This window comes from Enoplosus armatus, chromosome 1 (genome assembly GCF_043641665.1).
Source record: "Enoplosus armatus isolate fEnoArm2 chromosome 1, fEnoArm2.hap1, whole genome shotgun sequence".
NCBI lineage: Eukaryota > Metazoa > Chordata > Actinopteri > Centrarchiformes > Enoplosidae > Enoplosus > Enoplosus armatus.
Genome location: NC_092180.1, coordinates 14,741,125 through 14,885,303, shown reverse-complemented (window position 1 = coordinate 14,885,303; position 144,179 = coordinate 14,741,125). Strand labels below are relative to the sequence as shown.

The following is a 144,179-nucleotide window of genomic DNA, read 5'->3' as shown; positions in this document are numbered from 1 at the left end:
GCGTGTGTGCGAGACTGACAGGTTTAAAATATTGTCACTGCATCAGTTTCGTAGCTCCTGCCTTCATATTCAATATTATTTATTGTATGACATATTTTCAACATAAAATTTAATATCATTCAAATTCAAAAAACATTGTGCACTCAACAATTGACACAGAGGTTAAATGTTAACAATTTAAATATTTGTATTCATATGAAGAAATTACATTTCGTATAAAAGAAGACATGTTTCAATGCAGTTTCAGATCGCCAGAATATCAATTTTCCTCGTCACTAATTTACAGTCAGGGCACCCGATGATGCAACATCACGGCTTGTATTAGTACCAAATACTGTGTGTTTGTATAATCAAGCTATCAGCTTCTCTGCTTTCTCTTCAGCTGTTTTCAAATCTTAGTTAAAGCCCAGTTTTGGTTTCAGATTTAGGTCATACTGATTTTAATTTCCTTTCTGTGTGTGCACTGCATCCACTCCACTCTGTGACTGTGACTGTGGCTGAGAGAGTTTTAGTCTGTATCTGACTATACGTGCGTCTGATAGCTGGGCTGTAAGAATGTATTGCTAGGATGTGCTGGACCCCAGCAGGTCTATGGCACTTCCTTTCTGTGTACCTCACAGCTTATCCTCCTCAGGATTATAGAGAGAAGAAAAGAAAAGAGCGATGGCAGGAGCACCCTTTCCCTCTCACACCCTCTTCCCCATTTTTTACAATTCACGCACACACAAAAAAATCTCAACAAAAAGTGTAATTCACTTGCAAATGTGTAGTAGCCTGTCCATGTTCCCAGTGGAGGAGAGAGAGAGAGAGAGAGAGAGAGAGAGAGAGAGAGAAGGAGAGGGAGGGGCAGAGATGGAAAGACATAGAGAGCAGGCTGCAGTGTATTTCAGAGACAGGGCTGAGGTGGAGCTACCGACTGCTTCTCTCTGGTCAGGAAAAGCAGCCGACTCCATCTGCCCATTGATAGATTCTTATTGGGTTTGTGTGCATGTATCGTTTTTTTTTACTGTGTAAGTAACAAAATGTGTACGTGTGAGCCGTTGTCATACAGTAGGTATATACGTTGCGACTCGCTATTTGTCATTCCCCTAGCTTCTCCTGAGGTGGCCTGGCGTTGTTCACTCCATGCCCCAGGCGACTGATCTGCCAGTAGTGAAGGGGTTAAGAAGCAGGGATAGCCCTCTTTTGTCTCTGCGGCCCTCTTTGCCATTGTTGTGGTGGAATTGAGCTCGGTGCACCTCACTTGACCACAGCAAAGCAATAAAATGGCCTCTAAGTGCTGTAGCCTCCGTAGTCCTCTGATGTCAGCTCTCTTCCAGCTTCTGCCGCTGTGTTTTCCTTTTTTCTACAAACACATGGGCAACGTACAGTGTGTGCACACGTATACTGTACACTGTTATTTTCTTATAGTAACCCATTTTCATTACTCATGCATACCTATCATTTTTATTATTTACTTAGGTGAGATTAAGCTCACCTATCGTTTTTTTTTCTTTCTTGTTGGAACGTGCATGTACATCTAAACTCCTGGAGTGCATTTTAGTATATTTTGACTTGTGTTGGTGCTTTGCATGCAAACACAAAATACATATGATCAGAAAATATAATATTAGAATATAGATTGGGAATGACCTATTAGCACCTGCAGTGATAGAAGAGACTGAGAGAGTGCGAACTGTTAACTGCTAACTCAAAGACGCACACATTTTTATATTTTTAATGATCTATGAAAATGATTTGAAGTATCTATTAGAGCTTTACCTTCAGCAGAACGGTAATGGCATTCTGGTTTTTATACTCTGTGAGCGTGTGTCTGCCTTTGTAAATGCCAGTAAATATCTAGGCCGATCTGACCTCCACTACCACCACCACCACCACCACCACCACCACTTGATAGTCGTTATCAAACCAAACGAAAAAGTCCCTCTGTTATATACCTCAGTTCTTTTAGCTATGCACTGTTATATTTTATTTTAAAAATTCAGTTGTGTCACTAGCAATAACAATACAAATACTGTGCATAATAATTTTATTTTTCAGTTTGAGAATGTATTATTATAATGGTGTTGGTGGTATTGTGTTTGATTGCACAGATGATTGTTTATAGCAGAGTCCCACCTCTGCAGACATTGTAATTAAAAAGAAGATATACTGCATGTGCGTCTGTCGCCATCCCATCTCGTCTTGTCAAATAAGCATCTAGCTGTTGCAGCGAGCATGTCCGTGGATTTATGAAAGATTTCTGATTGGCTGAATTATAATTGCTACTGTCCCGAGTGTAAACCATTTATGCCAGGTGTCATGCAGACCGCATTAAATGTTATGCCAAACTGCAATTAAAGCAACATTTCCGCAAAGCCACAATATTACACCTCTACATTATTCTGAGGGGTGTCTTTGACTTGTGTGCCTCTGCCTCACCCTTTTCCTCTCTTGCTCTCCTCCTCCCGAAACACGTGTGGTTTCCTCTTTGGCTCTCACTGTACCTAAAACAAATGCTCTTTCTCATTTTCCCTGTGTTAAATGAACAAACATAGGGACCCCGGTGCCTCATAATAAATTGATTAGAGAGAAGCAGACTCCCACACAGCAACACCGAAAACTAGAGATGTACAGTGTGTGTGTGTGTTTAGCCTGAGGAGGAGGAGACATGCTCTCTTCTTCTCCCAAACACACATACACCAACACAGCCACTAAAAATGTATATTTATCCAGTTTAATGGCAGTTCTTGTCTGCTGGTCCTCATGCTCCCACCTCTCTGGCAGGCTGTGCTCTAACTGCTTTGCGCCCAGTGGCTGATGTTTCATGACAGCGACAGTGCCGTGGCGTTTACATCTTCGACATGGAGCCCTCCGCGACTGTTTGGTTTTCATTCTGACGTTCAGTGCCACAGCAGAGATTTGGTCTAGGCTGGAGGGGGTGGGGCAGGTCCCATGGGGCTGACACAGGGCTAGACGGCCGTGACAGACTGGTGACCTCGGCTTTGTGACGTCATTTGCCTCGTCTGGTCACCATGGCATTAATTTTCCCTACTGTTTAATGAATGAAGATGGGGGCCCCGGCTAGTTTATGCAGCTATTGGTGATGTTCTGGTTAATTCAGAGGCGCCAATACAAACAGAAGAAAGCAATATAACCATTAATAATAATGGCTTGACTTTAAAACAGCCCTTCTATCACCTGATCTTCTGCTGTGTGTCTGCAAGTCTGTCACACTTCAGTTTAGGTTTAATTAAAGGCGACATTTTTTCTTCTCTTTTTCTAGCAGGACGGTACATTTGCCTTTTCTGTTTTACTCAGGTGGTAACAAATATCAAGCGAGCATTGTTGTGTGAAGCAGTAAAACAAAACACACCCTGACCACATATAGGAAGTCAGCCTGAGGTAAGAGCTCGGCTCAAAACGGATACTGACTGTTACAACAGTTTTTCTCCTCCTTACATGCCAAGTGCCAATTCTTTGACAAGAAATGCTCTGCTTTTCCTTTCTTCTGCTACTCTTTACTCTCCCTCAGAGCAATGTTTAAGCACTTCCCCCAGAGCCGTTCTACATCATATGCATTTGATAGAAATAAAAAAAAAATTGCCTCATAGATAAGGTATAATTTGGGCAGCATCTCCTCTGTAGATCCAGCGTTGCCCCTGCAACGCAGGAAAGGTGCATATCTGTATCAAGAGGAGGATGGCTGTAAAATAAGCTCCTCTTATTGCCTGCTTTTTGTTGGAGCCAGGTGTTTCCTCATGTTGGATCATGCCCTGATGAGGAACAACAGGCCGCATGGCAGGTGAAAACCAAGTTTTTAGTGCTAGCGGATAGTTTTTTGCTCGGTGGGCCTCCTGTGCCACAAGCAAAGCTCAGAAAACTCTTGCGAGCTGAGTAGACTGGTAAAATTGCACTCTGGGCTGAGGATTAACACAGGAAGTAGCCCTTGTATGGTGCTGGAGCTCTGTGGATGAACTCTTTCCCTCCTAGCAGCACCAGGAGCAGGACAAGTGTGTAGACCTTTTGTTTACACTGGAGAGAATATGGGTTTGGAGGAAGGAGAGAAAAGAGAGAGGCGGCGGTCGTGGCAGGGGGAGGGAAGGAGGGTACAGACACCAGTCTCATCACTTCCTTCCTTTCTATAGTGTTTTTTGTATTTTTTTCATGAATCGCCATTGTCAAAACAGTAGACAGAAGAGGAAGTGTAGAACTAAGGTCTCATGAAAAACATTTTGTATAACAGTAATGCATGAAACTGTAGAATATATAAAAGTGATAGCAAGTTTGCTGTTGAATGTTTTTAAACCTTGTGTAAATGTAGTCTGCCTCTGTCTCTAATCTACCAGCTTGGTCTACCCTGCTACAACTACAACACTTTTTTTCCCTGCCAGACAGGGTATATTAAACAAACCTGTATCTTTTGACCCTGATCAAGACTCATGTCTCACACTCTGTTAGACCCCTGGCGTCCTCGGGACAGTTCAGTGCGTGTTCATGCACATGTGCAGATGGACGTGTGATCATGCATGGATATATCTGTATGAGTTCTTTCCTGTCTTCCACATAGAATTTCTTCATAACAAAACAGCAGAGTGACACCTGCAACCTCTGCCTTGTTGAGCGTCAGTCCTGTGGTCAGGGCAAAATGTACTTTCGCATGACAGATGGCTGTGTGGGCCTTCAACAGGAAGCCTGGCTACACTGTTTCACAATCTCTCTGGAAACAAGAACTGAGTACCCGCACTATGGTGTGCTGTCCGCGTCTTGTGTAATGGATGCCAGCTTGCCTGTAGTGGGTACAAGCACAAGGCGAAGGGAGGGGGTACCCCGACATAAGTGGACCCCTGAGACCTCCTGGAGGGGTAGAGGTGTGGCGAACGTCTGTTTTGGGCATGGTTTGTGTCAGCGTGTTTAGCGTTTGCCTCTGAGGGCATTTATATGCAAATGCTAAACAACCTATCGGGGTGGCTAATTACAGCAGGGCCTTTGTGTGTGCCAGGCAGTGAGAAGCAGGGAGTTTGTAGCACACCAGGCCTGGACTTCCCCTGCTTGTTTACTCATTGTCTTTCCTTATTACCCCCTCATTGACACTCCCCTTTTGTGTGGCTGTGCCGTTTGCCTGCATGCTGGCTCCTCCCCTTGTGGTGCTGGAGTTAATGTAGTAGATTAAAGAGGCAGCACTCTGGCCCTGTTTACTTCCTCTTTCATCTGGTGGCCCAGCTCTGCTTTGCGTTGTAGCCATCCCTCCTGTAGCTTTTGTCTAGCCACCACCCATTCAGGAAGGATTCAGCCTCATAGTACTCTCTCTCTCTCTTCTACAACTAATGCTCAGCTAATTACTTTGGGTGATAAAAATGCATTTAGGTCAGGTTCTAATGCAATGCAAATTTATGAGCAGGCAGAAGCAAATATTAACTTGTAGAGTCACTGATAGTCATTGGCTGGGGACAAAGGTACACCTCCCTTAACTGTCAAATATGAAGGATTTTATGTGCTTTCAATGTCGCTGCCTGTTTTTTTTCCTTTGTTGTCAGGGATCTAAGGACAACGACAGCAGGATGCAATAAACATTTTCTAACTGTATAGGCTCCTACTAGAAACCTGTATAAAGATATGCCTGTGTTGAGATAAAACAATGGTGCTGTAAATCCCACATACTAAGGTAGCCCTATTTTTATTATTGCACCTGGAGTAGTTGCAGTTTTGATACTGTGTTTTTGCCTCTGCAGATCATTTAGTCTAATTCTGATTTTATTCCATGTGTATCAAAAATCAACAGCAGCTTTACCTTCTTTATTATACAGGAAAATTGCATTTGTATAGTTAGTCAGTGTTTCTCTGTGTGTGTTAGTATGTGTAGCTATTCACTTGGCCCCTTCTATATTCTAAAATCTCTGCTGAATACACAACCATATCTGACTGGTCCTGCTGCATTCCTGTGAAATTATTTGTCTTGTGCTAAAACAAAGAGAGAGGAAGAGAGCAAAAGCGCTGCTGAAGTGTTGCTTCTCACTTCATGTTACCACTTACATTTCAGCGTTTGTTCCATGGTTTGCCACCACTTGTGCCCCTGACTACGGCAATTACACCCCCACTTTTATGTGTTCTCCCTCTGACATACACATACCCTGACACACACACACACACACACACACACACTCATACATACATACGCAGGGGGAGACTTGGCTGGCCAAGGAAGCCAGCCCGGATCAAAGGCCGTGTGTGAGGGAGCCAGGGTACCTCGTAGAAAACAGCTGCCCCTTGCTGTCTCTGCCTCTCACCCCAGCCTGACAGCAGCCAGAAATATGAGGCCTCTCCAGACCTCTGTCCTGGGAAAAAAGGACAGGACAGCACACATACACTCAGAAAAGCTTTTGTCTCTGCTCTCTCTCTCACTCTCCCTCGCTCACCCAGACATACAAAGAAGAAAGAAAGCCGTTTGTCTATGCTCATTCACTCATTCAGCCACAAATAGAAATCTTCGTTTCACATATACACTCCCTCTGCCAACCTCACAAAACCATTAAATTATCACATGCTTGATTTCTCTTTATTGTCTGTTTGTTAAACTCTTTCATTAGCTGTTTTAGTCAATTTGGCGCAATTTGTCTGTCAATCTTACTCTGCATTTGCCTTTCTCCCCACTTCTCTCCTACCTTCAACATTGTGCCTGCTCTTTCTGTGAGCTAGGCCTTCCTCAACACTGTCTGAGGGTGCTTTTCTTCTCCTATACTCTTGTCTCCACCTTTCCTCGCCACATGTCTGGGATTTCTCTCCCTCTGCTCTGCCTCTCCGGTGTGTTCAAACCCTGACAGAGTTGAGAAAGGCATTCAGCTCCCTAATCCGGGCTCCCTCTATCAGGAATGCTAATACGAGTGATTGTGTGACCCGCCGAAGCCCAGCAACATCTGCAGGAGCCTATGGCGAGCCCCCACCCGCCCACACCCACCCTGCCCCCTGCCTTTGAGCGTTCACTCGCTGCCATTATTTCATTGTTTCACTTCACGCCTGTGACTGGGCAGTGCAGTTAACCCTCTGCTGCTCAAGCCAGGCTAGCTGCAGTCCTGCACACAGGGCCAGAGGGGTACTGAGGAGGGGTGTATGGGTTTGGGACAGCCCTTTTCTAGGACAGGCCTCCCTCCCTGCCCATCTGGACCCCTACACGCAGCTCTATCCCTCACACTGTTTACTTATGCATTCCACAACTAGGCAGTGTGCATTTGTGTTCATATAGTCTGTTTAAAAGTGTGGTCACTTGTGAGTTAAGGCATACTTGCAGGAATTACCATCTGTGTCTCACTGTTGGATATTTCTACATGAGTAGCTTTTACTTTCTCAGGGACATCAGGAACAGGAAACATACTCTTGATAGGATGAGATCTGAAGGGATTGTGGTGTTAGCCAATGAAAACCTGTTATTACATTTTCACCCACCCCTTTGCCAGGTATTGGAGTTGAAAGAAATTATTGTTGGGATAGTGTCTGTTTTCAGAAAGATGAATTACTGGTAAAGCACAACTGTCAAAGTGAATCTGTGTCAGGTTGGAGTGCTCCTCAGTCCTAGCTGTACTGGTGCATATGTATTCAAGCTACACCATATTGTAGACAAGCAAAGGGGTAGATTGGATTTCTATGTGCTTCATTCACATCCTAACATTAAACTATTAAATCTTTAGGATTGTTAGACCTGTCAGAATTCAGCCTATGTAATTTGTTTTTGCTGGATTCCAATAAAAAAGTCTATATATCCCACAAACATTGTAGTTTCAGGCCATCATAAGGAGTGCTTAGATGAGAAGAAAATCCAAGCAAAAGTAGTGTTTTTATATTTGCATTGAACAACATACATCAAGTCAGGTTTTGGTACACATTCACAGATGGTTAGGTGTCCCTGTTCAAGTGTCTTGGTAGTAATTTGTTGATGCAACTTTTCATGGTAGCAGTGTTCAACTTGTTTTACCTAAAAAATATGCCCACAGCCACTGTATTAGTGAATTAATTTTAACACGTGTGACAGGTCACACAAAATAAGAGATTCTAATTGTCTGTCAGCTAATTGAATTTGTTAGTCTCAAAGGATAGATATGTCCTTACAAACTGTTTCTAATGTGTTACAGACATTTGACACAACTAGTCAGAGAAATTAACAGCTACACAAACAGGGAGCACCCAGCTGCAATGTCTGTGGTAACCACTAGGGATCCATGTTCACTGACCATGTGTCTATCCCTGGCCCTGGAAAATACACACACACACACACACACACACATTCTGTTAATGTTAGAACAATGATTTTGTCTAAAACCATGATTAATCATTACATTTTTGTAAAGCGGGGGCAGTGTTACCATGGGGACATAAAATTATCCATGCTGCTTTGCATATCAACAGAAAAGTTTACAATTGCAGTACAACTCTAGTGTCTAGAGCTGCTACAGGCCCGAGTAGCTTTAAAGAGATCCACTCTTTTGGTATCCTCTGCCTCTTCCTCTGACCTCTATTGTTCAGCTCAACAGGTTGTTTGTAGTGCACTGAAACAGATTATTGCACAATTCAGCATGAATGAAGGTGCAGATGGTTTCCTGCATTCCATTACAGTTGAAAGTCATTGATGAATTTTTTTCTTTTCTTTTTATAACATTATGAGAAGTTGCTGTTTTATTAGTGGTCTAACTGGCTTTTTAAAATTAAATTTTAAATCTGAATTGTAGAAATAATAAAAGATATTCTAAATAAAAAAAAAGTGTGCCAATTTAAAACCATAACAGTGTAAAATCAAGCTTTATTTTCTGTTTAAATGTACTGACTATTGCATCTATCTTGCTTTGCAAAGCCTAACTTAACAGTGGGAACATTATTTACTGGTTAGAACTTATTTTATAGAAAAACTTACTTACTTTGCTGAATGTGCACATAAAAATGTAATGCAAAATAGAACTTCTTTCAAAATGTTAAGATTGTTTAATGCCTGATAATAACCGCTTTCTGTGTTGTTTGGAAACGAATGGGAATAAATAAACCCAAGATGTATTTTAATTGTGGAGCCACCATGTAAAACTGCCCCAATTACTATATGGAGACGGAATATGTAAACAATTGGCAGAAACTCATACCATGCTGGAATTGTCCTTGAACAGCATTCAAGCTAAGTTCTCCACTACAATTGAACAAACTTTATTAACATTTGCAGCTTAACAGGTGACAAAAATGGTTTTCAAAGGACATACTTTTTTCTTTCAAATATCAGATATATTATGATGATGATATTCAGATCAGATACAGAATGTTAAACTAAAAGATTCATAGTTTCTCAAAAGAGATAGTCAAGATCTGTCCATGTGCATTTTAGTTTAATGTTCTCCACCGTTCTGTGTGATAACGGTTTTGCTTGTTCCCTGCTAAAACGATTTAAACTGAATATGAGCCACAGGGGAATATAAGTGGGCCTACAATTCCAGTTCCCATGACGGCTCATTGAAACCAGGGATGGAAGGATATCCTCCATTTTTAAGATCAAACTTCATGCCAGGCCTTCCTAGGCTTCATTTACATCTGCAACAACACACTGCTCTGGAATGATCATCTACTGTGTTATGTACGCACACACACACACACACACACACGTACTGACATTGTTTTTAATCTGTACATTCTAGATACATTGTGTATTACCAATATAAGATATAAATGTTTGATTGAAATAACTGCAGATTACAGCTCCCCCATTCCTTTGTTTACAGACATGTTTCAGGGTTTCAAGACGGTTTAAAAGGAATGGGCTCTACAGAGCCAAATTGGATCTGGGTATGTAAATACTGCTCTGATGTTTAATGAGAAGCAAAGTTAGCTAATTATAGCAGCTCTGAGAAACATGAGGAGGACAGTGGGAAATGTTTCCATCACTCCCTAGCTCTATAGATTACTGCCTAATTGCCTCAATCGAATCAGGCGGAGACATTAGCCAGAGAGGCAGAGAGTGAGAGAGAGAAACGTGGGGATGGGGCTGATTACACATATCCGTCGGTAGCTCTACAGATAGTCCAGCCGAGGACCAGCAACTCTGGCTCTCTGACATAGCATGAGCCTGTCTGTCTTCCTTAGTCTGCATGTCTCCCGTGTCCTGCTCCCTTCCCCCCATGCAGTTATGAAGGTGAGGATAGCAGGGTACTGTATTCTCTCCTGCCACGCCAACCAGCTGCAGAGGTGATTCATACTCTCATGCGGAAGTTTTTCAACTATAATTACATGTCATTCTGACACATGTTTATGCCTGATTTTACCAGACAGCTTCTCCACTAATGACAAAGTAGTACATAACATCCTCCCAAACATTTGTTACAACAATATTTTTCTACCTTATTATTGTATGTTGTGATTTTAAGTACTAGGTGAAAAACCTGCAGCACTAGTTTGGCTGACCTGTTGAGAAGCTGGGAGAGTAGTTTCTTACCGTCAACAACAAATGCTGTGCTTATCTGCTTTGTCAAATGTCAGGAGTGAAACCACAGCCAAATAGCACAATGAAATGTGAGTGCTTTTAAGAATGTCCTGATGCTGTGAAGTCCAGCTTGTCCTTCCCCTTGTTTATTTATGTCTCACTGGAAATAACAAGAAGGGAGAAAACTGACCTGTTTATTGAATTTGATTTAATTCCTCTAATTCCTGTTAATGGTGGTACAGGAATAAAAGGACAGTTTTGCGTTGTGCTGTTAAATGTGTGTCCTGCTTATGTTTTGTAGGCAGGGTGGGGGGAATAAGAAGCTCCATTGGATCTGTTTCATCCTCAGAGCACGGTGATATTGAGGTCAGCTGTCCAAAATGATCTCATGTTAAGGAATCGGCGAGTCAGCAGGGTCAGAGCAGAACCGCCATGACGACACTTTCTCCACGGTGATAACGCTGCCCTCCTTTCCCTCCCCTTCATTTCCTCTGCATGGGAACAGCAGAGAGGAGTCTGAACTGTGTCTGTGCCCTTTTTACTCCGGAGCAAAATGGTACTGCCTTTTTTCTCACAGAACTGGGCTCAGAAATCAGGTGAAGATGGTCTCAGTTAAGATTAATTGGATCTTCATAGTTATGTTGATCCAGAGCTGCATGGCGAATCCTTCCATCTTATTTAATCCTAAACAAACATCTGAACTGCTGAAAATAGCCAACAGAAAATAGCTGTTTCCTGGATGTCACAGCGGTGTAAACGGGTGCCTGAACAATCCTTCCTTCAGTTTCCCAGGCAGGATGCCATGGAGCATGGCGTTGGAACTGCATGTAGGAGTTCTGTGTGGGGAACCCAGAACCCAGCAGAGTCCTTTTTAACAGTTCCGTTGGGAAAGTAGGCACTGTAAACAGATAATGGCGCTCATGCAGAAAGGGACGGAAGTGGGAGGTCTCCCTTGTCCAGACGTTTAGAATGGGTATTCTGGGTGTGAATCTTTGGAAAGTCATATGGGAGGGAGCGAGGTGGACACTTCTCCCTGCCATTGGGTTCAGTATAGGTAGACTTGGCAGCATGGATAAAATATCAGCAGTTGGCTTATCAGCTGTTGAGCAGAATATTGTTGAGGCATATTGAGCAGAGCTTAAATCGTGTGTTTGTGTTGCTCTCAGGTCATGTGCTCCGGTCTCAAGTCTGTAAGTAGGCTGCTGCTCATATCTCTTTTCTATCCTAAAACCAGTCACATACGACTCTTTTACTTTCTCACTCTAGCACTACTTTCTCACCCTTTCTCTCTGTCTCTCGCTCTCTCCCACACACATGTTCCCATAATTTATGGCTGCCGGGTCCTTGATCAATTGATAGCAGGGAATCCTTTGGTAAATAGAGTTTTAGACACATTGCCAATAGACCTGTGCTATTGATTGGAGTGTAAATTAAAAACTTAATCAGGTCTCTGAGATAAGATTTATCTCCGCCCCAAGCAAATTACAGGGCTGACTTGGAGACATAAAGGCAGGCCGGTGGGCAGATGAGCACTGCCCCTTCGTGGGTGCCAAGTCTGGCCACGATTCTCTGTCCTGTTCCCATTTCACTGCTGGTGCCACTTTTAGGCTCACTTCCGTCTTGTGGAATAGACCATGAAGACTTTTAGTGTTGACATAATGGATGAAGGCTTTTCTTGTAGTCTTTAATTAGAACAAGACTGCCTTCGACAAACACAGTTTAAAGCAGCTGGTGGACATATTTATCCAATATGTCTTATTGTTCCATGATGCACTTTTAGTATGGCTGACCCAAGTGGGAAGTAGTTTTATTTCTTTATCATTTTTCTCTGTTTAGCAGTTTGTCCTGTTCAGTCTTGTCAATATTCCCTCTCTGCCCCCTCTTTCTCTCTCTCTTTCTCACTGTGTGTTTAATCACTTACTTTCATTGTGGCCTGTGATGAAATATGTAAATCATTACACCCAGCTTTTATTTCTTCAATAATATTCTCATCTTGTTGAGGTCATTTTACGCCACAATAAATTCATGCGCATTCATACGCACATGCGGTGTTGTCTATATTTTATATGTATTAAGACAATCCTTGGGATTGCACATTGATCAGTATATGGATTTCCACAGTAATTGCTGAGGGAAATTTTCTCTGTCTCTACTCTTCTTCATTATTAATATTGGGAAATGGGTATACATTCAAAATGTCTCTGAGTATAATTTCATTTTAAAATAACGAGAGCACTTTTAATTCATGCCAGCTAATACAGAGTAGCGCAGATACTGAGAACTGGGCTTTCCTCAGGTTTCACAGATAAGAAAGACACACTCACTAAGGATCCTGGGATAGGTTCCTCACAGGTATCTGTCTGGATCTTTTAGTCGGTAATTAAAACATGCATTTTTTTTTCTTGTGATTAAGGCCCGTATTAGGCTCCTCTCAGGGATTATAGCACTTCCCATTATCTCTGGTTATAGTCCTTATATACAGGAGCCATAGAAATGACATTGACCCAGAGAAAAAGAGACAGACAGCGCGAGAGGAAGATGGAGAGCAGACAGTTGAGGAGGTCACAAGTCCATTAGCAGATAAGCGTAAATATACATAAATGTGCAACACCCCTGAGGACTATTATATTGGTGGTGAATGTATGGACATCATTTTGGATTTGTGAAGTGCTGGGTAAGTGTTAGAGGTCCCCAAAACAGCCATGCAACCTAACCCATCCAGTGGCTACATAATGGTGGCCAACCTTTCTCTTTGTCTAGTTGTGGGGGAGGCTGAGACCATCAGTAATAGGCTTTTTGCCTGATAAGCCCGGAAAATACTCGTTTAGTTAGTGAAAGTGCAGAGGGATCCTGGCCTGATAAACCCGCTGTTTCCGTCTGTAATACCCAACAGCTAAAATCAATAGTTGGGATAATTCTCCAGCTAGTCGTCCAGTCTCCTTTATCTGCAGCCTTCCTCAACCCATGTACATGGGGGTGGTGGTTAGCTGGAGTATGCCCCTGTGCATATTAGAGGTTATATAGTTACACTTACATATAACTTTGCTTTTTGTGAATGTTGCTTGTATATGTCTTCCGTGCTGTTTTCAGTGCCACCATGGACGAAATTGGACCACTACTGCCAAATGTGTGCTTTAAACCTCTGATATTTTCCTCTGAATTGTTCACGACCCAGTGTGCCAGTGTTGGCACAGAGTTCACTGAAGGGCAGACTCATTGTCATTTTCTTGCCGTTAAGGGTGCTCATGATATGGGTCCAACTCCAGGCAATCAGCTCAGGTGTTGTCTCTGAGTGAGTGCATGTATAAATCTAGTGGGAGGAAGTGGCTGTCAGCACTAATTCAGCCCAGCTAAGAGCCCTGTGCTCTGTCAACACAAGCTCTATGTCTGACACAGGTGCTTGATTAGGCTTAAAAATACAGCACAGGTAGTGCCTCTGACACAGCCACGGGATTTAAAGGTTCCGACAAGAGACAAAAGAGGTCCCTCATAGGTTTAGGAAGGGAGGTGCATGAGCTTGATGACCCTGATGAGGGCTTTAGGCCAAAACATACACGTTTTTACAATTCTCTGAATTTTCATCTCCAAGATTGCCTCCCTTCTCTATGCATCTTTGTAGGAGGTGAAGTTGTGCCAGAAAGCCTGACCAGGCATGGTAAAGAATACAGAATTCCCCCTATATCACAACTCCACTGTCCCACTTTAGCCACTGTTATCGTTTTGCTGGCAGGCTCTCTCCGAGTTAGGTTCTGTGTAATCTCTTTGGCCATCACAGCACTGCTGTAAAATACGGCCTCAGGTGTTAGTAGGCAGGGTGGTTAGCCTGCGACACCGTTACCTAAAGTGCAGTGTATTAAAAAGCAGTCAGGGCCCTGGATCACAGTATATCACAAGGGAGAGGCAGCGATAAGGCCTGCCTGCCCGCCCGCAGATCAATGAAGGTTACTGACATCATATCACAAAGTGAAAGCGAGTGCTGCACCCCTAGCTATTTATCAGCAGTGGATCGGACATGAAAGGGGTGGAGGGGAGAGAGGACGAGACAGGACAGCACTTTTCCCCCGTGTTGGGGGCTCAAGTCCTGACTCCTCCTCTCCTACCCTGACACTGACTCCTCCCCTGGACTGCGGTGGCTCCCATATGGCAGTGGCATGGAGGCTAGGAGGATATATCGAGGCAGAAGACTGCTAAGGCGGAATGAGACTGAAGTCAGGAAGATTGACAGTGACAACTTTTTCTTTCAGCACAGGCAACAGTACTTTTTCTGTGTTCTCTGTGTGTCTCTTTTACTTCCTTCTTCTCTATTTCTGTATATTTATGGATGGAGGTACACATAATACACTCTATGAAAATGAATGAATGAATATCTATCTTTTTAGCTATCTAGCTATCTATGTCTGAATTCAAACATCTTTATTAGAGACATCTTTACACCATTATAGATACTGGACCTTGCTCCCTTCGTCTGCAGCCACCTGAGGCACCATGGGCCCATGGAGTTTGGTTGTTGTATGATGGGTTAAAGAGACAAAATGTCACCACTGCGACAGAGACTCAAGATAGCTTCAACCTACTGTACACTTATCTGTAATCTCCTTCTCTTTACCTTTCCACAGCTTTATTGGTTTATTGCATTATATATCATAAAGCCCCTATTCTCCTCACTTATGTCTGCATTAGTATGGTAGTATTGAGCTGTGTGCACGCGCAAATGCACTTTTGCGTGGCCATGCGAAGGAGATCATGCTTACAGGTACTGTATGAGTTCCATTTATCAGCTGCCTGGGGCACAATGTGGAGGATTTCCCCCAATGGGTTAGTGTGTAACTGCTCTGTCAATACATGCTTGTCAAGGCTGGGAGAGTGTGGGGGAAAAAAGGCCCCTCACTCCAACGCACTGAAGCCACTTATTGAGCAGCCAATAGCTATTTACCTCTTGACGGTGGCAGGCGGAGAGGGGGCCCAGCCCGGCAAGAAGAACTCCGTGGCTCATTCCCCACTCCCAGGACTTCTCTGCTACTAGCTTGCACTGAACCAAGCCCATCCTGAGCCAGGAAGCAGAACCAGTGGCTCAGACAGGAGACAGGGAGGTCTGTGTTTATGTGGAGCAGGTTGTCCTCTCCTAGCTCCTGGTCTTTGCCGGTCCTGGCTGTGTGTGCAGCTTGCTGCTGTAAAGCCCTGCTTCCTCTCTGGAATCTCGGTGTTGACAGAGAGCATCTGGGCCCTGGGAGAGCTTCCAGCCTGCTGGGTCCCCACATGTATACACGTGGAGGGAGGGATGGAGGGGGGAGAGTAAAAGAGGTAGAGCACAGGTTTCTGTTAATACACTGTATACCATCTCTGTATATCCTTTCTAACTTTGCTGTGCCCCATTGACCTGCCTATCACTCAGTCTGTTCCCCTCCTCCCTTCACCACAAGGTGGTATGTTTTATGAATGGGTGTTTTGATGGGTGTGCCTTTTTGTTCAACAAAGAAAATAATGTTGTCAAGGAGGTGTTCATCTTTCCTCTTCTCCTTTTGTTTGCTTAGACCTTCTTGCTCTGGTGAAAATCCCCATTTTTTGTGGGCTGTGCAGATCCCTGCACTGTGTGTTGGAGTTGTGGGTCGCCTGTCAGGACATGTCCCATATACCTGAGTCACAGAGGAATTGGTTAACCCTCACAGTACTATTGAGGAAGAGTCTGCCAAACCACGCACAGCTGGGGTTTAGCTAAGATCTGTAAGAGGCAGAAGGAAAATAAAGGAGAAAAGTTAGTCCCTACAGTTAAAATGTGCCACATATACTCATCAATTTAATTCAACAGGCTTTATCACCTAAAGAAGTTCCCTCTCACGGCCAAATTGCGTATGTATTTCATGTATATTAAACTGAAATGAGACGTCAGTTTTGAACAAAGTAAGCCATATAAGAGCTGCAAAGCGAGATGTCCCGCTGTTAAAGAGCAGCTGTACAAACAAAGAGAGGGGGAAAAGAACAAGAAAAACACATTATATCAACATTTAACAACAGTTGCTCTGTAATCTGGTATTACTTCCACAAGCAAAGGAGGGGCCTGTGTCAGGCCAAAGTGAACTTGGATACTGTTGTGGCAGGAGGAAGCCAAGTGCTTTTGAGAGGTTAGCCCAAGATGTGAAGGTCTACAGACTCATCTTAATCCAGGAGGCTTGTACTTAATCGCTTTTGATGTGCATGTGAACATGACCTGCTTCAACATTCCAGCCCTGACCATACCAAGTTCAGAAGACCAGGGCAAGGCTGAGCAGAGGGGAGGGGGTGAAGGGAATGGGGTGGTGGGAGTGGCTTCGGTTTGCACTAATTGGCTGCCAGGCTTGTCTATACTGCCTGGGGCAAAAGGAATACCCTGCCCTCAACCCACCACCCCCAATGTCTTCCAACTGTCCTCTTCCAAACTCCCTTTCTTTTCTCCAGGCCCTCCTGTGTCCCCACAATTTAGTACGTGTCTGTTTGCGTGCTTGCGTACGCACGTGCATGTACGTGCTACACTGTGTAAGCTGGCACATTATTAAGGGGAATTCCAGTGAAAGAGAGACGTTGAACAGAGAAAGGTCTGTCCCCTGGATCTGCAGTGGGTGGCATCCTAGCATTCTTCTTTGTGTGTGATTTCTGCCCACAGTGACCCTGTGTATTTCTCTGGTCGTGTCAGTGTTATATTACTGGCTGATGGCACATAGGATCCTATGTGGAGCATGAGAACTCCCATCTGCCTTGAGTTCACTAAACTTATTGTGGAAGTCTGAGAGGACGTGGAACTGTTGTCAAACCAGGCTTCGGGAGACTAAGTTGGAGAGATTTGGCTTAGGCGGGCTAGGGCTTTGCAGCCAGGCAGTCATCCAGAGTGACAGAGCACAAAGATGGAAAGGGGAAGACGAGGGTAATAGGAGCAACGGGGTATTAACAAATGAGAAGTCATGACTTGGCATCTGTGAGTGTAGTTCACACACAGACACACAAACGCATGCACACACACTTTGGTATAGTGAGAAAAGGCTGGCACACTGGAGAGAAGTGCAGGCTGTCCGTATGCCTCTTCCTGTTTTGTCCTTGTGTGTGTGTGTATCTGTGTGTGAGCTGTAGAGTGGTTCAGGTGCGGTTAATGTTGGCACCAGATCTTCAGGCCCGCGGCAATAAACAACAGAGCAGGCAGGAGGCCAGATGCAACTCCACAAACTTTTAACCTCTCCCTCAGCTAATCCCTCGCCACACTAGTAACTCTTTCTTTTTTTAACTCATTCTTTCACCTCTCACACTCTCTCTGTTCTTTATTTCTCCTCCCACTGCCTTCTCTCTCTCTCTCTCTCTCTCTCTCTCTCTCTCCTTTAGTCCTACTCTCCTTTTAAGTGAAGTCAGTGTGCTGACCTCTAAATAAAGGCTGGAACACTACAGCTGTTACCAACTTCAAACAGCCAGTGGCTCAGAGTGGAGCCTGTGCAAGTTTTAGGGGTAGAAATAATGTGCCTATTAAAACTAACTTAGAGCCCTCTTTACTCTCAAGGCTCCCTGGGTCTAAGTTGACCACACCAAACCAGGCTTGATACTTACTTCAGCTCAGCTGAGACACTCACAGTGCGGCCAGCCCAGTGAGAGATAAAGAATGAGCTAAGACAAAGACGCTGTTCATTTTGAGTCCACAGTATCTGTGTGATTTCCACTCTTTGATATGATCTTTCCATGATGGTGGGCAGTAACAAAGGGTCACCTACGCTTCCTCACATCAGGCGCCAGTTACATCATTTGACTAAACGTCACCTAATGTATCCTCATGCAAAACCGTTGAGGCCCCCAAATCGTACACTAGTGGCTAGTTCTCTGTTCGACACTGTGCTTTTATATTTCTTTTTCCTGGCACTTACAATAGGTAAACGCAAAAGGAATAAAGACCAGTAAGTTCACCAGGGGACAGTAAAGTTTTTAAACAAATAAATGTGTGCTGGTCATTGTTGTTATTAGTTAGATCTAGATCAGTGGAAAAAGTTAACCTCTGTATTCGTGGAACAATTTAGGCTGACAGAACCCAGGTCTGGTTCACAATGAATCATCCACCTCCAGCCCATATTAATAGAACTTGTAAAAATGGAAGCTGTCTTTCATCCAAACACTCACAGAATGTCTTTATGATAGAAAGACTGAGCCAGAACCAAAATGGAAAGAATCAGGATTAGTCACCCCACTCCCATGTTTGTTGTGTCTTGTTATAAAGGGAAGGATTTTGTGATTTATTATCTGTACAGATGGTTTTCATACCTTGACCTACCCCCCTAACCTAAATAACTTTTAAATTTAGGTTCTCAGTCTTTGTCCTGTTTCTTCAGAGAGCTGAGTTGTCATGGATGTGGATGTCAATGGATGCCATTGCCTACCAAAGCCCCCTGTTTATTTAGGCCACAAGCAGCATATAAAAATGACCAATAAAACATCTCAGGGCAGTTTAGTAAATTTGTGTAAAATATAGTTATGCAATTTGTTGAAAACCTTGCTTGAAGTGTAATTCAATAATGTAATCACCATGTAGTACTTTTTGTAGTAAGCATTAATCTATGTGTTTAGAACACCAAGATACTGTCCAGGGCTTCATTTAATTATGCTCTGATGATTCTCTGTAGTGAACCACACTCATTGCCGTTAAACCTAAATTAGATGTTTTAAGCTAGTTGTTGTGACATTTGTATGTCACCCTTGTTGCATATTAGTTACTACACATCATTTCTTGAATGCTGGTACTTGTGTTTATAAGTCCTCCTCCTTGTGTGTGTATGTTTTGTGCGTACGTGTGCCTGTGTCTGTGTTTGTGTTTTTACCCGGAGAAAAATAATTACAAGTTGTATGGGTTGTCATTATGAGCCTGGCTGTCCGGCCTTCCCCCTGACTGCATGGCTGCAATAGGTTAATTACATGTCTGATGTTGATGATGTCACCATGTTGGCAGCTTTTCCCAGGGTTATGGGCACAGACTTACTTAAGCAGAGCTGGACTGGGTCTTGACAATCCCAAAGTTGTGATAGCCACTTTAGGTTTTTCCCCTTTTTTTGTGTGTCATTCCTATTTTAAAAGCTTGTTTCAAAGAGAGGCCTTTATTTCAGGCCTGTCGTAGTCATCTTCCCCCGAGAATCATCTTTGCTTTTAGCCCTCTTCCTCCTGATGTTTAGTGTATGTCTCAGATTGAATTTATTAGTACTTGTGCATGTGCTTATTTAACTTGCCTATTAAAAAATAGATAAGGAGCTCTACAACTCTAACAAGAACGGACTTGTGCCAAGAAAAGATATAGGAAAAAAAATGTACGTGTGCTTGTGTTGTGTGACATATTCTCAAAACATCCCACTTGACCTTTTTGGATTGGTTACAGGTAATAAAGGGAAGAGTTTCAAAAGTAGAAGGGAGTATTAAAATATAGAAGTTGCTCTTGTTTGGAAAGCAGTAGAGTAGTGTGACTGAAGCAGAAGTACAGGTAGACTGCATTCCAGTCTGAAGTGGGTGAATGAGCAAGTCTAGGAATGGACATTACATTCCTTCTGGAACACCTGAGAGGTTAGGCGGATGGTGACTACAAGCTAAGAGAATGCTGAGTGCAAATCTCTGTTGACAAGCTGTGCCTCCTGCTCTGCTCCACCTGGGGAATGTGTTACTTAATGGGCCACAAAACTGCCTGGAGACCACAGCTCTCTTATCGCTGATATTAGATGACCCTGCAAAAAAAACAAAACAGGAATCCATCATGAAGAATAAGACCCTTGCAGAAAAGTAGGATTGAAGGCTTTTCTCTTTTTCTGTGGACAGAAGGAAAGAATGGTAGGTAATGTTATCTTGTTCACAGTTACAAGAATCCTGCTTGCAGAGGCTATGGGTTTCGAGTTTCTAATATGTATATAAAGTTTCACTGCACAATGGATCTTTTGTCTACAGCAAACTGAACACTCCCCCTCCTTCTTTTCCTCCCTTCTCTTGTAAAAAAAAATGCATTCATGTGCTTGTGGGGCTGTGAGGACTCAGGTTTCTGCTATCTTTGTGTGCCATGTCGTCACTCGCCCCCGCGAGCTGAAATGTGCGTCTTGCACAGGCAGGCGTACTGCCAGGGCTGCTTCCAGCCATGGATTAGGGAGAATCCAGGAAACAACGGACTCCTGACAAAACAGCAGCATGACAGGTAACTGAAGTTGCACTGGGGAGAGAAGAGGCAGACGATAATTACAGAGCTTTTTGTTTTCTGGGCACTCTTAGCTGGCTACTTAAGTGCCTGATCTGAAATCTGTGCCTTGTAATTACAGTAGTGGGCCCCATTAGGGCAGAGGTCTTGGTGGGGATTATTCTCCTTCTCTTCTTTCCTCTGTATGTGTGTGTGAGACCTCCCCACCTCCTCCTGCGTCATGTAGAAACCACAGCAGTCGGGGCAAAAGGAGGAGCAGGAATTAGCCTTCCTGTAGTCTGACTGTCCTGTGTGCACAGTCACATTCACACTTGCTGCCCAATCCCAGAGCCAGAGAGTACCACGACCTGTAGTTAGTGTGTCTGTGTGTCTTTTCCCTCTTACCTCTGCCTCTCTCCAGCTCCATAATACCTTTGCTCCTCATGCTGACGCTGAGAGATTTGTGTTGATTATGACAGGGTTGTCACAGTGATGAGAGTGCGGCATGGCGTGTGTCATGTCGAGTTGACAGGGACTTTTGGCATGGCGTCTGTGGAGATGGCTTGTGGCTCTAGGTGAAGCTGGCCTAAACACCACCAGAACTGTGTCACCAGGTTGATGGAAGAATGCCAAGAGATTTACTGGTGGAGTTCAGAGGATAAACCTTGGCACGTGAATGTGTTATTGTGCCACCAGACAGAGAAGTACAGAAACAGAGTGATAGAAAAAAGAAGCAGAGAGACAGAAACAGCCATGTGACTCTGAGATGGTGCTTAAAGTGGGTCAGCTTAGAAGGGGTCATCAAACACCTCCAACCTCTAGGCACAGAATCACAGATCTAGAAGTCAACATTAGATAGATCCTGCCTCTTTAAGCTGCTAGCCCTCCTAATAGATTCTTAAGCACTGGTTTTAGTGCATGTTAAACCAGGATTACCCAATCAATTACGGTCAGTACAAACAAGGATTACTTAAAACAGTACATTTTTCTTGTTGAGAGGCTAAAAGCAGGATAAATGGAAGAAGTAGCGCTGCTGTTGATGCGAAGAGCAGTCACGATGGGGTCATGATGACCGCAGACATGGGCACCACAGGGAGGAGGTAAATCCTCATTTTTAGTTGATGTTTTTAGAGAGGTTTGTAAATGATCCCCTGCATTTTTTTTGCAAATGTTTCTGCTGGGTTTGGTAGAAGCTAGGTTTTCATTTTTCATTTCCTGATGGCACATTTTGCCTTCAAGAAATGTACACCAGACAATATTTACAGTATAGTCTGGAAGATAATCGATTTTATTTCCCAGTGTATACTGTATACATACAAGTATGTGTTTCTGACGTTGCCCAGCCATGTAGGCTGTGTGAAGAACAAGAGTTTTTCAGTGGGTGTGGAGGACTGTGAGAGTTGATCAACCCTCAAACTCACATACGCGCCCTTTCTCTGAACTCGGCTTTTGTTTACATTTTAATCACAATCAACAGCTGTAACCTCCTTCACAATACCCTGCAAGTAAGGACATATATACTTGCCAAACCAGATCCCCGCGCTCATGTGTGTCTGTGTTTACACATTTGCTCTCTCCCGCGTGAACCACCACACACCCTTTAGATACTGAAAATACATAACCTTAGAAGCCTGTGTTTTATAATGCAAGGTTGCATATGATTGGTTAACTAGCTGCCTGTCATCAGTAAACCAGAGCTATTTGTCTTGGAGTCAGCAGTAAGTATGTGTCATTAGATAGGATATGCAATGGCTTTGAATGGGCTTATGTGTCATCTTAACCTCTGCACATGTGTCAGTCCGTCTTTAGAGAGCAGCCACGGATGTGAAGAATTCTGCAGTATCTTACACAGAACTATCTAGACTAGTCTCTCTCGTGCTCTCTCTCTCCACACACACACACACACACACACACACACACACACACACACACACACACACCAACATTCCCTCTCTCATTCAGTTTTCCCCATGTTGTCAGTCAGTGCTGAGTGACTGGTGACTAAGAGCCCTCTCCTGTGTAAAAGGTCAGCAGGCTCCTTGGAAAGAAAGAGTCAGCTGTCTTTTTGGAAAGCAACTGTTCCCAGAGCATTCAGTTTGTCTGTCAGTCAGTCAGTCAGTCAGCCATTTCTAATCACAATATGCTGTTAATGGTGGAGAAAGACGGTGAGAAATTGGGTTCTATGTAGTGTTTGTGACAGGATACACTCTTCACAGAATGAACTGTTTTATGACCACAGCAACACAGGAAAGGCGAGGTGTACTGTTCCTCAACAATGCTTAAGGCGTTACTGCCATTATCAGCTGCTGTTTAATAGGGCATCTTCTAAGGACTTAATATGGCAAATTATGTTTATACTTAGATTAGATTATTATAGGTCTCTGTTCGATTGGCTGTGTGACAGACAAAGGATATGAAACACAGTCTTTTGTCATGTGACTATGAAGCAAATGTTAGCGCAGTGCAGTGCAGCTAAGTGCTAGTTTTTTGGTCTTATGAAAATAACTCACCAAATTAGCAAATTCAAACACAATTCAAACACAAAACAACCTTTCCTCCCCTTCCAAAAAGTGACTATTTGTCCCTATTTTGAAATAAATCTTACTTAATTAAGAAGCAATGAGAGTCCACAGATAGCATTCCTTAATTAGCTTAAGCTGCCTGCTGTAACCAGATCCACTGCATTAATGACAACACAGCCCCTGTGAAAAGCATCATTGTTCTCAAGATAATTGTCCTTTTAGTTAACGCGGCCCGGGAAGGGCTCTCCTTGTTAGAGGAGCTGGCTGGGACCAAGGACAGCCGGAGGCAGGGAGGGGACCGGGACTGATACTGGCCCAGTGCCCGTTGTGACAAGCCCACTTGTGCCCTCTGCTGAAATCCCCTTAGTATGCAGTGGAATTAGCTGTCCCCAGGGTGTGGCACCAGGGGGTTGGTCATTAATTATATACCCTGAATCTTAACGAATGAGGAGCAATCAATAAAATAAAGCAGATGTATGCAAATAGCATGCTGATTATACTGCCTAATGACATGTCATGTTGTTGGCAGGAGAGAGCTGAGGGGAAGAAATGGAAGGAAGGAGATGAAGATACAAAATGAGTCACAATACCAGTCTGGTCTCATGTTGAGAACAAGCACGTGTTGAGACGTAAACATTGTAAATTACTTATTTTATTGTAAACTACAGTTTTTGTAGCAGTAGATGTGAGCAGTGTTTTGGGCTATGAACCTGCACTGTTTCATTAGCTCATTAGATTCTATTTCAGATCTTATCGTTGTAGTTTTATGTTTCTCTGCGAGACAGAGTGCAATGACAGTCCGCCAGGAAATGGTGTGAGACTTAAGGGTTGGGTCGGCTGAAATTTGAGCAAGATAGGGTAAAGTCTGCTGGAGTGTGAGCTGTTGGGGTGTTAGTGGCACTGCTGATAAAGGCTATAAGAGAAAGGAGGAGAGGTTAGTTCACCTGCTTGGAACTCTGCCCCTGCACTGAGATCTCCATTGTATCCAGCCAGCTGGAGCTGTTGGAAACTCTATACCTGCCTTTAAGCAGAGAGGGAGGGCAGCCAAGAATTAACTGCTGCCTCATCCTGGCAGCCGCCAAGGATGCTGTCTGCCTCCATTCATGGCGAGCGTGAGAGGGCAAAGAGGAAAGAACAGAAAGGGGAGGGGAAAGAAACAGTGCTGGCAATGTGTGTCACAAAAAAACCTGAAAGAAATTAGGAAGTAAGAGGAATTAGCAATATCAAGAGTGATGTGTCCCGCTTGGCCTCTGCACAGTGTATGTGGAGATTTTGTCTGTACAATAGAAATATAATCGAGAAATGCACGTCTGCACTTCCTCAAAGAAAATACAGCTCATATTGGTGAGTAGTATCGATTTCATGGCCAGCTATGTCTCTTTGTTTAGACTGTACTCTGACAAAGCATATTTTATCCACTTTGAAAACTCTTAACACATTTGCCTGCAACAAAAATATTAGATATTAGTCGGTGTAAATGGAGGTGTCATCTCCTACTGGCTGCAAAGTTGACTGTATTAGGCCACATTATACTAATAAAAGTCCAGGTCTTCCCATTGCTGTCTACTAATAACCTGTTCATAATATCTGTCATGGTTTATTGCCATAGTGCCTGACTAGACCCAGGGTTTGGTTACAGTCCCCCATGGTCTCCCAGTTTCCCTTCAGGACAGTGAAATGTAAGACCTAGGCACTTCAGGAGGCCAGGACAGTCCAAGGAGAGGCCAGGGAACAGGTGGTGACCCTGTGCAGCCTGGGAGTATATTATTGACCAGGGTCCAGCGGCCAGATTGATTACTTTATTGTATTGCCATGAACCTTAGTGGTCAGAGACATCTGGTTGACCCTGGCCGGACAGAGCATCGCAGTGACCCTCACCTTAGCTAAAGAGTTATGTGGCTTTGACCTGCTCCCTAATGGGGAGGTCTTGACCCGCTCAGCCACTGGCCTTAGTGCAGAGCTAAAGTGAACCTATGCCTCTCCCTCCATGGTGTCAGACTAGGTAATTTAGAGGCTGGGGGTAGGCCAGGGTCTTGCAGGGGCCACCATGTTTTTGGCCTGACTGTGTCCTGACGTTAGACCTCACTCTGACCCACTGGTGTTCATTGTGTCAGCAAGATGTGCAGATCCAGGGAAAATGTTAATTAATCTTCACCAAATTACTTCAAAATGGTGGGAAATCAATACATCTCTGTCAGATGTTCTCCCTTCCACCTAATGGTTCAGATAGATGGCTCATGGTGAAGGGGATTGGTACCATTGATACTACATTGCAATGCTAAGAAGGTTTTTTTTATTTTTTTTACTAATAATTTCAAAAAAAGGTATAAAGAAAACTACATTATATTTTTATTGTCTGAATGTAGGACTTTCACATAACAAGTGGAACCTCACTGTGCCGCGTGTGGTGCAGCAGTTTTCTGGGCTGGATGCCACGTTGACTAACCTTGTGCCCTGTATAAACAGGGCGAGACAACAGGCAACACATGGGAAACAGCCTTTACTCTGGTAGAGGCTGTTTCCCCTACCATCACTTCCTACTTCCACTTAGCTGACAGACAGAATATCTGTCAGGCAGGTTTTTCCTGTGCTCTACATACTTTTGTAGTTGTCAGCTGCAGCTTCTCATCAGAAAAAACAACCATGCACTAAACACGCTGGGTAAACAGTTGATTCTGTAATACCTCTCCTTCTACCCCTCACACACGTTTAATTTGTTCATTTCTTCAGCAGAAGTTTCCCTAGATTTCCATCAAAAGATGCACAGTGCGAAAAGGATGCTTAAATGTTTTTAACCTTGTATGATACATCGTATCCAAGCGAAAACATGTTCCCACTTTACCTTACAGATTCATTTTTCATCACCATCTTTACCACTTGTTTCCCCCCCAATAGATTGGAGGCATGGCTGCTGAGTGGAGATGAGCTGATTTGCTTTCTGTTTGAAGTGGATACTGTAGTCCTGTTCAAAGCAGGATGTGAAGGCCACTTTTCTTTAGAGCACGTATCTCCTCGCGACTGAGCTCAGTGTCTAGGAAACCCTCTTGTTGCATTACTTACATTACTTTTTGCAAAGGAAACATTTGTACAAGTGAACAATCAACACATTATCATAGTCATAGTCAACTTTTACTGATGTAATTCCCATCTCCAGTCCACACTCGGTGCTGTCTTGTATTCTTGCCTGTTCAAATTAAATGCAGCCTTGTAATAGAATATGTGATTCTGTAGTAGTGTGAGTTTCTACGTTGGTACATGTTGGAGAGGCCTACTTGCCGACTAGTGTGTGACTCATGAGGAAGGTAGGGGGCTGGCAGCTGGAGACAAGAGGTAGGAAGTGTGTTTTATGGGTGCTCCCTACATACCTGCCCAAAGAGGGGAATGCATGGCCGCACCCATGCAACTGCAGGCGTTGCGGCTAATTACCGATAATCATATGTTGATGGGCAGGACAAACAGATGTTCCTGCAAATACCCCCCCTCTTTGTAGTACCACCAACACACACCATCCGCTTCTTTTTGTTGTACAAAAACATTTCTTAACCAAGCAATTAAACAAGTATGCTGTCAACATTAAGCAGCTTTCATTAAGACCCTATACAACATTTCTGATGCTTCTGCAAAAAGCGCAACACACTCCATCACCCACCCTCCACTTACGCTGTCCCAATTAACACTGAGCCCCCATTACATTGATTGGGAGAGGTGTAGTATTGGCTAGGTGGGCCATGAGCACATTGATCATATTGACCCACCATGTGAACCATGAGAAAATGTTGAGCTGCAGATTTCTCACTCCGAAAAGCGGATTGAAAAAATTGCCAGCGGACATGAAGCTGTTGTATACCATGTGAGTATATATTGTTTTAGTGTGTGTTTTTCCATATACCTGCCTATTTGCATTGGGTGTGGCTGTGCTGTGATAGGTTTCAGTACATGGGCTTTCATGTGGTTTTAAGGACCTAATAGGCACACGCCACACCTAAACTATATTCTTTGGGGGCCCTCGCTATACCCCCCCCCCCCCCCCCCCCCCCCCACCTAATCCTGCCTAGCCCCTTGCACGCACATATAATACACAAACACACACACACTCCCTTATAGCCAGTCAAAGGGCAAACCGCTGCCCCACCTCCTGAAGGTGCACCTGGCATCTGCGAGTCCACTCCAATTACATCTCCCCAATTACAGGTTATGAACCAATTAGTCACCCTCTCGTTTTACACTGCCCCTATCACTCTCCCTCCTCACAGCTCAAATATGGGGGCATCTGTTAGAGATGGGGCAGAGGGTCCTATCATTGACAACACGAGAGGGGTTGCTGGTCTGAGGCATTGGCTGGTCAGCGTATCTCGAAGGAGATTATGTACCGTTGTTCTTTTTTTTTAAAGAGATAATGGTTGACATGTAAATAACTCATCCTGAACAGCTGTCTGGAGCCAGTTGCCTTAGCAAACTCCAACATGCACATACATTGTAAGAAACACATACTGGGGATAATTCAAGCTGTCAACTTGTAATTTGTAGTGGCACTCAACTTGAACTTTCAGGGTGAGCCAGTTGGCCCTGCTCTAATTCTCACCCTCTTGCTAACATGTTTTTTTCTGTGTGTGTGTGTGCAAGGAGGTGAGCACAAACGTGGATAAGCAAGTTTGCTCATGCACAAGTGAATGAGTGGGTATTTTTTTTATTGTTGTCTTTAGTTTTTTTTATGTTTATCTGTGGTATGTTGTGGATTTTGTGTTTGTGTGTGTCTGTGTGTTTTCCAGTGTATATGTCTATCCTCCCAGCCTTATGGCTTCATTCCCAGTTCTAGTTGGCATGTGTAAAGACTCTTAGCTATGCCCAGTACACTGGCATAGCAGCCTGAGTGGAAACTCACCGCTCCATAGCGAGAATTCATTCACAATATGGCACTGTATCTGGATGCTGTTTCGTCTCACATGCATACATATGACCATATGACCACACACACAGCATTGTGCAGAGCTAGCGGCTCGGTGCTGTGTTTAAGATATTCCCTCATTGTATGGGGGATTGAATGGAGCTGCCTAAGGGCCAAGGGTTAAGATTCAAAGTGCTTTGGCTGTGATCTCCAAGCTTTCTGTTTCCTTTAGTATTCTGATAGCACTCTTCCCAGAGCTGGATCTTGTTTATCTTGTTTGCTGGCATGCTCTTTCAATGTCAAAACAATGACATCATTAATTAAGTGTGTATTAAATGTGCAGTTCTCAAGGACCACTAGGTCTAGTGCTGAATCTTCTGCCACTGAGTGAGGTTGATTTCCCTGTGAAAAAAAAGGGTTTTATTTCTTGTCAGTCCTGAATTATGATGTTGTGTGTCTTTTTATGTCTGTGTGTATGCATGTGTGTACATGGGTGCACAGAGGAAAGGAAAACAGTGTAGACAATGTTATTCTATTCCAAACAAAGTCTCCACTTAGCACAACCATCCTCTTTCCCACATTTAAAATCAGGTCTTCTGTTACTTTACTCACCTCTGCCAAAGATAACCTTAAATCCATGAATGGATTATTCTGTATTCTGTACATTACACATAGCAGTTTTTATGCCCTTGACACATGCTCCCTCTGACAGACTGAATCAATGAATGTTATGTGTCATTAAAGTAATGCTGTGGTCCTCCTCACATGCTTGCTTTTTCCCCTGCAAGAGGCATCTGTCATTGGCTTGAGTCCCTGATCCTGAAGCTAATTACCCAGCAATGTAAATTGCAGTAGAGTTGAGTTGAACCTGGGCTTCTTGTACTGTCCCCTCATCTCCCTTTTCCCTCATTCTCTTCTCTGTACCTTAAAGCTCAGAGTGAGAATATATTCGATATCCAAATATAAAGCTCTGGTGGAGTGGAGGAGAACTGGAGCTTTGGCTAGTTTAATATGCTTGCACATGCATGCATCCAAGTCAATGCACATGCTTACACATGCTCATGCACTAGAGATGTGTGCCTGTCCTCTGAGGAATGTGTGGGTTCTCTTGCAGTGTTTGACCTTCAGACCTCGGGCTCACGTGACTGAAATTCCACTCACACATACACACACACATATACTACATACAGTATGGTCACACAACACATGCACTCAGCTACTTTTATCTCCCAGCTCAGAAATAGAACCTACACCACTTACAAACTGCAATAATACCCACAAGCCCCTACAGGTCTCAGATAAGAAAGCCCAAATATAAATGGTAGCAAACAACACCCATTTAAGTCTTGACTGTTTTGAGGCTGTTGATCCCTGTAAATGGGAGTCTTAGCATGAATCCATGTAGCGTGGGTGCTCCACTGTTCCCCTACCGAGCCTCAGTTGTGCTACGCTGTGCTCAGCGGGCTGCCCAGCTGTGGCCCAGATGTGGCAGCCATGTCATGCGGAGCAGGGAGGCAGAAGATAAGAGGCCGATGGTAGGCCTGCTCCTTGGTCTTGGGTCTGTTCCGCAGCGGTTCAACTAGATGTTGCGGTTGGTGCGATCTGAACTTTGACAGCCCATGTCATGCTTAATGCCTCACTTCCCAAATACAGCTCAGTACGGCTGATTTATATCTACCAGGTGCTACAGTGTGCAAGCAGCTCTGGGATGAGAGGAGGCATGTGGCCATTTCATTATGGCAGATGAACAAGGGCTGCAGTGTGTGTGTGGAGATGAGGGGCAGGAGGCTGGTTTTTCTCAAATATAGCTCCACAGCACTGTAGCTGTCACAACACTCAGACCATGCCAGGAGAGGAGAGGAACTTATTAACACGCTCCGCATTTCTTAAAATATCACACCGGTTTTTGCTTCTCCCTACCTCTCATTTGTCTGTTTCCCCTGTCTTTTTCCCCCCACCCCATAGATATAGGATTTCCAGATCATGGGCATCTGCCTTCCCAGATCAGAGTGCCTGGACACTTGGAGTTTTGGTTCGAGCACTGAGCTGCCAACAGTTTTAACGGTCTTATATTTGTTGATTTTCTTTCAGCTGCTATGCAGTAAAGACACTTTGAGTCTGCCCCTTGCTTTCTTTATGTGGGGCTTCTCACAGAGGGTCTTGCTTGCCACCCAAGTCTCATCTCTCTCTCTGTGCCACATACACGCCCTCTAGCTACACAACTCAGGGGTAGACGTTATCTAATAGGAACTGCTTCGTTGTTTGCAGTTGCATTTTAGAATGGGCTTATTCTGTTTCCGTTTTATAGTTTGATGGCAGCAGCTTTCCCTCATGTTAGACAGGTCTCCCTGGAGGTCTGTGGCTCAGAGTAGAACTCTCAAGATTTAGTGCATATGAACACTTATGATTACTACTGCAGGAGAAACTGTTGTCTTTTAGTCACATTTTACCTCTTTATTTTCTGCCAAACTGTTGTGTTTTTTCCTCACACAAGGGTCTCTGAACACCGTGGTCGGCTCTGTCAGTGCTCAACGTAGCTACAGAGATGCTGTTTGATGTTCTTTGCACACTTCAGAGTCAAGTGCTGAGGTGTCTTTCAGCATTGCCCTCCAGGCCACCTTGTTATACACTTAACAAGTTGTTTTCTTTTTGTTTTGTTTTTCTTCCCTTTTCCTCTGTTGACAGTTCCTCATCACTTCTCTGCTCAGAAGGAATGCACATCACCTTCCAAGGTTTGCCTCGGAATCCGTCCTTGTAAACTGTAGGGCAAGCTCTGCTCTCCTTTTTAAGATGACGATTGCATCAAGATCTGATTTATGAGTGTTCTGTTTATAAACTGCCAGTGTAAAGATTAGACATCCCATGGGCGTGTAAACTCGCGCTCACTGGGCTTGTCTTCCTGAAGACACATTAACGTTTCTTTTTGTGTCTCAATGAAATACTCCAAGATGTTCCAGCAGTACGCAGTGGAATCTAAAATACATTTTGGTTTTGTTGGGAATGAGAGTAATCTTAATGTGATAAATGTAATTCCACCTGTCAGATTCCCTCCTGTTTATTTCCAATGAATGATCCTGGTTTGCCAAACAGCTCAGTGCAGAAGTGGCACATGCTGTGACAATGTGTGAGCACTAACTGCAGATAGTATACCACTGTGGAACAAGAATAGCCATTTATGAGACGTAAGTAATGTCCATTAAGGTGGAGATCTTTTTGATATTTATAGCAGGCTGGCTACCACACTCCTTTGTCATTTTCAAATATATAACAGTCATTGTTTTTAGAGTTTGAGACTATTGTCTCTCTATGCTTTGTTTGTCTCCTGTGTCTTTTGACAACCAGTGTCCCAACCTTTCTTATTCACTTCCTCTTTTAAAACACAGGGCACATTATTCTTTTAACTTTATTAACTCTCATAATTCGGGGGGGGGGGGGGGGGGGGGGGCAATAGAAAACACTTTTCCCCTGAGGTTTATTGTTTAAAACGGGTGCAGTTATTTCCCAGGATAAGGGCTTCAGCTAAGCAGAGAGGAATTTGGGCCAGGCCTAATAAAAAAAGTATTTGTGTACCAGAAAGATTTTCGCTTTTCCTTTCTAAATCTTTGTCATTAATGACTTTAGCAAATGTGAAGTGGGGAGCGAATGGTTCAGCTGTGCAGGGTCTTCAAAGGAACCCTCTAATTATTTATCCAGGATATCCTACTCTAGAATTAGAGGCCAGGTCACCATTGGCTTTCATGCCTTTTTGCTGTAAAGAAATAATTTCCACCGAATGGTTTCACTGAGACACCCTCTAATCCCTGCTCCATGTGCATGTTGCGTGTGTGTGTGTGTGTCTGTGGAGGTGTGTATGTCTGGCAATGTGCTCATACACATGGTGGGGTATGTGCACACACAAGCATATGTGTATGGGGCTGCACTACTCCTCAGTATGAGGCGCGTAAAAGAGATAGTAAGTTTCCATTTTCCACACATAACACTGCATGACTTTCCACATCTCTGCTCTCGCCCGAGACAGCTTTCACCCACATTACTCAGGTTTCCTGGTCATTTGGCCTTCACATGCCTTCTAAAAGGGATCTTATCACCCTACTCAGGTTTAGACACTTAACCGAACACTGGGCCTAACCCTCAGGCTTGTGGCACTGCCTCACTGTTGCACTGCTGAGCCTCTGTGTGACTTAACCCATCCACTCATACCACTGCATGCACCTCAAAGGGTGTCCCAGTTTAACCACTTAACCACATTATAGATTTGCTGTTTTCTGTTTGCTCCATAGTCCAGTCCCGGAGACAGTTTTTTTTCTTAGAAAATACACCATTGATTAATATGTTGGTGTCGTCTAAAACTTGCTTTAGCGTTTTGCTAAAAGAGTGTGTCCCTTTAAGAATGCTCTGCAGTGGATACTTGTCTAATTCCAGGTGCCAGTGAACCCTGTGTTTTACCAGGTGCAAGGACTGGGTCATTACTAAGGTATTTGTTTTCCAGATTACACAGAAAGGCCCAGGATTACAGACACGTTATCCATGTCTCCTATCTGTCTGTCAGGGCATGATCCATTCATGGAGCATGGATCCTGCTCCACAGTATGCTCCTGTTTGCTATCATGCCTGGTGGAGACCCCTTATACCACATCCCAGAACTACCATGTTGTTCTCGGAGGCCCCCTTCTCCCGCCTCTCTGTCAACAGGACCTTGGTATGCTGATCAGTGTCAGCTATCCTTAATGGAAGTAGAAGTAGTGGTAATGACATCTCCCTGTTCGCCCCAATCCCTGCAATTCCTCAGGTTTTGGATGGCAGAGTAAGGGAGCAGAGCTGTGTGTGTGTTTGTGTATGTTGGGTGGGTGGGGGTGTGTGTGTGTGTGTGTGTGTGGGGGGGGGGGGGGGGGGGGGGTTATGGTCGCTGGACAGCTGATGGTCTCTCCAAAACATTTACATAAAGCCCCACAATTGTGATAACAAACCGTTTTATCATTGGGCTCCCAATCAATAATGCGGCTTCTTAAGGTTTAATATTTCAATGATATTGATCATTTTAACAACTGTGTTTGTGGTTGTCTTGCCTTAACTGCAGTGCTGTGGGAGGTTGTGTATGTCTGCATGTGTGTATGGCACTACGTGATCTTGCTTGTATGCAGTCTTGATTCTATATATCACATTTGGTCAACCTCGCAGTCCTCTATACATAGTGTTCTGTCCTTTACTTTTATAACAACAACGTTCCTAAATACGTTGTGGTCATTGGTTCTCTTAACCCCCCTCTACCACCCTCATCCTGTTACCATAGTACAAATGAAATGGAGTGAGAGCAAACAGAAGCTCTGAAAGCACTGTAGTTAGCAGATTTCACTTCCATCCTCTCTTGAGAGAACGTCTGCTTCCCGAAGATATAAATAGGGGCAGATTTGATAATTAGTAGAAATGAAGGTCCCGGGGCTCAAAGACTTTGATCAGCACATTTCCCCCTTGTCCCTGACCTTTCATTGGACATGTGTCTTTAGCTCTCTCACTTTCTCTCTAGCTATATATCTAAATCTCACTTTCTCTATCTCTCCATCTGCCTTCTATTTCCTGCTAATATGCAAACACTACAGAAACAGGTATACATACTCTATATCTAAGATTTATTTATGGGATTTCTAAATGTTTTACATTTAAAAATCTTCCCAAGGATCATGATCAGTGTGTTGTTTTCTGATTGATTAGTGCCAGACAGAGCAGTGTACAAAGTACCAAGTGTCCTCTCAGCCTTTCTGCATTCCACACTATGGGAAAGTTAGCACTGCATGCTAAAGGATGTGAGGTTCCATGCCAGACTGTTTCAAATCATTCAATATCCATGTCTGTTGGTCCAAAATTGAGCAGAAATGGGGGATGTGTATCTAACTAATCTGATAAGTATTTGAAAGCTTGAAGTTAACTCTCTATCGCTCTCTTTCTCTGCCTGTGTACGAGTGTATACCGTGTGTTTCTCTGTGCACTGGGTTGCCTGGGGGTGAACGTTAGCTTGTGCCCCATAGTCCTTCTCTGATTATACATCAATACCTTAATTCCAAGGATAATTAATGCTCTGAAAATTACAAAGCTTTCTAAACAAACCACACAGGACATAACAGGAAAATAATACAGTGCAGTCTTTCAGTATGGTTTGTAAATGAAGAAAGATAGCTTGTGGCTTCCGTAATAAGAAGTTACTTTTGTAGTAGTTAAAATAGTTCCTGCTCAGTTTGATTTCGGGCATTCTTCAGAAACCTGGTTGTCATTTTCTTTTTAGTATTACTCTTTAAAATTTCATTGTGTCTTTTTGGCAAATGTATTTTTTTTCTTTATAAAAACAATAGTAAAACAGTCTCTAACAGCATGCATATTTGAATAGAATGTATTTTGTTTGCTCTCCCATTACCTCTTCCTCTGTACTGAGGTTTGAGTGAAATGATATGAGCCTTCTCACATTTGTACTCCTAGTGTACCACAGAAGCCCCCCCATGCTGGTTGCTAATTGGCAGGAGACTGGGAGCTTCCTGCTGTGTGTTCGCTGCTTCCCTTTGCTTTGCCACCCCACCAGGTCTTTCACCAACACTCTGCAGAACCCAGTAATTAACCCACAGCTAATTAACTACTTCTAATTACACCAGCAGGCTGTTTCTATCACACCCTCCAAAACTGAGGAAACACTCTAGTGCCATGTGTAAATCCCCTCTGGAGGGTTTCAGAAGTTGCTGAGCTCCGATCAGATCATTTAATCAGACTGCCCTGTGTATGAGGAACATACAGTTCTGCACTGTGATTTCACTACTGCTTTGTCTTAAATCACTTTGCTTCCGTTCTGCAATGTGGAATGGATTAGCAGAATTTGATGGTGTTACGTAAAGGGTAAAATCATTTTCAAGGTTCTATTTCAAGTCTATTAACAAAGGACGCAATTGATACTACAAACAAATCAATTTTGCTTTTTCTGGCCAGTATTACTAGTGCAAAATGGTTACTAAAATTGAGTGCTGTGAAACTAAAACAATCAGCACAATGCCCCCTGAGTATCTGAGTTTGCTCATATTGTAATCAGGAGGGATTATTTTAGCTGTAAGTGATATACCTGTTCCAACACCAGTTTGATGCATAAAGTAGACATACAAAACAGCATTAATGAAATCTGTGAGCTGTAGTCGTCTCGTCTCTATAGCACCTAATGCTTCTAGGTTTTCACTGGCTGTAACATGACAGAAGCTACATGCCTCAGTTCTGCTATCTCTGAGAAATAGAGACATGGCAGTGACCGGCCCCCTCTACTCACACACACTCATGTAAACACACAGTACTGTTCTTCCCTGCCTCAGACTCAACACCGCCACGGCTATTTCTGTTCCACAGACTGATAGCTCCTACTGAAGATCATTGATTTTACGGGAAGCCCTGTTTACAGGCTGAGTGCCATCGACCTGAGGTGACTTTTTGCCTCCTGCAGTTGGAGCAATACTGGAGCACCCTTACGTCTGCATTAGCGAAATAGTAGACAGAATATTTACAGCACACAATAAACAACAATGCTATACATGGTTAATTGCCTGATTTACAGTGTTGGGGATCAAAGAGAACAAGAACTCCATGTACCTAATATAATTATAAGGGTGTGTTGTCCATAGCGATGGTTGACAAACTTTTTTGGCTCACAACTCCATGACAAAGTGACCCTGTGATACCGACTGAAAGATGATATGCATTTTTTCCCTTTCAGACACTGTACTACCACTACAGTGACTTCAGAATCATTGTCACTGTTTATTATTTCATAAAGTATTAATACATTTAAATAGTTGACTAAAATGAAGTTTTTTTTATGACAGTAAGAGTATATTATTTATAATTTCATACATTTATTTATTTTTGATTCTGCACAGTAAATCATAATGTGATGTCAATCTGCCAGTTTAGGACCACAGTTGCGCACACACTCACATGTAGCACGGTTATTCCTTGAGTATCAAGTTGTTGTATTAGGTATTGGCTACCATTAGTTTTGGTAGAGAATAGACAGTAGATGAAGGCAGAAAGAGACACTTGCAGTGCAGTGTTAGAAATGTAAATTCTCTCACTGTAAGAGCACGGTGTTAAAACCAGAATTTACTAAGCCATGTAGGGCATTAAAATGGACTTATGTTTAAGAGTGCAATGCATGCATGCCTTTAGTGGTGATTAATTGGAACAAACCTGGGAGATAAACCCGTGCTTCAGTCTGCCTGAGGACTACAATGGTTCCCCCATCAATGAGCATGTCCCTAGTGCAACATCAAAGGCCTTCCCCTGCTTTATCAATAAGAACCCTTCCTTCCCACATCTTCCTGTAACTTGCTTAGCGTTCACGCCATTGATTTTCCAATAAGCGCCCCCTTACCCTGCGGTGGCTGGCCAGGCTCTGTGATGGCTCAGAGACCAGACACAGACAGGCAACATCACTGAGGGACTATTGAAAATCAGATGTGGTGTATTGTTAGGGGTCCTCTAGTATTAAGAAACAGTGTTTTTACATTTAAAGAGATGTTCCCTCCTTGCTGACTGCATCACGCCCATATCCCAGCAGGATTCACAGTTAGGGCTGAGTCAGAGAAAATTCCCTTAGGAAACCCTGGAGAGCCGGGTCCTCTGGAGACGAGGTCAGGCCTGCAGGCAGGTGATCAGGCATGCTTATAATCAGATGGATCTTTAGCCTTTAATTCCTCCCTCAGTTGGCCGGTAAAGCCCACCTAATGAAAGGACCCATAACTTAAAACTTATCTCATTTTCCATCCCTACCAAATGACATCCAGACCCACTCTCTGACAGAGTTCATTACAACTGAGGCCTTTTCACAAGGTTGAACCTGCTTTGTTAGGGTGGTGGTGGTGGGAGGTGGAGTATGACTTTTAGTTTTTGTCAGAGGAGAGAGAAAGAGAGAGCAGGGGGACCCTGGGCATAAAGCCTTTGAAGGCAGGTGGCAGCAGGAGTGTGAGTTCTACAGTCAGAATCTGTGCATCGGCATGCTCTCCCTCAGATCAGCTCAGGAATCCAGCCTTTTCTTCCCTCTGATTATCTCTTATTGTCAGCTAAGGCTTGTTTTGGCTGCATACAGCCTGCTTGTGGGCCCACATTCAAAATTACAATACAACACGAGGGCAGAGGCCATGGCAGGATCACTTGTTTTGTGCATTCAGCACTAGTGCCAGTATGCACAAGAAAATTACAACTTTTCTACATATTACAGTATATAACCTTGCATATTACCACTCAGCAGTAGTCACCTTTAGTGGGCTGCTCCATCATTTTGATTTGTGGTTATTAACACAGTCAGCACACAGAGACACCGGCCTCCTCCACTTCCCCTCTTCTTCGACCGCGTCTCTTTGTCTGTCTCCCGGACTTGTTTAGTGCCTCCCAGAGATTAAAGCTTTTCCTGCTTTAAACAGGTGTCACTGAGCCAGGCAGACCTCCAAGAGACAAACAGCGTTATATCAGTTGGCCCATCTGCGACTTGCCGACTCCAGACAATCCCATTGCTCATCAGTAACCACTGCAGGTTATTGAATTACACCATCTTGATTTTAAAGGACAATCCTGTTTTCTGTAAGCAGTGGACACACCAAGCTGGATCAGAGCTCCAGCAATGATCAAGAGTCATCGTGTTATCCTGTCTATTGCTAATTGCTTCAGGTATCTTACAGCAGTAATGTGAATGGATGGGTACATACCCTCACTACAGTGCACTGTAGCCACTCTGTTCAGACTCAAGACCATGCAAAGATGAGAGTCGAGGACTTTAGAGGTCATTGTGAACCAACAATCTTAACTAGTAGTTGTAAAATTGTTCCCAGGCCTGGTCGAGACAGGCAGTGGAATCTGGAGGAGGGGCTGATAGAATAGATTACAGGAACAAGGTGTGAAACTCTCCGTGCTCAGACAGCACACAGGGAGACTTTTTCCTATGAGGCAGTCCTTTTAGACGAGTCACATTTTCAACTTTTTCTTTTCATTCCACTTTGTGCAGTTTATCCACGTGCTTTTAGTTTGAAGAATCACTGTCTGTTTGACATGTGGCATATTTTTTTTTCTTGCATTACTCTCGCTGCCCTCAGTCCATTTGTGTGAAATGGCTGTTGAGCTCATAGCCTCTTATTAATGGAGCAGATAATAAATACAGACCAGTAGGGCTAGTATCCCCTCACTCAATATGGCAGCCATCTCTAAATCATGTCTGGCTGTATAAAGCAATCTTGTTAATAAGCCAGCCAGCCTAATATCTTTCATTTTATATGCAAAGCAAAGCAAGGGTCATCGGGGGTTAGCTTTTGTAGTGTGTAAACAAAACAATAAGATGGGCCATATTGACAGAAAATTTCTGTCCCCAGGTATTTATGACAATAGCATCTACATCATCTTTGTATTCATATTTTAAACTTTTTTCATTAAAGTCATTGCTTTATTATTATTATAATGCTTATTTCTTTATTGTTACTTTGCCCACAATCTGACCTGTTATTGTTAATTCTGAAGCCCAAATACAAACCCACATCTTTAAAATGGAAGTCCATTATTTTTGTAGTTTTTAGTGCATATAGGCTGGAGAGGTCTCAGGTATGTTGTGTGGGAGGCAAGCTTCATCAGACATTCATGAAGAGGCAGACAGACATTATCAATCTCTCCTCTCCTCAGTGGTTAATATGTTAGGGTGTGGGGGTAGACTCCATTCTGATCACAGCTAAAATTTGCATCCCTAAGTAAATAAGTAAATAAATCAAGCGCAAGCAGTGAATGTGCTAATCAACCGGGACATGGCAGTGAGCTTGGTGCCGGGAAACTTTGCTCATGTAATATTCAGTACTGGTGGGTTAAAGGGCAGCCCAGAGTTATTGGTTTCAGCCCGATTGCCCCCTTTAATCAATGTTGGCTGCATCCCTTTAATAAAATTATTAGCTCAGCAGTATCTTGCGCTATCATTTTATCTCTTCTGCGCTCTAAATTGCAGCCTGTGTTGGGCCTCTCTGATGCTCGGGGCATGGCCAGCTCCCGAAAGCTCAGCTCCCATTTATTATTTCAGAGGCGGAGGATGGCTGGAGTGTTTGAAACCAGGCTGAGCGTAGAGGTTATTGGATGCAAGATCTAAACACAGCTGCAGTGAAGTCCCAACCCAGCTTATGTATTTTGGGCTCATAGAAAATACTGCCTTTTTTGCCTCTAGTTCATACACATCCATATTGCACATGTATTACAGTCCTCTTATGTATATACACAACTTGAAGATGGAGTGATAATGGTGATTCTGTTAAGAATGGCTTTTTTTAGATGCAGTTTTCCCCTTTTTCTTCCAGTTATGTAAATGTACAATGTGCTGATGGGTGGCTTCTCAGTGTCTAATTATCTCACAAAGAATCTATTTGATCCATTAAGTTAGCCTGTTTCTCCTTTTTTCTGACTGCAAGTTAATTAAAAACGGATGTAGGATTTGCAGAATATAAGATTAGGGGTGTTGTTTGGAAGGTGAAGATAAAAGATGGTACCTTCCTGATATGGCAGGAAGATGAATCATGGACGGCTTATTAGTGCTTGTCTCAGGTATTGTGTTTAAGTACCTAATCTAGTGTAATGAGCATGGTGTCATTTTTCCAATTATATCTCAGACTTTTGTCTCTCACCCAATGCGCCATACATATGATTTTTTTCTTCTTTTAAGGTTCCTATACATTGTGTCTCTTTCATATTTTCTGTATCTTATCTATTCCCAATAAGCATAGTTATATTTTGGAATTTTCTGTGCAACATTGGCATGATAAATTATTAGTTGTGTGTACTTATGTATATGTGTGTATGTTTACATTAAACATCCCAAATACAACAATAACCTCTTATCTCATCCAATTTTTGTCTCTGCAGGCCTGGATGCGATGAACGCCTCATGTAGGCATCAGCATGGACAGCTGTGAGTCTCCTGTGGTTTCTGGGACAGACGATGGGCTCGGCTCCTCCCAGCAGCAGCAACCACCACAGCCCTGGAACGATCACTCTAGCTCACAGGTCCCTTGCACCAACCAGGCCCCTTCCCTGGACCCCCTGTCTCTCTCTGCTCCCTACCCTTCTCAACCCCAAAACCCCAGTGCACCTCATGACGGGGTGAGAGAACTACAGTCACAGCAGCAGCAGCCAAAACAGACATCACCCCAGGCCCACCGTGATAGCTCTGCCACAGGCCAGCTGCATCCCAGAAGAGAGGGTCTTGAGGAAGAAGAGCACGAGGGAGTGAGCTGTGGAGAAGAGGAGGAATCTGAGGACTTAGATGAAATGGAAATTGACAGCTGTTTCCCAAGTCTTCAACCCTTTCCTGGGGTGCCGATGGCTTCAGGGGGAGGGGGCATGCCCACTCTTCTGCGACATCAGCCCACACGACAGCAGGGAGCACCTGAGAGTGGGAGTGAGGAAGGAGAGGAGGAAGAGGAAGAGGAGAGCAGTGATGTGGAGAACCTGGCTGGAGAGATAGTCTACCAGCCAGATGGCTCAGCCTACATCGTAGAGAGCCTCAGTCAGTTGATCCAAAGTGGTGGGGGTATGGTACCCAGCCTGCTTCCCACAAACTCTCTCACCAGTGGGGGAAAACCGGGGGAACCTGCTGGGACTTCATCCTCGGTCTACCCTCACATCATCAACACGTTCCACATAGCCTCGTCCTTCGGGAAGTGGTTTGGCAATTCAGACCAAGGTTTCCCCAATACCTCAACCATGGCAGGCCTCAGCCCTGTCCTGCACAGTTTCCGTGTCTTCGATGTGCGGCACAAAAGCAACAAGGATTACCTGAACAGCGATGGGTCTGCCAAGAAGTCCTGTGTATCCAAAGATGTTCCCAACAACGTGGATTTCTCCAAATTTGATGGGCTTGCCTTATATGGCAAGGGTAAGCCCATTCTCATGTGTTTTATCTGCAAGCTGTCCTTTGGCTATGCCCGTTCCTTTGCCACTCATGCCGTCCATGATCACCGCATGACACTGTGTGAGGACGAGCGGCAACTGCTAGGGGACAAGCATGCATCTGCCATCATCCAGGGCATTGGGAAGGACAAAGAGCCCCTCATCAGTTTCCTGGAACCAAAAAATAAGAGCACTCCTCTGCCACCTACCCTGCTCCCCATTAACTCTGGCCAGAGCTTCTATGGCACATTTAGTGGTGTCCATCTGGAGCCTGGAAGCAGCAGCGGGGGCAGCGAGACCCTCCTGAACAAAGACTCTGACTCTGGCCTCCAGCAACAGCAGCAGCAACAACAAACCCCGCTAAGCTCAGTCCTCTCTCTTGGAGGGCTGAGCATTCCCAAATCATCCACTCTTACCTCATCCTCAGGCTCTGCCAAAGACTCCAGTGCCCTGCCCAAACAGGGAGGGAGAACAGAGGAGCCTGCTGGGAAAGAGTTGGTATGCAAGGGAGAGGATGGGGACACTGAGGGACATGAAAGCAAGGTGCACCTATCGAGCCAGATGGGGGGCTCGGAAGAAGAAGAGGAACTATTATTAGGGGAGGAGGAAGACGAGGTGGAGGCAGAAAGCACTGCAGTGGCCTGTGGTGGTAACAGTAGCAGCGGCGGGGGTGAAGCGGGGGAACCAGCTGTCTCAAACCAAAGCATTTCCAAATCTCCTTTATTAATGCCTAGTAGCGCTCTCCAGCCTTCTGCCTGCACCTCTGCAGTCAGTTCCACACTCAACAGCAAAGCCCCTGCTTCCACTTCCTCCTCTGTCAAGAAAGAGGATTCAGCTGCAGACGGTGGGGGGAGGACCTCAGAGCTCCCTCTGAGCTTTAACTGCCAGGGGCCCACTGTTCCCATGGTAATGGCGGCAGCTGCCGTCAGAAGGAGTGAGGATGACACTGCTGGCACTTCCTCCTCACCTCTGTCCTCCAATGCTGCTGCTGATGAAAGTGCCAATCGAGATAGTGCCACAGCTCCTGAACCAAATGATTGCCCGGCAGAGGGAGAGGAGGAAAATGGAGCCCTTCTGCACCATCACCACATGCACCACCATCATCTTCACCTCCACCCTTCATCTCATGGCCACTCCCACCCCCTCCCAGGGGGCTCCTGTGACATAATGGGGATGGGCGAGTGTTCACAGAACCATGGGCCTGGTGGCAGCGGAGGAAGTGGGGTAGAATGCCCTAAATGTGACACCGTTCTGGGTTCCTCACGTTCCTTGGGTGGTCACATGACCATGATGCATTCACGCAATTCATGCAAGACACTCAAGTGTCCCAAATGCAACTGGCATTACAAGTACCAGCAGACGTTGGAGGCCCACATGAAAGAGAAGCACCCAGACTCTGGGGGTTCGTGTGTGTACTGCAGTAGTGGTCAGAGCCACCCTCGTCTGGCTCGTGGAGAAAGCTATACCTGTGGATACAAGCCCTTCCGGTGTGAGGTATGTAGCAAAGAAATGCCAAAAGAAGTTTTTGTGTTGTTGATTTGTTGAGCCATTTAGACTTATGTAACATGAAATGGTAAACTGATATTTAAAAGTAATGTATCTATCACTTTATTGCAGTTTATGAGAAAATGTCCTATATTTTGCAGGTGTGTAACTACTCGACCACCACAAAGGGGAACCTAAGCATCCACATGCAGTCGGACAAGCACCTGAACAACATGCAGACACTGCAGAATGGAGGCACCATTGGTTCTGCACAGGAGCAGGTGTTTGGACATACCCCGGGAGGAGTTGTGGCTGTCCCCTCAGTGACCCAGGCCAGTAGCCATCACCCTCCACACCACCATCCTACACAGTCCTCCACCCATATGGCTGGACAGTGTGGGGCCCCCTCCCCAACCAAGCCGAAGAGCAAACCTACTTGGCGGTGTGAGGTATGTGACTATGAGACCAATGTGGCACGGAACCTGCGTATCCACATGACCAGCGAGAAGCACATGCACAACATGATGCTGCTCCAGCAGAATGTGACTCAGATGCAGCATGGTCGACTTGGCTTGGGAGCCATGCCATCACCCTCTGAGGCTGAGCTCTACCAGTATTACCTGACCCAGAATATGAGCCTTCCACCAGGCCTCAAGATAGACCCAGCTGGAGCTGAGGCCCAGTTCCTGATGGGGAGCTTTCACCTGGATCCCAACATGGCCGCCCTGGCCCCTGCACTTGGTGAGCCCCTATTTGCCTCTCTTACTCTTACAAAAATTCCCCTAGTTGATACAAAATCACAAAATAAGAGCTATGTCTTTCATGGTGAATCCGTTTCGTTCATGAATTTACACAGTGATTCCGCTAATTGCATTTTCCAGCGGTGGCCCGCCACTCGAAAATTGCCTAACAATTTTATGAAATGTCATGAAATCCCGGTGCGCTACTAGCTCTGTAGGCCGCTTGAGCAGCCCATTATACAATAACAAGAGGGAGAGAGATGCGTCGTCGGCCCACTTTGATTATGCACCAGTCCACATCCTTCTCCTCAAGATCCTCATCACCAGTTCAACTGTTAGTCAAAGTTTTGCAGCTGAAGCTGTTAAACATAAGACAATAGGGATAAAATAAGCAAGGTTTGGGTTTGGCTGGCTATTTAGCTACATCGGGTGCCTTTTGTTGGAACATTTCATAACTTTGTCGATGCACTTGTCATTGTCACTTTTCGTGAATCAACCACAGCCTGGTCGTTGAAATGTTGAACTCATTGTTACGCATGGTTAGGATTATTGACAAGTTAGTGCTTGTGAATCAGAGACAAACCACCCAACAAGACCCTTTCCCCCTGCCGTTGAAAAAAATCGTAGTGGAAACACCGTTACAGAAACACCGAAAATTATGTTATTCACTTTTTAGTGAGTTAACAACACACAAAATGATGAGCAGGAATATCCATCCATCCACTGCTATGTATACTAGGTATACCACCACTTCTTGTTTTGACAACTTCCGTTCCTTCTCATGCCCTAGGGTATGCCTACCCTAGTGAACTTGACATAATTCTCTCATTTTACAAGCAGAGTGTCACTGAAATATAAAGAGGGAGAGCTGAAAGAAAGATGATCCATTTCAGGAAGTTTACTCCGGGGCTTACCCCATACCCTCTCCATATTTCTTTACTGATAGTGTGCATGATAGGCCTACTGTCATGAAGACTACTACGCTCAATACCTTAATCTCACATCCATAGTAAAACCTTCTAGGGCACAAGACCAGTCTGCCAATGAATTTGATCTACAAATGTATAGCTATAAATGTGCCAAGTAGCCCTGAGGTAATTTGTTTTTCCTCTAATGCAGTCGTTAGCAGGATATCTAAGTGACACTGTATTGATGTAATTTTGACTGAATTTTGTTCAGTTCACTTTGTGATACACAATTTTGCTCACAAAAGATGAGTTAGAGGGCCACAACCTCTATGTTCTCTTATCCCTGCCCTCCCCCTCAGGCAGCCAGCCTCAGCCTTTTTATGTAATTATTCCCAAACTGCTGCTGAACTTCACCACTGGAGTTCTCAATTTTTTCCTACTTTGTAATTGCAGCTATAAATTTTATCTTGGTCAAAGAAGGGAGGTTAGAGGGCTCAGCATGGGTAATTCAGCAGCATAGCAGAGTGTTTGGCATGCCAGTTACAACCCCACAGTTTGTACAGACTTGTCTCCAACTGTCGCCAGTTCAAAGACACAAACAAGAATTGATTGCTGTGACTAATTCTTTTTTCCCTCTTCTGCCATCTGGTTCATTTTCCTGTGAGGTGAGTTGTAATAAGCATGTTACAAGGGAGGCAATGATGACACAGTCTGAGGCCATAAACTACAGTGGTGTCATCCTCGGTCACACTTTAAGGAACGCTTAAAGCCATCATACACAAACACTCTGATATTAACTCTACAGTGCGATACATACGGCTCAGTCAATCTCTTGAGAGAATCTGCCATCATAAGAGATCTCAGACCAAGTAGCTAAAGTGAGAGGTGTTCTTTCATGCTATCACTGTGGATTTTTTTACTTTTGAGCGTATTGCCGAAAGAGATAGATAACAAATGTTGACCTCACATGATCTCAGCCTCCTGGTAATCCTCGTTCCCAAAACTCAGCCTCAGTAGTGAAAGGAAGATATGAGATAGAGTGCAAGAGAGTTAAAGAGAAGGGTGGGGGTGTGACTTTAAGATATTTCTGCTGAAATGTGTTGTCTACAGTACATTTTGAAACAGCACAAAAGGCAACTTTAAAACATTAGTTTTGGAAAGTGAATAAGTCAGAACCAGAATCAAGTCAGAGTCATTTAAAAATGATTCACCTAGCACTAGCACTCTATCTTTGCATAGATATGACTCTGAGTTGACATATATACCTTTACATTATGGTTTCAGTATAAAAGAACCTATATAAAAACAGATGCAAAGCTACAAATCAGAGTCTTTGTCTTATGGTCTACTACCAGAATTTAGTGAGTAACAGGATCCACGTCTGTGGTAAATCATTGAATCTGCATAGTAATAGAGCATGAGAGCCAGGTAGAAATTAGAGATGTATGGTGCAGGAAAAGACAGGACTGGGATAGCATGCATGTGCATCTGTGTGTTTGTAAGAGAGAGAGTGTAAGGAACCATGACTAGGGAGCTGGGTCTGTGAGTGATTTTAGAGGGCTTCTCAAAGGTCTCCCTCTCCTGGCTATAAAAACGCAGGTAATGGAGAAAAGTCCAAGAGCAGGCTGCATACTGCAGCAATAAATAAAAAGGAGCTGCTGGAATTAATTTAGTGTAAAGCCAGGCGGGGTCAAGCCTGCATGCTCAGTCTGGGCAGTTAAGATTAAAGATCAGCAAGCAAAGGCAAAAACTCTGGCTGCTCTTACCTCATTTTTTTAGCATTCATTTTTAAAGTCAGCCTTCCCAGACTGTATAGACATCAGTTCTGTGGTTGGTGTCATAGGATATGTGCTTGCTGTGTTTTTTTCCCCCTCTCCATCGTTTAGACTCAGTACCAAGCAGAATTAATCTGTTAGGTGTCCATATTGATTTAGAGGCAATCTGGAGAGAAAGAAGCAAAAGAATCCAAGCAGAGAGCTGGATTTTTTTATATTATTATTCAGTGAACAAGGGCGATGGATTTGATTTACAGTAATGTGTGCATGGGAACTCCTTAGTTCTTCAGTAATGATAAAATAACTTGCTTTTTCTGTGGAGCTCATGGCCTCTGGAGTTGATTTACAGACAGGCCATGAAAGTGCACCAGCCCAAACAGGGCGATGTGTACGTTAATTCTCTGGCAGTGTGAGGTTTTGGTCCCAATGGAAAAGTCCAGGCTTTCCTATTTCTCAGCTCAAAGCAAGGATAGCTATAGGCTCATAAATACATATATGTACTTTATCCTCAATGCCATATCACAACGACAGCCAGAGCGTGGTTTTTCAAAGTTGAATAGCTTTACTTTACCAGTGATTTTATTCATAATGAAAGTGGCACAACCTATGACTTCCTTTGGAAAACACTGTGCTCTCTAACTCAAAATAATAAAATAATGATGTACATGTCCTGATGTGAATTTCTGAGAGATGAAGTGATCTTTGAAAACTGAACTGTGATTAAGACTGTCAGCTTTGAATCTGTCTTACATAATGCTATACTGTATATATGTATGCAACCATCTAGATACCTTTTTTAATCCTTTTGCTCTTTCTTTGTGTCTGTCTAGTAGGTGGGGAGATCCCTATGGACGTGCGGCTGGGTGGTGGCCAGTTGGTGTCTGAAGAACTGATGACCCTGGGAGAAAGTCTATCACAAACCAGCGATCCCTCCCTCAAGCTCTTTCAGTGTGCTGTGTGCAACCGCTTCACCACTGACAACCTGGATGTGCTTGGCATGCATATGGGAGCTGAACGGAGCCTACCGGAGGAGGAGTGGCGCGCTGTGGTGGGCGACTCTCACCAGTGCAAGTTGTGCCACTACACCACTCAGCTCAAGGCCAACTTCCAGCTGCACTGCAAGACAGACAAGCATGTGCAAAAGTACCAGCTTGTGGCCCACATCAAAGAAGGGGGCAAAAGCAACGAATGGCGCCTGAAATGTGTGGCCATAGGCAATCCAGTGCACCTGAAGTGCAATGCCTGCGACTACTACACTAACAGCCTGGAGAAGCTGAGGATGCACACTGTCAATTCCCGCCATGAGGCCAGCCTCAAACTCTACAAGGTTAGTGGTCCTCAAGCTCCTTTTTCACACCCACCACTCAACCTTGTCATGACAGTGTATGACAATTTTCACATCATTTCTGAATATATACATAACTGGCAGGACGGGTCTGGAAACATTTATAATCAATGCATGCAGCACTATAGCCAACCTACGATATGTTAATGCTGTCTATATTATTGCGCTGTTTGAGGAGAAGTAGTACGTTTGAGTCATATTTGTCATGTATTTTATTATTCAGTTGAACTTTGATGAGTTTCACACAAATGGCGAAATATGTCCTTAATCCTCTCCTTGCAAACCTGATACTCCACAAGACACAGTAAATGTTCTAGTGCAGCCCACACCACTAAACTAGCTGCTCTCCCAAGGCATGAATGATAGCTTTGTTGTGTCACTCTTGCCTTCCCAGTAGTCATATACAAGCATGGCCACACTGCTGCCATGAGAAGAACATGGCAGGGGAAACAGGTTTGGAGGCTTAGGGGTGAATCACTTGGAGACGAATGAAGAAGTGTGAGGAGACAGAGGTTTGGTGCTAATACTCCTCGGAGCGGGAAAGGCTGAATCGTTCTCGACAGCCGTATTGATTTTTGCTGGACTTGGAGCTTCACCTTCTCCTCTAATCATTCCATAATAGCCAATGGATGAACACTCTCCGAACAAATGGCCATAAATCTAACAGGCCTGATTCCACTTAGGTACCTATCCTGTGTGTCTGCGGCTTCGGCCACTCTGCGCTTAACCCAAACTGGCATAGCTGCGCACGCAAACACACATACAAACGCTGACATCACATACTCCCTGTAAGCCTACACTACATACACACCAACAGAACATATAATACTGTAATGTGCACTGTCTCCTAGTAGATGTTGCCTTTCACTCCACTCCATTGTCAAGGGAAAACTATTTAAACAATTCTATTGCTTGACACTTTTATATTGATATCTTAGTGTGTTATAGTATTATGTCTTTTGGAAAGGAGGCATTAAAAGGCATGTGAAAAATGTGCTGCTTCAAGAATTGTGTTTTAAACCCCTTCAAAAAGGCTATCTATTTTAAAATAGAATATAAAAAGCATTATGAATGGTTCCTCAGAGCCACTGACACGACAGACACGGTTCCTGTCCACAAGACGTTTGTGCTGAATTAACAGTAAAAGAGAGAAATACATTTTCAGCCGTTAAAGGGGCCAGGGGACACAGGAGAATATAGTTTGGCTTGTCAGTCTATGATTTTCACCAGGACAAGTGAGAAGACCACAGGAACATTTTCAGATGCACAGGGTATTTATAGATACATACAAATGCAAATATGCAACGTAATCTGCGAATGTGTTGAGTCAGTTGTGAGACAGCAGAAAATCATAGCAAGATATCCTCGTGTCATCCTCTCCTGGCCTTAGCTCCTGGACTTACTGGCTCACATTCCAATGATAGTCTCACATTAGACCAAAATAGACAGGCTCTGGCATACTCTGTCTCTTCCTTACACCTTCTGGAGGGAGAGACTTGTTTTGTCCCGTAGGATAGGGTACAATTTATGTTACATTATCTTTGTGCTTTACACTTTGCTGTGAGCCCAAAAGGCAAAAGAGAAACACATTTTTTTTCTGTGCGAGTTTTTAAGAGAGAAGAGACATATGTCATACTGCTGCTCAGGCTGTGGGGGATTAAATATGTACAACACATCCAGGCATGATCATTTTTTATGACTTAAGCCTCTTAAAATGGCTCCATATTTCTTAAAACCAATTGATCTTCCCAGTAAGAGTGTGTGCATTTGTCCAGAAATTACCTGCTCTCTCAACCCAAGAACACTGCGGTCCTCATAAGCTCTCCTCATCCCAGACACTACTCAAAAACAGAGATGTTCATGAGCTGACAGGAAGTATTACAATATTTTATGACTCACAAATGTGATTAGCGGACAACAAGTACATGGTTGTGAGGCCTCTTTGCAGCACTGACTCCCCACTTGACAATGTCACAGTCTTCGTACCACGTTCGATTTACTGTCCTGGTAGAGATACTGACAGGCAGAAACCCACAGTGGCCCACAAGCCTGTAAACCTAACTTGGTATATTATGCAAAGACGAAAAAAGAAAAATCACCATTCATTTATTCCTCCCCAAAGAAATCCGATGCAAATAGCACCATTTTTAACCTTTTTGGGGAGAAAATAAATCATCAAGTCAGCATAAACAGGCTGTAAGATGTGGGAGATGCTTGGGACACTTCACCCAAATCACACTGGTTTGCATTAAACAGGCCCTTTGTGTGCACAGCTCCATATAAATTGGAGCCTGTAATTACTGGAATTAAAAAGGAAGGTTTAAACTGAGGGCTAAGCTGGATGGGATAATTTGAGAGTCTGTGGTATGCGGCCCATATTAGGGCTTTCTAAAAATATCACCCCCACCACCCCATGTATTGGAATGTTCCAAAAGACCACAGAAAGATCCAGCAAGTCATCCTAACCGCACTGACCACCACACAGTGGGGGGTGGTGCTGTCTTCCCCTGTGTGCTGTGTTCTCAGTTGAGAGATACCCATTCTGAGCATTGTGTGTTCTGCCAACACACCCCTGTGCTCTGAAGCTAACTTTCACCTTCACTTTTTCCCATGGACCATCAGGTTTTAAGTGGCTCTGATGATAGCATGATGGTCACTCATCCGCTCCGGGAATGGTCACTCCTAAACACAAACAGATGGGTTCTGTTGCAGTATCCAAATAACCCAAACGTTAGTGTACTGTATGTTTTTAGAATATGTAGCTCTCCCCTAAGTCTCTCTCTTCATATTCAACAAACCCAGATTCCATTGTCATTTTACATTTAGCCACGTACATAATATGTGAATATGATAGCCCTTATACCACTAGCAGTAAGCCTCAGGACTGGGCTATGTGTTAGTGTGGAGGTGAGATGAGTGGAACTAATCCAGCTCCCAGGCCTTGGCTGCCCTGGCTAGACAGAATGGGTGGGGCCTAACCAGGCCCAGCCACAGGCCTCAGCTTCCAGTCAACGGTTGGGGGAAAGGGGAGGAGCATGGGGGGTTAGCTGGCTACCTTCCTTGTCTCGGGGGCCGGTGCAATCGGCGGTAATTGAGATTGATTGGATGTTATTTTTCCTCTTGCAAATGTAGTCCATTAGCTTGGCACATGCATAATCAGTTTAGAGCGCAGTTAGCCGAATGTAATCATGTTCCTCGGTGTCTGCTAGCACAAAATCCACTCCAGATGCCGCTTGGCCATGGAAAGAAAGGGAGAAAGTGCCGTCACTATCAGATGGGGAATCTTTAACCAAGAAAGTCCTGACACCCCTCCCTCTGTCCTTGTCCCGCTCTATTGAGCACTCACATAACTGTACAAACTTTTCACCTATCTCTCTCTCTGCCTTACACACACAGTCACGTCCACTGTCTGAGAAACAAGGCTTTTGATCATATGTTCTGCACTTTTAACTGTACTAACATAGTGTTAAGTGGAGCCCAGCAGCTGGCCCATTAACGAACACAATACATCTGTATCTTGGATGTATTACTGCTCTTATTTTACTCTTCAGTGCAATCCAAATGAATCAGTGAACACTGCAGAAAGAAAATGTCTACACTCTGCGGAGAGCAAATAATCACAATGAAACATAATAGAGGAAAAGAGGTATTAATGTAAATGAAGGGATTAGTGGTTACATGAAAAGGCATTAAGGTGTTTCACTGATGATCCTACTCAGCAGAAGCACTGACTTCTCAGACTCAGGAATGCAAGCCGTGATGACCTCTCCCCATTAATCATCATAACTACCAGGATTGATTCCAATCGTCTTGGACTATACAGTAGTTTGTAGTTGGGGTATAATAACAAATAGGTTATAGTTGTATTCCAGGTGTAAAAAAAAAATGCAGTTTAATAATCAAATGAAGCTATAAATTGTATTTTGGACTCATGCAGGAGATCAGTCCTGCTGACTGAGACTTAGACCAAATGCCCACTAGATGACAGGATGGCTGATTTTGGCATCCCAGATGAGTTTTCAGATTTTTGCACATCGACAGGATTATTAGGATTATTAGGACAGGATCTTGTTGCCCCTCGCCACTGTGACAGGGTCAGCACTTCCATGTTTAATTCCTCTCCCAAGCTCCTAAACATTTCTAGGATGTCCCAGTCGTGCTTGATATTTTTTGGTGGTAGTGTGGGCAAATGAGTTGTCACTCTAGCCAATGTCAAGACAGAAATTACGGCAGGTATTGTGAGATGTCCTGTGGCAAAATGATGTGTAGTGGGCGCCTGGCCTTACCCACTCACCCACCAGACATTTCTAAGAAGAGGAGGCGTAGGAGGAGGATGGAGAGACAGACAGGAGAGAGGGGGTGGGGGGGCGACAGGAGGGTTGGAAGGATAGATACTCTGCTAATTATCATGGCTAGCCTATGATTGTTCAGTAATAGTGCTCAGTGGGAAAGGTTGCAGCAGTTCCAGGAAGAGCTGAGCTCTGATTTACTGGTACTACCGCTCTAATAAAGCGCTCGCTGCACATCCTGGGAGACAGCCCATTCTCTCCTTTCACATGCACAAGCGTGTGAATGCACACACAAACAGACAGACAGACACACACACACACACACACACACACACACACTGAGCAATCTTGTAATCTAAAGTGCCAGCAGATGACAACATAGAGCTCATGAAATGTATCATTTTAATTGTTCATAGAGAAGTTCTCATAATATGATTTGGTACACGTGATGTACATGCAATCAAAGGCATAACATCACACTAAGGAAGTATTTAAATTCTGTGTGGGCCCCTGTAACACCTCCTCAGTCAACACAGCTATGATCCTGAACCCCGGTTACCCTCTTTGTGTCAGTAGTTGCCTGCAGGGTGTTGAACTCCAGTCTCTTACCTCAAACAGATCTCAGTTACTGTGAGTGGTGGGTGGAACGAGGAAGGAGTGGCATACAACAGAAAATAAGGGTGGATTGGAGAGAGGGGCTGTCAGGCAAAGTAAGGGGGGCTAGTAGGGCTTAGTGTTTGGCAGTGTGCAAGAATTTCACAACTCTTCGAGCTCCCACCCCTTGAGCAGGCTGGGGAAAGGGTCGGGCTTTGACCCGTGGCACAGCTGCTGCTGCTGCTGCTGCTGCTGCAGTTGCTGCTGCTGGTGCTTGTATGTGCAACTGCCCTACTGTGGCTTTAAAAGTGACAGTGAAAGAGAGTGAAAGAGGGAAAGCAGAAAGCTGCTTAGACAGGGGAGGCTGGACTTTTCCCAGATTTTTTTCAATGGCTGTTTACCGCAATTGCCAGAGTTAAAAGGGCCCAGTGCATTACAGACCAGGTTCTCCATCCCGGGTCTGTGGTGGAGATAGAGATGCATTCTCTGTGTTCCATCACACAGAGCCATAGGAGGATTAGAGAAAGGATGGAGATGATGTGTTACATTATCAGCTGGGAGTTGGAGATCCTTGGTCATTGTGTTAATGATTGTTTGTTTTGATGAGATCTTTTTGTTTTTGGACAAGAGAAGCAGAGCACGCTCCTGCTAATGTGCAAGTTAGCTGCCGATCCGTTTATCTCCAGCCTGATCAACAGAAAAAGTAGATTGGTGTTTGAGGAAGTGAAGGAATAGGAGGCATGCTTATTTCAGTTTATTCCAGATATTTGTATATAGTGTATAGTGAGTGGTTTTGTCACTACAGGCTGTGATGTATGGTGTAGATATACAGTTTGTGCCTCCCAGCAGATTCCCCCTTTTTGCAGTCAAGAGACAGTTCCATCACTCTGCTTCTATCTACATTAAGTTGTTTTTTTGTCCCACCTCATAATTACTCACACCTGCAGTCTATACCTGATGTTCAGGAGCATTTCCTGCATGGGGTCACATGATGTGAATGGGACCAGGAATCTGTACATTACAGATTACATTGTAATCTGTAATCTGCCAATGTACAACTCTTGGCACCAGGTTGTCCAAGAGTTGTCTTCCGCGCCGTACACGTACATCAGACCCTGCCCCATCTTCTTCTTCTATTGAATTTTATGGTGGTTGACATACGTAAGTGTTGCGGTACCGCCATCTGTTGGACTGTCCCTTGCCCCATCTATTCTGGCATTGCCATGGCATGTGTGAAAAGGCACAAGACGGAAATGTTCCTGAATGTAGCTGTAACTTGTTAGAAGTTCCTTGCTCCTCACTTAAGAGCAAAGTACTGTTAATGTTATTGTCAACACACTGATTCTCTTGTTAAATCAAGCTCCCATAAAAAAGAGGACACATAAAGCTTTCCACGCTTAAACTTGTCTTAAAATTTTGTAATTATGACAAACGTTAAAATAAAGTTCTTCCCTTGAAAGTGATTGTGGGAGATGGGGGCATTATTGAGAGGACAATTATATCTTGGAGAAACTTGGGTCTCTGTATCTAATCTGTGCTATACTTTGGCTCTGCCTGCCTCTAATATCAAGATGATATTACAAACATATCAGTCATGGTCCTGTCTTTTTACCACCCCCACTGCAAAGATGCCAGAGAGATCGTATTCCTTTTGCCTTGTCTTCAAAAAGACCTGTTTATGATTCATGTAATCAGCATCTTTCAATTTCCTCTGAACTTTGGTAGTCAAACTGGAGTAAAATTAGTTGTCATGTAGAGTGACTCATTATATTTACATGAACTATGAATACCCACATTGAAGTGACTGATAAAGGCCTTTTCATCTTTTCCTAATAACTAACTTTACATGTGTTTGAGGGTCAAGTTACTATTTGTAATTATTTGTGGTGTCCTATAGGCTCACAAGAAATATTAATGTTGTAGCACTAATGCTAATACTCTTACTACCACTAATTTAGGGATTTTACTGGTCTACGGAGCACCTTAATGTAAGCTCTATTTCTTGTAGTGTTACTTGTAAGATGAAAGCGGCTGCACGTGGTGTGAAACACTGAAAGAAATCAGACTTAGCTACTCATATACTTGGATGCAAACATACTGTGTGGCTATCATGGCTTGAATGAAGTGTCTCACAGATCTTTTTACCCAACTGGTCAATACATCTGCCGACATTTAGCCACCGCACCTGAAAGACTAACAGTAGCAATTCACAGGTAAACACTGCTTTGATGAGGCCAGATGTAGGCTCCCGTGAATCTATGTAGCTCCTAAGCTGAAGGGATGGAGAGAGTGAGGCAGGCAGGCTTACGGGCTCTTTGCCATCAATACATCAGTGGCTAAGCCACCAGATTAATGGCCTCCGAGTGGTCAGGGCCACAGAACTACTCAGCTCAGGTCTGTGTTCAGTGGAGCTGTACATGAAAGCAAGGTAGGTGAAGAGACAGAAGAGGGGAGAGGAGAGGGGAGGAGGTCCTAGGTGCCAGGATGAGCACACATGGACCTCTATTTTGTTTGGGTTTGGCCTACAAAGTAGAGTCATGGGACAGATACATTTTACAAAATGATGGTTATATGGCCCTGGCTGTTGTTTCATTCCCCTTGATTTGTAATCTTCCATTTGTAAGTCCAAAATTATGTTTAAATAGCTAAACACATTATTATAAGCAGCATTAAGTCATTCTATGTACATGTATTTATAATTTAGTTCTAATCTAGTTTCTCAGTACAACATGTAGTGCATTGGCCAGCTCAACATAATTGCTCAACCTGTTAGCTTTGTTGTTTGTTGGAAGGCAGCTGGATTCAGACCCATGCTTGATTTACAGTACTGCAGCCATTTAAATTGCTCCTAAGTGCACAGAGCATGCACTGCCTTTGTTTTACTTAGGTTTTTCTTTGTTTTAACAAATCTGCCCCTAAGGTCTTTTCATTTTGTGGTGCATCGATTACTGTTGGATTGCAGAACTTCAGCAATTTCTCGCCTGGATTTCATTGGCTGTTTGTTGTTAGTGATGGGTCAGAGAGATGCTGATGCTTGCAACCATGCTGTTCTCAAAGCAGTCTATTTTGGATGGGTTATGTAGCACAAAATCTGATGTGAAGTTCTCTGTGCAGTGAAAAGTCTGCCTCACCTCTCTGTGACCACTATCAAGAGTAAAAATTAACCATCCACCAGTTTCCTGAGGACCATTTTCTGAGTAGGATTTTTATTTGAAACAGTGGGGCCTCAGAGGCCTTTTCTATGGTGCCAAGAGAGAATAGCCGTCTCTTCCTGAACTTCATGGCACTGGTTGTCCATCCATGTTTTGCCTAATTGCTGTGTGCTGGAGTTCAGGGTTAGAACTGGGAGCTGTAAATCTATCAGTGTTATGCAGACAATGTTTTCTCCAGATGTAGAAGAAAAGATTTCATCCTTTTGTAATTAAGCGGTACAGCCCAGGGTGTCATGCGGTTTTTATTGGGGTCCCTGGAAAAGATCATTTTGCACCTTGTTTTCTCATCATGCCTTTTATTCTTGAATACAAAAGATGGATAAAATGGAAAGATGAAAATGAAAAAAACAAGCAGAGAATAGAATCTCTTGTTTAAATTGTAATATGGAAATGACTAGCTAGTGATGTAAGAGGTAGCGATGGGGAGTGCGGGGTGGAGGCTCAAAGGGGACAAAGGCATAGTCATGGAACCAAAGCAATTACATAGTTCCCCAGATGAAGAATATCAGAAAAAAACCCTTCTTTTTTAACCTCAGGAATGTTCCCAAATGTTATCTTTCCCACGGGTGCCGTCTTCTACACCTGTGTTCTACTTTAAACTTACTGCTGGAATAAGAGCGAGGGGGAGTGAGTTGGGGAAAGTGATAGTGAGTGAAAGAGGGAGAGACAGCTTTAAGAGTTGGGGACAAGAATGCTCTTCAGCTTCTCAAGGGCACCGATACTTTATGGCCTCCACATTCCTTCATGACAAACTGATGCCCAGAATAGACAGAGTGGCGTTAGAAAGAAAAAAAAAAAGTTTAACTACTGTGCCTTTAAGCCACACCCCAACATATCATCTCCGTGCTCACCTTCACCTCACCCTGCTTCGTTTATGTGGCTAAACCTCAGGGTCACACTGTCTGACGTTTTTCTTTTACTAGCCAAAGCTGGTGAAAGCAAGGGACTGAAGTGCAGGCTTTTGTTCAGTGTAAGCAGTTTCACACATTTGTGAAGTCCTTTTCAATCCCATGTTGATTTACAGAGGCTTCTTTCCTCTCTGAGATCTCTTCAGAGACACAGACAGCAGAGGAAGTCTCCATAGCCACTGAACTCTTAGGCTCACACCCAGATCATATACTGTCATCCCTCACTGCCGTCCTTGCCAGCCCCACAAACTCTTTTTTATAATGTCACCACATTCAATCAACACTAGTCCTAAAATTAAGGACTGCTGAATAATTCAAACTTGGATCCTTCCTTCAGATGGCCTATCGCTGTCACTAGACAGGAATTTCCTTAATTTATGCTTGTTAGGTTGGAATAGTCATGTTGAAATAATTTGAACCATAAGGGCTGTCTGTGCAGCTACTGTTTAAATGAGAACTCTGGGAGCCGTTGAAGTTTGAACATGAAATTGTGAGATCTTGAATGCAAATTATTATTCAAATGATCAATGTATTAATTTGCATGCTGAGAGGCGTGGGGTGAGAGAGAGTTCTGTAAAGCAAAGTATTTTATTATTTGTTGATGTTTCAGGAGTGAGGGCGTATTCATTTTGCAGTTGTGAGTCCCAGTATGACCTAAATATCTCTCTCTTTCTCTCTCTCTCTCTCTCTCTCTGTCTCTCTCTGTCTCTCTCTCCCTCCCTCTCCCTCATATATCTGCCACACACACATCATCATCATCATCATCATTATTATCCCTCATACACACCAACAAAACTGTGCTTTTGTGATCTCAATGTTCAGACACAACTCACCATTTCACAGAGGACTTCTTTTTTTTTTTTTTCAGGGAGGATATGACCCCTGTGTTTCAATTTGAGTACTATGTTTTCTAATGTATTCACAACTTACTGTAGTTATCAGAAATACAAAGCCTGTTTGGTCTTCCTAATTCAGATAGTTTCATCTCCTCGTTTTTTTCAATCAGCTCCTTTTGAACTTCTGGGGAGATGAAATGTCAAAATGTCTGGAGTTATGGGATATTAAATAGACTTAAAACCATATACTTAAGCCTTAAGCAGTTGGAACTGGTTGAGTGAGGAGCGAAACCCTTCAGAACATGAAATTACATGAAAATCTGAGATTTCAGGACCTGCTGTTTGTACTCTGGTTTCCTACCATCTTCTCTTACACATCAAATGGAGCTTATCATTCAATTTTCCTCAATTTACAACTTTTTCTCCTTTTTCCTAGGAGCCGTTTCTAGTCTGTGCTTTCATTAACGACAGGTTGGGTGAAAAGGATGGAACAATTTGGTGATAGATCTTTTGGTATTTAGGATTATCTTTGATCTCAGGGGATTTTTGATTCTTTGAGTGGCCATATTAGATCAGGAGCTAGTTTGTGACTGAGCAGCCTGTATAGTGAGAGCTTGAGATTGAAATGTCTGGATAACATAAAATAGAGAAAAGCATATGTGTTGTGAATTTCATTCTAATAATTTATCATTGAAGGGTTGAGTGGCTTATAGCAGAATGCTAACCATGAGTGGTGCATGTAGTTAAGAGAGATCAGTCCTTACATCTGGAAGGAAGGTTAGGGCTTTTTAGATGAGAGATCCAGCATTGGAGTATTCCCAGTATTCAACTTAACTTTTAAATCATTAAACATGATGAAGCCATCTCCACAAAGTCAGGGGTTTATATACGAAAATCAAACACCATCTGCCATCTCTGATCAGAAGCAACAGCCATCAGGCCAGGGTTACCAAGGCAGAACAGGAAAAGCCATTAACTGCCAATCACTGCATCGATCGACAAGCCTGTCCACCACTACCACCCCCTCTCTACCCCCACCCACCCCCTGTCCACAGACACACACATACAGTTCATCAGCTTTTACTGTACAGTGCACACACACACTCACATACGCATGCACATAGCCTTGCATAAACCACTATCTCTTTGTGCACCCGCGCTACGTGATGGGTAACATTTGGTCAAGTTTGTCTCTTTCCCGCTTGAAGGCGTTATCTTTTAAATTATCTGGAGTCTAGATTGCCAGATCAACATTCTGTTCAGTTTAGATAAAGGTTGTCTGACTTTTTTATGTTGGCTCAGTAAACCCCATGTGTAACTTGAAGGACAGTCAAGATGCCGTTCAAAAGATATTTCCTTCTGAGCATAGGTTTGTAATCTCCTCATTACTGAAATGCATCTCAGTAAAGTCCATTGCCCTGTCAAAATGAGAGTAGACACTCCATTCTGCTTGGTCTCCCTCCACATTTTGGAGACAACCCTCAGATAAAAAAGGGAACTAATAGAGTCAGTGAAGGGCAAAAAGGAAAAAAACAAGATTGATTTTTTTTTTCCCTCCATTTTCAATGGTGTCGCTAGAACTGAGGGTCATTAGAAGAATATTTACCTACTTCCCAATTTAATAGAGATGCTGTATATCAGAGTGATCTGGTTCAGAGGTCAGGGCTGGGGGGAGCAATTAAAGCATATGGATCCAGAAGCTCTGGGCCTGTCCCATTGTGTGTGTTGTAGGCAGAAAAACAGATAGGTGAGCTAAAAGGGAGGCAGAGGCAATATGTATTGAACATGGCTGTATTAATTAATTGATCTTTGTTACTGATGAACTAGTGATGCATTAGTCAGGGGCACGAATGCACATGTGTGTACGTGTATGCATTGACATGCATGGGTGTGTTCTTTATTGTGTACTAGTTCACCTATTACATATAATTTTATATAAGTTAAACCAGTGACCAGTAATACATGTCTGCCTGTGCCGTTGATGTTTGTTTTTCTTTATGGTATCATACTAAATGTGCTGTCTTTTCTCGTACTTGGTTTGGTTAGGTCAGCCTTCTCTGGGGCCACACAATAGCCAGAGACAGAACAGATATGATGGATGTGGCCTGGGGCCTATGCACTCGCTCTGCGTCTGCAGTGGCCTCATCCACGCATCAGCCACAGGGAGAGGGAGGGAACGCAGTATGGAGGGAGGGAAGGAGGGCAGAGATACAAACCAGACCAGTCATTTTCCTCGTTCCGCTCATAAATATTTGTGTGGCTGATTTATAAACAGTGGAGCAAGAGAAGAGATCAAAGTGAACTGTAACGCTTATATAAAACTGGGGCTTTTTCACGACACTGCCCTACACACCATGCTCGTACCTATTAAAGACAAAGCGATATATCACGAGGCATATTGGCAAGAGTACTGAATGGCCACTCACACTTAAGAGCTCGGTCTTCCCCCAGTTGTGAGTCTAGTTCTTATAGTGCTACCCTCCAAGGTTCTCAAACACTAGTTAAAGGCCATCAATATGTGTTATAGCTAAAACTCAACCTGCTCTCAGCCTGTGTAAACTCCCCTGAGGTCAGTGGCTGCTTAAATGGCTGTAGTAATGCCAGGCAGCCATATTAAAACATAGCAGTGCAGTGAAGAGTCACTGTGTCCTGGTAGTGGTAGAGTAGTGTTCGTCACAGTAGACAGCTGCACATGCTGATTCAGGCAACCAGCTGGCCAGACGCAACACAAAGGCCAAGCCTCCTGTACAGCAGCGAGGAGGGATTAGGGTGGGGTGAGACAGTGTGTGTGTGTACACTGTATATATGTGTGTGTTTGTTGGAGTTGAGTACTGGTTTTGCATAACTTAATGTGTTCAAGCACTGGCAGAGACAGACACCCACATCCACAGCTATAGCGCTCTAGGCCTACTAGGAACAGAGCAGACATTCCACACCTACAAGCAGTGTTTACCTCGTGCCCGCCCCACCAACCATACGCACGCACATACACACATTTATCTCCCGTCCTACACCAGCCCCCACCCCCACCCTCACCATTTGTTCTTGGCCTGGGTGCAAATGTGGGGGAGCGAGAGGTGCTCTCCTCTGCCTCTGGCCCTGAGCAGTTATAGCTGGCAGATGCAGAGGAGCTCCATGAAGATGGCGATTCGCTGACCTCTGTGGGAGGGAGAATAGCACGGGTAATGGGAGAGAAAAGAAGACCTTTTTCAATGGAGACACCCCCCCCCCTTTTGTCCACCAGCAGGACAGGGTGTGCTCAGTGTGCTGAGGCCTGGGAGAGTTGCTGCTAAACAGCCTGTCTCTCTGTCAGTCTGTCTGTGTGTGAGTGCCTGGAGACATCTGGTTCTCTAGCTGTGGGAATACGGTGGCATTATTTTTTTAGGCACTTCACCTAGAGCTTACATAACACACCAGTTTAGGTTGTGTTGTACGACTGCATAGTAAATTATTATAATTGGCCTCTGTATTAAATAGCAATGATTTGAGAATGCGTTTTTTTTTTTTTTTTACTGCATGTACAGAATATCTGTACAGTCAATGGGAAAGAGAATCCAGATCTGTTTCTATAGCCTCCCCCTGTAGTTTGAGGGTATGCTGCTATGTTGAACAGCAGTTAGATGAAGCACCCCTTGTCCTATATGTTGCTGTCCTCCCTGAATTCTGCTGTATATATTGCGTGTGAGTTTGATCAGGTAGGAAAGCATTGTAGGAGGGTTTGAGAGAGAGTAGACTGCAGATTGTCTTACCTCTGGTGTGTCTGAGTTTCTGTGCGGGGAGTTCAAAGTCCTGCTGAACATCAGAGGGCTGATGCTGAGTGAGGCTGACTAGCTGCAGCCTGTGGTCTGGGAAGGGTTACTGAATTATTACTGATGGTTTCAGGGGTAACTGTCCGACCACAGGACTGGGGAATATTAATCATTTATTTGATTGTCCGCATGTGCTGATTAATCAATTTGAGTAGGATCTGCAGGATTAACTACCCTATTATTCCCCTGTAAGAACAGATAAGAGATAAGACTTTAAAATATCATATTCCATTTATCATTTATTTTTAGGTCCCTGCTGATGAGGGTGAAATAAAAACTGAGGTGAGATTAGGCAGAACAGCAACATGGGGAAAGTGTTGAGGGAGGAGGATAACAGAAGGAGGAAAAAAATCTCTTAACTGCAGATTTTAGTGCTTCAGAAGATTGGGGAAAAGATATAGCTTTGTATTTCTTCAAACATGGCACAGAAAACCCAAGTTGTGCAGCTGGGAGTGAGAGAGCGGAGAGAAAAGGGGGGCGGAGAGACGAGAGGAACAGGAAGTTGATGGGAAAGTGATAGCTGTCTCCACCTGGAGTATAGCCTGAGCTGTGTGTTAAGAGGGAAGGCAAAGCAAGGGAAAGGAGGGAGCTGCTGCAGTTGACTCCTATCCTGTACTCTGGTTTAGGTAAGTTTGGCTCTCATACCAAGTATAGCTAGCTAAACTGATCCAACAATGAAACTATTCCTGGTTACCCCATTCACTACCTATTCAGTCAATAAATTCTCAATCTGCCAACTGTTTAATGTGTTATGTCATGTGGTAATGCCTTTGATTCCAACATGCCTCCGTTTGTAAATACAAGAGGCACTCAAAAGGCTGTGGTTTCTTTACAAGCATGGCGCCCCCGGCGCTTTGGTTGGGAATGCATTGAGAGGGAGAAGGATTGAAAGAGTAAAGGAGGGAGTGAGAGGTGGTTAGAAACTGTATACACTTCCCGTTGCTCTTCTGCCAACCCCTCTCCCTGCTGCCTCTGGTTGCGCATGCAGGCAGTGAGTGAGAAATGTGAGAGGGAGGAGTATATCCTCTCTCCTGGCTGAACACAGCACCGTAATTATGCACTTTTCAGCAGGTTTTACCTTTAACACTTTCCTCCCAGGGTTGAGATTAGTGCTTTCCATGCTTGATTTACTGCACAATTACTGAACAAGAGCTCAATGTAATCAATAAACAGGAAGGGGAAAAGTGGTATGCTTTGAAGTATAGTTTGAGATTTTTTGCACGATTGAGCAGTGTATATGGTGTAGCCAGGAAGGGCAGCTTGGCTGCGATGCCAGCCTGTGAAATATCTATTATATCAGGCACGCCTCTTTGCTTTACCAGCTCTCTAAGCCTCTTTACAGTGCTCAACTACTGGAGTGGAAAATGACATCTTTTTTTTCTGACCACTGCTTAACACAGAGGTCAGCAGCAAATTGTCTAATAAGGACATTCCTCCAAAACATTAGATTAAAATCACAAGTTGTCCTATAAAATTGGGGCTTAATGTGATCTTATAACTTACGTGCACAAGTTACATGAGAAGGGATACAAAGCACTCTTGTGTGGTAGCTTGCTATGCCCTGTATTAAATGTCCCCAAATGGGCAGCCAGCACAATGACCTCCATGATGACACTTGCTAATGGCATGAGCGGTTATTTTGGGAAGCTCCAGTGACTGGCCATCACAACTCTTTCTGGGGCTTTGTAAAGCTTTTTGCCAGCATGACCAAAGCAATAGGCCTCTTCCAATTAGTCTGGTCTGTGTTTGATTTTTAGTGATGACAACTATATCTCAGCTGCAATTATGCTGCACTGGGAATGATGAGGGTTTAGGTTATTGATCCTCAATTGATCACCCTGATCAATGAGCACTTTTGTTTCTTTTTTATGGAAGTGGAGTTATGTTTTTTTCTTTGGCTAATGAGCAGGCCCAACAGAATGACCCTGTTAGCAAGGCCCATATGTATTAGTGGCTATGCTCATGGGAAGGAGGGGGGCACTGTACAGAGCACCATTTTTCAACACAAGTGCACCACCTCTCTGTGGGCACAGGTCAAAGGCTACGATGGGTCTTACAAAGAAAAAAATCAAAATTTGGCCCCTATGAGGGGGGACAACAGCTGTGTCTTTTCTACATTTTAATTATCGGGGTCTGATTCAAAAAGATAATAGCTCAAAGACTGAATAATGAACAGGAAGGTTCACAGGATGTGTAGTGTTATTTTCTTTAACAAAGACACTGGCACTCTAAATAATCCAAATTAAAGATGTAGTTTTATTTTTCAAACCACTTAAATGTTTAGCTTTAGCTTTAGTCTACACCAAAAGTGCAATGTCTGGGTTTCACTCATTAAAGTTGTAGCTTTTTAGTTGCCCGGTATGGAAGCGTTGACAGGTGAAACTGGTGGGTGTTTGGTGTATGAATTGCTTGAAGAACCCTCAACAGCAGTTTCACTCCAACAAGGTACTTCATGTTCCATGCAAATAAGCCCACATATAGACCCACTCTGTATATTCACCTCCACTCAACCCCACTCCACCCCATTAATTTTCATTTTAAGAAGAGGACCTCTCAAAGGCCATGTTGCTCCTTTTGTCAGCGCAATGCTGCTAATAAAGATAGCTGCGTAAGACTGGGTTAAATATTGACACTGGCTGAGCACATCATCACTGTTCTTAATTAGCTGGTGTCTCTAGCGAGCTTGTGCGAGGGCAGTGCATGAACAACTAAACATTTCCCCTTACGAGATCTCAAACACCCTCTCCCCAAAACACATTTCTATGAATTTTACATAAAAAAGGATACAGGATAGTCAGAAAACATACAGTGTTACAGCTATCACAGCCTTATTGCGTAGCCTGAAGCAGCAACCAATTATCTGGTAATGAAATATTTACACTACCAAACTGAGAACGCCAGAGGTGAAAGCTAGATAATACAAGCCTGAGGAGACTGTATTCTGTGTCTCCTCTCTGCCGTTACGTCAGCAAAAGGTGGAACAGGAGATCAGCTAATGACAATAGGCTTAGAAGTAAGAGCGTGGACAGACCTGCAGTTTAGTAATCATGGCTTTTGGTCACTCCTACTGCTGTGGGCACATTTTAAGGGCTTTTTCTGGGTCACAGTAGGTGAGAAGGTGGGAAGGGGATACATAATCGTAACATTGACTCTCTACAAGGCTGCGTCAGACATGTTAAGTTTTAGCTCCGGAGTCCTTTCGACTTCTGATGGCTACTCCCTCACAGTGATATGGCAATGAATCTGCATTCACGGCATAGTGTGATGTTTGTTCTCGAGGACTAATTGTGTTTGGGTAATGTTCCTGCTCTGAATTTAATTCTCACTGACTGCATTAATCATTACAAGTGGTGTTTGCCTGTATCTTAATCCAACACCCCGCTATCCCCCGACTCACCGTCTCCCTCACACTTCTTGGGCTCGATCACCTCCGCCCTCTCCAAACTTTTTTTTTCCATCCTTCGTCTCCACCTAACAAGCTTTTTGCTGCCCACATTCGCAGGATCTCCACAAGGCCATGCTGCCATTGTCTGGCTGGCAAGTGACAAATGAGAGGCAGTGAGGTGTTGGACACTCTTGTCAGATGTGTGGGTGCGGGGCTGCCTCTGCCTTTACCCTACTAACACATCAGTGACCTACAGTACAGCCGAGTCCAGATCTAGGTAGTCAGTCATCTTGTTCTTGTCTGGTATGCACACACTTCCATTAACAGCCCTATATAGCTCTGTGCATAAAAACAGTGCGGGGCCTTTCATACTTTCCTGAGATTTTTCCTCTTAATCACACGGAAGTCATAGATGCACAAGAGGATTCAGTTTGACTGATAGCCTTAGGTGTCCGTAGCCGAACATCGTCAGCTATTGCTGTGGTTTGCAGTGCAAACACTAACCCCTCACAGGAAGCATTTTAAAAAGCTGTATACTTCAACACGCATTCCATAGGGCAAAGCACAGGAGTACATGACTTGTCACGCTACATGTGATGTCGGCCCAATTCCTTAGCCAGAAGTGAGGGAGTGGTTTTTAAGGTAATATTAGTGGCCTCTGGATGCAGTCATTTGTCAGTCCTCTTGTGAAGAATACTCACAGGGGCAGAATATTGAGAAGTTAGGTTGGTGCTGAAGGCAGGTGTGTTTTTTCCCACAGACAGAGATATTCCTGTTTTGTGTTATCTGTATTCTTACCAGCAGTATGCCAGCCAAAAGATTTGTTGCGACACAAAACCTGTTCTTTTCCCTAATGTCAGGAGTTATTATTGTAATATGAGTATCAGTAAAACACTGATTCAATGCGCTATTATTCAAATTCATAATCTGAACATCTCATCCTGCTGTGTGTGTGTGTTTGCTTTGCTAAAAGGAAACTCAAAAAATGTTCTTCCCCAGCCCTGTACAAGTAATTATGGTCACCGCTGTCCAGAATCGAGCATTGGGATGTCGACACGGTACTGTGGGTAATGGAGAGAAGGGCCAGGGCAAGTCCTGATTTGCCCCATTCAGCTTCCAGATGGTACCTTGCCAGTACACGTCATCAAGTGGCTGTAACAGTTGTTTGGGTACCCCCATGGCTCCACCCTGCTCTCGCCTCCTGCAGGCAGACTTATTGTACTACAATTTTGGCAAGCTCCTCCCAGCATGGCTTTCATAAAAGCACCAGGAGGTTAAGCTGTTAATTAGCTACTGAAAGAGGAGGCCAACAGCTTGCTGTTAATTTGCTTTACTTTTTTTTTTTCTTATTTGGGGGCTGACATCATTTCCTGCCTGTTTTGGAGTCATCGCTGTGTGTCACAAAAGCAGGACCGAGCTCATTAAGAAGGGGGGAAATGTGTTTATCCGGCTACGATTAGAAGTGCACATTATGTATGTATAGCCATGCTTATCCAAATGTTCTTAATGAGAGAGACCCTGGACGCCAGTGTGGGGCTCCTGTGGGCATAGGCCCAGGCTCGTTATCACCACACAGGGCATTGATCTCTCTACCGCCCGCTTGCTTATCCTCCTCTTCTTCCTCTTTCAAAGACAGTGGCTCGCACATGAATTATGTGGACACATTGATCAGCTGATTGAGAGCTATTGTTTAGAGCCCTAGGTCATTATTGAAGGAGGGATTACCCAACTCTTGTTTTGTGCGTGCGTATGGGAGAGTGTATTACTCAGCTCCTTGTCACAGCACATACTCCCCTTAGCTCACCTTAGATTTGCAACGGCTACACAAATGTGCACACTTACACACACTCACACACAGTGCACATACAGCAGCTTACACAATCAACATGGCCCAAATGACTGCCTGCATTGATTGCTTTCCCTCTGCAATTATGTTCACATTGTTTACTTTCTAGCATCTTACTCATTCAAACGGAATTCAATAATTATTGCTTTATTTAATGTTAAAGTAAGTAAGAGTGGTGGGTGTGGAGCACCAGTAGCAGTATTGTCTTTAAGTGTCTCTATGACCCCTCCCAGGCTACTTTGTTTCATAGGCCTATGTTAAGTCATCCTCTCCAAGGACACCTACAGCAATCCATCTTTACCTCACTGCCCTCCCTTACGACACAGAGGTCCATTTTGTTTCTTTTTTCCCTCCCAGAGACAAATATGCAGCCTGTTTTTATTCGCCGGTAGTGATTGATCATTTCTACTGCAAGGTAGTAGAGGAAGCAACTTAGCACATTATGGGCTTTGAGACAGAGGGACAGGATGCAGTGGAGGGGTGGCAGGGATTAGGAAGAGTAAAGGAAAAGAAAGGACACGGGTGGGGATGAGGTTCAGGAAGCAGTAGGTAGGCAGTTTGGGACTGGGATACACAGTCCCCTTAAGCCGCAACCTAACTTTTAGGCATGTTGCAGCTTGCAGTGGCTAATTCAAAGCAGCCACCGCACTTGGCACCCAGTGGGGCCTCTGTGGTTGGAGCTGTTGTTCGTGCTGCTGGCAGACAGGGAATCACAGGCCAAACTGCAAGCACTCAGTGACTCCAGTCTCTCTGCTTTGCTTTCCTAAATAACCCGCTTACGTTCCAGGGGAATCCCAGAGTGCAGATTTATGAGAATCAAGCCCCCAACAAATCTCTGCACATGTGCAATACACTGCTGCTGGGAAGAAAGGGGTCATTACATGAAAATATTTTCATTCTCTAGACACTAACCCCAAAGTTAATCCTCATCATTAAAATAATCAGTTTTTAAATGTAACTTAATTCTTATTTATAACCCTCAGAATTAGGCAGCAAATAGGTAACTACTTTTTCAGATGTTTTCTTTTGGATGCAATTTGGGCAAAACAGGATAGTAACATATACAGTACATGCTTACGATGGCCACAGTTGTGACACAGTGAGACTTAAGCCACCCAAAGGTGTTTTCTTCTCCCTTCGGCCACGGTGTGTTTTTCTGCCCAACAGGCACATTACATTGTCTCCCTTCAGAGTGAAATACAGTTACCTCATTGGTTATAATGTCTGCCATGACATCACCATGTTTGAATAACAAAGGCTCTGATTGACTTAACACGTCTTAAGCCAGGAACTAGTTTGTACGTTTCTCAGGTGAAAGAGAAAACCTCTGTGATTTTAGATAAGGAGACAGGTCTGCCTTATTGCAGTGCATGGCATTGTGTTGGGTGTAAATTCAAACCTGTGTAAGTCTCCCATGAAATCCATGTATGCACATGCACAAACACACACACACACACATACACATACAAAGACACCAGCTTTTAGTGCAGAGAATCAGGCAGACAGTTACAAAGCAATATCCAGGCAGACACTCGCTGGCTCTCTCACAGAGGGAATTTGGCAGCTCTCTTAGAATTGATAGCTATTTAGCTCACAGATAGTCATCTGTTTTAATGCATTAATTTTGTATTAACAGCACTGCCAAATTTAATGGTGGAAATTAGGGTATGATCATAATGGTATTTGGCTGTATGTGTGTGTGTGAGAGAGAGTCTGTATGTGTTTGTGTGCGTGTGTGTGTGTGTGTACATTTCTGATGTCCTTCTTGTCTATACTTTTGTATGTGTTTGTTGCGTGTACGTGCTGTATTATACGGCTCCATTGGGAGCCATTCTTTGGATTTACCGGCTCTCTGTCTCCCTTCCACCCTTCCAGTAATACCCACCTCTATCTTGTGTTAGTTGGAATCTCTCAGCAACCACACTGTTTTGTGTTAAAGGTGCACTTTTACTTTGCATTTAAGTGGATGGAAATGCAGATGTATGCAGTGCTCTGGGTGGGTGGTGAAACTGATACAAGCACGTATTGCCCACTCAGAGGGCAAGGTGCACTGTAGAGTTGTGAGAGAGAGGATGGGGTGGTGCCCACACCGCCCCTGTCCCTCTTTACCTGAAAAAGCACAGAGCACTGCTTCAGCCTCCACAGAAAGAGATAAGGTGCTCCATGGAAGAGCGAGGCTTGAAAAACCATGATTACATTTTTAAACTATGAAAACCACCACAGTATAAAACAAAGCTTAGAACTTGGACCTTGCAGAGGAAAAAACAACTTGAAGGTGATCGATCGTGTTTAATGTAATTTAGAACATCTTTTAATTCTATTAAACAACAAAGGTAGTAAAGTGCCATTTAGGGTCATCTAACTAGCCTCAATTTTTACAGTAGCAGACCGCAAAGAACTTGCATCTTTCTTTTAAAACACTGCAATATTACTACAATATGAAGTATTTTAAGACACCATTAAGGCACCTACAATGAATGTGTCTTTGTGATCTTATCTGTTAAATCAGAGACTACATATACAGTACATTCACATGCACACAGCATGTCTCCCATGGCCAACGGAGTACACCACTATAGTCCAGGCGGTCACACATTTGTACTTGCTCGGCTGAATCTCCTATACGAGTGCTGTAAATTCCCAGACAGTTCAGTGGTATTGAATCCATGCCACTGACCCCGCCAGCTTCCCCCCATTATGCTCCATAGCTCCCCTCCTGTTGGGGCCTCGACAGGGCGCTTAGAAACCCCAGAGTCAGGCCGGCCAACTCCTCCCTGCTCAACATGACTTTTTCATTAAGCCGCCAAATTCCTGCACTCCAGTTGGAGGTGATTTATCAACTAGGGGCTTCATTGCAGGTTCATAGGAAACAGACATAGGCCCTGTCTCATGCATTATTATGTTTCACATTTAGAGTGTGTGTACGCATGCATGTGTGTGTGTTAGCCAGAGAGGGTGATGGACTGCGAGTGCACTGTGTCCATACTGCGTTTGGGCTCTTAGATGTGATCCGAGGAGTCTCTCACATGGATAATTGCTACGGAATCCAGAGAGAATCCATGTTAGAAAAGTTGGTGCGTGTGATGATCAGATGTTTTTTGTTCTCATGCGCCAAGCTATACTATTTTCCGAGGCTCTGCGGTATCAGTTTTGCCTTAGTCCTCCCTGGAATGTTGAATGAGCAGGGGCCACCTCGCTGATCACTCATTGGTTTGATCTCTTACCTCGTTCAGTGACTCTAAAATGCCCCAGACTGCCCTGGGTCATGGCCAGTGCAGAGATGGTGAAAGCGGTGGTTTACAGGTGTAACCATTTGACATTGTAGACAGAGCTACAAGCACTGGGGCAGGCCAGTTTTGGCCCTGTTGAGGCCATCTTCCTGGCCAGTCATGTTTATAGTGAATTATGGGCGATTCTGGGGCAGGCGGTCTGAGGTTCACTGCTATATAAACCCTGTGCTTTTTATGGGAAACTATAAAACTCCCAGGATTTTTTTTTCTACCTCCTGAGACTAGCTTTGATGTTTCGGTCAGGTGCTGTCATTTTTTTTTGTCTTCTTGTAGATTTTTGGAGCCTTGAGTCATTTGCGGCTAGAACTTTCTTTTTTTTTAATTCAAGACATCTGCTATGACTAAAAGCAGTTTGCCTGATGGATTTGGTGTTATCTATAACTGAATTTGTCTCTCAGGTTTCTCTCTACCTTAGTTCTGATGCAATATTTGTGCACAGAGGAAAAGGAGGAGAAAGGAGGAGGGCTCTCACAATATCCAGCAACACCTATTCATGACATCATGGATGGCTTAAAATGAGGCGAGAAAGGAGAGCACACAGAGACACAGAGCCTTTTACAATCACCTAATAACTCTATTACACCGAGCTGTGGGGCTCACAAAAAGCAGGGCGGGAAAAAAAACTCCTATTCCTTTTCCTGGAAGCGGTGTCTTAATGCACATTTTAGGTGTAGAAGTGAGAAATATGAAACCAAAGAGAATGAAACACAATAGCTCAGAAAACCCCATAGCAATATTACAATATTGCCAGAAAATTAAACATTAGGAGAAAGGGACAAGAGCATTTTAGGGAGGCATAATATTGTTATGACTTTTTTTTCACCAGCCTGTCAACACCTGATTTAGATGTAATGTGGTTAAATGTCTAATGTTTCAATTGCTTTTACGTTTCCCAGCCAGCCAAACAGACCATCCATTGCAGGAGAGGACAGTTCAGTTTCTTCTTGATCAATGGTTCAGTTTTCTGAACCTTTATCAAAGTGTAAGCCGGATGTATGAGATAAATATACACAGGGAGGTTTATACTCTTTAAATGCAGAATTGGTAATAAAACCTGGTTGAAAGTACTGAGTAGACCCAACTTTAATTACAATCACAAGCTTTCAGCAATGTTAATTATTTGAGTTATTGGCTTACTGCAGGTTAATATTCATCAGTGCATTTGACCTGGTTAGGAAACCTGCTTAGAGGATTCATTCACTATTAGATTTTTTCAATAGTGTTTCATCCTCATTTTGGTCTAACAACTGCCATCACCATTTACATGTATGACATATTACAATATACAATACATTTTTTGCTCTCTCAGCATACCTCACGGGGGACATGCAGGCCAAGGAGATTAGAGGAAAAAGAGGAAAACTTTTGGTGATTGACATTGATTGCAGCCACAGAAATCCACAGCGAGACTCCAGAGTTTGATATTAGGAGCAGCACATGACAGGCATGACACAAGTGGCCATACCGAGTCTGGGGCTTTTATTGTAAACATGCAGAAACAATCTGTGTGATGCTTTAGGATGGTGGTCAATAACCCTGTTGCTCACACCAGGCCAAGCCATATTGTGTTGGCCTTGCATCATTGATTGAGCCATGCAGGAGGTAATTAGACTGGAGCTCTGCGGTGTGACAAGAGGTTGTGGTGGTATGGTGTCACTTCGGGGTGTTAGGCATGTTGTGACAGTACGGAGGGTGGGCTGAAGGCTGGACTAGGCCTGCTGTTGAGTCTTGGAGGAAGTTCTGGGGTTGACAGGTCAATACTAGTGTTGATTTTCTGTCCTCTGAAGGTTGTCCTCCTGTTGTGGAATGTTCCAGTCCCTCTCAGAATGTACTAAATCCCCCTCCTGCCTCACCACCGGCTGACTTTGCCTCTCTTTCTCTATGAGAGCGAGGATTTAACTCACCATGATCAATATTTAGTATCCCATGCGTGAAACAAGCAGATGTTTGGAGTTTCCTTTTCAGAGACGGGAGGCTTCTGTTGAGTGAAGGGGATCAATGCTCCCTTCCGTCTGTGAGGCTGCAGACCCACGGCTTCTGAAGGGTGGCTGATGCGATTCCTGCCCACTCTTGGGCCCCTGAGATTTGCGTGCTTCCCAGGCCTCTCCTGTCCTGTTAGCCCACTGATACAGACACTCACGCAGACAAAGTGCGCAGTCCAAACAGTTGTCCTGAAGTGGAAGAGGTCTGGATGTTAAACAACAGGGCTGTGATTGGGAATTGATTTGTTCATTTGCCAACTGTTTGAGTGAAAGTGAGTCGGTGGTGCCTAGCCAGCTATCTGCCATCTACAATAACCTCTTTCTCTCTCTTTCCCTTTCTCTTCTTCTCTGTTCCCTTCTCTCTCTCTCTTTCTCTCTCTCTCTCTCTCTCTCTCTCTCTCTCCATCCCCTCCCACAGCACCTGCAGCAGCACGAAAACGCGGTGGAGGGTGATGCCTGCTACTACCATTGTGTGCTGTGTAACTACTCGACCAAGGCCAAGCTCAACCTGATCCAGCATGTGCGCTCCATGAAGCACCAGCGCAGTGAGAGCCTCAGGAAGCTTCAGCGCTTGCAGAAGGGCCTGCCGGAGGAGGACGAGGACCTTAGCTCCATCTTCACCATTCGCAAATGCCCTTCTTCAGATACAGGTCAGAACCTGCCCCTGTGGCCCTGTTTCAGTATCTCTTTATGTGTGTGTCTTAAGCTCTCTATCTATGCCACTATCTATGTCTCTTATACACATAAACACACAATTTCTCAGTTCCTTCCTTTTATACTTACCTCCCCATAGAAGTAGGACTAATAGTATGGACTACTTTTCTTTGGTCTTGTTGGTTTCATTCTACAAAAGATGATTCAGGTGATACAGCCATAATTGAAATACGTACGTATTAAAGTATTTTTTGATAGTAAGAACAGCACATTACAGTAGGGTTTTTACATTGACAGAGCTGAGTGAAATTGAGGAGAGGGGTTCCCATTCAGAGATAAAATTAAAAACAACATTGCTGGGAGTAGTGTCTCTTAATTTGGTTCGAACAATGTAACTTTATTTTTCAAATTTTGTATTTTTGATATTGATATGATTTTAGGTCCATATCATTTACACAAAATAATCCTGCAAAGCCTGCCTTCACTAACAAAAGCAGAGGTCCCTGTTAATGGGAGCTGTCCTTTTCAGCCATTAAAGACATATTGAGACAGAGCATTAGGGCCAGAGAAGGAGGAGCCGAACAACAGCAGCAGCTGCAACAACAACAAGAACACCAAGAAACAGACACAGCTACAACAACAGTAGCATGACTGAAACAAAGTGCGTTGACTGCTCATTTATTATGGGCTGATTAGGAAGACTGAGCTGTGGTCAATTAACACTCTTTCTTAGCAGAGATTTGGTTTTCCAATCACTTTAACTCCGGTGCTCTGACAAAGGGGCTCTATTGTGTGTCCCTCCAAGAGGGAACCATTACTTCCCTCGCACACATACTCGCTGTCTGTGTTATGCAGGGGAAAAAAAGGCCAGCCTGTGAAGACGCTTTGTTCCAAGGAGGCAGGGATAATGAAGCCAGCGGCCGGGAAATTGCGCAAAAGGCAGTCACAGATCTGAAGCAAATCATTAGAGAACATATTTAGCTGAGCAATTAGGGACAATTAAGCTTTCTGCTCGCTGCACTCCAAATATGTTAATGACTACAGTACAGTGGACAAGCGAACATGCAAAGGCAAGAGGAAGGGCCATTTAGGTTAAAAGGGTTGGGGGTTGGAAATTTACGTTTTGTGTTCAGACAGGAGGAGTTGTTGTGTTATATTTTTCTCTTATTTTCTTTTTTTAGCAGATGTTGTGTTTATCTTTTTTTTTCTTTTAACCTTTGATGCGCTAGATGCCCATGTTTGTGCCAGGGTGAGGGATCCGAGCCTTAGGTTAGGTAATGGGCCCCTGCAGAGGGGCTGTGAGTGGGCAGTATCATTGCACACACACACACACACACACACACACACACACACACACACACACACACAGACAGCAGTTACTCCCCTGCAGAGCTTCATCAAATTACAACGCTCACTCACTTGAACAGACCACTAGCATCCAACAAAATGTAAAAGGAATTGTCAATGCATTTTAGCTTGAATGTCTTCATGGTCTGATTGTGTTTTGATGACGATGCTTGATTGTTGGATTGGTATTAATGCCTTTTCCTTTTTCCCTTGAAATTTGGGGACTGCTTTACTGCTGTACAATATATATATATTTTTGCTTTAAGCCTTTTTAGGGAAAATTCATTCTACTCTTTTACAATGAGCTGCAGGCAGATGACCATACAAACACAAGACCTGTGATTATGACCCATTATTATTTAGATCTTGTTTTCAATCAAACACCTCCGTTTTTTCTTGTGTTAAATTAAATCAAGTGTGTATTTAAAAAAAGCACCTTGATCAAATTACCTCAATAATGATTATACTTCTCTGTCTGTAGTCATTAACTCTAAAATTGTTGACTCCACACTTCCCACTTCTACCATTTCACACCTGAAATGCCTTGTTGCAACAGCATCAGCTGTGCTTGTTCACCTCATAGCCACAACCCTCCACTAGGGCTGAACCATTCCCTCCCAGTATATTTAATTTCCTCCTTGCTAACTCTTCTGTGGCACAGGGCTCTTTTTTGTGGTTGAGGCATAGTTGCTAAAGTGGTGGAACGTTCCCTGGCTTGTTAAAACAAAGTTGCCCCTGGATTTCTGGGTCACCTAGACAGTAATTCCCTCGCCTGCTGCTGTTCTGTGATCCTGCGAGTGGTTCTCTGCTGGCGTTAGGTGCTGGGCTTGTAGCCTGCCTGGGATTTTTACCAAAGCACATGAAGCCTGCTTTTTATCTAGAAAGATCACAGCTATCCTGAAACACATGACAACATTACACAGAGAGGTGGTATGAAATGGTAGCGTGACGTAAAAAAATCCCCAGAATCCCGCTATTTTAAACAATAATGTCTTTGAGTCATGATCTTTACATGTAGTCAACTGATTTCTATGACAGCATTGGAATGAAATTACTGTGGGTTTGTTCATTCATGATCTGGTGTGTTTTACACTTAACAACTTTGCATATATGAGGATGCAGCAAACACTGACTGTAGGGATTTGATGCCACATATCTCCTCTGGGCTGGATGTCCGAGGAGAGCAAGGGCAGCAGAAATGAGGTTTCTTTCCAATTAGAATAAGGATAAAAGGCTCGCATTGTTTTAATTCTTGCTCATACTGAAAATGTGCTGCTTAGGCATGTTGCTCTGTGGCCCCGCCTCCATTTGTCTTCTTTAACCCTTTATCTGTGGGGAAACAAAGGGGGCCTCAGAGGGACCCCAGCCCCACACACCAGTGTAAAGCCAGTGCTAGCCTCTAGTTTTAAGGATAGGAGCTCATTACCAGGCGGCAGGTAGACACAAAAAATAGAAAAGAGAGACATGTATGTGACAGAGAGGGTGAGAGGGAAATGTTAAAAATCCCATAAGCATTCACTTGTGAGGACAGTTGGTTTGACGGCAGGAGGACAAAATATATTTTAGGTTTCGTGGTTTCAGAGAAAAGGTAAAACCTAGTGTCATGTTGATGTCAAGTGTAGGGGTTAATGATGACTGCTGTCAATGTAAAGCATTGGGGTTTATGTGTATGAGAGAGAGACCAATATATGGAGAATAAGAGGAAACAGTGAGGAACGGATGCAAACGAAGTGGGGGAAACGTGTTTGGGAAGCTTGCGTGTGAGAGCTAGCGCGACACTTTAGCGTATGATGACCCTATTTCATATGAATGATGTTCACCAGGGCATATAACTCAATGACACATTGAGGTTTCTCATTTCTTAACATTTAATCGACTAAAGATATTTTTTGAGCATAGAACAGAATGAGATCATGCCTTTTAAAAAGGGCAAAGTTAAATTGCTCTGAAGGGTGGATGCCCTTCTGCCAGAAATGTTTGCTTTGTTGTGTGTGAGAGAGAAAGAAAGAGAGAGAGATGCAGGGGAGAACGTTTTATAATAGTAAAATATTAGTGTTTTTCAGTGGTGTGTTTATATGTATGTGTATGGAAGAGGCAGAGATGGAGAACAAACGTGGCTGACAGTGTGGATTAGCTCCTGCTGTAAATCTGCCTCAGTCACAGATGGCAGGCCCTTGATCGCTGGGCTGTGACGGCTTGGCTCTCATCGCAGGAGGAAATCCCTGTCTGTGAGTCTAGGAGGCTGGGAAGGAGAAGGCTGGGGCCGCCTGGGCAGCCACCAGTCATTGTCTCCCGTCTGTGTAGACATAGAGGCCTGGGTATTCAAGGGCGAAGACTGGTTTGGGGAGGGGTTATCTTACTTTGACTCTGCAGTTGTTTCATCCACCACACCGTGAGAGCTTATAAGTGGAACTTAAGCCTCCAGTTAAGATCAGCGCTACTTTTAATGACCAGTTTGCGAAAATGGGCAGGCGAGCGGTGTGCATTATTAAATGGAAATGAGACGAAAGGATGCATACAAATTACTGCATAATACTGGTATCCAATATGAGACCCATTGCTTGTTTCGCTAAAAGGGGTGCGCTTTCAGGGTCACACACCTAATAGTAAGGCCTGTCCTGACAACAGAGGCATTTCTCTTCCCTCCCCACATGCCTCCCCTCCCTCTCTGCCTCATGCATAATTCTTGAGACACTCTGAAAAAAGCTGGAAAATGGGCGGTGACATGGAAAAATGAACTAATAAAGCAAATAGAAAAGAGTCACTCATATATTTTAGGGTTTGCACAAGACCTTGCAACTCATATTGAGATTCAATGATGGCAGACAGCATCCAGTCTGTCAAAATGACCAAACCTAATATCTAATATGCATTATATTGAACCATGCCTTCATCTTTTTGTCTCATCCTCTGCTTCTAACCACTTTCTTGCAATATACTAACAGGGCTTTACTCTCCCCTGCTATCATACTCTAGCTATCTTCATGTCCAGTGGCTAAGCTAAAGCTGTTAAAGCCAGGTAAAATCAGAGGTGAGCCAGGCCACGCTCTGATGGCATGCAAGGGCCATAGTCTGAGCTTTTGCTCCCCATGGGCAAGAGCAAAACAGACGGTAGCCCTTTCTGGAATGTCCCCCTTTATTCATGCTTGTTAAAATGCAAAGTAAACCTTTCCAGAAACAGGATATTGTAGCCCCTAACCACCAGACCCTTTCTACATGCCACATTATGGCCAATCTGAAAGTAAGTTGTATAGACAGACGCTGCTGCAATGCGCTTTTAATAAAGGCTGTTATTGCCCTGGTGATGCAGAGTGGATATGAGGATGAGGACTGTGCAGGCCTGGATGAGTAGGGCCCCAGAGGGCCCACAGCTCAGTCAGGCCTCCGTCAGTCGCCTGCCTTCTAATCCCTGTCCGAAGGGCATAGAGGCAGCATAGGAAATTGTTTGCTGTCCGCAGAACGTGCCAGGAAATTCATAAATACATTACTTTTCATTTTGAAAATATTACAAAAGACTAGACGTTTATTAAAAAGCCAAAATGATGGCTTTATAGATTTTCCAGTTTTGTATCAGCATTCATATGACCCTGCTGCTCTAACTAACACAAGCAAGTCTTTTCTTTCCCTGTGCCCGCTTCTTTATGGACAAGCTTGGTATGAATTTGTCTGCTGGCTCATCCTGTAATAGCAAATTGACCAGAAAGCCACCACTCTATTCTGGGATAGACTGTGAATAAAAATGTCTTGTGTCCAGATGTTTGCTACCTCTCCTGACTGAACCCTCATTCTGTAAATACTGGCTAGCTTTGCCCCCCAGGCCGGGAGGTGGGTAAAGTCTGGGTCCTGGTGTGCCAGCCTGTTCAAAAGATCTGGCTTAGAGGAGAACAGAGGCAGCATGAATGTCAAAAGATGTTTACATACAGAAAGAAAGAGACAATAAGACAAGTGATAAATTCAGTGAGGACAAGTTAAGTCATGCTAAAACAACAAAATCAATAGTCTCTCAAAATTAAGACATCAACCTTTTTTAATGTGGTATTTGAGGAGATTTGCTCATGCCGTGTGCCCTGTATGTTTTATGCCCTGTGTGTGATTCCACTGTCAGTTATGTCACGTGGGTGTAAATATGTGCCAGATTTCATTTTGCAAACTCACATACTCATAAATGAGCACACACATAGGTGTCCGCACTGAGAATCAGGCTGTGTGTGGGTGCGAGAGGCTCTCCCTGTCATCAAGCCCATTTTCAGAGGAGACTGGCAGCACATTATAATATTGGTTTCCCTCTCTCTTGTCATTACCAGACACTCTCCTTGAAAGCTGATCCAAAAGATAGACAGTCCATCAGGAGACAGTCATCTCATTTGTACTTACTAAACGTGTTAATGAGTTCTATTTTCAGGCCTAGAGGCTTTGCTGCTGGATATTGGAGCAGCGGTGGCGATCGGTGGCGTGAGGTGCAGGATCAGGAGGAGCTCGGAGGGAGAGGAAGGAGGTAATGCAGTAGTCCTGCTGCCCCTCATGTCGCTCGTGTGGAGTGACCACAGCCTCCGCAGGGGCTGCCAGTCAGGGCTGAGGGCGGGAAGTCTGTGGTTACAGACAGACCGACAGTGGAGGAGAGAATAGATTAGGTGACAAAGACATAATGGTTGTGATGGGTTTAATTATAGCAGCAGTCATGTCACTCGCCATACAGGTACATGAGATGAAGGAGTCAGAGGTACGTGTTCAATGCGTAAGTGGCTGACCTTTCTTATTAGAGGATATGAAGCAGGGGTTTTGTCAACCTTGACTTCGACAAATACTTCTCCACAAGTGTAACTAACACTGACTCTTTTAATTTGCTTACAATTAGAGCCAGTTGTGTCTGTCCCTTATTATCAAACCTACTTTAGATGACTGTCTTTGTCTACGTTTTCCACAATATACATACATAAAATAACATGTAGTTGCAAAACACAGTGCAGATACATTTTTCTCTTATTTGGCCTTTCTTTACTGGTAATATGTAGTAGTTGTAATATTTTATTTTTTCAGACGTTTTCTGAATGCTCCCTACTTGAACTTCCCCCTAAGGCGCACATTATCATCTTACATCCAGCATGTTCTCATCTATGATATTGATTGTAGTGCAAGTGTATGCCAGGTAGTCTTGGAACTACAACCAATAAATTGTTAAACACTTACATTGCTTAATTTGTTACTATGTTTTGGTATTGGGTGAATAGTGCTGCTCGCTGTCAGAATTAGGCAGCTCAATTTGACCATAGGCAGCATCAGAAGCAGGGGTAAAGTTTGGGAACTATTGAGTCGAGGCTAGGAAAGTTTTATTTAGCCATTTTTAATAAGGCTGTTTGTGCCCCCCAGAGAGCGCTGGTGGATCAAAGGGCATGATCTGTGCTATGGATGAGTTCACCATGGGTCCAGCAGAGACGATCAGCCCCGCTGACAGCAAAACAAAAACCAGAGAGCGAAGGATGCCCTATCCAGCAGCATGTTGCCCTCACACTCCGAAGGCTCCATTAGAATAAAGGCAGATGAAACAAAGACCGGCTGAAACCACAGATGTTGTGATTCATTATCCACTCTCTGATAGATAGGCATGAGTAGTGAACAGAGTGTGCAGTGCGTGTAGGTGCGTGTGTAAGTGCACGCGTGTTTATGTTGCTTAATGTGCGAATTCCTGTTGTGTTTGTTTCATTTGGAGAAAACATCCGTAGAGATGAAAAAACCTACAGACACATGCAGGATACACGCAAAACACACACATATGTCCATATTTTGAGTGCATTAGCAAAAAGAGTCCCTTCCAGTGCCTCAACCACATCAACTAAAAGCAGCCAGGCAGATGGCAGCAGAGAGAAGTGCAGAAATAATTCAATAGTGAACCTTTCCAACCTTTACCTGTGGGCGTGAGCACCAGTCATTGATTCACGCTGTGCTTGACAGTACACTACACACCACCTGAGGAGGGTGAGAGGAGGGATGTGCATGAAGAGAAATGGATGAGTTTGGTGAAAAACACCAAAGGATAATATGAGTGGGAGGGAGGCTCTTCTGTATGTTGGTGATGGTAGTGTGTGACATTAGAGGGAACTTTCCACAGATGGATGTTGGGAATTGTTCTGGATTTGTCTGTTTTCCACAAATATTGCCCCCCTTGCCCTCAAGTAGCTGGATATCAGCGACTGACAGAAATTCTCACACCACTTCGGGTGTGATACCACTAGTGCCGGCCACAGTAGGCTGCCATTGATTACAAAGCTCCTTTAGGTCTGGGGCCTGTGTCTGCATACACAGAGTTGTCCTGTAAACCTGACGCACAGTAATATCTCAGTGGATATCTCAGGATAAGGGTTTTGAAGAACACTGTAGTTGATGGGTAGAGCACATACAGTACTCTTGTTGTGTGGTGGCTACTGACTATCCAGCAGTGATCATGTGAAGGCACTATTTGTTAAAGAGAGGAAGTGTCGATTTGGAGGGAGTCCTGTCCACAGCCCGACTCTGTTTAACCAGATGTGATCGCCTGCCTAGTGACATCTGAGACAGAATAGTGTTTGTTTTGTGACAATCTTGGACATTCTTACTGTTTGACTCAGTCAGATTTATGGTGTCCCTGCTGGTCCAAGTGATGGCCTATCTCTCACAGACTCTCTTTGTCTGGCTGGCAACGCTGCTGTTTTATAAGTTGGCTGTGGATATGTTCTTCCCACTGTACATTTGGAGCAAAAGAGCTTGGATGAGCATAGTGATGGATGATATTTAAGTAAGGGAAAATGAATGAGGAGCCAGGCGTTTACACTGAAGAGACACAGCACCACATTTGTGTAAGCCGTATCTGAGGTTTGGACCCATAATCAATCCCTTTCAAATACCAACAGGAAATTTTTATGTACGAGCTGTATTCTTTAATTTCTTATACCCCATAGAACTGCCTGAGTTTGCCAAGACATGCATCCTCTGAAACGGACATGGATAGTAAAGAAATAAAAGTTTGCATATGTGTTACAGACTTCACAGTGGTTTTAAGTGCAGGAAAAAGAGCCCTTTTCATGTAGTAAGGGCAAAACAAGTTTCTTTTTGTTTACATAATAAGCAAAGGCTAACTGTCTGAATTTCATGTTGCTTTACACGTTGCCTTCAAAATTTTTACTGCATATTTAATCATTTTAAGATGATTTCTAAATTTAAGCCTTTGATTGTTACTTATACATTTTTGCATGTTCATTTGTGGATCCTTTAATATTATTTTAGAGATTTCTTTCCATATAGAAGCAAATTTGCAAACATAGCGTACATAGCAATAAGAGAGAGAAAGGCAAATAAGTTGGAAACAGCAGAAAAACCCACCCCGACCAATTTGAAGCATTAAGATGAATAATCCACTGTTTTAGAAAGCAAGCAAAGGTCAATGTTCATGCTACTTGCTCAGTAAGCATACAGGAGAGCGTATCGAGTCAATTCAGCTGCGCTGCGCAGTCAAGAGGGAAGGACATTCAATTTCTGATCCTTTTTTTTGCGTTAGGCAGCTATGTCAAACCAAGTGCTGCTATAAAAAGATTTTCCAGTTTCCACTCAGGAGGCAGATGGTTTTGTTTTTTAAGTTGTAATATTGTAATGATATATGGGCACTTGAATAGCCACTTTGAAAGGAGTACATTGATGTTTGTCCAGAAATACTCAGGTGTGTAATCTGAATTTATGAGAGAGCGCAAACAACCTTTTTCAAAAGGACACGAGCTTCTCTATGCTGTTAGTTGCTCGTGGTTGTTGATGAATCATTATTCTTATATGCAGAATCTTATATGCTAAAACCCATTATGCGAGGAGAGAAGTGTAAAATGTTAAGCAGTTACATATTCATTTTTGTTTGCTAATTACATTGTGCTGAACCTTGATAGTTCATCTTCCACCTCTAGTTTACAGCAGCCAGTTGTAGGCAATGATGATACTTTATGGATGATTTACAAACATGCAGATCAATAATATTGTGGCATCTGTTATTTGTTGTCATCAAAGTATGAAATTAACTACAAGTAGTGTTCATGCCATAAATGTCTTCATATATCTTATTTAGCCTTGCTAGCATTTTCTAGCACTTTGTCACAAAAGATAGCTATTAAAACATGCTATCCCAATGGCTCAATATTTTTGGTATTTATTTCTTTGATAACTTAATTTAGAATTTTAAAAGATATTTTAAAAATTGGATAAATAAATCAATAATATAAATACAGGTGAAATAGAATTACAAAAATACCAATACCACCGTGCAAACTCTGTACTGTAGTTGAACTGTTAATTGTTTTTTAAATTACTTTGAGGGTCTCTGGCACATAATCATCAGCTCATTTGTGTTTTTACCCCATTTTTCTCTCACTTTCTATTACCAGAAGCATATTCTGTGCTGTGATTGTCTCAAGAGGACCTCGTTTACTGTAATCTGCAGTGAACAGTGTCTCCTTGCAGCAGAAAACACGTCAACTTTTGGTTGCATGGGGACATAAAATCCAGGTATTTTTCAGTGAAAATCTGTTAAAAAAAAAAAAAAAAAAAAACTGGAAATGATTAACTGTAGCAGTGTCTGATGACTGGGGGTTCTCTGGAAATGAGTTCCTCTCATGTATATGCTGAATATTTCAAGCACTTGGGAAAGCTGAGATGGGGCACATATTTGTGTGTGAGATGTAGAAAGGAGAACACAGTGGATGTGTTTGAATCCATGTCACAAGTTGTTGTCAGTCTAACAGACAGGCCAGCACTCTGAGGCTTACTCGATTTAAGGTGGCACAGGGGCCAGTAAGGCAGCCAGAATTAGGAAAAATGGGCTGTGTTTTTGTCATGTTAAACCGGGCAAAAGAATCTAATTGGGTGGGGGAGAGTGAATGGCAATACCTTCTTTGTTTAAGGCCCCTCTGCAGTCACTTTGCAGGACCCATTGTGCATTGACCACAATAGCATTAGTTTGTGCTCTTGTTCTGGGCTCTTCTTTTCTCTGGCTCTCTGCAGTCAGCTCCTGTCCGTTCCACTCTGTCTCCACGCTTCACTTCCACGCTCCACCAGTGCTCAGGAAGGGACTCAGAAACATGCCCCCCATCATGATTACCTCAACCTCGCCGTCTTCCTGTCCTGTATTATCCCACAATCACCATCACCATCCTCAATCCTTCCTGTCCAGCTTTCTTATCCACACTATTAAAAAGATAAAGATAAAGAAGGAAAGGCACCCTTTTTTCTGCTTTGTCTGTAGTCCACTTTTGCCCCAAGAAGAGAATCTTTATATTCTTGTTATCAGTTTTAAAGAATCCAATCATTTAATGAGAAATTATTCAAATTGATTGCTCCATGAGTTCACAGACAGTCTTGCCACGAGGTCTTGCACATGTCTGAATGATTGTAGTCATGAAAATAAACGTATTTTCTAGCATCATAACATGATAATTAAACAATTATGTGTCAAGTTATTTTTCTTGTCACTGACCGCCAATACAAAACAGCTGCAAATCTGACTGACTCTGATTATTGAATAGACCTTGACAGTGGTGTAACATTAGAAATGACTTTGAATGTGCACCCATTGGAGTATATGGCGGTACTTATAATGACTCCTCTCAACTAAGAGTTTTTTCAAATTCTTTTATCTAAAGATGGGGACCATCTTTAAATTAGTGCTTGAGCCATACTACAAAGAAGAGCACTTACCTTTCATGATGTGTTCTTAGAGCAAGCCAGAGCAATTCTTATGTTGCTTGGTGACCAAGTCAGCTACTTACACTGGATTACAATGCACAAAAGGTAAAAACACATTTGAGGGTATGACATAGAAAGTGAATGCAAACCCTTGTAAAATATTTCAAAATGCATGTGTCTTCAAGAATATGGCATAATCAACAGAATAAATGAGGCCTGTCTGTATAAGGACCTAGGTTACAGTCTTTCACTACCTCCAGCCAATCCATGTGCAAATAGTATAACTACCAACCTCAGTATATTTAGTGCACTGTTAATGGCCCTGTGCCTTGTGAAGGTGTAATCATGCGTGATAAAAACCGGGCCCAAGTTACTAACCTAGGAGCAATCTTGTGTGCATTAAAGTGTCCTTTTTTGTTACAAAGGTCATTCATAACTTGGTCGCGTTGTTGATGTACAGTGAGAGATATTGATTGATTAATGCATTAAGTGCTCACAATCCATTAGGTTCTGTGGAAGGGACTGGAGAGACGACTTGCTCTTTCTCTCGCTATGTATTTTCACCTCTCCCTGTTGTTCAAAGGGCATCGCCTTTTATTTTTTTTGCTGGCAAAGTTTAAGGGACAAAAGCCAGAATATCTGCCAAGTAATGCATTCAAAAGAACATTGGTTCTCATAAGTGTCAGTTCAATTACTCTGAAAAGCTTGACAAGGAATTGCTCTCACATTAGCCCTCTGCTCACCCTGACTCAAAAAGAATATGTTGTTCATAGTCTTCACCTACTGTAAAACAAGCTCAGCATCTGAAAGTATAGAACAGATTTACTGTCTTCTGTGTAATACAAAGAAAGTGAGAAGTTTATTTTGAACATACAGTAGCTTCACCACAATTATGCCATCTGCCACTTCTCATTACTATCACAGTGACTACCATTCATTTGAGAGGTAGCAATAGACCATAAGTCAAATTCAGTGATGACAAGGAGTATTATTTTCAATCTTGCTACTGTTTTGAGCTGATTTTGTCAATTAATTGACTAAATCAGAGTAGACACAGATATGGGGGTTTTTTCACAGAACTTTTTGTACCTTCTCAGGATGGTTTCCAGAACCAATGAGAGCAGGGGCCATGGGGTTACTGCCTCACTACTTCATGACAAGTAATAGGAGACCTTTACAGCCTGGGCCCTAAGCAGGGAAGCCTGTGAAAGGGGCCTGAGAGTCAGTCATTACCTTAGAAACATGGGCTGCATTAGAGATTCATAACAGTGTGCCATCTCTGCACCTTTCATCTCCACCAGGGCCAGCTCCATTAGGATCTTTTATCTTTGTGCTGATGGCTGCTCTTGATAATGGGGCTGCCGAGAAATCCCAAAAAGTAAAGACTCAACTCTGACACTATTGGCCCTCCCTTTCTTCAAGTAGAGTAGTACATCAGAGTACAGTAGAAGGTATATACACTCTTATTTGCCGTCTTAAAACCAGATCTTCTAAATTTCTTTTTTTTACACATTTTTCTTGAGAAGTTGATATCTGTTACTGAAGTTTAGTCAATGGTTTGTGGTTCACCACACCATAGCTGTCCCTCCCATGCCCCACCACCTTTGACACTGCAGTCTGATCATGGTGTAGACGATGCAGCCACAAATTATAAGAAATATACTGGTGAAGTTGTCTTAGGTTAAGGATTAAGAGGAGTTAAATATTGGCATTCTTCCTGCTGATGCCCCCATAAAAATGCATTAACGATATCCCATGCAAAGCCTCATTGGAAACTTTGCTTTTGGGCAGACAAACACAACTGCATAATGGTATAGTAATTCATGCAAGCCAATGTTTTTCAAATGTTACAGTAATTATGAAAAATATTTGTACTTTTCCCCTACATAGCCGCAGCAGAGCAAATCTCATTTCCAAGGCAAAGCGGAGAAGGAACACACTGAATAATCATTGTGTTTAATGCTCTGGTCATAATCCCAGGTTTTATGATGGTTTTCTAATGATTTTCTAATGATGTTAAATATTAGTAGAGAGTACAGCCATAATTTGAACACAGCGGTCGTTTTTTCAATGCTCTATCAGCACACCCGATTGCAACTACAATGAATATTGCACTGGGAATGAGATTTAAGAGCCATCCCTTTTGGTGTTTTATTTTGCCGTCTCCCCATCTGCCATAAATCCTCATTGCTGTGTTCTTGAAGCCTCCGCCCTTGCCTGCCTTCCCCAGGTGGGAATACAATTAGGTGCAGGGGCCATTTCATTCAGTGCCACTGTCTGTCCACCGCAGTCATTCGTAAAAAATGCTGGAGCTGTCCCAGTGGAGAAAACAGTGGACTCCTGGGAAATATAAAAAACAAGGAAAGAAGAGGGAGAGAAGCAGAAAAGAAAATAGTGGAGAGATGAGCACAAAGACAGGAAAAAATCTCCAGAATTGCTGTCAGACGAGATACAAGCTTGGCCTCTGATGAGTGACAATATTGAGCAAAATATGTATTGGAGACAAAGGCTTTGTCTCCTTCCTGTGCCTTTTCAATGAATTACACCTCTCCACCCCCTACCCCCAGCTTTTTAATTAAATGGCTGCAGCTCCATCTCTCTATCCGTAGCTCCCCATTACAGAGGCTAGATAAGGGATTGCTATCTGTAGCATGTTAAGAAAGGCTGCTGGGCAGCCAAGCCTCATGAAATTTGTCACAAGATCTCATTTTCCTCATTGCCAGACGTGATGCTTATAATTGATGTGGAGGCAGCAGTAATTTATTGGCCATCCGCAATTATCATCCCCTTCTAGCAGGGGGATGTGACTGCAATTTATAAGTGTGTGCGTGTGTGTTGTTGGTGTGTCTGAGGTTGAGGGTGTGACATTGTATCGTATAAATTAACGCAAAAACATGTTTCTCCTTATCGCATGGTAAGTGTGTATGTGTGTGTGTGTGTGTGCCACTTAAGAATGCAAATTAATGACAGGCTCCATATCATAAACAATATGGGGCCTGTAATGCAGCCATGTTCAGTTGAGGTGTCGAGGCTGTCGGTGCGCCAGCTGGACTTTCACACACAGCCGGGGGTGTAAGGGCAACCAGAAGCCTGGGAGGTGAGGGGGGGTCAGAGAGGGCGGGCCAGAGTGGCAGAGGGGGCTGGTGCCGCAACCCTTTGTCCACAGCTCCTCCTTATGTCTTTAGGGTTTGTTTTCACATACTAAAAACAATGAAAATGGGGGTAGATTGTTAACAATGTGACCATCTGAATACTGAGACTGTTGGTCTTAATATAGTCAGTCATTTACTTGTGTATTTTAATTATAAAATGATTTCCCTTCTTAACTTTTCACTGGTATATTCAGAAAATGAAATGCACATTGTGTCCAGGGCCCATTTGCCACTTTGTGACAGAGTGAACTGAAGTAATGGTGGGCAATAGAAAGCTTCTCCCTGTGTAATACACACCTGAAATGGCTATTTCAAGATTTCAAGACACCTCCTTAGATTGGCGTGTATGGAGTATATTAATTTCTCTGTGCTCTTCATACCATTACAGAGTCAAAAATAATACATGTTCACATTGCCAATATGATCTACAAAGACACTGCATTAATCTGCATTCATTAACCTAGGAACATCATTAGTGGTATCAAGGCAGCACTTCAGCTCAAAAATGTGTCAATTGGTGGCTTCTTTGTACTATATGGTTAATGTGCGATCCCCAGGCTGAAGGCAGTGTGCTTGAGTCAGTTGTCCACACTTAATGGTGGCCGGGTTTTCTTTGGTGAGGGTCTGTTGGTTTGCCTTCATGCACCATGCACTTTAATATAGAATGACAATTGAAAATACTAAATTCTCTACAATTACACTTTTTTAAAGGTCTCATCCTTGTCTGTTGTTTGCTAGACAAACAGATATTAACACACAAGAACACAAGATAATTCAAATTCACCGTTTTAGCGTCACACACACACAACTTCTAATGTAAGTGAGGGGAAAAGTCTCATGTTCTTGCAGTGTTTTGCACTCTTGTATGCTATGCTCTGTAGAGGAATTGTAGGTTTAGTGGTGCACAGATTTTCCTGTTGCACAGCGGTGAGCTCCATTGTCAGAGTGGATTGCTGTCATGCCATGGTGGGGTAGAGAATGAGGAAGATGAGGGCTGTCACCAGCAGCCACTCTGAGCATGCTCCCTTTGTCTGGGGAAATGGAACCTGTTTGTTTTGTCTACCTGCACGCCTGTTGTGTGCAGTTGCCAAATTAGACTTTCAAATCAAGAAGCCAGTGGGAGACCAAGACTCTAGTTTTCTCCTTCCCTTTAATAATCATCCCTGTTTACTCTTCAGGGAGTCATCTTTATATATTTTTTTCTTAAATGCGCCCTCTAAGCAGGGAGAGTGTCTTTAATAAAGCAAGCAGGCAGAGCGCCATTCCAACATGTGAATTGCACAGGAGAGAATTGAGAGATGGAAGCAATAGAGGAACACCAGAGGAGGGGTGAGTGGGGGGCTGCTGCCGCTGCACCCTTCATGCTATTATCTTTATGGCATAGCAAAACATGCTTCAGGCAATCAGCATGAAATTGTTAATTGCTCAGCCCACTTGTGCGTTGCTCAGGGGACAGGGGCCTTCAGGAGGTCCCGCATCAAGCGAGTAAGGGGTGTCCGACTAACTGCCTGCATGTCTGGTCTCTCACACGACACATAACACCATCCAACAAACATGTTGTCTCCTCTCACTCTCAGTGACCTTCACAGAATAACAGTGGCAGTCACCAGAGGCATGTTCCACATAGTGTATTTAAGAATTAATTTTAGTTAGATTAGAATATGTACTTGTTAAACCAAATAGAGTTCACAGTGGAGTGGGCATAGACTTAGCTTAAATTGTCACAATGATGTTTGATAAAAGGTAAGAAAAGAATTTAGGCTTTAATATGTAAACGAAGCGTTATGTGTGTGTAGTCAGGATCATCTTGCCTATCTGAAAATGTAATTCTATCCATGCCTGCCTGTATCAGGTTATTGATGTCTGTTTTCTCTGAAATGTAATGTTTGAGGCCTTTTGGTCAGGGAACTATAGATGTAATGACAATTGTGTGAGATAGGAGTCAGAAGTGAGTGAACCCAAACCCTATGCAAAAAAAAAACTGGTATTTTTTGAGGCTGCCTCTTTGTCCTGGGGATGTTCATCACAGAGGGCAATATTGGCTCCAACGTGATTCCACACAACAAACATACCTCCCGCCCCTGTTCCATGTACTTCTTTTACCTCCTAAGAAGTGGCTTCAGGTGGCTCAGAGGAGGATATGTAAGACATCTTTTCAAAACGAACGCCACCCCTCCCGTTACATGCTCAGTCAGAAGACAATGCCCCTCCTCCTTGGCTATCAGTTTTGTTCCTGTTGGAGGAGAGGGAGAAAGAGCAAGGTTACACGGGGCGTCATATTAATGGGGCCTGTCATGCGCGTTGATCGTCTTAGGCGTGGAGGAGGATGAGCGCTCAAAAGGTGTTGTCTTCAAATAGGATTTCTGCAAGTGAGACATCCTCGTTGGGTGATATCCCCCTCAGAGCAGCCACTTTCTTATAGAATGATCTGTTATTAAGCAAATGAAGTGCTGCGGGCCCAACGGTAAATCCCTCCACTTTGTCATGGTGTGCTCTCAGTTATCACACCCTGCTCCCTCATTCAATCCTGATGTTCTACCCATTTCACCATGTTATACCAGGGCACACTAGCCTTGTATTTGAAGTCACCCCGCTGGAGCACGCGTGACACAAGGAGGATTCCAAATTGTAATCAATGACTCCTTAAAAGGTACATTGATCTCACATAAAAAAAGGAAGTTTGAAACTAAGCAGGCTTTTTCTCCTGAGTAGAATGAAGTTAAAGGCACAATCCGTGCTACAGATGTAAGTGAAAGGGTTGACCCCCTACTGCATATTAAATCTTGGGATTGGATTCTGTTATCACAAGATTGTCTTCTTATATAACAAATTACATTACAAAACATCTAAGTCTGTAATTCAGATGCAATCATAACCACCTGACAAGCAATTAATTATGCATGTGTGTTGATATAACTCACATTGGTTAAAAAACTCGGGCCGAGGTGGAATATCAAGCTGAAGTTGTTACAGCATATGTGTCAGAGCAGTTGAACTTTCTTTCTCCCAGTAGTGCATTTCTCTCCTGTGTGTAAAATCCCTTGGACTACTCTTACTAGTGGCCAATTAGAGGAATGTTTCGCCACGGCACCCTAACATCAGCTCAATCAGCCTGCTGTGCAACGACTTCAACTCAAGCAACAATTAGGAAATCTCTTAATAAACGTTGGTTTGACATGGGCCTTTTGTCCCGGCCATCCAGATACATGATAGAGGAGAAAGGGGGGCGATTGGAAAGGGGTGGGATAGACAGGGGGAATGGCAACTGCTAGACAGGAATTGATTGCATTAATTGATATGCCGATATGTAAGCTTGTTACATCCACCATTGCTTAGGATGATGGCTAACAGGTCCTGCTGATCAATGGAACCAATAAAGGCTTCATCCATTAATGAGCAATGTGGTAATTAATGTTATCCCTAAACCAATTACCTCAGGCAGTGCATCTACAGGATAGTGCAGCAAATAGTCCAACCAGGTTATCTCTTTTCTACTCTTAGCAAATCATGCTGCCTCTTTACTGCTTAGTGAGTTACCATGGCTGTGAGGCTGCACTCTGGCCCAGTCTATCCACACACACAAAGTCCCCATAGAAAAAGAAACATATTGTGAAGTGATTGCACAGGTTATCAAATGAATTGAAAATACATTTTGAAAATAGTCATATTTAATATTGTACTAAAATGTCACTACATAATTTGTTGCCTTGGCCTCAAAGTTATAGAACCAGCTAAAGTAGTATAGCTTCATACTCTAATGTAATCCAATTCATCTTGTTCCTTTATATGGGGATTCAAGCTTGAAGAGATGAAACTTTATTGTTTTCGTAAGAATCCTCCTTCTTTCTCTCAGTCTCCCAAATCTCTATGTGCCCCTTCCTCTACTTCTCTGAATCTATCTGTACTGCCGACGTAGAGGTACAGAAAGAGTGAGGTTTCAAATGTCCCCCACAAAAAAATGAACCGATAGCAGAGATGACGGTAATATAACAAACAGGTTTGTCAGCCAGTAACTCCAGAAACATGTAATTATTACACCTCTAAGTACACATGTTACGTGCAGTGTAGTTTATGTGGTGAAGAATATGTCTATAGTGCGTGCCTTAGCCACAAAAGCCTGATTGCCTTGACAGTGCAACAAAGAGCAAGCCAGAGAGTCAGAGCCAAGTAACAAACCACAGCTCTCTCTGATAGACGCACTGTCTGTACATGAATAAAAGCAGGCTCATAAATCAGTACTATTGTTTTTATGTTTTAAAGTAAGAAATGCCTTACCTGGAATGAATTCCCTCGTCCATTGCTCAACCTGTTCATTCATCACATGTTCACATCATGTTAATAGAACAGGGTTTTCTGCATTTCAGCGCACTGTTAATGTTCAGGATCAAAACAAGTATAGTGTGACAGTTGGTGCTATACTGTAAGTCTGACTTTGGAAACAATAGAGTGTTAAGTAAGTGACAGTCATGCTGCTTGTCTGGCCCTACCCTCCATTCCTTCCTCTACCCATTTACGGTAAATGCTTTTCACTTGAGCATTACATGACAGCTGCAGTTGGTTTCAATTAATTATGGAAGTCTGTCTAAAAAATGTGTTTGTTTAGCCTTGTAAGGCGCAAGCGTCACTTAAATGTGTTAATTTTGTTGTATATTTAATAAGTAACACAGACGCAAGTAACAGACACTAAATGTGGGATCAATTCTGTGTCTGTATGTAGGCATGCATTCATATATTTATCACTTGTTTTTGAGCTTGTAGGGGAGAGCTGTTAAAATGTTTTTAAAGCAAATAAGATAATGGAAAGGTTCATTTTTATACTTTAAGTATTCCAACCTAAACAGACTTAACACAATAAGAAACAGAACTAAGTGTGAGATGATGACTAATTAGTTGGGACAAGCCCTTTGGACCAAAATCCAGTTTATGTACCGGGTGTTGCAGAAGTGCAGAGAGGCCCATCTGTCTCTCTGCCTATTATCTGAAGCCTTAATCGGGACTTACAGCAGGGCAGGCTAAATAAACAGTAAGTAAGTTGTCTTGGGTAGAGGAACGTCAATGCCTGCAACTTGCTCAAGCCTTTGCTCTGAATGGTTCTGTATTGACCCCTCAGGACCCCCCGAGAATTCCCTAATTGAAAATTAATATTGAATCAATGCCGCGGGCCATTTGCATATTGATTATAAACATCCAGGAAGGCACCAAGTATGTCTTGGATCAATAGGGCCCTTCTGCAGCAGGCCGAGTGCACTACATCACATGGCAGCTGCCTGCTCCTGAGGTTAATGACTACTGCTTGTTAAGGAGCTCTTGTCAGGTAGAATCCAGCCGCAGGGTCTTTCTGCCAAAGCTGGCAGCAGGTGAACTGTAGAGGATGGAAAAGGAGGTACAGATGGAGAGTATGAAGGGTAAATATGAGATTCGGGCAACCCCTTTTAAGTGACATACAATCCAAGTTTATCTCTGCATTAGGTGCGTTAGCGACTTGCAAGCGTCATTGTTGCTCTCTATCAACCTGAGTTTATACCCTATATTGTTGGGGCCTTGGCACCCTAGCATTGAACCCTGACCACTCCATAACACAGACCATGATATACTACAACCATGTGTTTTTGTACTGTATATGTGTGTGTGTGTGTGTGTGTATAAGGGAGGATAAGGAAGGGAGGCTGATCAAAGATAGCGGCAACCATTTCCAGCCCCTGAAGGGAGAGAAAACAATATTAGGTAGATCAAAAAGGCCTTTTTAATTTGAAATGAAACTTTCACAGCATTACAAGACAAAGGAGAACACGAATCCTCTACTTTAAGGCACTGATTAAGATTCAACACATACATTCCTCTCCCAAACTCCCGATAATAGTTTCCACATGTTGAAGAGATGTAAGAGGTGGAGGCAGGAGAGAAGGGATGGCAGCGGAGACAGTGGAGTGAAAAGGTTAGATGTAGATAGAGGGAGATGAAGAAAGAGAGCTCGTAACTGAGCGTAGAATCCCACAGATGCCTGACTGGCTGGTTTAGTGGCAATGTTGAGGCCTGGTTAAACTAATGGGGCTCTCTAAAACTGGATGATTCTCTGAACCCACAGGAGACATCAGACCTGGTGTGAAGCACATGTGAGAGCAGCTTATCCTCCAGTCTATGAAAGGCAAGGTCTTGAATTAATGCCTCTGTGCAGACTGTGTCCATTCTCCCCTCGCCACCCCCCACCCCAACGCACACCCTGCACGGGGAGCTCGGGTCTGGGAGCCAAGAATGGAGTGCCGGGCCCAGAGAACCGGGCTGCATCTGATTGCTTCATTACAGGCCCTTTCATTGACTTGGTTGCACTGAACTGATGAACTGAGGCAGTGGACAAGAGCACATAATAGGAAGAAATGAATTCTTATCACAGCCTTCTCGGGAGGCCACTGGTCCTGGCTGTAGCCAACAGAGGCCATGGCTGAATGGAGAGGAAGGGGCTGTATCTGGGCCCATTCATGAGCCAGCAGCAGGATCTAGACTTAGGACATGATGGAGCTTTAGGATGTTGGATCAGTACACAGGGGAGGAGCCATGAATCCACAGAGAGCCATATTATTGTAGGCAGCTTGTTTTAATGATTAGTTTGGTGATTAGTGTTTGCTTTCTCCTGGTAACTGACACCCACGGCATAACATTTTTTCAATTGTTTATTCCAGCAGTCCTCTAGAGGCAGACTTCTGCTAGTTAGAGTCCCTGCTTTAGGCCCCATAGCAGCACCCAAACGCCAACCACTGAGATGAATAATTAATTTTGTACCTTATTGGGCTCTCATGCCTAACTTGCCAACCTCTAGCTAATGAGTGAGAAGAGTCTTCTGCAGCAAGAACAATAACGGGACCCATTATAAAAACAACAGCAACACTAACAACCACAGTCGCGTACACAATTGAAACGCGAGGTGTGGTATAGCACAGCAGCAATTGAGCAGCAGGCTTGGTCTCCATAGGGCACGACCATGCCTTAGAGAGGCTAGGGACTCCACAACTCTGACTGACCTGCTCATTTCCATATGCACAGTCAGCACTAAACTGAGGAGGAGGCGGGTAGAAAACCCCCCTGCGTTTTAGAAATGCTGCAGATGTGATCCCTAGACCATTAACATAACAGTTTCCTGTAAAAGTAAAAGCTGAATTATGCGATGTGATGTAATGTGCATAAATTAAAAATCTATTTAGTGGAGTCTGCTGATGGGCCGATCAGGTACCACACATACCTGCTAGTGCACTCTCCCTCTTCCTCCCTGCTGCCATCAAATGTTTCCCCATCCCCCTCCTGCTCATACCTGTTCACTTGGCACAAAATGGATGCTGCAAAGCCATTTAATTGGCCTCCACATCAGAATCCAAGGGCATTTGAAATGTCTCTTTAATAATATCTCTTCCCTACAGAGCTGTTCTTGACAGTGTTTGGGAAGAATGTACTTTGTTGTAAACGGTTGTCTTTTGTCTGTGGACATCAGACAGTCATGGTGCTCATCCTAAAGATCTTTTGGCCTCAGTGATTGCTACTGGGGTTTCTTTTTTTCTTTTTCTTTTAGCATGGGGTAAATGTTGCAAGAACGGTATCAGGCATACTAGTCATTTTGGTCATTTTAGAACAGCTGGCCGATGTTTTAGCCACATCATCAGTTGCATTTTTTTTCCTTGCCTGTCTCTTCCTCTCCCTCTCCTGTGGCTGAGCCAAAGATAACTGAGTAGCAGTGTTTGACTGTAATCACTCCAAGTCTCTTTCTCTGGAGAGCAGCACAGCGGGCAGCGCGGTTCCACCCCTCTAGGAGCTTTCAGCCCACTTTCACAGTATTATGACATGTTCATGAAGAATCAAGACAAAGCCAACTTTGCGTACATACATGTAGAGCACAAGCCCATAAACTGTATAGCTGTGTTCTATCTTTTAATAATCTACAGTAATCAAAGTGGTTAGAAAGAGAGAACATTTGACCCACTCTGAGAGTGTAGGTTGTATGAATAAACTTTACAGCAAGAAAAGGAGCCCTCATGTAGGGTGAATGGTGTAGACCCGCTCTGTCAAGTGTCATTTTTGAATCTCAGGTAAAATTGAAAGCCTAAAGCAATTTGGCATACTGATTGGGCTCAGATTAATACAAGCTGGATATACCACTGAGATTAGAAGGATAACTAGTTTAAATGATGGTTGTGTTGGTCCATTGCATCCCATCATCTGGCTCCGACTCTATTTTGTAATTAAGGCTGTAAGGTGTGTGCATAATCAAATAAATAGATGATGCTGCCAGAATTATGTGATAATAAATTAATACATTACAAGAAGTGAATAAAGGAACAGCTAATTGCATGAGATGAGTCTTTTTCATTAGCCTTTTGAGAGGAAATTTCATTATATGCATCACAAGCCATACTGCCAGATGAAATCCACTTTTATAAGTATCCAAATAAGTATTATGTTAGGAGAGTCATAACACTGCATTTAAATAGGCCTCTTGTTGTGATTTTGTTATCTAGTTTTCATGTAGTTTTCATTTTACCTCTCTTCACTCCCAAAAATGACAAGTAGAAGTCACAGGAAAAAGAAGACAACACTGAGTCTTTAAAGAGAAATGCCTCATAACCCAGAGAAAGGCGCTGGCCTGTGCTGGTAGTCTCTGTGTCTTTGAGGGTTTGTAGCTTTTCATTGGCATTTAGTGTCAGCCTTTTTGGGGAAATATAAAAATATATGACTCTCTAAGTAAATGTTTTTTTAGATTTCAGTTTGGATGAAGTCATAACCTCAGGGCATATCTTCCTTGATAACCCTATATGGATACATCAGAGGTTTATAAACTAGTAATAAAGGTGATCTGTGCTACTATTTTTGCTCACAGACTAAAATAATATTGAGGATTTTTTCACATACGTACATTACACCTTGCAGTATTGATATTCAGTTTTGTTCGCTTTCTCTATACCTATTGTTGCGAGCAAAACATAAACTTGGTTAAATGTATCTCCAATTATTGCACTGCAAAGTTGGTTGATTATTTTGTACATAATTACAGTGGAAAACAACCTGCCTATTAAGCCTTTAATGGCAGTAATACTGAAAGCAATTACCATTACTTTGCTGCTCACACCGAAAATAAAGATTTCTCTAAATTAAAAGGATCCTCTGACTACTGCTAAGGCTAATTGTGTGGGGTCTTGTACAGACATCTGGTTGTACATCATTTGTAAGGGCTAAATGCTGATCAGTTAGGAAGGCCTTTACAAGCTGTGTCCTAAGTGTGTGTTTTTGGGACTGCTCTGCTGCCAGGGAGTCTGATAGCTCTTGAATTATTTATCTATCAGGCTGCTGGACGGTAGTCACGGCGACCTAGGCCCCGTAGTGGTTGTCTGGCGACATCTCCCTCCAACAGTAGCCATTAGCAGACAGGGGTAGGGGTGCTAATGAGCAGGGTGTAGTGTGCGTGGGAGTTTTCTAACCCTCCAAACCTTCCTCACATATAGGCCCTCCACACTGTATAAAGACGCACGGAAGATTTACAAAGATCTGAGTGCAGAACTTTTTAATTAGGGAAAAATTTAGGTTAGAAAAAGAAAAAGATTGAAAAAGAAAGACAGAAACAACTACCCGTTTTCCTATTAAGGAGAAATGTCAAGCGCGGTGGTGAAGCAATAGTCTGTGTGCATCCCTTTGTTGTCCTCCCTGACATTGAAGGCTAATTTTTCATGGTTATTTGAACTGGAAAATGAAAGAGAGGTTTGCGATTATTTCCTATAAATGACAACACAATCGCATTACGCTTCAGTACAAACACAGAGAGGATATTGCCTTTTCATATTTCATGTGAAAGTAATGGATGGGCTATGCAAAGAGGAACAGAAAGAAAGACAAATGGTGAAAGAAAGCTCCCTGTGTTTGATTTGTATTAGAAACTGAATGGATAGAGGTAGCAAGAGTTTTTTCTTTTTTTCAATAAGTGGTAGCACTCTCATGGATGTTTTAAAGTGCCTGTGCAGTGTAATCATTGGATTTCTTTAGCAATTAGCTATGAGCAACCAGCCGGGGTGGTTGTTAGGAGAAAAGTTGCCCAATGTATCCACTGCAATCTCTACTAGAAAAATATATATCCATAGTACAGTCCCCACACACGCTGTCTCCATGTATATTTATCTGTATGATGTAATAAATAAAAGTAAGTGTAATAAATAAATAAGATCAAACACCAGTCCACCATCCTCCACCTCTCCTCTCAACTATCCTGAAACATCTGAACTTAGCAGGCTGTTAAACTTTTGAGAGCAAACACACATCAATGATACCCTATATTTTATATTTTAAATAAAATTGATTAGCAAAATTGGTATTCATAACCTTGTCGGATTCTGTTTTATCTGGGCGTACGCTTTCATAAACAAACAGCCAGTCAGGCTCTGGGCTGTGGACGGAGACAGGGAGGCAGGATGACCATCGAGGAGGACGGCAAACCAGCCCACTCTGAAGGGGCATGCTGAGAAATGTGTTTGTGTACTTTAAGTTTACAAAGATTGAAGGACTGGCAGGAAAGCCTCGGCCGGCAGGACTCATGTAAATAGGACTCGTGTGGGAGCTGTGAGCCGGACTCCTAACACGCGCCGAGGTAACCGCTACATATATCCAACCATGGCAACATTGATTTTCTGAGCTAATACCTCCACAGAACAGTCCACAGGCAGATGGATGCACTACAAAGATATGCAAATGGTGCATTCGATAAATCGACAGGCAGAGATCTTTTTCAGACAGTCCACTGTACTGGTCTGCAGTGCCTAAAAGGAGAGATAAACAGATAAGTACCTGTTAATGGACACACACACACATACACAAGTGTGCACACTCAGACAAACATACAAGCACCTGCCTGTTACCTGGGAAAACTGAGATCGATAACAGAATTTCATGTTAAGCAGAACCGCTTCAGAAAAGCACATCAAATAACTGCTGGGGCTATCCAGCATTAGTTTTTAATGTGAACTTGCTATTTTTAATATGGCTCTCTATATTTTAATTTTCAAGGTTTTCTTCAAGAAAGCTTTTTGCACTATATCTTGTGTATAATAACAAAACAAACTGTGGGTATAGTCATATTCAGTGCGCTTATTAGTCAGATATGAAACAAAAGCTGCTGGGTGTATGTCATATATAATAGATGTGGGCTGTCTTGTTAAGCCCAGCAGGCTGTATGTGGCTGTGTCTCTGTGGAGAAAGGCTCTGAAGCTCGTTGTACCTGGTAATTAAAGAGAGTTTGTGGCAAAAGCCAAACATCAGGAGAGATGAGCTATGAACAAAAGAGCTGTGACAGTTTCAGGTTATGTGATTTTTGTGTCCCTTTTTTGCCAAATGAAAAATCAATACATTTTCCGGGTTATACATATTCAGAGTGTCCACCGTGCTTCCGCCCTGATGGAGAGAGGGGCGGGGGACTGGGGGCTAGAGTGGGGGGAGTCGCCTGTTCGTCTGTCATAACTGTACCATCGCATTTTCCAACCCACTGGTGAATATTTCAGAGTTGATGTGATTGCCCTTCATGACAGTGGTGATGCTTTTTTTTTTTTTTCACCCCTTCAGCCACCCCCACACTCTGTCAACCCATCCCAATTCTGTTTGGTCCCTTTGAATAGCTGCAAATAGGTGAAGGCATTGTAGTGTGTGCTGGAGGAAAAAGAAAAAAGATGCATTAATAAAAGGAGGTTGATTTAAGAGGCGGCAGCAGTGGAAGACGACAAGCATAAATGCATGACGGGGGGTGGCAGAGAGGCAGAGTGACTCTTTGTGCAGGACAATGTCCCTCAGGCAGAGTAGATGGAAGAGCACTGCCCAGTGATGTTTTTGCCCCCTATCCAGGCTTTTAGCCCACCATCCTAGCAGGGAAAAGTACAGCCTGCATCTTCCATTGTGGAGATAATATGTGTTAGTGAGTGGCCATCATCTTGGACATTCAAGGAAGTCAGTGTGGTGTGTGTGTGTGCGTGTGTGTGTGTGTGTGTGTGTGTGTGTGTGTGTGTGTGTGTGTGTGTGCGTGTGTGTCAGCTGGGGCAGAGGAGTGAGCAGTCCCTGAATGTTCACTCCCTGTGTAGCCACATTAACCTAGATCCTCCTCTCTTTCATCACTCAAGTAAAACACAAAGAGAGAAGAACTAGAGCAGCACTCACTTTATCCACTTTATTTGTAATGTATCTAAACATGCCATTATCACGAGAAGTATTTCTAATTAGTATCATTTCCCACGAGATAACACTTTAGGGAAAGTATTTAATACATTACGTGGTGCTCAATGACAGCTCCTAACTTACTAAGTATCAAGAGCACAAAAAAGCAGTCCAGTGTGTTTAAATATATTTTTTTCTGTTAAAGAATGCTAAAAAAAACATGACTTCTATGTGTGACTCTTTTGACCTGACTACACTGAGTGTCCTTTAAAATGGCCAGTGACTTTGAAAGGCAAGGGGGATCAAATTAAGTGTTGTGTGGAAGACCTATGGGGCTGGTTTGATGAGCAGGCACCACTGGGAGAGCAGTGGAGCGGTGGAGGAGGGGTTGCCGATATTGTTCTAAGGCAGTGTGAGCTATCACTGCTGTTTGTGATTAACTTGCCGTTTAAAGTTTTTTTAGTTATTAGCTGCCCTAACCCCGTACCCCTCCTCCATCTCCTGCACCTCCTACTCTGCTAACCCCCCCCCCCCTGCCTCCCATCCTCTCCCCTCCTGCCCTCAGCCCCATGGAGACACAAAGTATTCATTCACATTTAGATCCTGAGGTCACAGCAGGGCCAGCAGGGAGAGGCCAGCGAGTCCCCCCATAGACAGGTCAGGAATCTAACACGTAACTCCGACCAGCAGCGCTGAGGTAGCTTGCTCTTCTTTGCTTTTGAAAATGTGAAAGTGTGTGGGAGAGAGGGAGTGAGAGCACGAGTGAGAAAAGAAGAGTACAGAGACGGATACACTTTCATTGTGTGTGTGTGTGTGTGTGTGTGTGTGTGCGCGCGTGTGTGTGTGTGTGTGTGTGGCAGGTCTCGTGTTTGATATGTTTCTGACATTTCACTACATTGATTCTGATGTGCAAATATGTGTATTTTACTACATTTTCATTCATTTTGAATATAACTGTTTGCTTTTTTCATATTTAAAGTTGAAGTACATATAAATGAATACAGCTGGAAAACTTAAGGTACATATCTATATCAATACATACATATCTATATCAGTGCTTTGCAAGTCATTTAAAAAGCTTTTTTTTTTGCACAGCATAACAATGTGTCCACATTTTAACTCAACTTTATGCTTTGTGGTGCAGTGGCCAGTATGGTCACTGATAATACCATGCCCCTCTTGTCTCTGGCTAGATTGTGGGCATGTTTTGCTGTGTTGTGGTTTTATGCGTGGTAGCTTGTGAGGACATAAGGAGGGCGCTTCTGTGAGTGTGTGTCGGAGGGGGGTTACGAGGGGTGGGAGTGTTTTCCTGAGTGTTGTGCTTTAAAAGGGGGGTCTTGCGTATGGGGCGCAGAGGTGCTGATATGAGGAGCGGACAATGCATGAAAGCCCTCAGCATGGGTCCTGTGTCTCATTGTCCCATGGTACCCTCCTGTCACTTTCATTTTGCACCCTCTAGTCCAGAGTCAGGCCAACTTTGATATAAGGAAGGGGTGCAAGGGATGATGGGGGGAGCAAGAGGGGGATTTTTAAAAGAAAAAGTAGGGGAGAAAGATAGAGTCTGTGAAGTGTGAAATAAGATTGCTTTTTATCCGACAGTGCAGCGTTAAAGAAAAGGAAGCTGTCCAGCCCTGGATAAAGCGGGGGAAGCACACCTCTCTGATTTACAGTGCGGTCCTGTGACACCTGGTTAAAATGATAACAACAGCCTCAATAATCATAATGAGAGTAATGAGAGCTTAGACACACAGCTCCACACAAGAGCCCAGAGAGAAGCAGAGCTCAACCCTCGCTCCCAGTACTCGAGAGCCGGGGAGAGGGAGAAGCTCAGCTCAGCCCCCGCGCTGGTTCTCCAGGACTTACGAAAGCCAAGAGCGATAGACAAGACAGTGCTGTTGACTGAGATACTGTATATGCAACAAAAACGAGCAGACTGTCACTGCTGTCTGAGGAACACTGGAGCCATTCTCAGGTAGGACTGGAATTCTGTACTTTAAGAAAGGCAGTTATCATCATAGCAGTGTATTCTGCTGAGGCCGAGGATGGAGGAGGAGCCTGACCTAGTGAAAGATATCTAGAGTGACTATTATTACTTGCTGCTGCTCTTCTCTACAGTCTGGGAAGGAATACTGGAAAGTGCAGTGGTTACCATCAATTATTTATTAGGCCGTTTGTGCTTGTCAGTCTGATTAGCATTAGTGTAATCACTGCTCTTCAGGGGAAAGGAAGGCTGCTCTCTCTCATCTGAAGGTAATCTTGCCGTTTTCAGTGTCTCATCTTCACCGGACGCCTCTTGCATAGCATCTGCTTTTGTCATCTCCACATATTTCTTCCCTTTTCCCCTTCCCCGTGTGTTTCTGTCTGTTGCTGCTGCTCGGCCCCTTCCCCCCCGCACCTCATTAATGTGTGTGAGCAAGTTGCTCTCTCCCAGCTTGTATAGAGTGACACCTATGGGTCTGATTAAGCCCCTGCACTCACTGGCAAAACACAAGAGGGGAAGACTGCTAAGCGCCTGCATGGTGTGTGTGTGTGTGTGAGTGTGAGTGAGTGAGTGAGTGAGTGTGTGAGTGTGTGTGTGTGTGTGCGTGTGTGCGTGTGTGCGTGTGTGTGTGTGTGTGTGCGTGTGTGCGTGTGTGTGTGTGTGTGTGTGTGTGTGTGTGTGTGCGTATGTCTGTGCGTTTCTGTCTGAGAGATGCTGGAACAGAGAGCCCATGGACTGTCCCCACTGAGTGACTGGCAGAGCAAAGCTGATATTTATATGCTCAGAACAAATGAGTGTAATCTCTGTGTCGGCAATGGGCTTATTCAGCTTGCATGATTAGATTAATGGAACTGTTTCATATCATTGTATTAGGATGGTTAATGAAGACAATTAATTAGAAGACAACCTTCAGGCTATTGTCCTTTACATCTCTCAGATTTGGGTTAGAAATGGCCTGCTGCCATAGCTTTGAGTGTTTCTTCTCATTTATTTTCAGAGTTAATCTATGGCTACAGTTTTAGTGTCTCTTCCATTTGCATCCTACTCTTAGGCCACTCATGACCTTTCATTAATTATGGTCGGCCTGGCTTTAATCATTCTGTAATACCGTTGGAGATGAGACGAGGAATAGGCAAAGCCATTTGCCACTTAAAGATGTAACACTGCTCCTGGAATTAAATGTCTGCATTTCTGCATAAATTATGGACGTGGCTCTGTGTTGTGTGTGCTTAAAGTGTCATATACGTTGATTAAACATCTAAATAAAGAAGTATTGAAAACACGAGGACGGAAAAATATCAGTGCACATGTGAGCGTGTATACAGTATGTGTACAGGAAGTTGGGGGTGGGTACAGGGAAGCTGAATAGCATTAGAATGCCTGCTGCCTATCAGAGTAATGTTTAAGCACAAAGTGTGTATTAATGTGTAGGTGGGGAATTAGTCTCACTACAAGTGTCACATAGCTAAGAAATGACACCATGCCCCGTTTTTTAAAGGTGAAAAAATTTACCTGGGGATTATTTTGTAATCTGAGCACCTATGCAGCTGTACAGTATCCTAATGCTCGCCGAGTTGTGGAGATTTATGCAGGCAGGAGTTAGACGGGATTTGGGGACTCGGCAGGAGATCTCTGGTTTTCTGGGAATGTTTAAGAACCGCCTCACCAGCACGGGATGGGCTGCGCTAGATGGAATTCATAGGTTGCCTTGGAAACATAATAGAAACATGGTTAAAAATAAAAGAATACAACGTATTCATGTGTGTGGGATCCAGGGAACACTTAAGTACGCTTTTTACTAGGAGCCAGTCATCCCTTTTAAATATCTTTATTTAAACACGGGATCACTGGATCACAGGATCAGCTTTTAGCAATAATGTGCAACAACACAATCCACACACCAATCATTCTGCTCAGACAGCTGTTTCCTACAGCATTTGTATCAGCAAGCAGGAAATGGAAGATATTGCTCCTGTCCTGCCAGTAATACAAAGGGTTTTTTTCCATTGACTTGATTTTTTTAAACCGAATAACCCCATATGTATAAGCACGCAGTTGCGTTTAGAATAATACAATTATTGTTATGGTAATAACACCTCCTATGATTTTGCAGCTATAGTGTGTATTCAGTCACCCTTTAAACAGCAAGTGAGTTTTTTATTGCCTTAAAAATAACAAAATACATTGTGGACACTGTTAAATATCTAACCTTTTTTTTTAGCCTACAGAGAAAAAGATTTTCTCTCACATACACAGCAGAGAGAATGAAATGTCAAACAAAAAGTTATTAACAGTAATTTCCTTTAATGTGTTTTTCATTTATAAACATGACATATTTGCACAAGGACATCTCTATTTACCTTTTCAAGAGAAAAAGTGAGATGTTTGTGAATATTCTGTGAGTAAGACCTGTCATCAGGAAAGGAACCGTGAGAATAGCCATGTGGTTCAGAGATGTGTCCAAAGTGTATCTGTGATAATGACACATACCAGAGTTTGAGAACACGATGTCAACCCTGTATACAGTGTATGCATATGTTTCATAACTGACAGGATAAACAGTGAGTGTTGGGGATAATGTAACATCATAAAAGTGGTTTTGGCTGTGGGTAGTCATGTGGTGAGCTAAGATTGGATGTGTGATGACTGCAGGGCTGAATACTTGAACAGGATATTTCAGTAGCTGTTGTAGCATTGTCAATATATCAATAGCTCATAGAGTAGAGACCTGAGCATGAAAGCATTTTGAAAAGAGCATTTAAGTACATTTGCTGAGAAATAGCTGACTTGTGTAATAACTGATAGGGCCTATTGACTGTGGCCTAGTTTACTGTTGTCAAATCAATGCTATTGCATGCAAGTCCCACTACTTTTAAACAAACTTAACAGGCAAAGGGGATGTTCAGGGGGCACTAGAGGGAAATAAACAAGATTGATGTCCTTTTTATTATCTGTTTTTGCTATCTTTTCCTCTGTGTGTTACTTACAAATGGCATTATCGGATATCCATTGTTTGGACTTCGATGCTCCTAAATGGCCTGATCTATCGAGCTGAGGCTTTTAAGGTGGTTACAGGGGATTTCTGCCTTTGACTTGGCATAAAAATAAAATGAATTGTGGCTCTGAAAGTTTAAATATTTATGATTTCTTTTTTTTTTTTTCACAATAGTACAATAGAAGAAGTGACATGAGGCTTATATTGGTAAGTGACCTAGCAGATTGCAGCAGGGGACAATAATGTGTGTGTGTGTGTGTGTGTGTGTGTGTGTGTGTGTGTGTGTGTGAGAGAGAAAGAGAATGGGGGCCTGTTTAGTATAAAGTCTTTCTCTTGAAGAATACTGCTCACAAAATTATTTTTCCATCTGCCCACTTCAGACCACATGTGTGCTTTTTTTTCCCGCAGTTTTACAGTATGTCCACATTAAACAGGGGAAACCATATTTGTGTCATGGTCTTGAATACATGGAGAAATGTATTAAATTAGCTCTCAATACAATATACAATGCAAATTAAATACTAATAATAATAATAATAATAACAATAATACAAAATATTTGCCTTCCTCTTGCCCTATAAATCAACTCTGATTTTATAATTCTTGTCAAAATAAATTTCACAGTTATTATCAGACAGCACAGGACAGAAAGCAGATTCTGCCCTCTTTGTCTGCTAACCTTGCAACTGTGTGTCAGCATACTGTATGTAATTGTTGCAAGCTCCTATAGAAAAAAACGCTGCCGTCCCTTTAAGTGCTTCCACCAATTCTGATGGCGTGGTAATTTACATATCCCGTCCTCCCTCCCCCTTCAGGAGAGCTGAGTGAGGATGTGGAGGCTGCTAGTGAGACCACCACAGACCAGGAGGACCAAACCAAAGACAGAGAAAGTGGGGGGGAGAAGGAGCTCACCAAAGGGACAGGTAAGGCCAATATTTACACCACACACATTTAGGGAATACTATTCACAGGGAACATGTGGGCCTGCACCTGAATGGTGGTGAACAACAGGCCTTTTGTCTACTTATATTAAACATATTCTAACAAAATATTGAGAGCCTTTTTAAGCATTAAACACTCTCTCTCTCTCTTAAACTCCCTAAATCCACTTCTAGTTTTCAAAGGCTGCAGATTTCCAGGCATTAAATCCCATCAGATGCAGTTAGGATAAACTGTCAATTTAGGAAATATGTTGAGGTGACATGTGACCCATGTTTTGTCTTTGCTCAATAGCTGATGTGAAGAGAGGGGTCTGTATGCGTAACTCCAGCTGAGCCATGTGCGTACACACATATGATAGCACTGTCCCCTTCTCAACTTTGCTGCACACTCACAGGAACACAGACAGCACTTACCTGTGTTAAATGTTATCAGATCAGGATGTTTTTTATCTGTGCGCCTCTTTATTGACAGGTGTAGGTGGTGAATCCTATGCGGGGGGTTGGGCTTAGGGTGAGGGGAGGAGCTTTAGGCCTAAACAATCTCTGGTCAAGGGCAGGTTGTGTTTCCTAAAAACAAAAAAGTGTTTTGAGCATTTCTTCTAATCTTACAAATGTTTCCAAATGGTGAGATGTTTGACGTTTGAATGGTTCAGCATTGATACATTGTCAACCCTCCATGGCAGCAAGCATGTGTGGATTTTCTTTTTCTGTTTGATTATGACAATCGCTACACCACATGGTGAAAATCAGTTTTAAACATCTAAACCTTGAGTAAGGTTTGAGTTTTGGTGTGACTGGTGTCTGTCTGGAAGGCCCTGTATTGTTTTAACAGAAGGACTGTTTACAATGAAAGATGACTGTTGTGTTTCTATTGTTGGTGGCACTGTAGCTAGAAGAAGAAGTTTTTGTATTGAAGTAAACTGGTATTAAAAGTAGAACCAGTATAGGTGCTAATTAAATAACACTGACACTCTGTGTCGAGACATTGGTAAAAAAATCATTTTTCCATAGATTGTCAGACGTGTGAAAGATGTTGACACTTTTAACACAGAGATTGTACAGCCACCTTTCAAATTGTGCTATCCAGCTTTATCTTCTCGACATGAATGAAACATGGTCTCTAACGACACAAGTTTGATCAGACACAAGTTTAAAGCAAGTGTATGTGCATCACTGCGTTTAATTATATACAAAGCATTTGTTTACTGATTGTGTTCAGATTTCTGAAATGTCAGTGTAAATGAAATATAGTTTCATTTTTCTTTCTTATGCACAATTTACTTTGTACGCCTGTGTTAGAAAAACAATGTTGGCAGTTAAGACATCGCTTATTCAATAGAAGAGATTTCTGATAATGATGACACTGAACAGTAACAGGCCTGGATAGCTGCTTCTCACTTGTCTAACTTCTTGTGTTACTGCAGGATGTTTTGATTTACACTAGTCAGGTTAAAAGCTGGAAAACAATTCAGACCTTTTGCATACCTAAGTTTTTTATAAAGTGTAGCAAAAAAAAAAACTTCATCACAGTGTTTGAAGCCCAGCCTTTGTAAAATGTCTTTGATATTCGAACTTCTATTTTAAATGAGGCTGAGTTGTTTGTGCTCTTTGAAAGGGCGACACTCTTCTTTGATGGAAGAAATAATGATATGCATGCCTGACTGAATATGGCTAAAAGTATGTTTTAGCACATCAAAATAAAGCACTTTAAAAAGCATTAAAATGAGCTGGCCGATTAATAATTCACTCATACCTGTGGTGCACAGGAAGACGACTCCTCGCATTAGGATTCCTCCTTTTTGAAAGGCATGCAATTTGATACAAGCATATTCAGTTCCTTTCCTCCCCTCTGTCAGTCGCTAATCACCAAATAAGTGTGTTTCTGTGTTTTCACAAAGGAAATATGTGCTTGCATATGAAAAATTTACAGCTTCCCAGCAGCTTATTAGAAACGCTTAGTTAAAAATAGCATGTGCATTAGAGAACCAGGTCTGAGGTTCTGTTTGATGTCAGTGAAAAGGTGGGTGGGTAGGTTGGGGTGGTGGGTTCAAGCCTGTGTTGTCAGCGAAAGGTAGACAGCTGTAGTTTAATGGAAGGGTCCCTTTTTGTACTTCAAACTTTTTTTTCATGATTGATGAATACAATGCCTATTCAAAGCAAGTGCAGAAAACCTATCTTGTAGGGGGGAAAGCGAGGAAGACCTCAGAATGCATTTGGTAAACAGAGGAGCACTTGTTTGGGCTGGTGATTGTCTGAAGCTGTTTGTACAGTAGGCACACAGATGGTGTGTACGATAGAATATGATGTATGAGCATCTTGGCCAACCTGTTATTTATCTGAAAGGTGCTCAGTCTCCCACTGTCTGAGGCTGAGCTGTTTCTTAGGTCCATCATTAGAACTACTGAAGTATTTCTTCTCATCGTTGTCATATAGCTGTTGGAGCAGAGCACAACATTGTTCCTTTACAAATGACAGTCACTGTCAGACAGACAGCATTAGCGAACACAGAAAAAAGGCTTCCTCCTTTTTAAAGCCACTGTCAATCTTGTTTTCTCTTTCGTGTTCCACATCTCCTCAGTATTCATTAAAATCATTTAGAGGTACATCAGAAGCCTTTGTAAAATGCATATGTATTCAGCTTGTCATCTCTTGAAAGATGCCTTCATTATTCTGTTGTTTTTTATTTATCTCAAAGATAATACAGGTATGTACATGTACAGGCATTCAGACATATGTAAATGTCATATGCTCCCAACACTGCAGGTAATATGTGGTCCAACTTTTTGTGATTATACAGTATATTATCATACGTTTATATCCTGAGAGAAGAGAATACATATGAACAGTAAAAGTAATTAAAGAGGAATACTAAAATCTTTTGGACAATGAGTTTCATGTTGGCGGTAGCTGCAATTAAATCATCCTGCATGATTAGTAATTCAAAGGGTCATTTTTAATGCTCGGTATGAAATATGTATAAATGGGTAGCCATGAGCGTCTTTCCCCTCTCCTCACACGTTCTTCACCTAGCTGAGACCGCACCGGCTAAAGGAAAGAGCTTCTGCATAGGAACAGGATCCTTACCTTCATTAAAGCAGGTGGTGTATTTATGCAGCAGCTGAATGTATGGGAATGCAGCAAGGAGGAAGGCAGGGTGGTGAGTGTAGGGGAGATAGGAAGGTGAAGAGAGCAGAAAGGAGGAGGAAGGAAGGGGAATTGTTAATACATCTGCAGACTTGGACACAATATGATTTGACATATTTAACATAAATGTATGGGAAAGGTTGTATTGAAAGTCGGGGGGGCTATGTGGGGAGATGGGGAAGAGGGAGAGAGAAATAGTCTCTCCATTCTAGGGCTGGGGAAGGTGGTAGTCCTCTGAAATTGAGCTTGATAAATAATTCTTTTCATACTTCTTTCCTTACATTCAATTTATGGGAGCTGGAGCATGGGGGGGTGAGAAATAATTTTCCAGCCTGGGTCTTCCAGATTCTGAGACCAGTAAAACCGATACAGACAGACCTATCAGGGGACAAAAACAAACTACACTACTTACTGAAAACATTTAACAAACAATGATATATATTCTGAATGGCAATGTTTCTCTAACCCACTGTTTGAAAAGTCTAATGTACTTTAGAAAATATAATTATTTAAACATACTAACAGTTTTTGATATTTTATAATGTTAATATCTCACTCGAACATGTCCATTTGCTTCAAACAGGTTCTTTGTCATTTAGCAGGTCTGTACGTAAATGAAGTTGTGAATCTGTGTCTTTTTGGTGATATTTTTTTCTGCCATCTGCAAAGTTCCTAGTAATCAAACAATGCAAGACATGCAAAGCTAGTCAGAATAACAGAGAATAAGACTAGGGTTTGAATATTTTGGTATAATTACTGTATGTTTTGGAAAATTGGGGAAAATGTTATTTATAATTATAATTACTGTGTTTTTTAGATGCCATCACCCAGTCTTTCTTTATTCAAACATGGAATCAAATATTTAGTGTACATGTTTGTATGCAGTGCATCCCTTTTTTAGTATCACTTGCAATGCTGGACTTTGTCTATGTTAGCTTGGATGTTAGTGTGGTTTAGGTACAAGTGTGTTGGAGAATTTTGACATAGTTTTGTGGAGCGGGATCCAATTTAGCATTTGATTAGCAGCTGCACAATGTTTTTACACTGCCTGTGTAAAAAAAATAGTGCATATTATGGTATTTGCCTACTTCATTATGCCCGAAAACATTGCTTTTATCTCTCACGTAAAATCGAAATAGGTGAAATCTATATTTACACACAATTAAACCTTCATGCATTTTAGACTGAACGCCGACTGATGAGGTTAAAAGCATGTACTGTAGACTTGTAAGAACAATTGTAAATTATTATAATTATAATGAGGTAGTAACAAATTATGATATGTTAAAACTAGACATTTCCTAACAGATGTTTTAACATATTTACTTGACTGTACTAGAATCAGCCTCTCTCGGGATGCTCCAAACCTGCTCTGTGTTTCTTTCTTATGAGGCTTCTACAGAAGGTTTTCACACAGGCCAGCTAAAAAAAAAATACTCCAAAATATTTTCAGTTAAATGTTGACATTATACCTGAGAAACTGTTTAGATGAGGACTGAGCAGCTGGGTGCTGCTTATATAATTCTACGTGTGTGCCTGTGTGTGTTTTTGACTCGACATCCACCTGCGTGTTTTTATAAATGTGCTCCACACATGTGCACATTCAGGTGTGTTGTGTGTAGGAGAAGCAGATGCTGTGTTGTACTCTCTAGATGCTGCGTTTAGTCTGTATAATGAACATGATGATTAGCATCCCCTAGACTCAGCACGGTGGCATTGCAGTCTGCTCATATTTTATTGTGCTGTTAGTCTACTGGTGTTGCTCATTCAGGCACAGACACACCAAACGTTATGGATTGTTCTCCATATAACAGTGCAGATATGTAGATTTAATGTGAGCTGTGGGTGAAGTCGAAATTGCATGCTTATGGTTAGTTACAATCAAATTATTCAAGTTTATGTTATTGTTACTTTAAACTGGGAGACATTCAGCGAAGTGGTGATTTGTTAGTGCTTTTAAACCCTGAGTAGTCTGAGAAATCAGGAGACAGAGCAGTGAAAATGTTTACATATTCATATCATGTCCTTTGAGTGCTTGTCATCCCTCAAATTGTAATTCCTTTTGTCTTTGAAGATAATAGGCCATAAATTGTCCTTGTTTGTGAGCCAACTCCCTGAAAGCTCAGTGTTTATGAGTTTTACCACGGGCTGTCTAATGGCCTAGTACCAGTGCTGTGTCCTGTAAAGGTGAACGCCATGTCTTGCTGTTGTTCGGTGGCCTGAAGATTAATAACGCTTCTGCTAATTAATATCTCCTCTCAATTTCTTCATCTTGGATTTGACTTTCTAGCACTCATGTCGTTAGGCTGCATAAAACACTTTGTACTGTTTATTGTTTTGTTCTATAAATGCAGATTTGGACTTCATAAATAATAGTAAGTATTTCATATGTCACTTCAAAATCAGGTTGTCAGTTCAAGGTTTCAGTGTCTTGTTTTGTTTTGTTTTGATGAGGAATTCAGATGAATTACCTGAGAAATATAAGATGAAATGGAACACTGCCCTTTATTGCTCTGGGCTCTGACACAGGCTGTAGATGGAAAACCTGGATAGAAATGGGAAAAAAGAAATGACAATATTCAGGTATTGTTAGCATAGCATTAAAAAAGAATGACTGGTAGCACTGGGGGAGTTGAATCATCTCCATATTAATGGCCAACTTGCAGAGGGAATAGAGGTTATGATTTTCGACATTGCAAGGAGCAGAGGGGCAGCAGAAGCCCTCTACAGTGTGAAGGTGAAAGGTTTTAGGGAGTTGGGGATCAGAGGACACACTTTTCAGAAAGTTGAATCACTGAAGATCCTTCAGTTTCACTATGCAGAGGAATTGTAGGCTGAGCTTAAGTTTAAAGTGATTGGCAGACTGTGGCTGTTCTGGGCAAAGCGACAGTAAAGTTATGCAGCCTCGCTGGCGTGGACGGACTGGATGATAGGTTATGTCTTTTACTACCGGAGGCCTGAAGCTGCCACGGCGAGACAGGAACTGTAGTAATGAGAGGCTCCGGAGATGATGAGGACCCCATGTCAGTCAGTAGGAGGGGAATTCCCCTCCAAAACACCAGGAATCTTTTTCCCATCTTCCATTTTCCTTACATATTGTTTACTGTAACTCTTCAGAATATGGATAACCTCTCCTAAGGACAAAGCAGTTTAATGGCAGCTGTGATTGCACTACTGGAAGATCTCAATGGCAGATGACCTGTTGTGGTTAATTCAGTCTGTGCTGTGTCAGTCACTCTGTCCAGCAGCCATCTTTTTTTCCCCCTTAAAAGCACAACAAGGCTGTGATTGTTCCAGAGACCGTTGCAGTGTGCTGACAGCCCCTTTGCTGCTTGAATAATACAGTCCAGCTATGGGAGGTGAGACAAGGTGCCAAAGTCCAATTCACTTACGGGACTCGACAGCGCAAAAGCCTCTGGTTTACGGAAAAGGGGCATGAATTAATAATCACCTAATTGACTCTTAGGTTTTTTTTTTCGACGCTCCTTCTCTGCCTTTTGTACTTTCATACAAGAGCCCACCCTGTGTATCTGTCAGAGGAGGTTTGGTGTGGATGGGGGCTCTGTGTCTAATGACCAGGCAGAAGAGGTCAGGGTAACATGCAGACTCCTGACAGACATTAAGGTCACTGACAGATTGGGTCTCTGCAGAGGACTACTTGTGAATGGGACAAGCATTGTTAATGTAACCAGCCACAGAGGATTAAATACAGAAATAAACTGGGTTTTAGGTATTTTTAAAGCATTATCACTCTTAAAAGTTTGACTACAGTCATACAGGGCCTCGTGATGAAACTGGCCATTATAAAAGAGAAGAAAACATATTTTTTACTACTTTTTGTGATTGTATTTTTTCTGTGCTATATCAATTGCCCCCACAGGTATAACGTGAGAACGTAAAACTAGACCTCACCTCTAGTTGTTGTCAAATATTTCTGATATCCATAACATATCTCACCAGGGACTGCCCTTTTCTCTACTTCTCGACAGTATATTGTTCCTGTAATAGTCCTGTACTCTGCTCCATCAGGACCCAGTGTTTTGGTCACTGGTTCAGATCACCTGCTCATGTTGTATATCCGTGTGTCTCACATGTGCGCCTCTATGCTCGGACACCAGTGTCCAATTTGCCATGTTAGACTGTATGTAATGACAAAAAAAAAAAAATGTTATCTCTCTTTCATTCCCAGCTTTTTCAATGTTTCGGTCATTTTTTTCATCATCCTTGACATGGAAAAACAGGATACAGTAGTTGGATGTTAGTCATGGTGCCGGTGATGGTGTCAGGGTGTAGGATTCTTAAGAGAAGGCGATTGATCAGATTTATGGAGTCCTAATTGGCCGTGACGAGAACGACTGCGTCTGACTAAGCCTCCCCAACCCTCCATCTGTCCCCCTCTCTCTCGGTTTCTCTCTCACACACACGTAAACATAAAACACCTTGAGGTAGAAAGCCGGTTTGGGCCCCTCTGCAGCAGCTCTCCAGTGCGCAAACAGCCACTTGTTTCACCTCTCTGGTGCTTATTGAGTAATTTTAAAAGTGGAAAATACTTATAATCAATTATGTTTATCCTCTTAATCATTAGGCTGAGAGGATACTTGTGTCTACTTAATCCATGTTTACATTCTGTACTGTATGTACTTTATAACTGTGGCACAAGCCCTGTGTTAGCTGCTCTTATGCTTGCATGAAAATTGAGTCTTCAACCATCACAGTTACAAATGTTAAGTCATTCCCAGTGAATGGCAATTATACCTAGTTTAGTTGTATTAGCTGCTATATACTTGTTTCTTTCCATCCATGCTAAATGCAATGCAGCTGAGATTTTTTTTTTTTTACAATAAAGGGCAGGTGCTTAAAACTTTTGCAATCTGATATTAGTAGTTTTGACAGATGCTGTTGGGTTTAGGATAACGTTTGGCTCCTTTGCTTTGTTCCTTGCTTGCTCCCATGACTTAGAGAACACTTAGTTTTATTGGCATAATTGTCCTATTAGATGTGATCAATCAAAAGATCAACCACATTGTTGAAATGTTAAGGTGACCACAGATGACCGTCCTTGTTTTACTCGAGATGAGTTCAGGGGAAGTAGGAGTGGAGTTGAGAGGGAGGAGGAATTGGTGAGGACAGTGCCATGACTGAGAGGTTAATGTCAGGGAATGGGAGGTTCCTTTTGTTTAACATTCCCTTTGTTTATTGGCGGATGTGTTTAATAGGATTGACTGTGACTGGACCCTAATAGGGCCTCCCTGGCTGATCCCGGTGTCTCTGGGAGATCTCGCTGGCTGCTCTGTCCAAAGCCAGATCCCCCACTGGGTAATCAGCTCAACTGCCCTCGTCCTGATTGGAGCTGACATTTTAATGTCTGGAGCAGGAGCGTGGTCAGCCCTGCTTAACCTGACCCCCTGCCAAACAACCCCTCCCCTACCAATGCCCTCTGTTCTCAATTTGCACCTCCAGGACTGTACAAATCAGGCCAAATTTAACTCTTTATGGGTTTGTTAGGGGTTCGCAAGGCACCTCCGTAAGTTTCACAGTGAGCTCTTTCCACTGGTGACAAAGCGTGGTGCCACTGCAGCTCCCCCGTGCTGGCTCCATGTGGATTTAGCTCCTCTGTGACCCTGTGCTTAACTGAGTGCTCAACTGTGATGCCTCTCTGTGTGCTACCTCTAGTCTGTTTGTCTTTTTCTTTCTATAAAGTGGAGTAGTGTTAAAGTGGTTTGCAGGGGCTCTCATGTGAGGCCTTCCTCTGCAGACGTGGAAAAAAAAAGACATGCTACTTTGTTAATATTAGTGCTGTTTGCATTAAAGGGATTAGCCATGTGATTCAGTTTGGGAGCTAGTGAAACGCTTGAAGTAACTCGGTGACTATATTAGAAATCTTTTCAAAGATTGGCAGCCACCCGACAATGACTGTAGTCCTTTTTTACATTTCCACAGACTGAGCACCAAAGCATGACTGGATCCTGTGAATATGCTTGGTTATGACTAATCATCAGTCTGATGCCATCTTTGAGCCCATTGGCATGTTTTTATGTCATGAAAATCTTTGAGTTAAATGAAAGCTTGTTGTCGTGTGCAACCTAGCTTTGAGGAAACATCGAGATTTACTCAGGGGTTAGAAAAGAGGTTTTCTAATCTTGGTGTCGTCTTTTTGTCTTTGTCACAGTCCACTTACACAGATCTACAACACACTGGAGAAGGCTTAGCTGGTTACAGAAATGACAGTGAAACAGAGAATTTCACTGGCTTTCCACTGCTTATGGAAACAAAGAGCTGAGGAATTTTTCAAGTTGGGTCAGAATTGTAGGCACTGCCTGATTAAAAAATATTTTTGCTCAACAAGGACAAAATGTAGTTAAATGCACAAGACATGGTTGAAGACCTTTTGTAGAAGTGTTAGCTTTGTTCTTAAAGACGCTTGTCTTACAATATCAGGATCACTTAACTAGTAAAACAAAATGTAGAATGTACATGAGACTATAGCTTGAAAATACTGTATATTATCTGATATTTGAGTGTCACGTGTATGTGAAACGTGAATAGCCTGTTAACCTGTATGCTGTTATACAGGTAAGAAGTATCTGAGGAAAAGTAATTACAGAAACAAGTTGAGTCTTAGTCTGATGTGGATCTCTTTACCCTTCTTACTGTATGATGAGGTCGCAAGATGTTTGTGTCAAGTTCAGAAACTCATGTGGACTGAAAATATGTGGTGGTGTGAAACCCAAAGTTACACCCTGTGGCAAATTAATATTTTTGTTAGCTGTTTATGGTATGTATAATATCCTGACAAGCCAACATTGAAAGAGACAACCCATCAGAGCACATTGGCTGTGCATTCCCCTGCAGCAGCATGGGAAGACAAGTAAAAAGTGTATGGTATTTTTTTATAGGGAGACATGAGTTGGATAACACTTTCTCTGCCCAATTCCCATTAAATGCAGTTATATCACATTAAGAAAGACATTCCAAAGTCCTTTATCCACAGTGTTATTGATTGACCTGCTCCCAAGCTGCTACCTTGTCTTGACATGTCTGCTCTTCTCTCTTTATCCCTCTGTGTCTGTCTGTGTCTGTGTGAATATGCGTATGTTCAGCAGTGTCCGGCCACTTGGAACGGCACCAGTCAGATTCCCCAATCCCCTCCAAAAGGCCCTCTTCACGGTCAGAGAGCTCCGAGAGCCCGCTCTCCTCAAAGCGTCCCAGGACAGCTGAGAAGAGCGCTGCGGAGCAGGTGAGAGTTACAAACCACGCACATTTTGATAACATTGATGTCTTGAGATGTTCATAAAACTCTCTGTAGGGGATTCCTGCTAAAGGTCTCTATTTCTGAGCCCTCATTATAAGTTTGAAACTTACACTTCAATTAAAAGAAGAAATGTAAAATATACTTCTAATATGTTTTAGTTGACCCTTTTTTATAATATCCAGGTTTGTTTTTCAAATCTACTCAAAATTATTTTAACCTTTCTGCTGCAGTTGCACTGCTAATTGTGTATAAGGTGGAAAATCAATATAGTATTTGACAGATGAGAGCACTTTGAAGTGGGTGCCAAGACTCAGTGGTGCTCAGTATTACACAGTTGTCTGTGATCAGAGGGATCTGCCTGCTTGAAGGAAGGGGGGCCCCAATCTTCTGCCTGATCTACAGATCCTTTTCAAGCAGGCCCACCGTGCTCACCGTACTCATTTCACCCCATTAACCCTCTGTGGATCTGTTTTTTTCCCCCTCTCTCTTCTCTCTTTCTCTGTTCCTGTTTCTACCTTCACCCAGATGTACCAGTGCCCCTACTGCAAGTTCACCAACACGGACCTGAATCGTCTCAGAATGCACGTGATGACGCAGCACTCTGTCCAGCCCATGTTACGCTGCCCATTATGCCAGGACATGCTCAACAACAAAATCCACCTGCAGTTCCATCTCACACACCTCCACAGTGTGGCTCCTGACTGTGTCGATAAGCTTATTGCCACAGTAAGTCCTGTGCTGTGATTGTTTTGCGTGTGATTGGATACTGGGTGGGAGGGTTGAAATGTTAACTCCATTGTCCTTTTAATATTTCTCAGCCGTCAATGCTTTTGAATCCTTTTCTTTACCAACCTGCATATTTCAGGGTAACCTGAAGTTGGCCTGTGTTTTGTTAGATTGGTATGTATTAGCTTGTACACATTGTTTATTCTGGTCATCCAGCGTCACAGCAAATGGAATGCATAAGTACTTTAAGTAATGCATTATCCAAAGTTTATATAAGTCAGGGAATGCAGTGGAGGACAAGCACAGTAGCAGAACAAATGTATGGCCTTGTCAACTGGGTAAGCTGTATTGTCTACGTAGCACCAATCTAAGTTTTGATTCCAATTTCTCTATCCGCTCTGTCTCATATTTTGTCTGTCATTATCTCCACAGTCATTTATATGTTGTGTTAGAGGCAACGAAACCACAGCCAGTCAAAGCTATGCTGTATAGGCCCAACATATTGCTACTTACATACACATACATACACATTATTGCCAGTCAGATTGCAGGCAGCGGGTCAGGTCAAGGACCAGCGTAAGGATTCAGCAATGAATGATGAGTCACTCGCTCCTAATCAATCCCTCAGCCTGGAGTGGCTGCCTAGCTGTGAGAATTGTCATTCCTGTCTTCCCTACTCTAAATTGCCAACATTCAGTCCTTTATCAAACACAGAGAATGCTGTTAATTGTGAAATGGCTGCAGGCAATCCCATTGGCTCATTGGAAATGATTGGGCCTTTTTAAGATGCATATTTTTCTCCTCTTTTTCATTGTCTTAATGTGCCCATCATCAGAGAGCCCCTTTTTCAGCTCTCTTCTAATCACAGTCATTTGGGGAGGGGAACTCATAATCTGTTTTTGTATTTTTTAATGATTTCGAGATGAGCAAGTCTCGTAGCTCCCAGTTCATTTATTACTACACTGACATTCTTGCCATGTCTATGATCACCTGTGTGCTAGTCAAAACAAAGCCTTTCATCATGAATATGTTAAGATAATTGTGACACAGATTAATCAAAATTTAATGAACAGTTTCCCCGCTTCATGAAATTCAGGTACAAGCAATAGAAATGTTATTATTCACGACAAATCAGGCCCAAATCAAGTTCCGTATAAAACATGCGTATTGAAAACAAAACACTGTCCACTCCTACAGGAAATAAGATGCAACGTTTGCAGTCTTTGTAGCTTGTGATGTGATCTGAAGTTAGATTTATATCAGCTGCAATGCACTAGTGCACCATTTTCTATCTAGAGAGAATACTTTCTTTGCTTCCTTTAATGCTCATCAAGGGGAAATAAAATTTTATTTGCCCTGTTTTCTTGTAAATCACTGAGCAAATCTTTGTTCTGTTCCATCCTAGTGAAGCTAAATAGCTTGCCGGACAATCACCGAGTAAAATATTGCTCTGTCTGCTGCCTCGCCATCTTCATCCCCCATCTAGAAAGTAAATGGCAAGCACATTAGTATGGTAGACGGCAATATTTATTTCTTTTATAGAGGTAGTAATGTACTGAACCACTACAAGAGGACCGTGATAGAACAGAGGTAATATAACACACATTAAAGCTAGCACCTTTTTATAACTGGTGAATGCAGATGGAAAGGTACTTTATCCTTTTCACATGTCTAAGGAGAGGAGCCTAATTAATTCTGAAATAGGTGACTTTTATTTCTTGCCAAGCATGCATAATGATGCGTTCACTCTCCTGCCCTTCATCCCTTCATCCATCTCATCTTCTCTGCACTCCCTTCTCGGTCTCACATGCCTCTCTGTTTCATATACAGTACATATATACAGTACAGTATATATATATACTATATACACACTCCTCCAGTCCTCACTCTATGTCTAATTTTCTGTCTGTGTAAGATAGGGGTAATGAAAATAATTGTGCTTCATTAATTCTGAGTCTGGCTAGATGATAGCCATTTTGAACTATGTTTGGCAATTAGGCAGTTCAAATTAAAAGTGACCTTGGGATACTCTGCTCTTTCCACTAATCGCCTAATGAAGCAGTTGTCTAGAAACAGTCCACTTTGTAATGTAAATGATTGCTTCTGTTTTTTTGTTTTGTGACTTCCCATGCTGGCTGCATTTATTTTCCACTTTTCATTTTGGAGAGATAGAAGTAACAAAAACATAGAAGGAAATGGCTGGATGTTTTTATGCTAAATGTATGACCACACTAATCATACAGTGCTGTACTTTGTGATGGAAAGTGTTGACTGTTCTGCTTAACCTTGAAACTCCTGTTGCTTGAGGATGATTTTGCTCCATTTGGATCTGGCCTATAGGCTATATGACATGTTACAGTACGTTCAGCTGTGTTCTTATTTATTTCAGTAACAGATATATTCATTTTGATCAACAATTATTTATCTAATTTTATCATTTGCGATCATTATGAATTGATTATGTATACGTACTGTACGTACAATAACTATTGTGTACTTGTAGTCCTTGATTTGAATGTCCCTTTATCAGATCAGTTACAGTGTAGACGGACAGGAAGTAAAGAGACAGCCTGGGGAGAAGCAGAGCAAAGACATGTGATAAAGGATGCGTTCATTAAGATTTTTTTTCCCTTTTGCCTCCCTCATTTGAGACATCTTTATTGATATTACTTGAAAGGACAACCTATAGGTCTTTAGGCGAAAAGTGAAAGATGAAGAGTGTCTTAAAACTGAGGTTGAGTAGCAAAACAGGAGTGAAAAGAGGAGAGATATGGTAGGGTGGTGTGAATTGAAATGCAGCATGTAGAGTGAAGCTGATTACTCTGTTTGTGAAGTTAATTGAAGGAAGGTGAAAAAGACGGGGCCTCATCTTCCAACCTCACCAAGTTTCAGCCGATGATTATTGTTAAATAGGGAACTGTTAATTAGTTATTTTGATGAATTATCAGGTTTTGGGGTGTGAAAAGAGGCTATCAGAGGGAGAAATAGGAAAAAAGTTGGGGGAGAGCAGCAGGAATAAACAGAAGTAGCTGTCGTTCACACATGATTGACTCCAACCTTTCGAGAGCAGCGAGAACCTGGGTTCCTCTCTGTACTTTTTTCAATCAATACTTATTCGTCCTTGAAATGTTCCAAACAGAAAAGTAAAAAGAGAAAAACTTTTCTTTGTTTTTCTTTTGATTTTACTGTTTTATTAGGGAGCACACAGTATAATTTTGCATTTCTTCTTAAATGGAATCATTAATTTAATTGGCACTTTAAAAGTATAAAATGGCTGGGCTTAGTTTACCTGCCCATTACCCTTTCTCACAGTAGTCATTTTTCAAGAGTTTTTTCATTAGTTCTATTTTATTAGTCCCCCTAATGAAGCATTTAGCTAGACACTGTATGACATTAGGTCCATCATCCTTATTGGCTGCAGCACAACTTAAATAGGCACATGCCAATGCACAACACTGTAAAACTGTATATTCTGTGAATGGCAAACAAAGTAAATAGTATAGTTGTGTTTATGGTTATGATTGTGTGTGCACATGTACATATTTGCTTCTTGAGTGAGTCATATGAAAGTAGTAACATACAAATGTACGAGGATGAATGTCTCTTGATTTTTATGTTTAGTGTCATTTATCCTCTATGCTATGTGCTATGTATCAATGTAAGAGTTACAGTATACATTATTGATCTGTCTAACCCCTTTCTTGGTAACTACTTTGTGTATCTTGTTTGTGTCTGCAGTTTGCCTTTAATTCTTTGAACTAAAATATAAAATTACGTTATTCACACTAGAATTCCTTTGTGCTTTGTTTTTCCAGGTAACAGCAACTGAAGCACTGCCAGCAAGCATGTTCATACCTGTACCTAGTCCAGACAGAGAGTCCCAAAGCACCCCTCATGCAACAGCCAACTCTAATCCTGAAGATACAAAGAAGCAAGCTGGTTAGTATCTGACTCTGTTAAAAAATCTGGGGGTTACTTTAGAGTATGTCACTTTTCCACATAAAAAATGCAAACAATAAAATATTAAAATGTGTGTCTAAAAACATAAATCAATTACAGTAGTTTCACCATGTGTTATGTAATGAGCATATTATCACATTGAGTGATCATGATGAGTGTACAATAAAAGAGATTGAACTAAATTGTATCACTGTATCACTACATAGACTGGAAATAAAGAATCATCATTCTGGTGTTTTACAAAAGAATTGTGTTGGCAATGCTTTCATTACATTTTTCACAGACAGCTTAACAAAAGACAATGCACTTTTTCATTCTACTTTCCTTTATTGACATTACTGTGGAAAAATTCAACTTTGCAAATGTAAGCACCTAATGAATTAATTCCGTCATTTGGCTTATTTATTCACAGATGCATCAGATGCTGATCCAGAGAAGGGGATGTCCCTCCCTACAGAAATACCTGAAGCTCGCAAGTCACCTCTGGAAGATCAACAATCGGAGAGAGATGATGCCACAGGATTCCTGTGCTGGAAGAAAGGCTGTAATCAAGTGTTCAAGTCCTCCAACTCCCTTCAGATGCACTTCAATGAAGTTCACAACAAAAGGCCCCAGTTGCCTGTTTCAGATCGCCATGTCTACAAGTACCGCTGCAACCAATGCAGCCTGGCCTTCAAGACTGTGGAGAAACTACAGCTCCATTCACAGTACCATGTGATCAGGGCAGCCACCATGTGTTGCCTCTGCCAGCGAAGCTTCAGAACACTACAGGCCTTGAAGAAACATTTAGAAACCAGCCACCTGGAGCTGAGTGAAGCTGATATCCAGCAGCTTTATGGGGGCTTATTGATGAATGGTGACATTATGGTAATGGGTGACCCATCCCTTGGTGAGGAGCATGGAAGTCTGGGAGAAGATGATAAAGAGGGAGAAGAAAGTGACCCAGAGGAAAAACAAAGCCCAACAGGCAGTGACTCTGGCTCTCTGCAGGAAGATTCTGGATCTGAACCTAAACGTGCTTTGCCATTCAGAAAGGGCCCCAACTTTACTATGGAGAAATTCTTGGATCCATCTCGTCCTTTCAAGTGCACTGTGTGCAAAGAGTCTTTTACACAGAAGAACATTCTTCTGGTTCATTATAACTCTGTCTCCCACCTGCACAAGGTGAAGAGGGCTCTTCAGGAGTCCACTACTGGCCAGCCTGAGCCTACCAGCAGCCCTGACAACAAGCCATTCAAGTGCAGCACTTGTAACGTGGCATATAGCCAGAGTTCTACTCTGGAGATCCACATGCGCTCTGTTCTACACCAGACCAAAGCTAGGGCAGCCAAGCTTGAAGCAGCAGGAGGGATCACTAGCTCTGCAAGTGCTACTGGTTTAAGTGGCGGGGGGTCCAGCACCAACACTTCAAGATCTAGTCCAACCCCAGCCAGTAACTCAACTACTAGCTCTGCCAACCACAGTTCTTCTGGGTCTCAAACAGTTCAGAGTATTCTTGGAGGAAACCATATGAGCCAGACACAAAGCATTGAAACCCTGGGGAATTCTTCAGTGAGCTGCCATTCCTCACCAGCTGAGAACCATGAAGTCAAAAAGTCAAAATATTCAGACATGCTGTCAGCTCGGGGGCAACAACAACAACAACAACAGCTTCAGCAACAACAGCAGTTGGCTCAGGCTCAAGCCCAAGCTCAAGCCCAGCTTCAGCAAGAGCTCCAGCAGCAGGCTGCTCTTTTACAATCACAACTATTCAACCCAGCACTTCTGCAGCACTTCCCAATGACAACTGATGCACTTCTCCCCCTGCAACAGCAGCAGTTGCTATTCCCTTTCTACATCCCTGGAGCAGAATTTCAGCTGAACCCAGAGATCAACATCAGTAGCTCAGCACTTGGCCTAGCAGGATCCTCCACCTCCTCACTGCTGGAAGATCTAAAAAACTCAGCCCAGCAGGCCCAGCAGAGTTGCTTGCAGCAGCAGTTGATGCACCACCACCTTCAGCAGCAACATCAACAGCAGCAGCAACAACAACAGCAGCAGCAGCAGCAACAACAACAGCAGCAGTCTCACTCACAGGCTCAGGGGCAGATGGCATTGCTACAGCAGAGTGCATCTCTCCTCCAGCAGGCTGAAAAAAAGCAGAGAGTTCCCTCCTCTCAGAATGAGAAAGACAGAGAAATTCAAAGAGAGAAGGACACAAGTGAAAAAAACGAGGAATATGTTAACAAAGATTCTTCAGACAACAAGTCAAAAGAAAAGAAGGACATTCAGCATATTTCAATAAACATAAACCATGATTGTGGCTTGCCTCCACCAAGGATTGCTTCAGATGCTCGAGGAAATGCAACTAAAGCCCTACTGGAAAATTTTGGGTTTGAGTTAGTAATTCAGTACAATGAAAATAAGCAGAAAGCTCAGAAAAAGACAGCTGGACCGACAGGATCAAGTGGTCCAGGTGGGATAACAAGAGTGGTGGACCCCATTGAGGGATTAGAGAAACTGGAATGTGAAGCCTGTGGGAAGTTGTTTTCAAACATACTTATTCTAAAGAGTCACCAGGAGCATATCCACCAGGCTTTCTTTCCATTTCGATCCCTTGAGAGATTTGCCAAGGAATACAGAGAGCATTATGATAAACTCTATCCACTGAGGCCCCCTACACCAGAGGCTGCTCCTGCTCCTCCACCACCTCCTCCTCCTCCTCCACCTCCACCCCAAAGAGCTCCCACACCAAATATTCCTGTCTCTGCTGCTTCACTCACACCTCCAACTGTACCTCCCCCACAGCCGTCAGTTACAATGGCACAAATTCCCATGCCAATGGATTTGCCCCTCTTCTCACCGCTCATGATGCAGCCCATGTCTCTCCAGTCCTTGCCCACTCAGTTGCCTCACCAGCTATCATCTGTTGAGCCAAGCCTGGCCTCAGACCTGGCCCAGCTTTATCAACAACAGCTTACACCAGCCATGCTACAGCAGCAGCAGAACAAGAGGCCCCGGACACGCATCACAGATGACCAGCTTAGGGTCTTGCGACAGTACTTTGACATCAACAATTCACCAAATGAGGAGCAGATTAAAGAGATGGCGGACAAATCAGGGCTGCCACAAAAAGTCATAAAGCACTGGTTCAGAAATACCCTTTTTAAAGAGCGACAGCGCAACAAAGACTCGCCATACAATTTCAATAATCCACCAACAACAACTCTAGAAGACACAAAAATTGACTCTAAACCCCCTTCCCCCGAACCTCAGAAACATGACTTATATGGAAGTAAGAGATCATCCAGGACTAGGTTTACTGACTACCAGCTAAGAGTGCTACAAGACTTCTTTGATGCCAATGCTTATCCTAAAGATGATGAATTTGAACAGCTCTCCAACCTTCTTAACCTCCCCACTCGTGTTATTGTTGTGTGGTTCCAAAATGCTCGCCAAAAGGCAAGGAAGAATTATGAAAACCAGGGTGAAGGGGGAAAAGATGGTGATAGACGAGAATTGTCAAATGACCGCTATATCCGCACCTCAAACCTGAATTACCAGTGCAAGAAATGCAGTCTGGTTTTCCAGCGTATATTTGATCTAATAAAACACCAAAAGAAGCTGTGTTACAAAGATGAAGATGAGGATGGACAGTATGACAGCCAAAATGAGGATTCACTGGATTTTTCCAATGAATGTTATACTCCCTCTGGGTCTTCCTGTCACACCCCAATGCCCTCCTCTTCAAGTCTCTGTCCACTTCCACCCTCCACTTCAGCATTCTCACACCTCCCATCCACTGAGAAAGAGGAGGCATCACCAGCAACCACCTCAAACCTCTATGATGAGAAGCCCAAGCAGTTACCAGAAATGTCTGCTGATCCACGAGAAAACCAAACTTCTATTAAGCAGGAAATTGTGCATCAACCCCAGTCTGAGGCACAGCACCATAGACCTCAAAGAGAAGAGAAAATTCAAACTATGTCCAAGCCCATCAAACATTCATCTCCTTCCTTCTCTCAGCAACAACAGCAGTGTGGTCCCTCAGCTTCTCAGACAAGCCAGGCCTCATCACAAAGCTCCCACCTGAGCCTCAGTGCACACCTGACCTCTTCCACACAACAACTGGCACAACAGATGATCCAGTACCAGTGTGAGCAGTGCAAGATTGGCTTCCCCTCCTTTGAGCACTGGCAGGAACACCAGCAATTACACTTCCTTTCTGTGCAAAATCAATTCATGCACCCTCAATTCCTCGATCGGCCAATAGACATGTCTTTCATGCTATTTGATCCCAGCAATCCTCTGCTGGCTAGTCAGCTACTCTCTGGGGCAATGCCCCAGATTCCCAGCAGCTCTGCCACCTCTCCGTCCACCCCCACCTCCACCATGAACTCCCTGAAGAGGAAGTTAGAGGAGAAAGCTGGCACTAGCCCAGGAGAGAACGACAGCACAAATAGTGGAGAAGAGCCACAGAGAGACAAACGGCTCAGAACCACCATCACACCTGAGCAGCTAGAGATCCTTTATCAGAAGTATTTATTAGATTCAAATCCTACACGTAAAATGCTTGACCACATTGCTCATGAGGTGGGATTAAAAAAGAGAGTAGTGCAAGTCTGGTTCCAAAATACCAGAGCTAGAGAGAGAAAAGGCCAGTTTAGAGCGGTAGGGCCAGCTCAAGCGCATCGTAGGTGCCCTTTTTGTCGAGCTCTTTTTAAAGCAAAAACTGCCCTTGAGGCACACATTCGCTCTCGTCACTGGCATGAAGCCAAGCGTGCTGGATACAATTTAGCTCTTGCTGGTATGTTACCTGAGCATGAGGGTATGCAAATAAAAATGGATGTTTTAGAGACATCAAGTTACTCCCAACTGGCCCCTTCAAACAGTGATGGACAAAGCTCCTCCATGTCACCAGTGAACAAAAGCATGGATTTGTCTCCCAGGGCTCTACTGAGCCCTTCATCCATTAAAGTTGAGGGGATGGAAGATTTTGAGGCAGCAACCATGTCATCTGTGAACCTCAGCTTTGATCCAAGCAAGCTGGATAATGACGACTGCTCTTCTGTGAATACAGCCATCACAGACACAACCACAGGTGATGAGGCTATTGCAGATAATGACAGTGCTGATGCAAAGCACAGCCAAAATAGTGGTGATTACCTGTCTAAGTCTGGGGGCTCAGCCCCCCTCCTTGAAAATGATGACCAGATGTCCTCAGGGCTGGTTAGCCCTGCAACAAGCTATTATGCTAAGGACTATGAAAATGAACACATAATTGACCACAGTGAGACGTCCAGCCTCGCTGACCCCTGCTCACCAAGTCCTGGAGCCTCAGGTAGCAGGAGCATCGACAGCGGAGATCGACCTGGCCAAAAGCGCTTCCGAACCCAGATGACTAACCTCCAGCTGAAAGTGTTGAAATCCTGTTTTAACGACTACAGGACTCCCACCATGCTGGAATGTGAGGTACTAGGCAATGACATTGGACTTCCAAAGAGAGTGGTTCAGGTGTGGTTTCAAAATGCCCGTGCCAAGGAGAAAAAGGCAAAGCTTAACATGGCCAAGCACTTTGGAATAAATCAGACATCCTACGAGGGGCCGAAGACTGAATGCACTTTGTGTGGTGTCAAGTACAGTGCTCGCCTCTCTGTTCGTGATCACATTTTCTCCCAGCAACACATCTCTAAGGTGAAGGATACCATTGGCAGCCAAATTGATAAGGAAAAAGAATACTTTGACCCAGCCACTGTCCGCCAGCTTATGGCACAGCAAGAAATGGACCGCATTAAGAAGGCCAATGAAGTTTTAGGACTGGCACAACAGCAAGCCATGCAGCAGCAGGGGATGTTTGATAACCCTGCAATGCAGGCTCTGAATCTCCAGTCAGCCTATCCAAATCTGCAAGGCATCCCACCTGTCCTATTGCCAGGGGTTGGAAGCCCCTCTCTTTCCAGCTTTAACTCATCTAATTCAGGTACATCATCAGTTGGCATTCAATCACTGATATACAGTTCAAAATTGAGGTCAGAGTTGCCGATGGGTTTTTAAACTGAACTGTAACTAATAACAATAATCACATATTGACCTTAACTGTAAAACCTAGTAATAACAGTACAACTCTGGAACAATATTTCTACTCCTCTTAAAAGGATTTCTCTTCCCATCAATCAGTCTCACGTGTGCTAATTTACACTAGCATACATATTGTAGAATGTGTAACACTGGCCTTTGTTGACACTAAGAACACAATCTACCTTAACTGCCAACACTTAATTGTTAGACCCACAAACAAATGGCTCACTTTGAATTACTTTGACTTTGTGAAAATTACATGAGCTTATTATCATTCAAATACTGATTTTAATTTACCTCTTCTGTGTGTATATTATATAATGAAACAACTAACAAATAATTGCACGTCCATTAAAGAAATATACCTATTAATTCTAACATTTTTGTCTGTATTTGAACATTTTCCAGCTTTAACTCCTCCAAAACCTTCAAACCTCCTGAACATGCCTGGTGCCAGTGTTCCCTCACCTAGCCTCCCAACATCCGGATTGCCCAACAAGCCTCCCTCCTCATCGTCTCTTGCCGCATCCAGCCCAGCCCAGACCAACACATCTGCTTCCCACTCAAGCCCAACCTCCACATCCAACTCCACCTCCTCAACCACCCAATCTGGCTCCCGGCCTGAACCCCCCAAAGAACGTGATGCTGAGAGGGTAAGAGAGAAGGAGAAGCCCAAGGAAAAGACAGAGAAGCCCTCAACCCCATCATCAACTGGAAGCACCCCTGCCCCTTCCACTTCTGCTGCCAGCGCCAAGAAGGAGAAACCAGACACAGCTGTACCTGCCACCTCGATGCCCACACCTGGCATGGAGTATGTGGTAGACCCTGCCCAGCTTCAGGCCCTGCAGGCTGCTTTGGCATCAGACCCCACAGCTCTCCTCACAAACCAGTTCCTTCCCTACTTCATGCCTGGCTTTTCCCCGTATTACACCCCACAGATCCCTGGGGCTCTCCAAGGAGGCTACCTACAACCAATGTATGGTATGGAAAGTCTCTTCCCTTACAACCCAGCATTGTCACAAGCACTGATGGGCCTGTCTCCAGGGTCCCTGCTGCAGCATTACCAGCAATATCAGCAGAGCTTGCAGGAAGCACTACAGCAGCAGCAGCGGCAGCTTCAGCAGATCCAGCAACCCAAGGTGAGCCAAACTCCAGTTCCCCATCAAACCTTGGGGGATCGCAAAGAATCTGCCAAAGATCAAGTGAAAAAAGAGGAGCAAAAGGGCAACCCCCATAGTGAACCCCCTACTTCCTCCTCCTCCTCCTCCTCCTCTCATAAAAAAGTACCCCCTGAGCAGAACGAGATGGATGGCAAAGCTGTGGACCCCCATCTAGACCAGTACATCGTCCCCAAGGTGCAGTATAAACTGGCATGCCGCAAGTGTCAAGCAGTTTTCACCAAGGAAGAAGCGGCTATTACCCACCTTAAATCTAACTGTTTTTTTGGTCAGTCTGTGGCAAACCTGCAAGAGATGTTGCTGCGTGTCCCAGGTGGCGTAGGTGCAGGGGCCGGAAGTCTCTATGACTGCCTGGCTTGTAACACTACGTTGGATGGGGAGAAAGCACTCAGTCAACACCTGGAATCGGCATTGCACAAACACAGAACAATCAAGCGATCAGCCAGAAATGCCAAAGAGCACGCTACTAGTTTATTACCTCACTCTTCAGCCTGCTTCCCCAATCCTAACACCGCATCTACCTCGCAGTCTGCCACTCATCCCATCAGCAGCCCCCCTCCCCCGCCAACATCATCAGCCACCATGCCATCCTCTGCTGTCTCCTCTTCCCTGTGCTCCTCCTCGACTACCCCACTCAACACCACAGCTGCCGGCAAACCATGGCCCCAGGCCCCTTTCCCCAGAGCTTTAGCTGGGAAGCCCAATGCCAGTCCCTCCTCTTCTTCCTCCTCTTTTCCTCCAATGTCCTCACCTTCAACGGTTACCTCAAGTTCATTGAGCACCTCAGGAGTTCAGACCTCGATACCAACAGACGTCTTTACCGACGAGTCTGACTCTGACAGCAGTCAGAAGTCAGCAGACAGGCTGGGCAGGACGGCGGAGGAGCCGAAGCAGCCTGGCTTTGTCAAAGACAGTAGTAGTTGTAGTAGTAATCTTGCTAGTGTAGGAACAGACTCCATCAGATTGTAAAAGAGCTTTCAGTGATGGACAATATTTAAAAAACACTAAAAAAGACAAAAAAAATCACAAATGGAAAAAACATAAAAAGCAGCAATGTTAAAAATACATTAAAAGTATACAAACCAATTTCAGAAAAAGATGTGTAAAGACTAACTGCAATTCCAAAGCTTGTAACCAAAAATTTAAATGTTAGTGGATTGTTTTCCCATATCAACATGCTGGTTTTCCTTTTTTTTGTGTTTTTTTTGTTTGTTTTACTCAACTGAAATACATGCATACTAATATATGAGAATAGAAAAGATCGCTGCAGTTATGTTTTGGGTAATGGTAGAGGAATGCTGTACTGTATGGCAATGGACTGCCTCAAAGTTGACAAATGGCCCAAGAACCCTTTTGAAGAAATATGAGTCAACAAGCTGTCCCTTTTGTTTTGTAATAATTTCTACTTAATAGCACAGTCACAAAAAGCCAGTATGTACTGTATGGGAGAATAGTCTATCAGTTTTCTTGCTATTTAAGCATTCAGATACCAATGGCTTGCAAAAGTAAAAGAATAATGTAATGTCTATTTTATTCTCAGGTCAACAGCTCACAGATGTTTTTCTGTTACAGAAATCCATGTTTTACACCTTTTGTTTCCAACAGGAGATGAGCATTTTTTTTTTTTTCAGAACTTGATTTAATAACAAAGTTTTGAGTTGAATGAAATTTTAATAAGGCATTGTTTCTGGGCATTCAAAAAGGGTAAATGATTTGCTGATTTTAACATTAGAAATCCTTTTGGGGAGGGGGGGGGTCACAATCCTATTATACCCAGACAAGGAGAGCATTGCAGACATAATAACGGGCGATAAAAAGAGTTTTGATTAAAAAAAACAACCTTCTGTATTTATGATAGATATGAACATTTTTGGTGTTAAGTAGATTGTTGCATTGGAAATGAATTTAAACAGTATGGTAGGTTGAAAAAAACTTTGTGTACATTTAGCTTTTGTATTGTCCAACTTTAAGACGCTTCATTTGATGTTGTCTTGGTCATTCCGATAGACTAGATTATGGACAGGTAATTTATCTCAACTTTATTTCTGTCTTATTCTCGACTTCTTGGGAAACATTCACCCAAATGCCCCTCCTGACAAGGCAGGATCCTCTTTTAGAATTATTTAAATTTCATGGTTTGGTTGGTATTGCGCTAACCAAAACAGAAAAGATCCTGGGTGAAATATTGAAAGTTTTATTTTATTTAATTTTTGTGTTACCTTTGTGCACTTATCACTGTCTGACTCCTATTTCTCACTCTACTTGTTCCTCTCTTCGCACTTATTTTTCTCTGCTCTCCTGTGTTTGTAGATATGTACACTACAAAGCAGGTCTTTTGTTCTTCATGTAGTGTGGCTACAGTCTTTATTTTCATTTTGACATTTTTGTTGTCATAAATGAAAATGAAAAAAGAATACTAATAATAATTCTCACGCTTTAAGACAAAAAGAAAATCCAAAGACTAAACACTTTCACCATTGGTGCATAAATATGAGAAAAGAGGCTTCTTTATACTTGAGAATTTGTTGCTGTTTTTAGAGGAAAGAAAACAAAGTTTTAAAAGATAAAGGAGTACGCATCAGAGTTGCCGTTTCTGCTTCTTTGCAAGCAAACAGGTGGCTTTTTTACGTAAATACCAAAAACCAAAAAGGGCCCTTGTCCTTGCATTGTGGAGTAGCACCGTTACAGAGCCATTGCAGTTTGTAAGATAGAGGTTATTAATCTTTGTTTGACTTTTTTGTCACATTCAAATGTCCATTTTTTTAAGAAAATGTATAAGGTCTGGTCTTCAAGGACATACGTTTTGCTGCTAATGTAGAATTTTGAAAGAAAAAAAAAAGTACCTAGATGCATGCTCATTTTGCTTTTGGCTAAGCTTTAACTAAAACAAACAATAAACCAATTTCTTGCCTCTGCAACACCTTTTTTTTTTTCTTGTTGCAAAAACGGAACTTTGAAGACTGTGAATATATGTTCCAAAGGACATTTTGCCGATTTTCTTTTTGAACAGACCAATGTTTAAAGCCAATGATCTATAACGTTTGTAAAGAACAGTGCATTCCAAATATCACAATGGATTTTTCTTAAGCAAGGACTGATCCTATTTCATTGAATTGCTTTTAATTGTCACAATCTAATTTTTTTTCTCATTTTTAAAGTGACTGTAAACTGTTGTGTAAATTTTTGCATCATTGGTTGCTGAACAAAGTGACCTCCATATGTCATTTTGTGCTGGCATGGAACATTGCTGAAAATCCCTCCATCCAGTCAAGGTTGTTGCTCACTTGTGAAGCAAGTAATAGTGGTTACCAAAAAATGTATATAATACATCTGGTACTGATGCGTCTCATAGGTTTAGTAACATTTATGCCAGTCAACATACAACTAGTCTCAGAGGGAAATGATGGCTGTTTTGCTGAGGTGTCGTTGCGCCCTTTCTGGGAAATCCACCAGTGACTTGTCCCATGTGTCTGCAGGGTGCCACTTCCACGCATAGATTACAGGTTTTTAAGGGACATCTTCATTCCAAAGCATTATTTCTGGAAAAAGTAGGAGGTTTTTTGAAGATGTCCCTTGATTTCAAATAGTTAGGATGCTTTCATGTCCAAAGAAGTCACCCATGTAATTTTATTGCAATGGAAATGGATGTCCATAGGTACCCCCACCCTCTCACTGATGATCTGATGAACTAAAATTTTTATTTTTTAAACCAAAACCAAGACATATTTAAATTTGTGAAGAACTACTTTTTGGCCTCTAGTGTATAGCCAATATATTCGCCCTAATGAATACACGGCACAATCTCAGAAGTGTGTTTAAAGTGCTTCTTCTTGCAGAGCAATGTCATTTGGTGTTAATACTACAGCATGCTGTTGAAAGTCAGGAGATTTGGTCTGCAAGCTTGCTATTTCTCTAAAGTCCAGTTCCCTTAAATACTGTTCATGTGTGCTTTCTTATTTTGGAAAATTCTTAAGTTGTACAGTTTTTCTCAAATATGTTTGCTTTATTTTATGTCAGACATGTATTGTTATTTTCTTATTTGTATTTTATTTTAGTTTCTGTATATTACTTTTTTTTATCATAAATTAACACTAGCTTTAATTTGAATTGCTGAAATTGAGAAACAAAAACAAAAAATATGACCTGGCCACTTTATGGTGTGATAATGTTCTTTATATTCATTGTCTCAATGATACTGTTTGCTCTCTTATTTCCAAAGTGTAATCTTTTGGGCTCTTTTGTGGAAGACAAAGTTGAGGTCTCTACGTCAGATTCAGCCAGCATGGACTGTGTGAATTTGTATGTGTGTGTGTGTGTGTGTGTGTGTGTGTATTTCATAAGAGCCAGCATCAATTCAATTTTTTCTTGTTTGCCTTTTATTTTTTTATGTTACACACCAAAACAAACTGAACCTGGATTATGAATAACTGAAAATTATGAAAATTTAGAAAATCAAATTTTAAAGATAATGATCGGAAATGAGAACGATGATACCGAAGCACTGAGCAGTTTTTACTTTGATTGAATATATGAATGTGGCCAAAGCTTTATGCAGTTGAAACAAAAAGAAAAAAATTACAAGTTGTGCCCCAGATAAGTGTATATTTTATTGTGGCACAAAACGCTATTGTGGACAATTGGATCCACTGACTTACATTGGGATACTTGATTTTAATGGACATTTACAAAGAGAGAGATAAAGACAAGGTTTTGCTGTAGAGGTCATCTTTTGCCCACTGTGAAAACAAACGTGTACCTGTATACAGATATAGATATATTTAAAACAAGACATCAACTTTTTTTGTTTGTTTTTGAGATGAAGAAGGAATGAAAAGAAAAGAAAAAGGACTCTGGGAAGCTTTGGAGATCTTGTTAGGAGGACATGAGAGGCTGTGGGCACACCAAAACTGGGCATGGGAGCCAAAGGCAGGCTCGAAACAGCTTTAAAACCACCTCCTTATTTGATTACTGACAACTCTGTAACGGGAATGGACTCTGGAACCAATGGACATGTGTGACACAGAGAGGGAAGTCTTTAGATGAAACTGAACTTAAGTGGCTCCAGCTGCCTCTTTCTCCTTTCTGTCTGTCTCTTTCTTTCTCCAGCTCTGCCTCTGCTTCTGCTCTTTGATGGACATTTTCCAAATTTCAGGACAGGATGGACAGAGATGCTTGCTTCGTTTCTCCCAGTTCATGTTGCTACCCGTTTCATTTCCTTGTGCTTGTCTCTGGTTGACAAGTAAAGCTCTCCAGTCAAATGGCGGCTCACCCCTCTCTCTGTTTATTGCATAATCTAAAAAGAGAAATGAATAACAGAGAGAGGGGACGGGTTCTCAAAGCTGTCATTCTTAAAGAGGCAGTTACACTAAAAAAGCGTATTAACCAAAATTAACAACCAAACTAACAACCAAACAACCATTTGCTCCAACTTCAAAGATGAACTGTTACTTGGAGCTCTCTGTTCCTTTTGTGACTTCTGGTGCCACAATGTTTTTTTATGCTTTTAGTTTTTCTTTTTGTTTCCTTGAATTACTCCTCCTTCGAGCCTCATAAGCATGGCTCTGTGGCTCCAGGCAGCCCATCCGAGGGTAGAAAAAAACAGCCTTGCAATGTACAAAAAAGAGCAAGTTAAACCAAAAATGTTGTTCTTGATGTCTTTTCTATACTGTAGTCTTGTTAGCTTTTTTGTTACTGTAATTATATGATGAAGATTTCCAAACTGTACCAAATTACATGGAAACTAACATACATACAACCACATGGAACTTCAGACTTTTAAAGAAACTTTTGTCACAAAACCTTGTTGTCCTAGTTAAGTTGATTGTAGATGGTAATTGAATATACTCCTTTGAAAATATTTCATCAAGTATGTTTCTTGCTCATTGTGATACATTAAAAAAGTATGAGCATAAATTGCACTGGTTTGGACTCATCTTTGAGTGTTGTGGGATTTCATCACTTGCTGTCAACAGACTGTTACTTCTCCTTTTACTGTAAAAGTTGTATTTGACCCTTAAAGGCCCATCCAGTATTTTTTTTATTGACCATATATATGACAGATATGTTCACACACATCGTAAGCGACCTGTTAAATTTTAGTTCCTTTTGTATACTTGATTACAACAGTAAACACGTAAAGTTTTCACTTGTTTACATAATTACATAATGGCTTGTTTTATGTATTTTTGCTTTAAGAATGAACCTGTGTTATTGACTTTGTTTACATCAAGATCCGTGATTGTGCCTTAATGAGGAAAACCAGAGAACAGATGAGATGCAAAAGAAGATTTGAGTGTGCATTACAGTGTGATTCTATATTGTCAGTTAGACAATAAGTATTGTTGAGTTTATAATTTCTATCAAAACATCCTGCTGCTACTCATTTAAAGGCGCTACCAGTAAAATGAAAAAAAAAATGCTTTAGTAACACCCAGTGGCAGGCTTAGGAAACTACAACAGAAGCAATTGCGCGGCCACTTCAACAATCTTTAATGTTTGTTTTAGAAAATTCACATACAAATTTCAAGCTAACTGATACTGTACCTAAGATATACAACCAAGGCAAATCATAACATTGTCTTATTAATTTATCTCCGAAACCTCTTTGTCTTAGATTGCGTGTTTACATACCTGACAAACCAGGAGCCACGCTATTCTTGCTGCAAGTAAAAGATAAAGTTAGCATGTCTCACGTTCAAAGTTTATTCAATTACAGCATAAACTAGCAAACATCTTGTAAGACAAGGCCCGATAAGAGCACTGGTGGGTGTTTGTGGGCCAGCTGACATTTGCAATGTTGCAAAAACAACCAAATTTAGCCTAGGTTTAGTTTAGTTTATTAAATGTATTTATGTCAGGGACCTTGCACAAAATACATTAATCTCAAAAAATAGAAAAGATGCTTTGTACCAGATTTAGCTACTAGCTAATTTCCATCTGTAGTTTCTGGGTGGCTAACATTCACTACATCATACATTGTCTACCCATGACAAATTAAGCATTAAGTGTATTTTACAGAGTCTGAATCTCCATCCACCTTTCAAATACTGCACTGATGTTCACTCTGGAAAAAACGATACAAAGTGCACAGTAAGCAGTGGGTAGTTCAGGGGGCCTGGGATGTTGGACCATTCCCAATGAAAACAGAGCTGGTCCTGCTCTGCCTGTTAAGCAAAATTGAATTCTCAGCAGACATTGAGGTACAGTAACAGAGGTACTGGCATTGTTCAGCAACACTTGTGAGCCCCCACTGATATGGTGAATTTGTACCAAGAGCCTGTAAGATATTACTGATTGTACCTTTAAATCTTCTGTGTTGTTAAAATTATAATGGCTTAACACTGTTTTGATTAATATGTAGAGTCATCGTGTCAGATCCCTTCAGCCTCTGAAATTCTATCTGCGGATATGTTATATTTAGACCACTGGTAGGGATACTAAGTGCTCTAGCCTAATTGATACAAATTAAGCAACAACTGTGAAGTTCTTCTTAATTAGAGGTGGCTGTGTGCAACTAATGTAATCAGAAGCACTAACAATGAAGCTTGGAAAAAGACCTTAAAATAGCCACACTTGCGGGTGTTTTACTTCATCCAAGTATGTACAAGGACTATTTTGGCAAACTTACACGTATTTCCTAGAACAAAATGGGAATACAGTTAAACTGACATTATCTATGTTAATGTAAGGCAGGCGTCATTTACACCGTAAGGCCATTATTTCTTTATTTGACACCTACTTCTGTCACTTGTTGTCTTGTGCAACATATCTGTCAGAGAGAAAAAGCTTAAAAGATCATATCAATATAGATGTTATATAATATCAATAGAGTTGGAATTTATTAGATGGTAAATTGTCAAAGAAATGTGTCATTTCTAAAACACAAACCTGTTTGTTGACTTTATTGTTTGAAATAGAACCTTTTTTGGTGAGACCAGACAAGTTTTATTTAGATATACTGACATGAGCATCCATTTTTGTTACATGTAGAAGTGAACTGATAGTATTCTGCTGTGATTTTTGGACTGCTGTGTTGCTCATAGAATATGGCTGAATTGCTTCTTATTTTTTATACATTAAAAACATTCTCTTTGTGAGGAAAATATGAAACCAGCTCACGTCTGAGGAGCATCAAACCTCTAAAGAGAGTTTAAGGAAGAGGCCATACTGTGTCAAGCAACAGGCGAGATTCATTGGCCATGTTGAGCCAATTAACACGCAAGGGCACATCCCGAATGAATTAAAAACACCCTAATCCGATCAGTGTGAAAAGCAAGGCCATTTCCTTCACAGGCCAGGACCAGATGGCACTCACACTCAAATGCTGCATTGAAACAGGCCAGGCCCAGTCACACAGTGTGAAATTGGGTTAGTGTCTGAGTTTAACATAGGCCCTGGGCAATGTGAGCTCCCAAACCCATTCTCCCCTGGCCTAAAGGTACAGGGCCCACCATGCCAATCTTTGGCCCCATATTTAATTATCATTCTCAATGCACCTCACTAACTCAGTCATTTCAGTCAGAGGTGGACCCGACAGCTTCCTAGATTCATTTGTCTCTTTAGACCAGTCAACCTTTTACGTAGCCTATCCCAAATAGCTCCTGACATACCACAGAATGTTCTCTTTTGTGGCAGAGCAGACAAGCACAGCTCTGTTGGATAGAATATCACAGACTCTGCTTGTACACTCTGACCCCAGCTGGGTGGTGTTACCATGCTGAGGCCTAACTTCTTGCTTTGTTGTAATAATGGCTTGTTGGGGTTTCCAAAGCTCTTTAGTACCAGCTTTCAACCTTTCCAGGGAATAAATGGTACAAATGTCAGATGATTCTCATCAAAATGACTACAAAAGCAGTGGTTGTGCTATGTCATCTCAGTCCTTGTCTTAAATAAAAAACATAGCTCTCTAATGGTTGTTGGGCTTAAGGTTGGTATTACCACTTGACACCACAAAGGCAGAAAATGAGGAGCAGAAGCTGCAAGGGAAACCACACCAGCACACATCCCAGCATCCAATTCCACACTGCTATGGTCAGAGCATCCTGCCTCTATCTTAGCCAAGAGAGGGGAGTCACCCCTGCCAACGCGTCCTGTTCCACGGTGTTCACAAACACCCAAAAATGTTATGCAATGAAACTACCTTAAATTGTCTACCAACGTCATACAGTATGAGGAAGAATTTGATGAGAAATCGTGTGTAGACTTTAAGCCAAGCGTTGTCACTAGTACTTTAGGAAAATGTTGAATGTAGAGTTGTGTGTAAACTGTTCTGAACTGCATTGAAGTAACAAATTGGAGTGTGTCAGCAGCAGAGACTGTGGACATACTGGATACATTTGCGACTAAGCCAATGAAAGACCTAGCTAAGCTGGGCTGCTTTGCACATGAGCAGCTTGCACTGCCACTGTCAAGGGTTAACCCCTGACAGACAGTCCGGTGAAACAACATAAATGACCATGAAAAACAGGAATTTCACCAGCAAGCCCGAAAGCCACATAGTTCTTCTTTCGACATCACATATCTACTGCTCCTCCCTGTTTTCCACCCCCACATATACCTCTTTGCCTCGCCACATTGTCTTCTTCCCATATCAATGTCAAAGGCAAATTATGCTACAGCCTTGAGGACAGGTCAAACTAATTCAATCTAATCTGTCAGATAAAATGATGGGTGAGTGAGGATCAAAGAGAAATTGAATGGGATGAAAAAATTAAAAGGGAGGACTCCATTTCTTTTGAATTATAGCCTAAAGTTTCCTGATTCAAAATGGGTTGACCCATCTTCACATCACTTCAGACTGTATGCCCCCCAAAAAAGACCTTTCATATCAGTGTTAACCCCCACCTGTGCTGGTTAAGTGAGTGGCTTAAAAATCTCTCAGCCTAACTCCACCTTGCTAGCTTCCCACCGGCATGGGATTCATGCTGGAGAAGGTGTGGAGGGTGTCTTGGCAGGCCCTGGGCCTTGCCGAAGCATTTCCCGTTTCCTGAACACAGGATCAGGTGTCGCCATTTTCACAGCACCTTCTGGTTCTGTTTAATAGGAAATGAGGTCCATCAGAAGAACTCTGACCAAAACTGAGCCAGAATGGGCCCTGACAGGCAGGAATATTAGCCTGTGACGGCAGTCAGTAATTGAATGATCGCCCCCCCCCCCCCCTCCCACACACACACACAGACCCACCCCCCCTCCCATAATGAAGAGAATATGTGCTGGGAATGTGTTTGTCCTTCTCTATCCTTCGTCTGCCCTTTTCCTTTCCCCTTTTCCCCCTTCCCCCCCCTTAATAAATCATTTGTGGGGGCAGAAATAAGGGATAATTTTACTTCACTTCAAAGTGCTTCTCATGGTGTCATTTCTGTAACCTCAAAGTGATGATGCATTAAAAAGGCTTCGGGTGAGCTCTGCCTGAGAGTGTTTTTCGCCTTTAAACAAAGCTGTGCTGATAATGTCGTGAGAGAGTGAGCTGAAGTACATGAGAGATCAATTATCACACCTCATTTTGTTCTCATATGCAAAATGATAATGGGTGGACCATGTCAGACCTGAAACATCAGGTGGTGTATCCTTTCTCCGTAAATGTGTTTCACAGATTGTCTGAAGGGGTCTGTTAAATCCCTTTACCAGTTAAAAAGCTAAAGGGAAAGAATTTGGCTTCTCCTTGATCTGTCTTCAAATGTCCCTCTGCGGAGAAGATTTAAGAGTGATAAACCAACAGAATAAACCTAGCACTCAGCATGATATCACCACACACTTGTAAACACTACTTTCGTATTGGAAGGTTTGTAAAAAAAGTTATCTTGTAATCCTTCCTGTGTGTTTGTCAGTCAACAGTAAAACAAGTGTGTGTCTACAGTATGTATGTTCCAGCGAGACACGAGTACATGTGCAACAAAGGAGGCTTGAGTTTAAGGCAATGGGTGAGGGAAGGTGATGCTGTTGAGGAAGCGGGAGGCACAGCTTTGAGGTGCAGCGTCATGTTTCACATAGCTTTGGGGAGAATGTCAACTCTGAGAAGAATTCTTAATACAATAATTGCTTTGAGACTTGTTCGCATTAATATTTCTCTGACTTTGGTTTTTGTATTTTTTAAACCTTAACCAAAATCAGTTGTAGTGTATTGCTGCTGGAATGCCTGTCAGACAGGGCCCTGACCCTGGGCTGGCTGCTATAATGATGGGAAGATGAAAGAGCCAGGCCCATTCCCAGGCTGCCCTGTTAGGGGGTGCAAGCCTGTGAAATGGAGAGATAATGGAGACCAGGTGTGCTGTGGATGCCTGAGACACTCCTCAGTCAGTCTGAGAGCTCCTCTCAGTGAGAGGGAGGGCACACTACCACTGAAACGGACTGGGCCGCAGTCCAAATCCTCACTCCATATCATGCACACGCAGATATTCTGAGTAATATATATGCAAAAATACATATAGTAGTTACTTCAGTGTATATGCTTACATTGGTGGAGTTGGACACTTACCAAGTGGTGCACCTGTGTTTAAACTACTCTTTTTTTCTCTCTCATAGAAACAACATTGTGGCTTGTATTCATAAAGTGAGAATGTGGGCTGGAAATCAATATTTTGCCTGAATTACGTGTGCCTGTGTGTCTCCTGTGGTATTCCTAAGCATGATAATTTGACCATTCAGCTATTTTTGAGCATTTACCCCTTGTATCTGTCGTTAATTTAAAGTTGAGAAGTTTTAAAAGAAAGGTCAGGCAGACTGGCCGCAAAAGTGTTTCTAATTGGCACAGACAGGTTTGCAAAGCTCTGCTGTAATTACAATCTAATTAGCAGGCAGCTTGCAGAATCCAACATTTCATTTAACATCAACAATTTAACCCTTTACGGGAACCCTCTAAGAACATATTTCAAAGATTCTAGCAGATCCTGTGGGAGAAACAGTCTGCCCCACTTCTGTCATCTGCGGGAGGTCAGTAAATGTCAATTGGAGGGAGAGCTGATGTTGAAGAGGGACTTCATGTGAAGATAAGTCCTCATTAAAGCCTTCTCCATAAGAGCTTGTTGAATGATAAATATTAAACATTGATTACATACAAATAGGAATGACTCTCTTATCATCACCGACTATTGTCTTCCTGAGTTTATCATATAATTAAATCTAACAGGGTCCTGCTGAGGCCTTTTTGTCAAGTGAGTGAATTACTAATTATTCCCACATGAATAAGGGGCAATCACAGCGGCTGCCATATGAACAAGCTTGCAAAGGTAGTCAATCCATAAGAATATGAGACGATTGCAGGAAGGCAGATTCCTATTTGATTTGCTCCAGCTATTAAAAGGGCTGTCACTTGGGATGGCTTATCTTGTGATTTCATATTTTGAAATATATAGCGTTTCATATTGTGTAAATCAAACAGTCATTATGTTAACCGGGTAATTTTAGGGGAGGCCCAAAAGGCAAAAGGCCTGCCACGAGTGACTGAAAACTCAAAAGTTTCAAGCATTATTATTCAAGCATATTGTGAGTGAAAGACAACAAAACAAAAGGTTGTTTTCAAATGAAAATTCAGCCGCTTCCATTTGCCCGTTAAGTTGCTGATATTTCTGTTCAGAGTTCATTCTTCCAGAGCTGCCACTGCACCTGAACTGTCTGGACAGAACATGTATTAAAAGTCTGAGGATTAAAATTGCATGAGTTTGGTTTAGCAGAGGCTGGAGTCATGCATCTGGCCCAAACTGTGTCCTTGTGTCTTACAGCTGGGTTTGTCTTTCCTCCCACCCTCATTCTGACAAAAACTTCTGAAAAAAAAAATGTAAACATAGTCTAATGAGAAACACATTCACTCTTCCTTTTCTCTTCATTCTCCAAAGCCTGCTGTAAAGTTCATATGATCCAACCTACACAGTAACAGGAGTCAGTCAATTCCTACAATTGTGAATCATACGCAATTAATCTGCAGCATACTGCCTGGAGCCCAGCCCTACCCCCAACACACACTCACTCACACTAATGCACACACACACACACCCTATCCTTTGGTCCGCCTATTTATCCTTCTCACTGTCTACCTCGTATGGACATGATACTCTCAACATATCAAGCCAAGGTCACTGAACATTCCTTTCAAATTGCTGCCTACTGCTACAGCTTGAAATTAATAGGGCCACCATTTAAATGCTACAGTTATCAAACTCATATAACAAATGCTGGGCAATCTTCCCACAACGCACTCTCTCTCCCGCTCCCCCCTCCCTTGATATATTAATTTTTGACCAAACGTCCCCGCTTGACTACTGTAACGAGGTATGATGTATTGAGCCTTAGCTGTTGCCATGGAGACAGCAGTCCCCTCTTACTTGTCATTAGAGCACAAACAAGCACTGGCATCTAATGTCATTCCAGTCAACATGAGGGAGAGCGATGAGAAAGGGAGAGACTGTGTTGAATCCCTTACGCCCTTTCCTCAGCTTGAATTGGTTTTTGTGTGGATTATTTGGATTGTACTGGATGTTATGGGCCAACACATTGTGTGCAGGGGGCATTGTTAGGTCATATACCTGGGGAGAGACACATTTACTGTTGTCTTTGTATGTTTCTCGCATCCCAGTTCTTTGATGTTGGCCTGCAAATGGAAATAGGTGTCTGGATGTCACAGAATAATTACCTGTCTAAGGCATTCCCCCTTCTTGTTTGGCCCTTTCCCATGCCATGGCTCTCAAATAATTAGAAATTCATTTTCTATAGTTCTCATTTGACTGTTGCTTTAAAATGCAAAAGTGAGAAATGTTCATTTTCAGTAAGGTGTTTACAGTAAATATCCCTGTCAAAGGAAGTTAATTAGGATAGTTTTGACGGAAAGTAAGATGACATCCTGTGCTTCTCATTTTCTGTACAACTCTGATGAAATTACAGGCTGATTGGGTTTGAGGAAAGGAAAGCAGACAAATGCACAACATCTTCAATGCAGAGCAGAGAAAAAGGAAAATGCAACAAATGAGTCTCGTCAAAATTGGGAAAATGCTATGCAGTTTTCTCTCAACTAGTATCATTTTAAGCTGTGGTAAGATAATGGCATTGTGACTGAGTAATAGTACTGCAGGAGCTTTGGAACTTTCCAGTCTATTTTATTTCCATTTAAGATAGCTTTCTACTTGTTGTCTCGGCATGAAAGTGTGCTTCATTTTCAGATGTTCTTTCTCCCCTCATTTCAGTTTTAATCAGCGGCTGCTTTCTAGTCCCGTTGTTTGAGGTGAAAGTGTAGCCGCATGCCTCACTGTCTTTTCTCTGAACATAATCTCTTCCTCACACAGAACAATAATCCTACCTTATTTTCTCTCTCAGTGTTGGTCTTTTATTACTTCCAGGTGTTAAGGCCTGTCTCCCTCGCAAGCAGATGTGCTGGGAGAAAAAAATGCCCTTTGTTTGGAGTTGTGCTATTTCAAACTGAATATTAAGTTAGCAATGCTCACTGAGGGCAGACGGCAGAAGAAAAAAAAAAAAAAGACCAAAATAAAAACTAGGTGAATGAGTATTTGCATTAAAGAAAAACAGTGAAAGATGTGGGAGATTGAAAAAACAAATGGAATACAGATCAAACCTGTGAGCTGTGTGCACAGAAAATAGGCACGAAAGAAACTGCTACTCAGAAAAAAAACAAACGCAGAAACCAAAGTAATGAAAAAAAGTAGTAAAACATTTTTTTTTGGGTGAAAGCTACAGTAGGTTTAGTGATTCATGGGGGCTGCTGGACACCACATCTGTTAGTGAGCTGTCTGTTGACTGGTCAGTTTTTGTATGGAGATATACGAGTTTCATCTGGTATGATCTGCTATAAGAAGTTTTTTAGAAGTATGTTTTTACTTTTACTGTATTCACTTTCCTACTGGGAACATTTTGCTGGTTACACAATAACATTTTTTACACTGGTTGTTTTTTAAAGTGGTTGTCTACTAAATAATAATAACTTGTTGCTTAATACCTATTTTTCTTGATATACACCTGACAAGAGTAATATTAGATTTTGCAGACAAGGAAGCCAGACAGAGCCTGTAGCAGTTGTGTTATAGACTCTCTAAAATATCCATTTTGGACTTTCTCCTTTTTCCTGCAAGCAACTAAACTGAGATCACATGTACTTGCAATGAAAAGTGACAGGAAATTGACTAAAGCATTGGAAATCAATGGAAAGTAAATGTGCTCCCTAAGTACAAGTGAACAGCTGATAGCTGCCTTCTGTATACCTCTCTCTCTTTGCCTTTCTGTCTCTCTTTTCCGCTCTACTTTTTTCTATTCCTTTTCACCTTCTGTCTCTTCTTTTACTCACTATCACATTCTCTACATCTCTCCGTCTGCAGAGCCAAAGCGTACATACTCGACAAAGAATATGTGATTTAATGTGTTTGTGATTGCGTACAAGTGTGCCTGTGTGCATCCAAATGAGGTGAGTATTACTTTTGTCTGTTCTTGGAGTAGATGCCAAAAGAACTACACATAAAGTGGTGCAAGAACATTTCAACAGCTGTCGCACTTTTCTTAGTGTGACAATCCCTCGCAAAGGTTGTGTAAGCCATCTTCTGAAAACGTGCAGTTAGGCTAATTAGTCATAGACTCCATTTCATCAAGCAGGTTCATTCTTAAGAACCGATGATTATTAACAAGAAGACAATGCTTCAGCTCATATTATCATTTTGACCTGTAATTGCAGTATTCCCATTTGGCCAATTGCTACAAGACAGAAACTGCTGTTTTCCAGGTGAGTCAAAATTATATTAGATATTGCTTGGAACACACAGTTGAAAAGTTGATGAGCCAATGTTAAAGACTTGGGAATGGACAGACAAATGAATAAAGTCATGGAAGGACATCTACAATCACTCCACAGTGATGATTTCGTCGTCAATGATCGTATACATTTTGAAGGTAATAGTGCTTAAAGGTACCCTGTGGAAAGTTTTTAACACCATTTTCACTTTAGACAGTTGGCAGTAATTAGTTGAATGTTGTGTTTGCTAACAATGACGTCCACAGAATATCTTAAATGTAGAGAGAAAATAGGTGCTTTATTATTCTGTAATCAACATGGTGAATTGGCTACTTGTGAATCACGATCATGAGGCTACAATGAAAACCCTGGTATGGCTATATTCAAAGGAAGATTGAATACTTTAGCTATTCAACAGGCACAAAGGCCTTATAGAGCTCTGTATGTGAAGCTTCAAAGGCCACAGTAATCCAAAAACTGAATGCACCTTACATAACCTGACGGATACTTGATTTTTGAAGCCGATACCAATATCAATATATATTTTATCCAGCAACATATTGGCCAAGCTCTATTAGATTTGGGAAACTACTCCTTTGATTACATTTAATAGTTTGGGATTTAAATGGAATCATTTTCATTGTTTTTACTATATAACCCTTTAATATCAAAAGCTCTCTTGACATCGACTATGCTCTCCTGATAAAGAACTCAGAAAATACATTTTCATGGTGATGTTTAGTTTTTGCAATTATATTCCCGTCATGTATCAATTCTCCTCAAGTCAATTTACCAAGTTTGAAGAAAGTATAAAAAAAAGGCTCAGGCAATGATGTCAGGTCCCCAACAGGTTTAGAGGACATTAATCCTAATCCAGACCTCTTGTCCCTCAAGAGATCAATGGACGAAGTGCCAAATCAATAGAATTTCATAAAAGTCAGTTTTGCACTGTTCACCAAACTGTGCTGCCCCATGATACTAGCTGTTATGCATGAGAGCATTTACTGTGGCGTATATATTATGAATGAAGAGGCGTTACATGTCCAAATATGTGGATTGCATAAAGAGAGCAAGGGGATTATGGGTAAAAGAGCTCTGTGGGATTGTTTTTATGGTTTTGCTGGTAAAGCTCCTGGCTGTGTTACTTGCATGTTCCCTAAGTAATGCTTTTTTGAAAGATTGAGTCATCACCTGGGGAAATCAAGGTTCGGGTAAAAGATGAATTTATCAAAACAAACACAAGGCAGAAATGTAAACAAAGAAATATAAAATCAAAAGGGTTTTTTTCTGTCTTTCTCTCTCCACCCACACTACCCACCGCCCTCTTTCTTCCCGCACACACTGGAGTGAGTGTGACCAGGCAGGGGTTAAATCCATTGCACCATAAAAAGGAGCTGTTCATAAAATGGAGGAATAAGAAGCAGAAATAATATTTCAAGTATGATTAGTTCATCCGCAGGGCACCTTGTGCGATTGAGAAAGGGGGTGAGAGTGGGAGGGGGTATTGTGCACGGCAAGCAGTAAATTATATCTAGCCTTTGAATGATTCCTGCAGATCCTATTACGACAGTGAGGGGGACTGGGGAATGGTGGGGGGAATGGGGCAGTTGGGAGAGAGAAAAGCAGCAGAACGAATCGGATGAATTCTGTTTCCAGCTGTCCGAATGATGGGGGAGATGAGGGGGTGTGTGAGGGGGAGGGAGAGGGGTGTGCAGTGAAAAGACAATAAGACAATAATTCGTTCTCCGCTCTAAAACATGTAGATGCGTGTCATGTAGACATGCAAACATACACTCCTAACACTGCTTTTTTTTTTCAATTTTACTCCTCCAGCCATCTCTCTGCCCAAATTTTACACCAAGTCCTCCTGCCAAATGGAGAAAAACACTATCACCCATTACCACCCCT

General features: G+C 42.6%; 1 protein-coding gene across 1 annotated transcript; it reads left to right on the top strand.

Annotated features, from left to right (window-relative positions):
- Positions 1-39,911: 39,911 nt before the first annotated feature.
- Positions 39,912-127,578, top strand: zfhx3b (zinc finger homeobox 3b). The gene is made up of 10 exons (XM_070901956.1): positions 39,912-42,395; positions 42,548-43,127; positions 46,640-47,136; positions 71,724-71,955; positions 104,108-104,215; positions 114,481-114,614; positions 115,155-115,355; positions 119,171-119,294; positions 119,728-125,274; positions 125,781-127,578. Exons 1-10 carry the CDS (start codon positions 39,912-39,914, stop codon positions 127,517-127,519), a joined length of 11,646 nt encoding a protein of 3,881 aa, XP_070758057.1. The 3' UTR covers positions 127,520-127,578.
- The last annotated feature ends 16,601 nt before the right edge of the window (positions 127,579-144,179 follow it).

Coding starts and splice junctions, on each gene's coding strand:
- zfhx3b (XM_070901956.1), top strand. CDS start 39,912: ATGGACAGCTGTGAGTCTCCTGTGGTTTCTGGGACAGACGATGGGCTC. Junction 71,956..104,107: donor ATGCCCTTCTTCAGATACAG/GTCAGAACCTGC, acceptor CTCCCCCTTCAG/GAGAGCTGAGTGAGGATGTG. Junction 115,356..119,170: donor TCGATAAGCTTATTGCCACA/GTAAGTCCTGTG, acceptor TTGTTTTTCCAG/GTAACAGCAACTGAAGCACT.